The 139,226-nt window shown below is 44.1% G+C and overlaps 2 protein-coding genes, 1 long non-coding RNA gene and 1 pseudogene across 10 annotated transcripts; 2 read left to right on the top strand and 2 right to left on the bottom strand.

Annotated features, from left to right (window-relative positions):
• Window positions 1–413: 413 nt before the first annotated feature.
• Psat1 (phosphoserine aminotransferase 1) lies at window positions 414–20,350 on the bottom strand. 2 transcript variants are annotated; one of them, NM_177420.2, is made up of 9 exons: window positions 20,155–20,350; window positions 16,227–16,287; window positions 14,746–14,815; window positions 13,497–13,702; window positions 12,368–12,540; window positions 10,155–10,324; window positions 4,592–4,720; window positions 2,221–2,358; window positions 414–1,442 (listed from the first exon to the last, which is right to left on the bottom strand). In NM_177420.2, the coding sequence occupies exons 1-9, from the start codon at window positions 20,212–20,214 to the stop codon at window positions 1,337–1,339; spliced, it is 1,113 nt and encodes a 370-aa protein (NP_803155.1). In that variant the 5' UTR covers window positions 20,215–20,350; the 3' UTR covers window positions 414–1,336. The 2 variants fall into 2 exon arrangements, with proteins under 2 accessions (NP_803155.1, NP_001192268.1); NM_001205339.1 differs by lacking the exon at window positions 20,155–20,350 and adding an exon at window positions 19,595–19,913.
• Window positions 20,351–51,058: 30,708 nt separating this feature from the next.
• Cep78 (centrosomal protein 78) lies at window positions 51,059–80,991 on the bottom strand. 7 transcript variants are annotated; one of them, XM_017318106.2, is made up of 16 exons: window positions 79,904–80,991; window positions 76,919–77,091; window positions 76,756–76,828; window positions 76,383–76,486; window positions 74,072–74,246; window positions 71,540–71,653; window positions 70,179–70,243; window positions 69,647–69,758; window positions 66,187–66,322; window positions 65,824–65,869; window positions 64,363–64,491; window positions 57,663–57,740; window positions 56,234–56,400; window positions 54,823–54,991; window positions 53,386–53,452; window positions 51,261–51,694 (listed from the first exon to the last, which is right to left on the bottom strand). In XM_017318106.2, the coding sequence occupies exons 1-15, from the start codon at window positions 80,169–80,171 to the stop codon at window positions 53,417–53,419; spliced, it is 1,845 nt and encodes a 614-aa protein (XP_017173595.1). In that variant the 5' UTR covers window positions 80,172–80,991; the 3' UTR covers window positions 51,261–51,694; window positions 53,386–53,416. The 7 variants fall into 7 exon arrangements, with proteins under 7 accessions (XP_006526889.1, XP_006526886.1, XP_006526887.1 ...); XM_030250838.1 differs by having other exon boundaries at window positions 51,605–51,694; window positions 79,801–80,305; XM_006526826.4 differs by lacking the exon at window positions 53,386–53,452 and having other exon boundaries at window positions 51,059–51,694; window positions 79,801–80,305.
• Window positions 80,366–106,203, top strand: C130060C02Rik (RIKEN cDNA C130060C02 gene). Its single transcript, NR_045355.1, has 3 exons — window positions 80,366–80,583; window positions 81,798–81,923; window positions 105,391–106,203. It is a non-coding gene; the product is annotated as an RIKEN cDNA C130060C02 gene (long non-coding RNA).
• On the top strand, window positions 120,705–121,053 carry Rpl37-ps1 (ribosomal protein 37, pseudogene 1; annotated as a pseudogene).

Below are 139,226 nucleotides of genomic sequence, written 5' to 3' on the forward strand. Positions count from 1 at the left end.
TAAGAGCTTGTTTTAAATGCAAACATCCTGCAATGTTGGGTCTTATTTCAACTCTTCACCAATGAGCTGGTGGAACCTGACCGGAGAAACCAAGCAATCAGTGTCTTCCCCTTGTGCAATCGAATGCAACAGGATGAGCGCAAAGCTGTTCTGCTGCCTTTTTTTTCTGGGCTAACTGGGACAGAGTTCACAAAACTCTTCCCTGGGAGCTGTGCTGGAAGGGACTCTGCTGACAGTGTTTGTTCCAAAGTAAAAGGCAAGCAACCACACTGAGTTGCACAAGAACGAAGCCTGACACCTTTGTCTAGACTACACTACCCTATCACAGGCTAATTTTAAACCCTAGGCTCCCCATCAGAATGTTTAAAAGCAGCACCTGACTAAAAAAGCAAGCAGAATAATTCACAGGCAATGAATGGCTTAGATGACTTAGGACTTTAATGTTTTCCATGCAGTCGATTGAAAACACTGATACATGAACAACCAGAAAAAGACCTCAGCAATGTATAGACCTGGAATATATAGTGTTGCCCTGGTTAAACTACAAGAACAGCCACGTGATCACAGTTTGAGGGTGGAAGGCAGGGGTGTGACTGAGTTTTGTTTAACGGCCTAACCGAAAAGCAAAGAATCAACCATTTCTTCTACTTGTGGCAAGAAACGAGAGTCATGGTGGAACGTGTAGATCCTTCTCATGACGCAGCTTTAAAAGGCAGTAGATGGAGAGCACAGGTGACTAGAACGGACGACAGTCATGCACAAAGTCATGGGCTGAACAAAACTGTTTCATTAGAAATATAAAGGCATAGGCATAAACCGTACGGTGTTTAAAACAATACCCACTACATAAACACAGCATAACACACCTATCTCTTTATGGGAATTGCAGTACACAGATCCAAAACGCTCGTGAGTCGCTGTTGACTTGAACCAACTGCTGCAGAACCCAGCAAACTCACTGCTGTCAATCCAGCCCACAGGGCCTCCAACCTCCTAATAATAACCAGTTGGAACCAGCAGGGCAAAGCCCAAGGCAGTCCACCTAGAGAAGGGGGCAGCAAAGATGGCTGACAGGCTGAATTCATTTAGAAGAGCAACAGGAAAGAAAGCTTTCAAAATGCTTCCAGGTCACATGAGAATGAAGGTGGCTGTTAGCTGGGAGTTTCCTCAGCTCTGCAGTGCCCTGATGTTTAGTCGTTATTCTTTGAGAAAGGAATCTGTAATAAGCATGTATTTGGGAAAAAAAAATCCATGTCTGTTAAGTTTCTGTAGTCAATCCCAAGTTACTCTAAACGACGCTGCGTGCTGCTCACAGGCAGAGCGTGGCTGGTCATGTTCACAGCTGATGCATCTCCAAGAAATTCTTCATGAAGGCCGCCAGCTTCTCAACGTCTTCGGTTGTGACAGCGTTATACAGAGAGGCACGAATGCCTCCCACTGACCTAGAACAACAGAGGCCCGTCCAGTGAGACCAAGAAAATGGAAGAGAGCAAATCTGGGTTAAAGCCCTCACATACGTAGGGCTCCAGGTTTGAACCTCAACAACATAGAAAAACGTGCAATGCAAAAGGCGTCTGCTTGAGCACAACACACCCTTCACTAGCTACCCCTCCGGAGAGCGGCAGCTCCCAGCCCGGGTGCTCAAGTTTGCACCCGAAAGCATCCCCAGCAGGCAGCATGAAGCTTCAGTCATTAGGAAATCCCTTGTACGGTGAAGATCATCTACCCACTGAATTACCTCAATCTAGTTTTTAGTCTCATTCATTGGCTTGTTATTTGTACAAATTAATGGGTTTCACTGTGGCATTTCCAGAGATGCATACACTGGACTTTGATCACACCCAAACTATTCACCTTTGATAAAGAAGAAACCAAATAGGAGGAAGGGGACTCAGAGGAGGAGGGTGACTGGGTTTGGGGCCATGCCACTCACTACACTATGCAACAGTTCTAACCACATAGAGCACTCTGCTGCTGGTCTCCTGGTCACAGTATCTGATGTTCAACTGAGCCCAGTGATGGTCTGTTAACACCAGAGTGAAGCAGGCAGCCCTACCAGGGGCACCTTCAGTGTTGATGAAACCCCCGTGCAAAATGCACCGCAACCCAGCCAGAAGCGGCTTATTCTCCAGCAAGTCTATAACCACTACCCCAGGCCGTGTAAGGTCCTGGGTTTTATTCTTTCTGCCTCTGACAGGCCTGGGGACAAGGTGTGCTTACCTGTGCCCCTTCAAGGAGATCATGTTGAGTTCTACCGCCTTGTCAAGAAACCGCTTTTCCAAAGCTTCGTCTCCTTTGGCGTTGCCAATGCGAAATGGGATGTTCATCCTGCTTCTATTCTGGCGCTCCACTGGGCATCTGAAAAGCGTGTCTATTACTCATCTGTGTTTCTAAGAGGTACAGTGTCATAAGCGAATATATAGGTTCTCAAACAGTACTAAGGGCTGGGGCTGGCATTCAGCTGACAGAGTGCTTAACCAGTGCAGGGTTCTGATGGTACGAGCCTGTAACCTGGAGCAACCAGGAAGCGGATACAAGAGCATCAGTGTTCAGGGTCATCCAGAGCCACGTGGTGATTTTAAGGCCAGCGGGGGCTAAGTAATAAAATAAAATAAACAACTGGATGATTAAAAAGAAGGAAAAGAAACGAAAAGCAAGGGCTGGAGAGATGGCTCAGTGGTTAAGAGCATTGACTGCTCTGCCAGAGACCCTGAGTTCAATTCCCAGCAACCACATGGTGGCTCACAACCATCTGTAATGGAATCCGATGCCCTCTTCCAGTGTGTGTCTGAAGACAGCTGCAGTGTACACATATAAATAAAAAATAAAATAAATGAAAGCAAAACAAACAGACTCTCGCCCAGAATGTTATAATTTACCCATGGCGAGAAGCCTCACTCACACAGCAGTAGGCTAGCGGTCACTTGTATAACCTGCATCTCATTTCTGTCAACCTCAGTCCCTTCACTTGAATATAAGCAGCAGCACTGTCTCTGTTTCACAGGATCTGTGACAATTGAGTGGATCGTTTACAGAGCTACGAGCACACGTCAACCATGCAGCACAAGTCTGCAGCTCTTTCTGCAAGGCTGCAGACAAGCAGGGCCCGTCCCGTGGCTGAAGACTCAGAATCAAAGATCTGGACTTGCAGCTCACGCCCCCTGATTACCCACCCTGCATGAAGAGGAAATAATAGGGGACAATCATGTCGTAAAAGCTCAGAACGGAAAACTGAATCACAAACATGTCAGCCACTGCCTCATGTCCTCCATACAAGACGAAGAAGGGACTCCGTCGTTCTCCTCCCGGTGAAAGATGGAATTAGACTTTGAGGCCAGGAGGGTGGTTAGCTGGAGAGGACTACAGAATTCCAAAATGGCAACCTTGCTGAGCAGTGAAGAGGGGACTATGTGGAAGTAGGGAATGGAGAGCAGAGGAGGAAGAGGGAACGGGAGGACTGTGGAGGAGGAGGCTGCCCAAGCTCTGGTTAGTTTGCTCTCGGTTAGCATGCTGGGCTCCTGGCAGGAATGTCTGGAGGCACATGACCCTGGTCCATGGAGAGCGTGCTGGCCCTCTTTCAGCAATTTGACTGGGTCAGTAATGATGATGGGTAGTGAGTTTGCACAGTAGTAGATCTGAGTTTTAGAAAAACAGCCATGGGGGCTGGAGATGGCTCGGTCAGCCAGCTGCTTGCTCTGCATGTGCCTGAATACAGCGACGGTGTACTCACATACATAAAATAAATTTTTTTTTAAAGATGCTAAGTTCATGGATGCTTTATTACAGCAGCCCCAGGAAACATCTACAAGATCCATGTGTTGTCCAGACCTCACAAATGCAGCCAGTGATCAACACATGACCACCCATCTTTGTCATGAAAGTATTTAACTTCAACCCTGCCAATCTCATTCAGACTGCAGGTGAGCGATGGGGACACCTGTCCTAGAAGCAAGGAGCCAGTGAACTTTGATAGAAGGGGAAGGAGAGCAGACTGTTCAAATTCCCAGAGCATACATAATGCCTGATGGGCAGAACACATCTGCAATCCCAGGGCTTCTAAGGTAAAATGGGAGGAGGATCCGTGGCAGCTCACGGGACTGTTAGCCCGGCAAATGTCACTATGAAAAGCAAAGAGACCCTGCTTCAAACAAGGAAGTGAGGGAAAGTGATGACTGCCAAGGAGGTTGACCTCAAACCTATACAGGCAAAATGCCCATGTGTGCCTGTGTTCAAGCCCACATGGGGAGGTGGTATCAGGAGCAGGGATTTACAATGAGGGACCAATAGGAAACCTTAGGCAAAGCTGATAGCCTCCTGCAACAGTTTCCAGTGTCACAAGGGAAGAAGGAGTGGAGAGGGGTTCTATCCCTGACAGTAAATAATGCACCCTACCCCAGGTCAGAGTTTTTGGGGACTTGACACAAAAGACTGGTGTTTCCCAGCGTGAGGCACAAGAGCAAAGAACTTTCCTCCCTCCACCCTCAGCTCACGAGCCCTGGGACCATCACTCAGCAGTACACCAGCGTCCAGGGGAAAGGAAAGTTTCAAGAAAGAGTTTCCACTTCACAGGACATACAACGCATTGACTTACACATAAAATCCTTGAGAATTATCAATGATCTCATAAATCATTTGGGATTTGATGGAGCTGAGCTTCTCCATGGCTGCGGCCCCGCCGTTGTTCTTGATCCATTCCAGGACCATGCCCATGACGTAGATGCTGAAGCAGGGATAAAACATAACACCAGTTAGTTCACCTCCCAAAAGCCAAAAGGACATATAAGCAAACTGGTACTGGGAGTCACGCAGACACTTTCAGCATCGTTACAAATGGATAAAAGCATTCCACTCGAAGAGTGAGCCAAGTTAACTAAGCCAATGCAGCTGATGTTCACATGGTATTCTAAAGAGGTAACCCAGAGCGCCAGACCCTCTGCAAAGGGGGACCACACCCCCCCCATCTCTTTAGACAACCCTGACTCAATGACTCTAAACAGGGTTGCCTAAAACCGTCAGAAAACACAGATATTTACATTACAATTTTGAAGTAGCAATGAAAATAACTTTATGGTTGGGGGTCAGCACAACATGAGGAACTGAAACAAAGGGTGGCATTAGTAGGAAGGTTGAGAACCACTGCTCTAGACTGTCTCCCCAACCCACCCTAAGCCAGCTCTCCACACCTCCTGAATCCCTACAGTCCCTTGCTCGTAGGCATGATCCACACTTGTGGGGTCCGCCCTGCTTTTGTTTTATCATTCCGTTTCTTTATTTTAAACTTCTGTGACCATGTCTATGTCTTAGACTCTAATGCTAGAGGGCTGGAGGCACACACTGTTCTTTTCTATCCCAGAGTCCCAAGTTAGTGCCTCCCACCAGGCAGAGATGGGCAGTGATGGACCACACAGGACTAGTCACCATGTAAATGTCAGCTTGTCTTTACCTCTGAGGGCACGGAGTCATCACTACCCGTGGCGGATGCCTGGTAGTTGGGCCTATCCTGTTCTTTTCAGCTCCCCCACATCCAACATGCAGATTGAGCTGCAAGATTTGCTCCCCTGGCCGTAAGAGGTGGGCACGAGACCTAACTACACCAATCAGCAGCTTCCCTGGCATCTTCTAAGCTGGGAGTTGGGAAAGCCAGGACTGAACTAGCACCTTCCGGGTAGAAGATGAGCCCCAGCAGATCTCGTTTCTAGCCACAGCGAAGCCAACATACTAGCTAGAGAAGCAGGGATCAGAAATGGAGAGCAACCGACCTGTAACCTTAGTGAGTGGGAGACTGAGGCAGAAGGATGGCTCAGCCTGGACTACAGAGTCCAAGGCCAGCCTGAGCTACATAACAAGACTGTTCTCAAAATGAACCCCCCCCCCACAAAAAAACCCAGGATAGTAGGGAATAGATAGTGTAAGATTTGTGTTCCTGTTTCTGAGGCCCAGCCACAACACAACACAGGTCCATCTCTTTCTGAGCCAAGTGTTAAGACTTCTTATCTCCCACAAAACCCATGCTTGGCACAGGGCCTGGTAAGCATAGCCTACCCAAATGGTAGCTGTTAGGTATCCACGCACAGCTGAAATTAAATGGGATTTGAGAATGATGGGTAGTTGGCCAAAAATCTTCTAACTGCCTTTAGAAAGATCCCATATACCCCTCACTGAAAGCCCAAGAAGCAGAAGCAGGTCTCCTGTCCTCCTTGAGCTTGGAGTCCGGAGGCATCGGCTCCATTCTCTCTAGAGCGTAGCTGTGTCCGGGTGTGGGATAAAGGTAAACTATGGGAGCTGCCAAGGTCTGATGGGAAGGCTGAGCAAAAATGGTGATAGGGATGCCCCAGCTAGGCTGCTTCCTGGTCATGGTAGAAGATTTGTGTTCCTGGTTCTAGGAGGTCCAGCCACAAGACAGGACTATCCAGTACTGAGCCAAGTATTCATACTTCTTATCTCCCACAAACCGTATGCTCAGCACAGGGCCTGGGAGAGCAGCCAAAGCTCACAGATCTCTGACAGCCAAAGGGCTACTATCCCTCAGAAACCTCTGACATGGACCGATTGGCCATTCACTGGCTCAACCAGGTAGGCCAAGAACCACAGAGTTTCTTCCCAGAAGGCAACAGAAAGCAACACCAGACACAGAGAACTTGACAAGAAGTACATAACCACAAACTGCTCGTCCCACCATCTACAGCCTACTCGCCTATGAACCACAGAAACATCCCAGACTACCAGAGCCAAGGAGAATCATGACGAACACTTTTAGGAAACCACAGTCACTTTTACCTGATGCTCTCTTATGCCTATGTTTCAAAACTGTAGATTCTCTAAGAAAATCCAAACCAGCAAGGGCCTGTCTCAGCTAGACCTCAGGACCAACGCTGGAGCCCCGCCATGTTCAGGCTGGCTGCCCATACCCTGTGGCTGCCTTCTTAGGATCTGAGCAGGCGAAAGCAGCAGAAAGCCAACACATTTCTACAGACTGCCTGCAGCCAGGCCCCTCAGCCTGGGTCTCCAATGCCTCAGCAAGCAGCAGCTGGATCAGAAGGAAGCAGGCTGCTCGGAGCAAGCTCCTGCCTGCTTCCCCACCCAGCCCCTGGCTAAGCACTGCCATTGGGCCCCTGTGAATGCTTACCACAAGGTCTTCTAGATTCCACTTCATCACTAACTCAAACCTCTATCCTCTAAAGCCAAAACTCTTGAAACTACAGGAGCCTTATAATGCTATGTGGATTTACAACTTGAGCCCAGTTCTTTCCACCACTGGTGCACACTTTTAATTGACTGATGCCTCTACTTCTAAATCGGTCTACCCCCAAACACACCAAGTAGGCTTACCACCTAAGCATGCCTGAAATGTCCCCTGCAATAGCATCCAGCTATGAAAACAATGGTGGAAAGGGCAGGCATTTAACCTAACACATGAGAATGCCCACGGTACACTGCTGGGTTAAAAAACGGAGTCACACAAGTCTAAGCAGCATGGTTCACAGTTAAACCTGTGTTACGGGTGTCACAGTTCACTGACACAATTAAATATATGACAGTATACATCTGACCTCTTCAAACTCCCAAATTTGGTAACCAGGGGTTCAGCCAACCTTTTACAGAAAAAAAATATTTCAAAATCAGCGTCTAGAGTGAATACAAACAAATCTTTTCCTTGTCTTTACTCCTTTCCCAATACAGTATATAAATTACTTAGAGCATTTATATTGTATTAGGTATTATAAATAATCTAGAGATGACTTAAAGCATGAAGATGTGCATAGCTATATACTAGGCTATTTTTTAAAAAGAGATTTGACCACCTAAGAATTTTGGACTCTGGGCTTGAGAGATGGCTCAGTGGTTAAGAGCACCGGCTGCTCTTCCAGAGGTCCTGAGTTCAATTCCCAGCAACCACATGGTGGCTCACAACCATCTGTACTGGGATCTGATGCCTTCTACTGGTGTGTCTGAAGACAACAGTGCACTCACATACATAAAATAAATACATCTTTAAAAAATAATAATAATAAAGGATTTTGGACCCCTTGGGGGTCCTGGAAAGAGTCTTCGATGGTTAAAGAGGGGTGACTAGATAGGCAGGCAGTGTTTCCCTGGTAACTTTTGCTAAGTGTGGGTGCTATTTATATATATTTTTAAACAATATGAATTATACCCTGTGTGTCAGAGTTTAGGAAAGGTCACCAGAAGTCTCCAGGCTGCAGATAAGCTTGGGGTGGGATCTAGATGTCATAACCCTCTCAGAAGCTTATGAAGGCCTTCATATAGCTGGCCCTGAGGTCAACTCCCCTACACCTGAGGTTCCAGCTGCTCCGAGCCTCCCAAGAGCCTCTGTCTGCACAGGCCATGTGTTGCCCTGCATTTGCTAAACAGTCAAACATGACCTTGAACTCCTGATTCTTCTGTCTCCTAAGCCCCGGGAATACAGGCATTGTCACCGCATCTTTATTTTCACCAACTGAAAAAGATAATTGGGTAAAAGACTTTTTCCCCTCACATTAGAGCTAAAAATGATCTTTGCTTAACATGTCAATATGCATAAGAAGTGTTTTATGAAGTTGGAAGGTTTGTTTAGGATCTTCTCCGCCCTCTAACAGGGTTGAGTGTGTTCTACCAATGGGTTAAAAAGAAAGTCATCAGAGTCCTTTATTCCAGCCGAGTTCCTGCATAAGGCTATGGCCCAGTTTATCCACAAGAGTCAAACAGTTCCCAGAACCCACAATCTTTGGACTCTGACCAAAGAAAGAAAACAAAGAACACCACCTTGACATGCTCACATCCTTATCTGCCTACTGTGGAGTAGAGGGTTGAGGGCACCTCCCCCGCCCTGAACACACTGTCATCACCCCCAGAAGATGGCTCTTCGTGAGCCATTTTCTATCCTTGAATGTTAAAGCATGGTAGTGAACTTTGAGTACTTAAGTCACATAGAAGTCATGTCTTATCAACAAAAAATAGGAACTGGGCGGGAGATGAGGGGATAGCCACCAAGTCCTACCTTTCACCTGTTCTGCATCTGCTCGGTTTCAGTCTACGTACTCACTGCCCTGACTTGCTCTGAGACACCCCTGCAGTCTGAGGAAGAAGATCAAAGCCTTCCAAGGCTTAGCACAGGGGCTGGCATGTGGACTTTCTAGGTGTCCAGCCTTTTCCACTTCCCATCAAACATCTGGCCTGTTCTCTCACTGTTCACAAGGCAGTGTCACATTAACACACCGCGTGTAAACATGCCTATCACATCTCTTTAAAACTCCCAGAAAAGGTGCCCAAGGGTGTACATACACTGCTCACCCTGGCTCCTCCGGTGGCCTCTGGACACATTTCCAGGGCAGCCTTCATTCCGCCTGGTCCTACCTTCTCACATTGTTTAGTTTTGGAGACAAGAATTTCACTATATAGAGCAGTCTCAATCTTCCTGACTCCACCCCTAGTCCTGAGATTGCAGGTGAGCACCGTCATGTCGTCACGTGGGACTCAGCCTTCTCTCTTCTAAAGACTCCTCCTGGAAGACTCTCAGGCAGGGATGTGGTCCCACCTTCTAACATCCTGCCCACACATCCTGGTACCTCAGCTGCTCTTCTAGGAATCCAACAGGTGGTCCCCAATGATACCTTGACATTCATCTTAAAAAAATCTTCGGTCAAAGTCCAAGAGTAAGGAATGACCGGGAGAGTTAACCCCAGAACACTCTACTCAAAGGAAAGAGTGGGTAGGGGTTGGGGGAAGGGACAGTTGGATTTTAACTCCAAACTCTTCCCTTTCTTGTGTGTGTGTGTGTGTGTGTGTGTGTGTGTGTGTGTGTGTATGTGTGTCGGGGGAATGATTTTCTCCAGCGGGGAAGAAAAGAACCCTGCACACTTGCCCTAGCCTGACCCTCTTCCTTCTGGAAAGCGACCCTGTTTGTCCGAGACACAGTCCATGGAACTTTGTCTATAGAGAGAAAGCTTGTGGGTTAACGGTCAACATCAAAATCAAGCAAAGACCAAGATTGTCACCTTTACCAAAAAAGGGCAACAAGAAAAACTGACCAAACAGCGCCTAGAGGAGAGCTGGACAAAGATCGTTGAGTGTCTCTGGGGTGCTTGGGTCACCAGCTAATGAAGCGTGCTCTCCTTAACTTCTGCTTGGACAGAAGACTAGAGTCCCACAGTTACCTGAAGCACGGAGGTGTGTTATACAAAGAGTTGTTCCCAGCCTGCACTTTGTAGTCAAGGACTGATGGGCACTCTCTGAGCGAGAACCCCAGCAGGTCATCCCGGACAATCACCACCGTCACCCCGGCAGAGCCAACATTCTTCTGAGCACCAGCGAAAATCACACCAAACTTTTAAAAAAGAAGAAAGAAACGTTGGCTATCTTAGAAGCAGCTGTAATCATCCCTAAGCCATGCATGCCAAGGGCTAGCTCTCCCCTAAACAACCATTTTAATGAAGTGACCCATTTCTGCCTAGGAACATGCCATACTATAGAAATCTCTACCCAAAACAGCAAGTCAGCACTTCCGAGACCCAAGGCCTGGTCTTTGCCCCGAGGTCTCCCACACCGAGAACTGTCAAGCCCCGAGACACACTTATGCTCTTGCAATCCTTGTTCTGCTTCCAAATGGGCCCCTCAGAACTGGAGAGGTGGCTCTTGCTCTTACAGAGGGTCCCTGCACCCACACAGTGGTTCACAAACATCTGTAACTCTAGTTCCAGGGGTTCTAACACCCTCTTCTGACCTCTGAGGACTCAAAGATCATATGTGGCACCTGTATATACATACACTAATATACATATAATAAGAAATAAGGATGCTCTTTCTTTTCTTCCTCCATTCCTCGCCCCATTCAATAAAAAAAAATCTCTTCTTGTGGGGAAAAAAAAAGAAAGAAGTAACTCTAAAAACAAATTTTTTTAACAAAATAATATAGGCCTTCTGGTCCAGGCTCAGTGGTGCACAACTGTAAATCCCAGCTCTTGGGAAATGCAAGCAGAAGGACCCGGAGTTCAAGGTCACCCTTGGCTTGATAGTGAGTTCAAAGCTAGCCTGGTATATAAGACTCTCTGGATTGAGATACAATTCAGTAACAAAACATGCTTATCATGCGTAAAGCCTAGGCTTCATACACACATTGAAAAATAATATAATAAAAAAGCCTCCAAATCTTTGGTAACCAAAGTAAAATACTATCATTTAATCTAAAATATTATTTTGTACAACTATTAATGTTTTCATAATTTGAAATGAAAACTCTTTTAGTTACATATTTTCATTAAACACTGAAATGGTTAAAATATAAATTTTTAGAATTTTAAATCAATGGGCTGCAGAGCGGTTCAGTGGTTTAGAGCACTTGTTGCTTCTCAGAGGACCTGGGTTCGGATCCCAGGACTCACTTTGTGTTTCTCTTCTGACCACTGCCAGCATCACACACACACATACACACACACACCACACACACATACACACGCACCACACACACCACACCACACACACACACACACACACACACACACATCTGGTACGCACGTATGCAGGCAGGCCAAACATCCATATGTGTAAAATAAAATTAATCAATCTGAAAAATATTTAGGTCAAAAATAATGAATATGAACTTCCATATAGAGCCTCAGAAGTTGCTTTGAAGGGGCTGCTGCAAACAATGTGAGTGGATGAGACACTGACCGAAAGAGAACTTTCAAATATGCCAATGTCTAGACAGTTCCTGAGAACTTTGTGTTGTTCAAGATATAGTCCTGCTTCTTTATCCCCAATGAAATCCTCAGGAAACCAAGTAGAAGTATATGGTTTATAAGTGACATGGCAGCCGGGTGTGGTGGCGCACGCCTTTAATCCCAGCACTCGGGAGGCAGAGGCAGGCGGATTTCTGAGTTCTAGGCCAGCCTGGTCTACAAAGTGAGTTCCAGAACAGCCTGGGCTATACAGAGAAACCCTGTCTCGAAAACAAAACAAAACAAGTGACATGGTTTGGTGTAGTCAAACATGTGCACAAAAGGAGATGGGGGACATATATATATATGCTACAACATAAATGCTGAAGGCACTGGTGGACAAATATCATGATCCCATTTATGGAAGGTCCCTTGAGTACAAATTCATAAAGCCGGACACTGGTTGGCAAAGGCTGGGGTGTGAAATTTTAATGGGACAAAGTTACAGTACAAAATCTGAAAGTTCTTGGAGCTGGACAGAGGTGAAGGCTGCAGAGCAATGGTAACAGGCTTCACATCACTGAGCTGCAACGCCTAAAAGGAGTCAAAATGGGCCCAGTAAGGTGGCCCAGAAGGTAAAGAACCAAGTTCATATATCAAAACAGCTCAAAGAAACGTTCACTGGTTCCCCAAACCAACCTTTCATTCTTTACCTTGGAAACATCCACCGGCCTGGATAAGAAGTTTGAGGACATGTCACAGACCAGCACCGCTCCCTTGACGTCAGGTACGAAGTCAAACTCCACCCCGTGCACAGTCTCGTTTGCACAGAAGTATACATAGGAGGCGTCCGGGTTGAGGTTCCAGGTGCTTGGGTCTGGAATTTCTGTCACAAAGGGCAAATTTGAAAACCTCCCTTTTCCATACGAAGACGATGTCAGCCAGGAGACTGGTTAGCTTCCTGAGGGAAAGACTAACTCCAAAGCACTTGACAAGAGCACGGGCCGACCCACTCACTCACTCTTGCAATTACCACTAACAGCTGGGGATGACCCATCACCCTCTTACTGGGCACAAATAACATGCCAATGAAGCTCAGAGGGGCCAAGTGTCCTGGTGCAAACATGTAATCCGGCACTTGAAAGGTTAAGGAAAAAAAGACTACTCAGAGTTCAAGGCCAGCCTGTGCTACATCAAAACTACCAGGTAAGACAGAGGTAGAAAGACTGTCTCGAAAGACTCTGTCTCGAAAGACCAAACGAACCAACAAAAGGAATGGGTGTTTAGGTTTTCCTGTCATCAAGCATCCATCTACCCTGCACTCCTGTTGGTGTCTAATCGCTTCCTCTTAGGACCACAGTGCTTACCCACTCTGGGAACACGTAGTTCCAGCAGGGCCAATCAAATCTATACCCCTAGAGGTGAAGGGTGACTCAGGCAGAGTCAGTGACTGCCTCACAGCAGGGAATGTGATATTATCATTGGGACGCTCTAGCAAGGGCATTAAAACTTCGAATATAAGAAGCTGAAGAGCTGAAGAGCAACTGCAGCCATCTTCCTAGAAAAGGGACCAATTTCCAGACTACAGTCTACTAGAGGAGATAAGGAGTGACTTAGACAGGGGCAGCATCCCTGGAGCCCTTGCTCTCCCCATAAAACCACCAACCTGCTCCTGGGCTTTTAGGTAAACAAGGCTCTCATCACTCAAAAGGAGTAGTCAGTAGAGCACCATCACCACACATCTAACTGAGATCATTACTGACGGAAGAAGAGCAGCAATAGAATAGTAAGGGCAATGGCCAGCCACCACCTCACCGTGCATCTTCAGTTCCCAGAACTTACTTGTGTAACTTCCAAGTTTAGGGTGGACAATGTTCACCGTTCCAAACTTCTTGGCTTCTTCCGCAGCCTTAGCTGACCAAGCTCCGGTCACCACGTAGTCAGCACTCCTTCCAGCTTTCAGGCCAATCAGATTTAAGGGGACAGCACTGAACTGGCCAGACCCACCTCCTTGTACAAAGATCACCTTGTAGTTGTTGGGAACAGCTCTGGGCATAAAAAACGAGTGACCATAAATAACATAAACTAACATGTCAAATATGGAGAATGAGGGCTGCCCCACTAAATGCAAACTTTCACTCTTCCTCTAGAGGCTGCGGAGGTGGCTCAGTGGTTAAGTACACAGTCTGCTCTTGCAGAGAACTTGGGTTCAGTTCCCAGCACCCACATCCAAGCAGCTGACAAATGTCTATAACTCCAGCCCCGGAGTTAGCTTCTGGCCTCTGTGAGTACACACACATATACAAATACACACACATCCAAAATAAACCTTAAAAGAAAAAGAAGGGGACTGGAGAGATGGCTCAGCGGTTAAGAGCACTGACTCATCTTCCAAACAAAGGTCCTGAGTTCAAATCCCAGCCACATAGTGGCTCACAACCAACCGTAATGAGATCTGATGCCCTCTTCTGGGGTGTCTGAAAACAGCTACAGTGTACTTACATATAATAAATAAATAAATCTTTAAAAAAAAATAAAGAAATATGGTAAAGTCTCACTATCACTTTGCCCTAGCCAATTTAATCATTTATTGGTTTCCTTGCCACTGCTGAGAGTAGAAATGCCCTGCTTTCTCTTTAGGGAATCCCACTTCTGCTGCGCAACCCTCAGATTTCAACTATGGTCAACCCCAACACAGGGGATGAGCGATGAGCCAAGCTGGCCAGTGGGGTCTGGCCGAGACCTTTGCTTGAATCATGATGACTTTGGCCTCCTGTGGACATTGTAAACAAAGTGTGAGGTACAGAAGATAAGGCAGTAGGCACCCAGGTTTACGGCAGAGAACAACACTAATGAGCTGGCCTTTTAAGAAAGAGCACAACTGGCTGAGAGCACTGACTGCTCTTGCAGAGAACCTAGGTTCCGTTCCCAGCACCCACTTGGGGGTTCAGAACATTCTCTAATTCCAGTTCTAGGGGCTCTAACCCTTACTCTGACCGCGACATACTCCCATGTGACGCACATACATATACTCAGGTATACACACACACAAAATAAGATAAAATTTTTAAAAATACTTGTTAAAACTTACAGCAATTCCCTCACAAGATTCTCTGTATTGCCAATAATCTTGGCAAAATCTGATGACCTGTGACTCATTTCTGTGGAAGCAAAGGAATAACAGAGAAAAAAATAAAAGTTCAAGTATAATACCAAATAAAAAATGGTTGTGAAATTTATGGAGAAATAATGTAAGGAGAGTTCTGAGTTCAGATGGCAGCACATGCCCGCTCTCTTACTGTGGGGGACAATTACCGAGCTCACACTGATGGTGAAACTGTAACATTTCAGTCCTGTCGTCACGGCAGCCATTTTCTCAAGTGCCACATTAACTGATCGGCCCTTCCCGGCTCTATCTCTTTCCCCAATCTAGAGATCTAAACAGTAGGCAGGAGTGGTGGCACACCGAGGTCATTCCCTAATCCCAGCATTCAGGAGGCTGAAGATTTAAATTCATAGCTAACCTGAGCTAAAAGCATGATTTTTGTCTAAAAATAAAAGAATTAAGCATGGTGGCTTACTCCTATAAACTTAGTATCTAGAGGCTGAAGCAGAAGGATTGTCACTGTCAAGAGTGCGAGGCCAGCCTAGACTACTGTATAAGATCCTTTCTTAGAAAAAAAAAAAAGTCAGGCTTGATAGCACAGGCCTTTAATCTCAGCACTCAGGAGGCACAGACAGGAGGTTCTCTGTGAGTTCAAGGCCAGCCTGGTCTACATAGTTAGAGGATAGCCAGGACTGTAAAGAAACCGTGTATCAAAAATAAAAAAAAAAAAAAAAAAAAAAAAAAGCAAAAAGGAACAAAGAAGCAACAAGAAAGACACCTAAGTATAGCTCCAAACACCACACACACAGGAACAAAAATTAACACAGGAAGGAAGACAGTTCACCCTAAAGTCCCTTCACACAGTGCAGCCCGTGGAACTTGGAAGAAAATGATAGATAGATAGATAGATAGATAGGCAGACAGATAGACAGACAGGTGTAAACTCTAGAGCTTGGAGGTTCTCTTCCTAAACAAGAGCAAAAGTTTAATAAATAAATTATTAATGAGCAGGATCTTCATGGAGGCTTATGAATTTTAACTTATAAATATTTATTTAAAGTTTAATAAAAACTTTACACCGAATGCGAAGCCATATTACATACACTTGGTGGTCCCATCCTGCAAATGTATAGTATCTGCCAATCTCACATCTTGTGCTCAGTAAAAACCAATTATGAACCGATGAGCTCCGTCTAAAGTTCTCATGTGCACTTAGGCTTTGTCAGTCTTTGACTCTAGCAAACATGCGACCCAAGACATTAAAGTTTAAGTGGACCTGTAACTGGGATTAAGCCCCTCGCCAACATGCCTGCCTTTTCTTTTTTTCCTTCTAAGACAGGATCTCACACAGTAGCCTATAGGTCCCTGTCCCTATAACCTATTACTCTGTATGGAAGACCATGCAGAGCAGAGCCTGGGCTTAAAGGATCTGCTCTTTAGTAAGAGAATCCAGGAGTGAGCCTCACCGAGCACACTGATGCCGAGTCCTCTGTAGTCTAGTAGCTGCTTCTGGATCTCCAACAATACCTGGGAGAAGAGAAAGAAGATGTCAGTCAGCAAGCTCTGCACACATGCCTGGACGGCAGAGACGGCTGAGGCCTGGGAGGAGCCAAGCCCCACCACCCCCAGCCTCACAAGTACAACTTACACAAGCTGAGCCTGAAACTACGCAACATGATTGATTCGAGGTATTTTTTCAAAAACATAAATTTACCAATTTCCTAGAAACCTCATTCACCTCTCTCTTAAAGCTCACTTACTAAACATATAAAGTTCTCAGTTTAGAGACCAACAAGAACAAAGGCTATGTTATGTCCAAATCATACAGGCAGGACATTTGGGAGGGGAGCACTAAGAATATTGATAGGTGGCAATGGCAAGAACCTGCCGTGAATTAAAATAAACTCAGGAGCCGAAGCTATACTATATGATAGATAGTATTGATAAATATAGATAGATAGAGCCGGGCGTGGTGGCGCACGCCTTTAATCCCAGCACTCGGGAGGCAGAGGCAGGCGGATTTCTGAGTTCGAGGCCAGCCTGGTCTACAAAGTGAGTTCCAGGTCAGCCAGGACTACACAGAGAAACTCTGTCTCTAAAAACCAAAAAAAAAAAAATATATATATATATAGATAGATAGATAGATAGATAGATAGATATAGAGCAGTTGCTTAGCACATAGGAAGCCCTGGGTTTCATCTGCAGCAAGCTGGGGGGGGAGGGGGGAGGTGGAGGAAAGAGAAAATGTATTCAACCCAGACTGAAAGAAAGGTTTTCATTCAGCTGTGGGCTGCATCTTGACTTTGCATACGATTATTCCATTCTGATAAGGCAGCCTTTGAAGGGCCATGGGGACTTACCGATGTGACATTAATTGGGAAACCAATTACTCACATAAATTTCTCTTACTAAATCAAATAAGCAGTATCAATTCCCCTATAGTGCAATGGAAACCGGAAGCTAGAGATGTAGCTCAGTGGTATAAAATGTGTTGGGCACACTGGGGACCCTTGGTTCAATCCCCAACACCAAAAGAAAGGAAATCAGGAGAGACCAAGGAAAGGAAGGAGTCAGAAGTAGAAGGAAGGGTGGAGAGAGAAATAGAACATATGACATAGGTTCTCCTTATCTAAACCAGGAAATTAAAAAAAGAAAAAACTATTATAACTACAAGGGGGGGGGCTCAGTATGCCTAAATAAGAATGTCAATTATGTTGAATGTAGCTTAGACAAGAAATGGATCCTGGCGGGTAAATAAAAGATATCCATAATAAAGAAAGGTTCAGGCCGGGTGTGGGGGTGCATGCCTTTAGGCCCAGCACTCAGAGGACAGACGCAGATGGATCTCTGTGAGTTCAAGGCCAGCCTGGTCTATGAGAGTTCTAGGACAGCCAGAGTGCTGTAAAGAGACCCTGTCTCAAAACAAAGACAGAAAAATAAATAAATGCTCTAAAATTAAACACCAAGTGCAAAAGACACTGTGAGACGCTCGCTGTGAGAAAGAATCTAATTGGTAGATGCCATCGAGACACTAGTTAAGGCCCAGTGTGCTGACAGGAGCCTTTATCCCAGCACTTGGGAAGCAGAAGTAAGCAGATATCTGAGTTTGAAGGTAGCTTGGTCTAAATAATTAGTAACAGGTCAGCCAGGGTTATATAATGAGACCTTATCTCAAACAAACAAGAAGAGATACCATTTAAGAACTGTCGTAGATAGGAGTTCGGTAACTTAAACCTGTAGAAGACTGACAAGGGTACAAATCCTATCCTGCTAATCTAGCTTAAAAAGAGAGAGAGGTAGAGAGAAAGAGAGAACAAGATATCATTAAATTTTATGTTGAAACTGCACTGGCCATGTGTGTGTGTAATATATGTTTATCTCAATATGTATGTGTATATATATATATAGTGTGTGTGTATATATATACAATTTGAGTAAATTTTAGTTTATACATTCATATTCTAAAAGAAACACCTGCAACAAAAACAGAATCTTAGTTTTTTATATATGTAGGAGTATGATACACACACACACACACATATATATAAATCAAAAACATTCAAGTTAAATTTCAGTGAACACATCCCTATTAAAAGAAGCACCTGGGACAGAGTCTTGGGTTTTGTGCGTTCAACAGGATTAAACAGGACCTGCCTCAGCAAACAGCAAGCAGGAGCTCTACCAGATCCCGTCCCCCTACTATCTGAAACCATCTTTGAACTTATTTTCAGTCTTTTTTTTAATTTATCTTAGTATTCATTTATTTGTACATCTACCCTCTGAAGCCAGAAGACCTCCGATACCCTGGAGCTTAAGATTTACAAGAGGTTTACTCCAGCAGTGAATTTTTCCAAGTGCCTTCCTTTAAATGATGGCCGGAGAAGTCATGGAAGAGATGGCTCAGCTGGGACAAGCACAGACTGCTCTTCCAGGAGTTGCAGTTGGAGCTCCAGAGCCCACATCAGCTAGCTCACAACCACCTCTAAGTCACTTCCTCAGGCACTTGACCCATGCGCGTACACACACCCACACACAGACACACCCATACATGAATTTTGAAAGCTTCGAAACTAAATCAAGAAGGCTTACTACATTGAAGTTAATCGCACATGCCTGTAATTCCTACATGCTGACTATTTTTGTCAACTTGACACTGTGGGCGGTGCCACCCCCGGGCTGGTGATCCTGAGTGCTATAAAGACTGAGAAAGCCACGGAGAGCAGGCCAGAAAGCAGCGCCCCTCCATGGCCTCTGCGTCAGCTCCTGCCTCCAGGTCCCTGTCCTCATTGCTTTTGATAATGAACTGTTATAGGGAACTGTGAGTGAAATAAACCCTTCCTTCCACTAGTTGCTTTTGGCCACAGTGTTTCATCACAGCAATAGTAACCCTAAGTAAGACACTGCTCTCTTGGGAGGTGGAGGCAGGAATAGTTCAAAACCAGCGTGCGGTACAAAGTAAATTCTAGGCTAGCCTGTACTGAGAGACACTGCCTTACCTAACCTGGCAAAAACAAAACAAAACAAACAAACAAACAAACAAACAAAAAACCCAGAGCTTTCCAAAACAGAGAGGGATGGGGGTGGGGGAGATCTCCCAGAAGGTCCCACAGTTCTACCAAAGACCGTCATGTAAGATGAACTGCAATGGCTGCAGAAAAAGCCCTGTTCTCAGCTTGTGTCGCTGTCCCTACAAAAGAAAGGCGTCTTTCCCTCTCTCACACTATCCTGTTTCTACCCCAACAGAGACCGTGGTGTCCCGGGGAGATCGCCAGGGTTCAACAAAAGATAATTGTACAATTCTTGGCCATGCCTGCGAGCTGTGGCAAGCGGTTACCAGATAGCAGCTTGGACAGCTGGTCCATGGGCTCCCGGCCACGAGAGGCATCTCATTCCGCACAGCTGGGGTGCGGGAGGAACCCGTGCAGGATGGGACGGGATGACACACCGATCAAGTGAATGGAACTTGGCCAAACAGACCAAAGCCTTTCAGAGTCTGAGGAGACAGGCAGGTTTCCAGGAGAAAGGCTTAAGGGCTGGGTGGGTTCGGTGGAGGCGAAGAGGGAGAAGCCGGCAGCTTTCAATTTCCGAGTTCTGAGGACTATGCTCCCAGCGCCCGGAGCTTAGCCTGCGCTCCCCGGAAGGAAACGTGCCGCCCCGACCGCCCATTCATTCACACTCCTACGCTCGCCTGTGCACGCGGGAGCCGCAGAGGCCACGCCACCAGGAGGCCGGCTGGAAGTGAACGCCCGCGTCTGTGCACAGGAGCGCATTTCGGCCTCAGCAACTATCTCTCCACGGCGGCATCCCTGCTCACCGCTGTCTGTATCTCAACACCCGCATCCCGACGCCCCACATCCCGATGCCCGCACTCCGACCAAACCCCAGCCACCTTACCGAGTGTGGCAGCTTGGCAGGCCCGGGCCCAAAGTTAACCACTTGCTTGGTGGCTTCCATGGTGCTAAGGCGACAGCAGGGGAAGTGGCAGGAGCAGAGACCACGCGAACAGCCCGCGTCTCCGGATGCAAAGGCAGAGCGGGCTTCAGCCTGCTGAGTCGGCGCTCCATTGGTTCGCTGTCTCAGGCCGCTCACTGATTGGCTCTCGCTCAGAAGCTCCCCTCCCTATTGGCCACGCTCACTATCGGAGTCTACGATCAATCAACTCCTCCTGGAGTTTAGAATTTCAATCGGCTTTAGCGGTCAACGCAAGAGAGCAGGGGATTGCACCAGCCACCCGCGTGGCGAGGTGCCTTCTGCCTTCGCGCACCTCTGGGCGCAGAGTCCCCTGCCCTGGCCTCTGAACAACTTCGAGGTGGCGCGCAAACCCATTGCTCCTGGCCCACCTCCAGCTGAGCTGGGCTATGCTGCATTTGTCCCAGAGCCAGTCCCCACTGTTCACCGGACTTTCCTAAGACCCTCACAGACACTCCGACGTAGAGACAGGACACTCAAAGAAGGAGGTGCAGCGTGTAGAAATGGTTGAAGAGTGCGGTCATAGGATTGTGACCTGGTGCACCTGATAATCCCAGCAGGGTAAATCAGGAGGATAGCTACGTGGAGGCCAGCCACACTACGTGGAGGGTCCCTGTCTCAAAAATCACATACGAAGCCTTTGTATTTGCACTTGCGCTCTAGCTCACTGCCCCACGGGTGGCTACGAACTTTGGGGGCAGCCCCACCCCACCCCTACCGCCACCCCCACCCTCATCGCGGACAGCCTCTTTCAAGTCGCTGAGTCTCTGTTCTCTCATTATCTCTTTCATGAACTGAGGAGCAGGAACCTGAATGTTGGCTCTTGTGCAGGAGGTCCTCAAGTTGTGAGGAGGTATTAACGGGAGCACAATATAGTCAGGGCCGGAGGAATGTGGCCCTGAGCCGAGCTGGGCACAGTGCCACATCTGTTCAAACTTTTCCACACAAGTTCCCTTTTCAAAGGAGTTGTGCTGGAGGCTCGCTTGAGATTCTGGAACAAGAAGGCCCCTTCTATGCTAGGGTAGTTCTTTTGAAGTCCAGAACATTTTAAAAGCATTTTTCCCTCTACTTTGCAGTTTCACCCAGATTCCTTTACTATGAAAACATTTTCCCAAGTTCTTTTGTACAATGGATGGCAGGAATAGGCACCGTGCCTACTGAGCGTTAATGCTGATCTCCGCATCTGTGGCCTCAGTTTGACAGGCGTGCAATTCAGCCTTTGAGCATTTGGGCTCTTGTTTGTTTCCCATAACCTGTAGAAGGGGTGTGGCTGTGAACAGAAACACTGCTTTGAGTCTGGGAGTAGTAGAGCAAAATTGTTAGAAAAGGCCGAATAAAGCCAGGTCCACGGCCTTCTTCAGCACCTTAGTTTAAAAACTTACATAGCTGGAGATAGGCGGTGTCTTACTGGGGAGGTAGAAGTAGAGGTAAGCCTTAAGTTCAAGGCCAGCCTGATCTACAGAGCAAATTCCAGGACAGCCAGGACTATACAAAGGAACTTGGTAAACTTTATTCACCTGATTTAACTGTTGTCTGGAGCTTAACTTAGGCCTAGTCCTGGAAGCTTCTGGCCTCTGTATAATCTAATCTAGACCCATAAAATTTTCAGCCTCTGAGATTTACTGCTCAATACGCTCACATTTTCTGGCTCTTTCCAAATTCTTGTTGGCTGGTTCAACTCCGCTGTTCTGGCTCAAAACTCCTCTTCAAGCCAGGTGATTCTATCTTGTTTCTTTCTCAAGCTCTCCTGAAATTCTCTGCTTGGCCTCATACTAACTTGGCAACCTACTCTAATCTCCTGGCTCCTCGTTCCCTGGCTTGTTCTGTCTTTACCTGTATCTAGCTTGTTTTCTCTTCAACCTGTCACTGTACAACTGTCCCAATAAGACTGCCTCCTTTCTCTCTCCCTCCCAGTCCCTCTCCTCTCCTCTCCTCTCCTCTCCTCTCCTCTCCTCTCCTCTCCTCTCCTCTCCTCTCCTCTCCTCTCCTCTCCTCTCCTCTCTGCTCTCTTTAGTAGCTTTCTTTCCTCTCCTTGTAAGAGTTGAACATATGGAGCCGGGCGTGGTGGCGCACGCCTTTAATCCCAGCACTCGGGAGGCAGAGGCAGGCGGATTTCTGAGTTCAAGGCCAGCCTGGTCCACAAAGTGAGCTCCAGGACAGCCAGAGCTATAAAGAGAAACCCTGTCTCGAAAAACCAAAAAAAAAAAAAAAAAAAAAAAAAAAAAGAGTTGAACATATTCTCCTCTGTCAAATCTTTCTCTGATTCATCACTTTGTCTGCCACTCAGCACTTTCAAACATGGCTGCTTCCTTCTATAAACCAGCTTTTAGTTTTAATTTTACTTTACTTTTTGGTTTGCTAACTTTTAGTTTTAACTTTACTCCCTTCCTTGTTTTGGGATTAAAAGTGTATACTAAGGGATGAACCACACCACACTGGAAACAAGTTATTTCAGTAAATAATACAAACTCCGGGGTTCACAGTGAGATCCAATATCCTGCAACAACTTGGTCTTTAAAAACAAGAAAAGAAGGGCTGGAGAGATGGCTCAGTGGTTAAGAGCACTGACTGCTCTTCCAAGGTCCTGAGTTCAATTCCCAGCAATCACATGGTAGCTCACAACCATCTGTGCTGGGATCTGATGTCCTCTTCTGATGTGTCTGAAGAGAGTGACAGTTTACTCACATACATAAAACAAATAAATCTTAAACAACAATAAAAACAAGAAAAGAAAAGAATTTTGAAAAGAGGAAAAGAAAATTGCATAAATGAACAGTTTCATTCCCAGGCCTTAAACCAGATAAATAGATTCAACAATACCCACTGTTTTATGTAATATAGTGGTTTTAAACAATCAGAGAGAGAGAGTGTGTGTGAGTTAATCTACTAGAACAGTGTTTGCTTTCTCTGAGCTCTAAACCCAAGTCCAGTCCCAGAGAGTGAATGGGGATGAGGCAGGATAGAAGGACAGGGAAGAAAATCAAGTTTCCCACACTGCATGCGGTTTGCTTAATGAGGATCAAGAAACTGAATATAGAGCTGGAGAGCCGAGTCAGTGGTTAAGAGAACTGGAGAACTGTCTGCTCTTCCAAAGACCCGAATTTAATTCCCAGGACCCACTACATGGCAGTTCAGAACCATCTCTAATTCCAGTCCCAGGAGACTTGACACCCACCTCTGACTTCAGGGCAAACAAAACACCCATATGCATAAAATAAAAATAATAAAAGTTGTAAAAATAATCCATCACAGCTGACAAGGCCAAAATTGTCAACAGAGATGATGTGTGTTTTCCCAAACACTTCCCAAATAAGGATATTAAAAACAACCAGCTAGGGTTAAAAATATAGTTCAATGATAGAACTCTTGCTTGGTATTCATGAAGCCCTGGGTCCAGTTCTCAGCACCAGCTTGCTTAGAGGCAGCTTGCTTGTCAGTAGGGCCAGAAAGATAACTCAGTGGGTAAAGGTGCTTGCCACCAAGCCTGATGACCTGACCCATGTCTCATATGCACCTCCCTGCAAAATTAAGTACATAAATGTGTAAAAACAGCATGTCTGTGAGTTCTCATCCCTAAATCTCAGCAACCATAAACCTCATAAAACCACCTTACAGTTCCATTATCAAAGGAAATTCTTTAAGAGAAGTAACTAAACTAGCCCGTTCATTTCTTTAATTTTTACCAAAAGTTCTAAGCTTTGCTGAACCTTTAAACTACTGGAATTTACAGCCTGTGAACAACGTAGTTTAAAGCCATGGAATCCTACATTCAGCCACTGCAAAGACAGCTGTGTGACTATCTATTTGGAAGCCCACATCCCTGTCTTCAGTGGACGTTATCCTTCTCAAATGGTCTCTCTGTCTAGATATTTAATAAACTCACTAACTGCTTCGCTCTGACTTGTCCTGAAATTGTTTTCTGCGGCAGAGTCAATGATCTGGCTTTATCTGAGCAGAGGTCACTAAGGAGAAGGGATTCTTCAGGCTACTGGCACAGTGCTGGGCTCTTCTCCCTACCCACTGACAGGAGAAAATGACTACACATTCATTCTGCCCTCTGTCCCAGGAAACCTGGCTCTTATCTCTACTGTCCAGTTTTATATGCTATTCTCAATTTCCTACTAGTCTTGGGTTCTGTGATTGCTATTCCTTCTTGTCAACTTGACTATATCTGGAATAAACTGCATTCCAGAATTGAAGGGAATACTTGTGATCTAGATCTTGAGACGGGATGACACAAGTTTCTGACCTGGATCTTGGCACGGAGATCTTGAGGTATACTGGCCATGAAAAGTTTAGGCCCAGGCAAGGTAGTACACGCCTTTAATCCCAGGACACTAAGGCAAGGAGATCTCTAAATTCAAGGTCAGCCTGGGACAAAACAAGTCCCAGATCTAAAAGTGGTATTACATATCTTAATCTGGGCCACACCTTCTGCTGGAAGACTACATAGGGACATTGGAAGAATGTCACTCATCTTCACCTGCTTGCACTTACTTGCCAGCACATCTGTTGGAACCTACTTCTACATAATAGCAGCTTTAAACAGCTAGCCCCATGGAACTGAGCAACTACTAGATTCTTAGACTTCCCATTCACAGCTGCTCATTGTTGGGTTAGTTTGACTACAGAGTGTAAGTCATCACAAGACGTTCCCTTAATAGATAGAGACATTTCATAAGTTCTGTAACTCTAGAGAACCCTGACTAATACAGTTCTCATAAGGGATACAGATAGTTAACATTCTATATGCTAATATATAGCCATTCCTCCCTGGGGGCCTGCAGTTTCTAGTAACATGTTTTATGAAATCTGATCACACAGTGATATGTGTACCTTCCTTCCAGCCCAGGAAAATCCCACTTAGTCCCTCAACACGTACATGCTTTAAATTTTTTTATTTTATGTATATGAGTACACTGTAGCTGACTTTAGACACACCAGAAGAGGGCGTCAGATTTCATTACAGATGGTTGTGAGCCACCATGTGGTTGCTGGGAATTGAACTCAGGACAGTCAGTGATCTTAACCACTGAGCAATCTCTCCAGAACCCACGTACATGTTTTAAAATTTGGGCTGGTGAGATGGCTTAGTGAGTAAGAGCACCGACTGCTCTTCCAAAGGTCCTGAGTTCAAATCCCAGCAACCACATGGTGGCTCACAACCATCCATAATGAGATCTGATGCCCTCTTCTGGGGTATCTGAAGACAGCTACAGTGTACTTACATATAGTAAATAAATACATGAAAAAAAAATTTAAAAAAATTTTAACATTTTCCTGTACAATAGGAATCCTTTTTGTTGGAAATAAAATCTGCCTCCTTCTATGCTTCTCTAAGATCTATTCACCGCCCTTAGGACAGAGGCATAGAGCCACAAAGGCATGTCTCTTAAGAACAACACAGGAACACAAATGAGAGAGGAACTGTGGTAAGTATTGCCCATCTGTGGCAGAGTTCATAATGACCAACACATCTGTACTTTTCATGCATAGAAGAGAGACATCATTAGGAACTGTCTGGTATATTGCCGCTCTCCCTGTATCCAAGCACCCATGTGATGGGGAATCCATTGATAAGTGTGTGAAAAATAAGTTTGTATTTTAGAGGGATGCAATTAAGAAATGGCTTTCACGTCTCATTACAGAACAGGCCCCACAGAAAGGTGGAAGGCAGCTCCTTGGCTACCAATGCTCTACCAGCCAAAGAAGTGAACATAAGAGTTCAAATAGAATTGAAAAGCGTCGAGATAACTTTATTCAGAGCAAAGGGACAGTGTAGATTATAGAGGACATGTTGTTAGGACTGACAGTGGGCCATAGGAGTAAGAGCACTCCAGGATGCTATTATCCGGGGCTTCCTTTTATAGGGGTCATGAGAAGAGGGTCTGGTTATTAAGGGAAACAGTTTGTGTGGTGCTCTGCTCTCATGATAGAGTTGATCTTGTATTTGTTTTCCCTAATTGCACATCCTTTCCCACAATGCACCACTAAACACACATGAGTGCCAGCTCCCCTCAAATGATGACTTTGCTGATTAAAGCGATGACAGTGGCACCAGCTATCCCAATTAACAGACAGTTATATACCTGAGAGCTAGAGTTGTGATTCAGCCAGTTGTTACCAGGTAGGCAAAGGAGATTGTTCCAGCTACCTTCCAGAACAAAAGAAAAGTCAGAACACCAGACTTTTATGTGAAGTCTCCTAGCTTGCATTTTATTTTATTTTTGGACAAACCCTTTCTATGTATCTCAGGATGGCCTCAAATTAATGATCTGTAGTCTGCTCAGTTCTGGGAGTACAGGCAGGCATGATTACATCCAACTTCCCAAGGTTTTAAACAATTAAAACTTTAACCTTCTGCCAACCTTTGCATTTTGTGAAGTGTAAAATCTATGTTACAATCAGTGCTGAGCCTACTGGTCATAAGCTATATAAAGTTTTCCCTATAAACAAGGATTATGCCCAAGAAACTGGTTAACTATGGGGCTGAGGAAAGAGGAAAATACGGAGGGAAATATAATTTAATCTCCAACATTGTTACAATGCCTGTTTTGCAAAGCAGATGTAGAAAGGGCACCCAGAGTGCACCCATATTCTGTAGGGTTCTCCCTTCTTTGTGGACAACATAGGAAAAAACCCTCCTTTATGAGGTGTGTGCTTTATATAATGGCAGAACATTGGTTACATTTTTTTTTTGTATGAGCTGCTAGCACATACTAAAAAAAAAATCTAGGATCCACTGCCTAACATCCTTCACATCTTGATGCACAAATAGTAGAGGAGAGAGAGGGAGGGAGAGAGAGAGGGGGGCAGGGAGGGAGAACGGAGTAAGTCTTTTAAAATCTTAAATCTTGCTCCCAGTGACACAGACAGCAAGGCCACACCTCCTAATCCTTCCCAAAGAGTTCCTCCATTTGGGGACTGAGTATGCAAATACATGAGTCTATGAGGACCATCCTCATTCAAACCATCACAGGGCATAGCTACAGTGTATGTAGCAAAGAGAAATAAAACATCAAATCTGTTATCTTCTTTTGCAATCTGGATCCCAGCCCCCACGGGAAGAGCTGTCTGTCCGTCCTCCCTGCTCACTTCACCTTCCTGGTTTCCTTACCCTGGTCTCTTCACTTTCACTCCCACTAAGTATTTACCATTCTGTTTCCAAGTGCAATCCAGTGGCATCACACACATGCACGTTATTATGTGAACGCTGCCATTGCCTTCTTCAGAACTCTTGCATTCTCCCTTACTGAGCTCCATTCCCACTAGACAAGAGCTCCCTGTCATCCCAGGCTCCAAACCTCCATCTCCTCTCTCCAGTGCTAACATTACGAGACTGCACTACCGTGTCCAACTTTAATCACATTTCTGTTTCTTTTGTTTATTTCTTTCTGTCTTTCTATTTTGTCATCAGGATTTATTTTATCTCTCTCTCTCTCTCTCTCTCTCTCTCTCTCTCTCTCTCTCTCTCTCTGTGTGTGTGTGTGTGTGTGTGTGTGTGTGTGTGTGTGTGTGTGTGTGATGTGATGTGTGCATGTGCCCACTGAAGCTAGAAGAGGGCATCAGATACCCTAGAGCTAAAGTTAAAGGTTGTTGTAAGTGGACTACCCTGGGAAACTCAGGGAAATCTGCAAGAGCTTGTAACTGCTAAGCCATCTCTGCAGCATCAGGATTAAAAAAAAAATGAAATGTGTTCTTACTTTATTCTTCATTTTTGGCAGAATCTCACTATGTAGCATAAGTTCACTTCAAACTTGTGCTATTCCTTCCTCTACTAGTCTGAATATCTGTTACACACATCTACCCAGCCCTGATTAAAAGAATGGTTTTTGCAGAGTTAATCATCCGTTGGTTGCTTTGCTCTTCCTGTTGATCTGTGGGGCTAGGAAAACACTTAGACAAAGGAAAGAGACACAGCCAGTCCACGGATAATGGGGTTGAGATCCATTTCAGGACTTGAGGACCACTGCTATGACAGTTTCCTCCACTCTACCTACCTCTCTCTTCCTACTAAGCCTGCCCAGTCTGAGCGCCACCATCTCTCCCAGATTTCTGGGCTTGGTGTTCTTACACTGATATCCAAAGCAGCAACCATAGCTAACTTCCCCAGATTCCAAAGAGTAGAGCCTCTAATTCTTTTTTTTTTTAAGATTTATTTAATTATTTTATGTATATGAGTACACTGTAGCTGTCTTCAGACATACCAGAAGAGGGCATTGGCTCCCATTACAGATGGTTGTGAGCCACCATGTGGTTGCTGGGAATTGAACTCAGGGACCTCTGGAACAGCAGCCAGTGCTCCTAACCTCTGAGCCATCTCTCCAGCCCAGTCTCTAACTCTTAAAACTACTCCAGTGGCTCCAAAGACTTTTAGAAGAGCAACCAAACTCTTCATGGTTCTTGGCCTACACCCTTTAGCTTAGCTCTTAATCATTTCTCTCCAGCCCAGTCTCTAACTCTTAAAACTACTCCAGTGGCTCCAAAGACTTTTAGAAGAGCAACCAAACTCTTCATGGTTCTTTAACTTAGCTCTTAACCATTTCTCTCCTTCCTTCCTTCCTTCCTTCCTTCCTTCCTTCCTTCCTTCCTTCCTTCCTTCCTTCCTTCCCTACCTACTGTATCATTGGCAGGCAAGTTGCTGAAAGGCCAACTATACCAGCTTCTTCCCAGCTGGGTTCACAGCAGTGTGCATCCTGGGAGCCTGGGGGCTCTCTGTGTAGCCCTAGCTGTCTGTCCTGAACTCACTCTATCGAACAGATTCACCCGCCTCTATCTCCTAAGTGCTGGGACTGAAGGTGTTCACCATCACCACCTAGAGCCTTTTTTTTTTTTTGGTTTTTCGAGACAGGGTTTCTCTGTGTAGCTCTGGCTGTCCTGGAACTCACTTTGTAGACCAGGCTGGCCTCGAACTCAGAAATCTGCCTGCCTCTGCCTCAGGAGTGCTGGGATTAAGGGCGTGCGCCACCATGCCCGGCTGCGCCTGGCATTTCTTGAGTGGCTGAACAAGGCGGGAAGAAGGATGTTTACCATTTACTTATTGTGGTTCTGAGAATTAAACCCAAGATTTCATAAATATTAAATAAGCACTCACTGCTGAGCTATATCCCAACCCTTAATTTTTCTCTAGAAATAAGTGAGAAAAATAATAACAGTGAGAAGTTGTCTGAGTTCATTATTTCTTTTGAATTCAGGGAACATTCAAAATGTAATAACCATCTTTCAGAACTTGTTTATTTAAAAGCTTGAAGTAACAACTGGTGTAAGACCAGCCAAGAAAACCCAAAGAGCCTAAGGTAGCCCTTTGAAGGCCAAGGCTGCCCAGACACTCCCTCATTTCTGCTGAACCCAAGCATTGCATCCCGTCCTAGTTTATCTCCACGGGACTGGACCCCTAGGTTGATGAATTCACTGATGGCAACACTACATGCAGGGCACTGCCAACGAACTCACGTCAGTCACCTTGCACAAGGCCCAGTCATGATCTATGACTTTGCAGGACCACTCAAAGTTTACAGCAGACCTCTCTGCATTCGTCGCCACTGAGGTGCAGGTTACTGACATACTTAGTTCGGGGAAGGCCGAGCTAAGTAAGATACAGAGTCCCAGAAACAACGAGATCTGAGATGGATACTGTGGTTCTCAAACTCCTGTGTTCCCCAGACACCGCTGGCGACCTCGAGGAGTTGAGAATGGGGGTCCTCTGGCCCGAGCGGTAGAATCTGGCTTAGCTCTGAGTGAGTGCCAAAAGTACGCAGGGGCTGGAAGAGAGGTCTTCTATGAGAGATCAGGTGTGTGTCCAGGGCTCACAAGCCTCTCGTCATTGAACCAAGGAGAGGCCATGAAACCGCAGCCTCTCTGTTCTAGCAGATATAGCCCTTCGTGCACACTGCCTTGTTTCCAAAAGCGATTTAAAGCTGTCAGAAAAGCCATTTCAATTCTCCCAGGAAGGAAACCAGTTCAGCAGAACACAAGCTGAACCTGCATGATCAGATAAGATCTAGAAAATGAAGGGCACGAACAGAGAAAGCTGTCGAACCATCCTGGGATGGCAGTACCCTGCCTCGCTCTGCTGCCTGACCAGGGCACATCCCTCGGTGCCTCCCTTTCAACAGGATTCAGGTTGTAGAAGAGAGTTCCTGAGACCTTTCTCTGTCCCCGAGAAAGTCCTGCTGTGTCTACAGCCACAGATTTAATCTGCTGAGCCCTTCATAACCTTTGCTAAGGGCTTCTCATTTCTCTCTGTAGAGCTGTGGTATCTTTTTATTCTAAACTGATACTCACTTTTGTTCATCTGGTTATCTAGCACCAAGTTTAACGGCGTCACTGCCGGGTCGCCAATCTTTCTGCAATGCTGACAAATGGATAACTTCCCTCAGGGTATGACATGCAACCTATTTTCTTGGGAAATCTGTTTTCAGAGCTCCTCCCTGCTGCAGGGAGCTATGACTCTCAATAAAATTCTGGCCCTTCAAAAGATGGGTGAGAAGGACACTTTCTGGATATTCTCTGTTTTCTTAATTTTATTATTATTATTTTCTATTTCATTATTCATTGTGTATGCTAGGTAGCCTGTACCCAGTGCTCTGAGCTGCACTCCTAGACCCTTAATGGAAAGTCATAGACATACAACTCCCACCAGTTTAGGCTAAAGAAAAATGATATTCACAGAACCAAACCTCAGTGGTGGTGAACTAAGGCAAGGCTGCCTGTCAGTCAGTGGCTAGCTAAACAAAACCCCCAAGTGCAGTCCTTCCTGCTTCCATCTTCACATCCTTTCCTTCACTCATCCTGGAAGCTGCCCCAAGGGCCAACCAGAGTCGGTGATTGCACCATCTATGCCACTGAGAAGAGACTCTTCTTCCTTGTTTCTGGATTGAAAAAATCATTCTGGCAGGACTCCAGTGCCTTCAGGTCACACACCCACCCGCGCACCTAGCAGAGCATAGTGACAGGGTAGGCAGCGCTCTCTAAAACAACAGTATCAGAAAGAGGTGGGATTAATTCAACCTCCCCCAAAGGGGATGCTGTCTGCAGGAGTGCCTGGGGGCTGGAAGGTGTGTGCCTTGTGTATACCTTGCTTCGCCTCCTTTGAACACATCTGCCCAGAACCTCATCTCCAAATCCCGAGGACTTTCCATGATTTTCCCAATCTCCCGGACAATTAAATCCATTATCCATGTGAGGAGGCTACCTAAACATGAGTTACATGTCCCGACAGGAAATCAGCACTGAACATGTTTTACTGAACCAAGGTGCGAGGCGATGCTACACATGCAAAAGAGCTTTACTTTAAATACTGATGGCTCTAAATTGCATATAACCTTATGCAGCTGAATTCAGAGTACAATACATGACTGGAAAACATAAGTCACACAAGAACATTCTTATCCATTCTAGTGCTTTAAAAAATAAAAAATGCATCTTAGCCAAGAGGGTTGGTGCACACCTGCAATCCCAGCACTTGGGAGATGGAGGGAGGAAGATCAGAAATTCAAGGCCAGCCCTGCTACCACTACAGGAAACTCCATCTCAAATATAAATAAACAGTAATCACTGCGGTGGTGAGGTAGCCCAGCAGGCAAAGGCATCTGCCTCAAAGCCTGGCAGCCTAGGACCATCTCTAGCACTCACACACAGAAGGAGAACTAGCCCCTGAAAGTCGCTCTCTAGCCTCTGCCAGAGCACTGCAGCATCCAGCCGTCCCATCTACACACACTAAATAGATAAATGCTTAAAAATGATTTCTTGAAAGCATCTCTGCCCTTTCCATTCTGTCACCTCAGACTGAACAGCTGAGATTTATTGATTTGATTTTTCTGGGTTGAAAACTCAAAAAGAGGGCTGGAGAGATGGCTCGGCAGTTAGGAGCACTGACTGCTCTTCTAGAGGTCCTAAGTTCAGTTCCCAGCAACCATGTGGAAGCTCACAACCATCTAGAATGAGATCTGACGCCCTCTTCTGGTGTGTCTGAAAAGTGTGACATTGTACTCACATACATAAAATAAATAGATCTTAAGCCTACGGGAAGAAGTGGGTCCAGAAAAGAGAGAGAGAGAGAGAGAGAGAGAGAGAGAGAGAGAGAGAATGAATCTCCAAAAGAATAAACAGCTCAGCCGGGCGTGGTGGCACACACCTTTGATCCCAGCACTCGGGAGGCAGAGGCAGGCAGATTTCTGAGTTCAAGTCCAGCCTGGTCTACAAAGTGAGTTCCAGGACAGCCAGGGCTACACAGAGAAACCCTGCCCCCCCCGAAAAAAAGAATAAACAGCTCACCTCTTCTTTTATGAGAAAGCTATAGAAATGGTGCAGTTGGCCAGCACTCACATGGCTAACAAGGCATCTGTAACTTCAGTTTCAAAGGATCCTATGCCAGCTTCTGGTCTCCACGGGCACTGTATGCATGTGGTACACTGAATGTGCAGGCATAACCCCCATACTTATAAAATAAAAATAAGTAAATCTGTGGAAAAAAAAACATATTTCCAAAATAGAGCAGCACAGAGTAACCTTGCACTAAGCAGGAAAGGCAGGACCAAAAAGACACTGAGACTCAGCAGAACACCAGACTATAGAGTTCCAAGTCCAACACCTGAGTCTTTGGGTGACGTCATCCAGCCTCCAACAGATCTGGCATCTCTACCGGTCCCGTTCTGTTGTCTGCAGCCCACGAAGTTCTCCCACTGGCCAGTGCCTTTCAGTGTCTGCATCTTTTCTTGGGAGAGGCTCCATGTCCCACATTGCCAGAGTCTCTGATGGAACTGACTTCACCTTCAATGTCCTGCAGTAATGGCCTCTCAGGAGTTCCTCTCCAGGAATGTATGTCTGTGTTACATTTTCTGGCCATTGTGGCTTTCTGGAAGCTTGATACATGCCCCTGTTAACTGTTACCCCTTGAATCCCCAAAACACTAGCACCCTGAGGATGACGTCATCAGTCTTTAGGTAAAGACAACTTGGAACCTCTGATCCTTTTGCTTCCACCTCCCTAGCAAATTTTAGGAATTTGGGAATATCAGAGGGAGGTAGAGTAGCCACGTGGAGGATAGAAAGTGCCCTATCCATTGTGCTGTTTTAGGCATATACAAATATAAAGGCTGAGTGTATGTGTCTTTCATTTGGGAACCCAGAACACTGGGGCGGGTATCAAAGAAAGCGCTGGTGCCAGAGTCAATTTGAGTAGCATTAATTGGGTACAGCTACAGAAGTGGGTTGTCAACTAAACTGAACGCCATATCTAGGACACTCTTCCCTATCTTCCCCAACAATTAGAGTTTACTCGGATGGCAAGGGCTGACCTGGCACTGGCACACCCTGTCTTGCAACAGAGGCAGAAAAAAAAAAAAGTACTAGTGAAAAGTACTAAAAGACTGTAGACTGTCTGGGACAGGCAAGACCCAGAAGTGGAGAGGCCTTGAGCTTAAGACCTTTGCCTTAGGCTATCGAGATGGCTCAGCGGGTAAGAGCACTGACTGCTCTTCTGAAGGTCCTGAGTTCAAATCCCAGCAACCACATGGTGGCTCACAACCACCTGTAATGAGCTCTGATGCCCTCTTCTGGTATATCTGAAGTCAGTTACAGTGTACCTATGTATAATAATAAATAAATCTTAAAAAAAAAAAAAAGACCTTTGCCTCTCCTACCACCAGCCTGAATGAAGAAGAGGGGAAGTGCAGCTCCCCAAATGCTGGGAATGGGGGATGCAGACACTGAGCTACCAATTCATGAATTCAGGCTCACATCTGAAGAACAGGCTCTGTACAGCATGGTGCAGCCATCTTGCCTGACTGTGAGAGAGTCCTCTAAGAGGCTGTTCTGATGTCCATTCCTTTAGGCATCTTCCTGAGATCAGTGACTGGATTCTGAGGTCTCTGACATAGGTCTGAAGAGAGCATGAGTTGAATCTAAGGCTATCCATGCTCTAACATAAAAGCTCTTTTCCCAAATCAGTGTTCCACCTTAAATTTTCCTGAGTAGGACAGCCTGTCAAGCTCCCCAGAGACTATACAACCCACTCAGATGGGTTTCATCTCTCCAATTAATACATGCCGGCAACATCACATTGCCTTGATTTGAGCAAATATATGCTACACATATTTTACATTCTCGTGGAATTATTAAAATCATTAAAATCCCCTTCAGCTTAGACACTGAGCTCAAGAAAGTAAAGTCTAGGAGCTGGAGAGATGGCTCACCAGTTAAAAACACTGGCTGCTCTTGCCAGACTCAGGTTTGATTTCTGGCACCCAACTGTCTATAATGCCAGTTCCAGGGGACCCAATGTTTTCTTTAGGATTCTGCATCTAGGGCATACATACACACATGGTACACAGACTTGCATGTAGGCAAAACACCTATACAAATAAAAGAATAATAATGATAAAGGAAATTAAAGTCTAAAGCAATTTCCTGCCCAGGCTCTTTGGGCACAGGGTCTGTCAACAGGCCTCACGTGGCAGTGGTGGGAGACTGTGACTGGGTGTCTGGAGTCCATGCTTATGGAAGTGGCTGGAAGCAACCCAATGCCCTGAAGCAGTTAACAGTCCATTGTCTCTTCCTGGCTGCAGCCTGTCTTACTGTTGGTTGTCTGTCTTTTAAGCTGCTGGCCTCTCAAAACCATTCGAAGCAAACCTCTATCAGAGGTGTCTCTTTACTTATATCTAGGTAAGACTGTAACCAGCTCTGGTAAGCACTCTTGTTCCTTCCACATGAGATTCTGGAGTCCCTGAAGAAATGAACCAATTGCTCAGTTGGCAGGGTGTCTCTCGACGGGAGGCCTATGCCGGCAGAACTACTACATAATTCAGAAAGCAAAGCACCTGCAAGGCTGATACTCACCAGCCTAGGCCAAAGGCACAGGATTTCCCTCTTAGTGTGTGCGTGTGTGTGATGTATAGTGTATGTGTAGATGGTAGGTGCACATGGATGCGCAGATGTGGATGCCGTGTGCGTGTGTGTGATGTATAGTGTATGTGTAGATGGTAGGTGCACATGGATGCGCAGATGTGGATGCTGTGGTCTATGCATGTCAATGCCAGAGGACAAGGAGTTTCTTCCTCTTCTTCCTTTTCAGGCTTTCTCACTGAAACATAAGCTAGGTTGGCTGACCAGTGAGCTCTCAGGGTTCACTTGTCTTTGTCTCCCCGTACTAGGGTTGCAAGCACACACTGCCACCCCCAACTGAAAATTTTGTTTTGTTTGTTTGTTTGTTTGTTTGAGACAAGGCCTTAATATATAGATAGCCCTGTCTATCCTGGAACTCACTGTGTAGAGAGAGCAAGCAGGCCTCAAACTCAGAGATCTACCTGCTTCTGCCTCTCAAGTCTTGGCATTGAAGGATTGTACCGCTATGCCTAGCCACACCCAGATTTTACGTGGCCTTGGGAGGGAACTAGAACTCAGGTCCTCCTGCTTGCACCACAAGCAGTCTTAACCCACTGAGCCATTTCTCCAAGGTGAGAAGGAAGGTCTCGCTGGCCTTGAATTACTGGGCCCTCCTGTCTCAGCTTCCCACATACTGAGACTGACTTTAGGTGGGTGTCACCGCACAGAGCTTAGAGTCGAATCTTTTTACTATACAGAAAAATCATCGGAATGAAAAACCTGTAAATGATCATGATCTTTGCAATGTAGAATGATTCATCTCAGGTGGAAAGAACTAACTTGGTCCTTTAAAAAGAAGAAGGAGGGGGGGAGGGAGAGGAGGAGGAGGAAGAAGAGGAGGAAGAGGAGGAGGAGGAGGAGAAGCAGCAGCAGCGCTTGGGAAGGAAGCATAGAAAAAGCAAGGGTAGGTGAAGGTCTTAGACCTGAGGCTCTACTTGAATATAAAATAAAAGGGGTTCTACTATAGAGAGAAAGAGAGAGCCCAAGTATCCATTCACTAGATGATAGCTTGCCCATCACTCACAGTCATGGCCTCTGGTCACACCTCTGCAGTGCATCACATGGAATAAGTGTATGAGAAGGAAGAGCGCAAGGGGCCACACTGAGGAAGAAACCAGGTTGGAAGTCCAGCTCCTGCCTGTTGCTTCTCTGCACTGCTGTCCTTCAAAAGAAAGAGAACACTCTCGGCTTGTAGGTTAGTGAGACGGGACGCAAAGAGAAGGTGCCTCCCGAGTGCTGTTCAACGACACAGTCCACCTCTGGGAGAGTTATGTACGTATAGCTTTAGCAACGGAATCAGAGCTGACTGGTAGGCAAACAGAGTTTAATATTCCCAAATTTTACCCTTCAAGATCCTCAGCTAGGACGTCTATTGCTAAGATGTTATGGAGGGTGTCTGGGGTTTTTGGAAGAGATAAACACCTCCCATGACTGTCAGGAATCCTGGGGGTTATCTTTCTAAAGCATTGAATAAACAGCCCACCTCCGCAGGTCCCCCTGAACAAAGTTAATGATTTATGTCAGCCTTGGGGGAGGATGTTCTTATCTAGTGCTAAAGTACCTCGGTTTCTTTCTTTGCAAACTCACATTGGTTTAAAATTTACTTTTCTGTACCGAGAAGCAGGCCCTGGTTGGAGGCGTTCCCTTGCAGGTACATCCTGTGCCTGAGGTAAGACAGCAACGCGGCAATGCCTTTTGCCCATAAAGTGGAATGAACTTGTGCGTGAGGAACAGCTTTGTCAGGGTCCATGGAGTAGTTGTGGGAAACGCTTTTCTAACAGCAGGACGTGACCTGTAGTGGATTGTGAAACAGCAAGCTGAGAAGGGATTGTCTCTAAAGACATGAAGTGGGACAGCCCATAGCTGTGTGAGTCACTGAATGCACAGCCTTGCTTGGTGGAATTTTCCATTTGTGTGCGCCCAGGCAGGTGGGGCAGGATCAAATGCAGGGTTTATGCACAGGCAAGCACTATACCAGGCTACAGCCCCAGCCCTACTACCTTTCATACTACTCTTGCTTTTTACTATAAGCTACAGTTTCAAAAAACAATACAGCGACACTATAGACCCAAAGTTCTTAAAGCTGTTTTGTTTTGTTTTGTTCTGGTTTTTGTTTTTGTTTTTTATTTATTTTTTTGTTGTTATTGTCTTGTTTTGTTTTGTTTTCTCTTGAGACAGAGTTTCTCTGGTAACCCTGGCTGTCCTGGGACTTGATTTGTAGAACAGGCCGGCCTGAAACTCAGAGGTCTGCCTGCCTCACTTCCATTCACATAGATTAGGAATAAGAAGAAACAAAGATAAAATGGAAGTGAGAGTTGAAGGATAGCAGATTAATTCATTTTCATTTTCAAATTTTCTGGGGGGAAATTACAAATTTATTTGTCAGACACAAAAACTTACTGAGCCGGGTGTGGTGGCGCACGCCTTTAATCCCAGCACTCAGGAGGCAGAGGCAGGCAGATTTCTGAGTTCGAGGCCAGCCTGGTCTACAAAGTGAGTTCCAGGACAGCCAGGGCTATACAGAGAAACCCTGTCTCGAAAAACCAAAAAATTAAAAAAAATTTTTTTAACTTATTAAAAATAGGCTTATTAAAAATTAAAAATTAAAAAGAAAACCTTAAGTAAGTAGAGTAAAATGTGGCACCGCTCTTCACTCCTCTCAACACAGCTGCCTCTGGCCAGAGAAACCCCTATCCACCACTTGGTATATTTTGTTGCTATTTTGTAAGCACACAGACTAAAGTATTCATTAGATAGATATGAGCCAACTGGAGCCAAACAAACACCAGCCAAGGATATGATTGATTGTGGCGCTGTCAGTTCAGTATGTTTGGGGAACATGCTTATGCTCACACTTTATCGCCTGCAGAATATTACATGGCAGAGGTTGATAGTATCCAGCTCAACACTTCCTGCCTTCATAAGCAATTCAAGCGGATTTTTTGAGTTCGAGGCCAGCCTGGTCTACAGAGTGAGTTCCAGGACAGCCAGGGCTATAAAGAGAAACCCTGTCTCAAAAAAACAAGCAAACAAACAAACAAAAGAAAAGAAAAGTGCTTCTGTATACATTCTCACAGCTGGCTCTTTGGACAAAGCTTGGATACCTTTCTATGCTGCTTGACGACAGTTAAAACAAGGCAGACACATTTTAAATACCGCGCGTGTGGCCTTGGCTTCTTGTATTCTCATGCTAATTGATTCCCAAAACTGCTCAAAGGAGTGTCCACAATGAGAGACCGGGAGACTCTGAGAGACCCTGCCTCCAGCTGGTTCTAATTGGTAAATAAAGACGCCAACAGCCTATGACTGGGCATGGCAGACAGAGGCGGGACTTTTAGGATTCCCAGGTAGGGACAGAGATGAAGGAGAAGAGGGAGATACCCACACTGGGAGAGGAGGAGGAGGAGAGGAGACACCACACCTGAGGAGGTGCGCGACAGAGAGCCATGGGAGAGCTGCCAAGAGGGCTGCCCGATTGGGTCCAGGATAGCCAAGATGGAATATAGGATTTAGCAAGTAATAACTCGGAAATATCGGAGAGAGGTGAATATCGTGAAGGTTAGGAAGTGGCCCAACCATTGAGCTGTTTTAGGCATATCAAACTATAAAGGTTATGTGTGTGTGTCTTTCATCTAGGAACCCAGAACATTGGGGTGCGTAACGAGGAATTATTAAGTTAATCACTACTTCATGTAACTGCAAAATGATAAAAAAAAAAAAAAAAGATCAAGGAGCCATGGGAGAAAGGTTTCTTCCTTTTCTCTGGTAGCAACCATCAGGTTAGGCAAGATGGGTGCATACAAATAGATCCAGGAGCTAGGGAGGAAAAAGCAGACCGATGTGTTGCCCTTTCTTCTGAGGGTCCGCTGCTGGCAGTACCGTCAGCTCTCTGCGCTGCACAGGGCTCCCCGCCTCATCCAGCCTGATAAAGCTCTTTGGCTGGGATACAAGGCTAAGCAAGGATTCATGTCCGCCATAGTGGTTGCAGACGCCCGGTTCCAAAGGGTGCAGGCCTGCCCACCATGGTGTTAACCAGCTAGAATTTGCCCAAAGCCTTCAGTCTATTGCCGAGGAGAGAGCTGGGCGCCGTGGTGGGGCTTTGAAAGTCCTCAGTCCACGTGTAAATGTTTTGAGGTTGTCCTCATTGATCCATTCCATAAAGCTATCAGAAGAAATTCTGACACCCAGTGAATCACCAAATCAGTCCACAAATGCAGAGACGCATGGACTGACATTCGCCAACCACAGGAGCCACGCTGTGGAAAAGACCACAAGTTCTACCACGCTATTGGTGGCTCTTGCCACAAAGCCTAGAGAAGGTGCAATACTTTCCAGTTCCACCGTTACCACTAATATACGTAATATTTGTAAAATTCATACCCAATAAACAATTTAGGACAGTCAAAAAGAAAAATCGATCAAGCCGTGCATGGTGGCACACGCCTTTAATCCCAGCACTTGGGAGGTAGAGGCAGGCTGATTTCTGAGTTTGAGGTCAGCCTGGTCTACAGAGTGAGTTCCAGGACAGCCAGGGCTACACAGAGAAACCCTGTCTCGAAAAAAACAACAAAAAAAAACAAAACAAAACAACAACAAAAAAAATCGATCAACTTAAACCCCAACAGTGATAGCAAGTGCTCACTTTCTCACATTATCTCCAGAACTATCACCATTTCTTTGACATCTGTCATTTCCTGATTACATAGTAACCTTCTCCCTAGATATTTCTTGCAGCTTTTACAAACGGGGATCTATTATCTGCACACATTCTAATTGGTTACTGCATCTACATTCAAAACTACCCCAGATTGGTTCGCCGGTATGTGCGACTTCCTGGCTGAGCTTGCCTAGTGGCTGAAAGGATGTCAGCAGATCAGTGAGGGGTTCTGTCAGTCCCCCAAAAGTCTTTATGTTCCACACACCGAGTCTTGTCCCTACTTCCTCAGCCCGTAGAGTCCATTCAGTATGACTTGGGTCTGTATGATTTCAAGGCTGACCATGTTGTATTGAATAACCAATGGGGGATTGTCATGGATTTTAGAGCCTTACAGGAGACCCCGGAGAAGCTAATTCTTCCTCGCTCAGCCTTCATGAGTTGCCTGCATTTCTTTGTCTAGGGTATTCTACGAATGGGAGCCAGTGAAAACTCATTTCCTGTTCAGGCCTGGTTTGGGCAACCACAGCGTTGAAGTATCAAAGGTGCAGCTTTCCAGTCATTTCTAGGAGTTACAATATCATAACAAACTTCTTTGGTCCTCTGGCTCTTAAAATCTTGTCAACTCCTCTTCAGGGATGGTCCCTGGGTTATAGACATGGTCTTTGGAGCTGGCTTCCCATGACCCATGGATATCGGCATTATGACTAGCTGTGATTTTCTGTAACTGTTTCTATCTGCTGCGAGGAGATGCTTCTTTGAGGACTAGTGAGAGTTACACTCATCTGAAGCTATAAGAATAATGTTTTAGGGCTGGTGAGATGGCTCAGTGGGTAAGAGCACCCGACTGCTCTTCCGAAGGTCCGAAGTTCAAATCCCAGCAACCACATGGTGGCTCACAACCATCCGTAATGAGATCTGACTCCCTCTTCTGGAGTGTCTGAAGACAGCTACAGTGTACTTATATATAATAAAAATAAATAAATCTTTAAAAAAAAAAGAATAACGTTTTAGACTGCAGTAAGGAACTATGTCGGTCTAGAGAAGTTGATGTGGTGGTAGGTTCCCTTCTAAGATCCATGACCTCACTAGTCAGCTAGACTTCTAGTACCAGGCTCATTTTCCCTCCCGTTGAGTATGCCTTGAATCCAGTTAAAGAGCTGTTGGTTACCACCAAGGTATGTATACCACCACTGCAACTTTAGGGGTATCCTGTCGTGCTGGTCACTGTGACTCATAAGCATCAAAGCTGGATAGGACTATGGATCACGTCCCTCCTTTGGCAGGATACACAGAACTTTCTAGCACTGTAAAAACTAGAATGCAGGAAGGAGGCTCTCAGGTGAGCGCCAGCTCAAATCCTCTGAGTCTAATGTTTGAAGTGTGTGGTGCCTTCAGCAATAGGGATTACCGTCAGCCCCTCAGAGGCAACAATGGGCTACAGCATAGCCTCTATTGTTTTATAGTCACTTGGACTACCCTCACCAACAATTTGAATGGAGATTTCTCATGGCTGGCACTGGGGGGGGGGGGGTTATGGTTCATGGTACTATACTTAGCAAAACTATCTGCTGTAGTAGAAGGAGAAATAAACATTTCCCATGACACAAAAAGCCCCCAAATTTCATGTTCACCAAAACAACCCTAAAGAGAATATTGGATACAATATTTTGAATTAAAGAGAACAAGAGACTCTAGAAAGAAACCAAATGAAGCTAAAATTAATAAAATACAAAGCACAAACAAGAATATAAACAGAAAAAAGATAGATGGAAATCAACACATCTTTCAGTAATAACTTTAAATATTAATGGCCTCAACTCCCTAGAAAAAGACATAGGCTAGCTGAATGTACAAAGGGACAAAATCCATTTTTCTTTGTCTGCAAAAAAACAGCTTTAAAGAGAAGTAAGATCTTAAAGCAAAAGGGTGTTACTATCCTACATTACTATCCTAAATATATATGCATGAAACTCCGGTGCACCCAATTGCATAAAAAGCCTACTTCTGGAATTAAAGGCATAGATTAACACCAACCCAATAATAGTCAACCCAATAATAGTAGGTGATTTAAATACTCCACTTTCTCAATAGGAAAGCCATCCACACCAAAAATAGAGAAACATCAAGATATATTTGCATCAGACATCAAATGAATGAATGAAACAGTTATCTACAGAATATTTCACCCAAACACTAAAGAATATACACCCTATTTAGCAACTCATGGAAGCTTCTCTAAAATAGACACAGCTCTCTGGCCCTAGCCTGGCTAGCTCACTCAATGACTCAGCCAGCAAGGGGCGGAACCAGCTCTCCTGCCCTCCAGCGACTCACTGTTCTCTCAACCAGCGCCTGCTCTATAGTTCTGTTCAGGCAAGGTACAGGGCCTGAGGCAGGTGGCAAAAGTGGGGGAAGGCATCTCTCCCTTCCGCGTGCCACGGCTGGGCAGGTGAGAGGCGGGGCCAGCTCTGTCGCCTTCACAGCCTCAGTCTGACTTGCCTGTGCTCCCTGCCACCGGGGCCAGCTCTACTGTGCTGCCCAGGTGTGGTGCAGGCCCCGCTCTCCTGAGTGCTACAGCCAGCAAGGACGGGGCCAGCTCTATACAGCCCTTAGACATCAACATGGTCCCAGGCTGCAGCTGGGATCAGGGATGTCTGCATGGCACTACTATCGGCCACCGACATCGACCCAGACCCTTGCTGCTGCATGGCCACAGACTTGACTATGGTAGACACCAGACGTGGCCGACAGCAGCAGCATGGGCCACGACTTGACTATGGCCTCTGGTGGCAAGGCAGGCTACTCACATCAGGCTGTTTCTCTCCACCCTCCCGTCTCCAGTTCCACCTTTCTTCACAAGGCTCAAGTCACATTGCGTCTCTATCTCTCCCATCTCTTCACCATTTCCTTGCACATTGTGGCGGCTCTTGCTGTGGGCCACCCAGCAAGCGGGCCTCTGGGTATCTTCCCAAGGGAATATTTTTAAAGACTACATTCCATTACGTTGGAATACTTGGATGGATTTCTAGAGTCATCCAAATCATGAGAATTAAACCAAGAAGAGATAAACAACCTAAACAGATCTGCAACATCTGAGGAGATTGAAATAGTAATTAAAAAAAAATTTTTTTTTCCCCTGCCGGGCAGTGGTAGCACATGCCTTTAATCCCAGCACTTGGGAGAAGGTGGTAGGTGGATTTCTGAGTTCAAGGCCAGCCTAGTCTACAGAGTGAGTTCCAGGACAGTCAGGGCTACATAGAGAAACCCTGTCTCAGAAAACAAAACAAAACAAAACAAAATTGTCTGACTAAAAAAGCCCAGACCCAGAGAGATTCATAGCAAAATGTGACAGACTTTGAAATATCTAAAGACAATCCTTTTTAAATTATTCAAAACTAAACAAAACAGAAGCACCCCTCCCCCCAGCTCATTCTACGAAGCCAGTTTTACTCCAATAAAAATACACTTCTCCAAAAAAAAAAAGCCGGGCGGTGGTGGCTCACGCCTTTAATCCCAGCACTTGGGAGGCAGAGGCAGGCGGATTTCTGAGTTTGAAGCCAGCCTGTTCTATAGAGTTCCAAGACAGCCAGGGCTACACAGAGAAACCCTGCCTTTAAAAACCAAAAAAATCAAAAAACCAAAAAACCAACCCCCCCCCCCAACACACACACACACAAACCCCACAAAAACAACACTCCAACAACAACAACAACCCAGACTCAATAAAATACTAGCAAACCAAATGCAGGCACATTCTAAGATCGTCCACCATGATCATGTTAGCAATGCAGGGATGGTTCAACACATGGATGTCCCTAAATGAAATAAGTCATATAGAGGGAGTTAAAGGGAAAAAAAAAATCACACTATCATCTTAACAGACTCAGAAAACAAACAAACAAAATTTGACAAAAATGCAATGTTCTTTCATGGTGAAAGCTCTAAAGAGAGGAGGACTGGAGGAAAGAGCCTGATGTCATACAGGCTGGGTACGACAAACCCACAGCCAGCATCTTGTTAAACTGGGAAAACCTCAACGCAATCCCAATAAAATCAGGGATGAGACAAGGCTGGGCACCGGCCCCACTCTTCTTCAGTGTAATGCTGGAGGCACGAACTGGAGCAATAAGGCAAGAGAAGGAAACTAACGGGAAACAGACAGGGATCAAAGTCCGAATATCCAAAGGTACACATGTGACTCCTTTTAAATAAATTTAGCTCACATAAACGTTTCCAGGTAGTTAGGTCTTTTGTTGGCTACTTTTATTAAATGGCACAGAAAGAGGTTATCTATAGGATTTTTGGATTCACTTTAGTTTATTTTATATTGGTTTAAAAAGGATTAGATTTTTATTAGGGTTCCCCCCCTCGCCCCAAACAATATTTGCTTTTTAGGATCTTTGCATTTTACATATATTTTTCCTTGGCTCCTACAAATCACTTTTACAAGGTTCCATGAGTTTTCCAGAAAGATCAAGCTTCATGTTATGATAGATACAAAACATCTAGGGTATATTACAGCACCTTGCCTTCTTGAATTTTCTAAGTTGTGTTTGCCCCTCCCACCTCAGCTGCCAGCATTGGGGCTGCAGGCATAGCAGGCCCGCCCTAACACCTGTCTTCCTTATCTTAATCAAGTGAATGGTAAGAGAGAGCTCACTGTAAGTTTTGAAATTGTTATACAGTAAAACTAGTTCTGTGGTATACAGTTCTGTCCATTTTAACAAACATAAGTGGATGCATGCTGCCAGCCACCTCAGTCAGGACATGGAACAATTCACTGCCAGCCTCCCTCCCCACACAATCCAGGGTCTCTCCTTTGAGAAGCCTACATCCATGTTCTTAGCTGTCTCCCCTCCTTCCTGAATGACTTCCCCATAGTCCTGGTATTTAAAGATCTGTGTTAAAATCTCTTCACAGCCATGCACCCATGCACACAACAATATATAAATAAGTGTAACAAAAGTCTTTTTATTTAAAGTAAGGGGGAAGGATGGCTAGGAAAGTTAAGGCACTTGCAGCCAAGCTTGATGACGTGAGTTCAATCCCTGGGACTCCCAAGGTGACTCATCATGCAGTTCACTCTAGCCTCAAACTCTCCGTCCTCCTTCGTCAGCCTCCTGGTTTAGAGGTATGCATCAGATGAACATTGGTGAGGCCCTGAAATGCCTGTGTCCTAACAGCTTTCTGTCCCGTGCCTGGGATTTGACACTGACAAGCAGCAAAACCGAAACGCCGCCATGAGATCCAACTGTAAAGCATGATCTTAATTAGTGATTCATGGCGAAGGGCCCAGCCCATTACGGGTGGTGCCATCCCTGGACTGCAGGTCCTGGGTGCTATAAGAAATCAGGCTGAACAAGCCACAAGGAGTAAGACAGTAAGTAGCACCCTCCACAGCCTCTGAACTCAGGTCTCTAGGTTCCTGCCCTGCCTCCCTGTCCTGTCCTGACTTCCTTTGGTGATGAACAGCCATCTGGAAGTGTAACCCTTTCCTCCCCAACTTGCCTTTTGAACGTGGTGTTTTATTACAGCAATAGAAACCCTGACTAAGACACATAGTGTGCCGGGCATGGTGGAGCACGCCTTTAATCCCAGCACTCGGGAGGCAGAGGCAGAGGCAGGCAGATTTCTGAGTTCAAGGCCAGCCTGGTCTACAGAGTGAGTTCCAGGACAGCCAGGGCTACACAGAGAAACCCTGTTTCGAAAAACCAAAAACCAAAAACCAAAAACCAAAAAAAAAAAAAAAAGGCACATATTGTGGGCACTTTTAGGCAGGCAGCTTAAGTTTCATAAGTTGGGACTCAGTCTGGGTTGGGCACACAGCAGCCTATTAATAATGCATGTGGCACCTGAGAGCCTCACAGCGCACTATCCATTCACACCAAACCCTGAGTAAGCAGCCTGGAAACCTGTCTGCAAGGCAGTGTTGCTTCTGCAGTGAGCCGCACACACACCCACTCCAAACAATGGAGACAGTTCCTCCCTCTCCTTAATGGCCAACAAACCTGGCACACTTCCAAGAGTTGGTTTCCTTCTTTCAAGATTTGCTGAGTGTTTTGCGTGCCTGTATATATGTGCACCACATACATGGCATGTTCCCAGAGGCTGGAAGGTGTCAGAAACCCTGGAACTGGAGTTGTAGAAGGTTGTGAGCTGTTATGTGGGTGCTGGAAACTTGACCCAGGTCCTTCTACAAGAGCAGCAGGAGGTCTGAGCCATGTCTTCAATCCCTCTTTAGTTAGCAAGTGAACATGCCACAGCACATGCGATCAGAGGACAGTGTGCAAGGGTTCTTTCCTCCCATTGTGTGGGTTCCAGGGCTTGAATCAGGTCACCGGGCTTGGTGGCAAGTGCCTCTATTCACTGAGCCACCTTGCCAGCCTAGTCTTGGAGAGCTCCAATTCAAACTTACTCCTAATACATCCTGGGCCAGGGTAGGAGGGCCGACTCAGCTAGAACTGAGTATGAGCAAAACTATGTCGCCAAGTGAACTTTTAGGGATAATTCCCTACTTGCCATCTTATATCTGTGAATAATTGAGGGTGGCGTATATGATTAAAAGGAGACGAATTATGGGAAGGGATATATGAGTGAACAAAGGCTGTCAATCAAAGTAAGAGAATCATCCAGACTACATTCCTGATAACCAAACTCGTTCCTTCTTTAGCCTCAGGAAAGAAAGCTCCAGCCAGGGCTGGCGAGATGGCTCAGCGGTTAAGAACACTGAATGGTCTTCCGAAGGTCCTGAGTTCAAATCCCAGCAACCACATGGTGGCTCACAACCACCGATAATGAGATCTGATGCCCTCTTCTGGAGCATCTGAAGACAGCTACAGTGTATTTACATATAATAAATAAATCTTATAAAAAAAGAAAGAAAGAAAGCTCCAAACAGTAACTGGGACCCTTGTCTATCTTCCTCCTGTGTGTGAGTGTCCTGGAAGTACCTTCACTCCTGTGGCTTTCTTGTAATCTATTTGGACCTATTTGCAGACTATGTATGCTTTCATCCATTTTATTTGTTTTATTCTTGAAAAAGAGGACAAGAACTTGCAAACACTCAGACCGGTTTCTGACCACCAGTAACGTCTAGCTGAGCTATCCAGGAGGTAAGAAAATAACGTTCTTTCCTTTCCCAAGGCTAGAAAATTCCCCTCTCTACTTTTCCTTTCACTATGAGGTCTGTGGCTCACAGCAGGCTGAACTAGCAAGTTTGGTTGGAAACCTTGCTTTTAGCTGTTTAACCTGATCTCCTTAATCACAGAAAACAGATGTGTTAAGGACAGGAGCAGCCAAGTGGGGATAGTGGAGTGGGGCAGGTCCTCCTTCAGGGAGGGAGCTTAATTCCTGGTGTTCCAAGAAAATGACCCACATAATCAACTAGCCAAGGCTCGTAGGGGTTCACAGAGATTGAATGATAATCAGGGGCTGACCTAGGTCCTCTCCGTGTTATGGTTGTATAGCTTGGTGTTCTTGTGGGACTCTGAACAGTAAAAACCGGAGCCGTTTCTTTTGCCTGCTTTTTGGACCTCCCTGATATGAGGGCTTGTGCCTAGTCTTATTGAAACTTGATATGCCATGTTTGCTTGATATTCTGAGAGTTGTACCCTTTTCTGAAAGGAGTGGAACTTGGGAAGAGGGGATGAAGGGGGAATTTGAGGAAAGCTGGAAGAGGTACTGCAGTCGGAATGTGATATATGAAGGAAGAATAAAGAAGAAAAGTTTGGTGTTCCTGCCTTTATTGTGTGTCTCCCTCCCTTTAAATTACCTGCATGCCTCTACACACAGGTTGTGAACCACTCAAGCAAAACCGCAGTACAATTATAAATCATGTTCTTAAATGCTTGGATTTAGGTCCTACTTCAGAGAGCAGAGTCAATCTCAAAGGAAGGTGGGCAACCTCAGCCTTAGTTTCAGGAATAGTAAGACCTAAGAAAATTATTTCAGGTCCACGTAAAACCAAGGGAAAAGTAGAGGGAAAGGGAAGAGAAGGAGAACAAGTAGAAAACTGCAAGAGGCTGCAGCTGGCCTGGGCATAGCAGGGCCGACAGAATGGCAGAATAGGGTCCTGCGGAAAGTGGGCGAACACCCTATGGCTGCTGCTTCACCCAAGACAGAGCTGGAGGAAAGGGGAAGATGAGCAGGTGCCTCCCCTGTGAGCTCCTCCAGCTCCCCGGTTTCTGCTCTTTAAAATGGAACTGAACTTGGGAGGTGGAGACTTGGGGGACAACCATGACTTCAGTTTCAGCCTGTAGAAAGCAAGTTCGAGGTTATGTTGGGCTACATGACACACCCTGCCCCTCATTTCATAAAAACAGGATGAGCCGATGATACAGACTAGACCCCTAAGGATTATGAGGTCATTACCAGAAATTCTGACACTAGTATTAAGTCTGAGAAACAACACCAGAAAGGGTCAGCTTTAAAAATATGTAAAAATGATTAATTGTATACCATTAGAGTGAGCAGACAGGCTCAAAGTGGAGAGACCTGAGAATCTGTCCTCTATGATGACAATCTAAAAAAAGTGGGCTGATGGTTTTTTGCCTGCATGTATTTCTGTGTACCACAAGGGTGTCTTGTGACCTCAAAGGCCAGAAAGGAGCATCAATTACCCAGGAACTGGAGTTAGGTGGCTGTGAACCATCACAAGGGTACTACGTGCTCTTAACCACTGAGCCATCTCTTCAGCTCCTGACAATTTCTGTTTTAAAGCATCTACACATACAGACAACGTTTTACAATTCTTCCAGGGCAGATGAGATGGCTCACCAGGGAGAGGCATTTACTGTGCAACTGTGACAACTTATGCTTGATCCCTGGAATGCATGTAAAGATGAACATGAACAGACTCCAGAGTTGTTCTGACTGCCACACACACACCATGGCACAGGAGCACCCCAAGATACACACGTACGCGCGCGCGCGCACACACACACACACACACACACACACACACACAAATCCACCACCACCACTACATACAAAGTAAAAGTTTTAAATTATTATGTTTTGTCATTTAATACTACTCCACTAAATACTATCAATATGGAAAACAAAAACCAAGGCTAGGCATGGTAGCTTGTGCCTGTATTCCTAGCACTCAAAAGGCAGGAGGAACTGTCCCAAAGTCAGGGACAGTCAGGGATACACACAGAGACAGTTTCAAAACACAACTAAGGAAGCCGAACCAGTAGCTCAGAACTTAAGGACACTTGCGGGGGACCTGGGTTCAGTTTCCAGTTCCCAGATGGCGGCTCACAGCTATTGGAGCTCCTGTGCCAGTGGGGGCACTGGCGTCTTCTGACCTCTGTGGGCATCAGACATAAATATACACGCATGGATGCAAAACATTCAAATGTATAATAAAAATAAATATGTTTAGAATTTCTCTTTTTTCAACAAACGAAACTGAAAAACAAAAACATATGAAAGGCATGCTGGAATATACTTATACTCCCAGCAGGGGGAGGGGGAGGAGGGGAACAGGTTCTGCAAGATACAGCTCAGTGATAGAGTAGCTACCATGCAAGGTGCTGGCTCCATTCCAAGATGCTGGCTCCATTCCATAGCACACTTGTACACACACACACACACACACACACACACACACACCAAACAAAAAAACCCAAAATCAAAAATTAAAAAAAAAAACACACAATAAAACAACAACAACAACAAAAACCCAGTAAAAAATAAATCAAGACAAAACCACACCGAGACAGAGTGGCACATGCATTTAATCCCAGCACTCAGGATTAAAGACAGAGTGGTACATGCATTTAATCCCAGCACTCAGGATTAAAGAAATATAGGGAAAACTCGCACTGCTTCCACAGCAAGGCTAAGGATCTAAAAGGTAAGCCTTTGCATGTGAGGCCTCAGTTCAACAATCCTGAAATTCCAAGCATCGAAAAGTTAAAAATAAAAATGAAGCCGGGTGTCGTGGCACACGCCTTTAATCCCAGCACTCGGGAGGCAGAGGCAGGCGGATTTCTGAGTTCGAGGCCAGCCTGGTCTACAAAGTGAGTTCCAGGACAGCCAAGACTACACAGAGAAACCCTGTCTTGAAAAACCAAAAAAAAAAAAAAAAATGAAACCTATACATGTAATTTGGCTTTCTGTTCACTTTTTCTACCCCAACGCAGCACAGACTGTAAGAGCTCCTGTGGTCTCCCTGACCTGTATGTCTCTAATAGGCTAACACCGTGCCCAAAGTTTTCCAAACACAGCACTCGAGGTTCTATACGCCCACATATGATGCTCTGCATCTTAGACACTGCCTTCTCTTCAGGTCCTTAGCCACCAGAATCTAACCAGTTTAACTTTACTGAGGATGTGAGGTTGTTAGATAGACACAACCTTTATTCTCTTTAGATGGCCTCTTCCTTTATGACTAGATTCTCAGCATCACCAACTCTAGACATATAATATGGTAAAGCCATTTGCTTGTATGTCTTCCCTTCTGTTAAAGGGTGGAGACTATACTACATCCTGTGCAGTTTCCCTTGTGATAATCCATGATTAATGAACTCACAGCCTCCTTTACCGTCAGGCAGGGCTGTCTATACGAGGTCCTCACAACACCAGCTTTCCTCACACCTCAGCTCCACGCCAATCTGGTTGTGGTCCAGGGTTTATCTGTGTTTTGCCAGGTAGGGATAATTAGTCTAGGGTTACTTCATGCTCTTACATATTCTGCCCAGCTGGGGTAAGGGACAGATGTGCCTCTGACAGCCCTGCTCATGAACTGCCAGTATCCAATGGCTTTTCCCTGGCATCTTCCTTGAGCTGTCCTGTTTCTAACAGGGAAAAGGGGTAACTAAGTGATTCACCACTCTGGATCCAGCCAGAACTTTACCATCCTATTTCTAAGCAAGTTTGGGCCATTCACATACTATTTTCTTAAATTCATTTATAAAATGGCCTACTAAACCTTAATCAAAGCTGTTGTAAACTTAGTCGTAGTTAAGGACCTAGAAAGAGGTTTGCCGCTCTGGGTAGTTACTAGGACATGCCGATGGCTTCCTGGAGTGACTGCTCCTTCTACACGTGACCGAAGGCTGCAGCCTTCCAGGGACTCAGTCCCACCCTCTGCTTTACTGTTGTCTCCTCCACACAGTAGCAGTTCCTCCAGGGTAGACGCTTTGCTTCCCTGTTTGCTGGAAGCCACCACACCCACAAATGTATGTGCCAAATAAATTATGTGAAAAGAAAAAGCAAGATTTTAAAATAAGTATAGAAAAATTGCCCTATAGTATTTCTAGCCCTGTATTTTATCACTCAATATAATAAAAACATAAGAAAATTTATTAAAATTTGAAGGCAAAAATCATAATTTCAAAAGGTTAGACCTATGTCAGGTTAGGTGTGCTGACGAATGGACACGTTCCTGAAGTTCAAAATCAGATCCAAGAGTATCACTTTCAGAATGTTCTAGAAGGTTGGGTTTACTTTTGATAGTCTTAGATGAGACAGTCACTATTCTGTTTTCTTTCTTGATAGAAATGCATTTTTTCAAAGATTCACTTTTAATTGGCTCATTAAGCAGAGACCTTCTATCCCCAGGTCCTTTGCTTTCAGAGTTCCCAGGAGGGTCAGCATCGGACAGCAGGTCCTTCCTGGGGTGTCTCTCAGCAGACGGCCTTCTGGAGGGCTCACTTGCCGTGCTCCCCTTCTCTGAAGAAGACCTGCTGTGTTTAGACAACACCTCCTCTTCTCTTTGACTCCTGCCTCCAGGAATGCCACCTGCTAAAGGAGAGCCTGTTTTAGCAATGAATCCTGCTGCAGATCCCTCCTGCTGCTCCAGGCCTACAACTCCCAGATGGTCTCTAGACGCTCCCACTGCCTCTTGTGCAGAAGCCGGATCCTGGACGGTGTTCAGAGGTAAAGGAATCAGAGCATCGCTGGTAATCTTCTGAAACTACAAGGAAAACAACAAAGCTTTGAGAACAAAGTGAGCCACTACAGAGGTGAAAACCTCACTGTAGAACTGTGATTTTTTTTTTCTTGTTTACTTTTATTATTTTTAGTTAGGGAGGTGTCTTAGTCAGGGTTTCTATTCCTGCACAAACATCATGACCAAGAAGCAAGTTGGGGAGGAAAGGGTTTATTCGGCTTACACTTCCATACTGCTGTTCATCACCAAGGAAGTCAGGACTGGAACTCAAGCAGGTCAGGAAGCAGGAGCTGATGCAGACAGAGGCCATGGAGGGATGTTCATTACTGGCTTGCCTCTCCTGGCTTGCTCAGCCTGCTTTCTTATAGAACCAAGACTACCAGCCCTGAGATGGTCCCACCCACAGGGGCCTTTCCCCCTTGATCACTAATTGAGAAAATGCCTTACAGTTGGATCTCATGGAGGCATTTCCTCAACCGAAGCTCCTTTCTCTTTGATAACTCCAGCTGTGTCAAGTTGACACAAAACTAGCCAGTACAATTGACCCCTTGTCAACTTGACACACAAAAACATCACTAGCAAGCCTCAACCCTTACAATCTTATCCATCCCCAAGATCTAAATAACTTTAAAAGTCCCACAGTCTTTACATATTCTTAAAATTTCAATCTCTTTAAAATATCCATCTCTTTTAAAATTCAAAGTCTTTTTACAATTAAAAGTCTCAACTGTGGGCTCCACTAAAACAGTTTCTTCCTTCAAGAGGGAAAATATCAGGGCACAGTCACAATCAAAAGCAAAAGTCAATCTCCAACCGTCCAATGTCTGGGATCCAACTCACGATCTTCTGGGCTCCTCCAAGGGCTTGGGTCACTTCTCCAGCCAGGCCCTTTGTAGCACACGCGTCATCCTCTAGGCTCCAGATACCTGTACTCCACTGCTGCTGCTGCTCTTGGTGGTCATCTCATGGTACTGGCATCTCCAAAACGCTGCATGACCCCTTCAGTCCTGGGCCTTCAATTGCAACTGAGGCTGCACCTTCACCAATGGCCTTCCATGGCCTCTCACAGTGCCGAGCCTCAGCTGCTTTGCGTGACCCCTTCATGCCTTCAAAACCAGTACCACCTGGATGACCCTTACATATTACCAAGTCCCGCTGCAGCAGGAGTACAACCTTGGCCATCTCTGGAACACAGCCTCTTTGTGCTTTCAGAAAACACTTCCCAGAAGATGTCACCTCAATGATGCTGGTCTCTTCTTAATCACCGCTAATTTCTTAGCTCCAGCTAACCAGCATCAATAGTCCCAGTAATGCAAAGTTTTTGCTTTGGTAGTTCTGGTATCTTGTTAATCACAGCTGATTCTTCAGCCCCAGCTAACCAGAACCACAGAATCTTCACAATCAAAACAGCAATGGCCTGAAAAGAGTCTTTAATTTTCCCTCTGAAATTTCACAAACCAGACCTCCATCTTCTGCAGTGTTCTCAACATTATCTTCCAAGCTCCTACACAACATCCGACAGAGCTCTTAACAACAAATGGATCTTCAAGCCCAAAGTTCCAAAATCCTTCCACAGTCCTCCCCAAAACATGGTCAGCTTGTCACAGGAATACCCCACTCTGCTGGTACCAATTTGTCTTAGTCAGGGTTTCTATTCCTGCACAAACATCATGACCAAGAAGCAAGTTGGGGAGGAAAGGGTTTATTCGGCTTACACTTCCATACTGCTGTTCATCACCAAGGAAGTCAGGACTGGAACTCAAGCAGGTCAGGAAGCAGGAGCTGATGCAGACAGAGGCCATGGAGGGATGTTCATTACTGGCTTGCCTCTCCTGGCTTGCTCAGCCTGCTTTCTTATAGAACCAAGACTACCAGCCCTGAGATGGTCCCACCCACAGGGGCCTTTCCCCCTTGATCACTAATTGAGAAAATGCCTTACAGTTGGATCTCATGGAGGCATTTCCTCAACCGAAGCTCCTTTCTCTTTGATAACTCCAGCTGTGTCAAGTTGACACAAAACTAGCCAGTACAGGAGGGGTGTGTGTGTGTGTGTGTGTGTGTGTGTGTGTGTGTGTGAGATGTGTACATGACTGTAGAGGCTAGAAGAGGCATAGGATCCCATGGAGCTATAGTTACAGGTGGTTGCGAGCCACCCAACATGGGAGCTAGGGACTCTATTCAATCCTTTACAAGAGCTATAGCTCTCTCAACAGTCAGGCCATCTCTCCAGCCTTGGAACTGTGATCTTACTAAGTCAGTTCACCACTCAGAGGATTCTATAGTCATACATTTTCTAAATTATACGATGCCATGTGATTGGCAACTCAAAATTATATATATGCCCAAAGTTAGCTGTATATTTTTAGCATTTTTTGTTCTCTATAATTAGCTTCAATTTTCCACATTAAAAAAAACAAAACTATTTCTAAGCTATTTCTAAGAAACCTAATTCCTAGCCTCTCTGTGTATGTGAAGTATCCAAGGTGTGGCATGACTGAGCTCTCAAGCCAGCAGCTCCTCAGACAAGTCTTAGACTGGCTGCTGGGTCTTGGTGGGGCAGAAGAAAAAATATTCGGGTGGGGGGGGGGAGAGAGGGTTCCTGTGCCAGCCAACCTCCTCCATCCACAAGTGGAGGCTGTAAGCATGCTAGTCTGTCCAGATTACTGGTCTCAAGCGTTCTCTGCACTAGTACTTGGACCTTCATTAGTGTCCCTTCATTGTAAGCTGACTGCATACAATAGCAGTTTACAAAAATTTAATTTCTGATTATCTCTTTACTCTTTCTTTCCTCACTGAAGATTGCTTATTTCAAGTATAAATTATCAAAAAAAAAAAAAAAAAAAAAAGAACTTCCTTTTTTTTTTTTTTCTTTTTTTGTAGGTAAGGTCTCACTATGTAGTTTTGACTGGTCTGGAATTCACTATGCAGACCAGGTTAGCCTCAAGCTCAGAGAGACCTGCCTGTCCCTGCCTCCCAGGCACTGGGATCAAGGTTTGCATCATCATGTCTAGCCCCATTTTCTTACTGACAACGATGCTGCTTCTGGAAACAGGTACAAACTTAGCTCTTCTAGAGATAGACCACCATTCCTTTCTCCGACTTGGGGAGCTCCTTGCTCAGGGCTTGAACCAAGGTCTGAGAGGCCCACTCACTCGGATATCCTGCATTTGTCCGGTGGCAGTCTGTTTCGGATGCAGAGTTTCATCTTCAAGTGCCTTCTGTTCTTGTATAGGTGTATTAACCGTGGAATTCATCTGCGGACGACCTAACAGGTGGAAATCTGACTGATCTATGCCAGCCATAGTGGCAAGCTGTCCAAGCCTGCGGACAGGAGGGAGGAGGAAAAGACACTCACTTGGGGACAACTTAAGTTCACCCACGCCTACAAGCATGAAATAGGTATATACATGAACACCAAGATCTAAAACTCATTTTTTTTTTTCTTTTGGTTTTTCGAGACAGGGTTTCTCTGTGTAGCCCTGGCTGTCCTGGAACTCACTTTGTAGACCAGGATGGCCTTAAACTCAGAAATCCGCCTGCCTCTGCCTCCCGAGTGCTGAGATTAAAGGCGTGCACCATCACCACCGGGCTCAAGATCTAAAACTCTTAGAAGCCGACGCCTACTTCGGAACTAGCCCCTTCCTAACTGCCACCTTTCCACCCTGCTCTGAGAGCTATGGACCACATCATCCCATCCTCTTAGCACCCAGCTCCCCTCAGGGATACATTACACATCACCTAACTTTCCATAGCAGCCATCACAGTTTCCTTTTAAATACTATTCTAACAGCTTCAACCTCTGCCATCTCCATACATCTGACCTCTCTCCTCAGCTTCCCTCCTAGCCACTACTCACTCACCTCAAACCCTGCCTCATCAACCTCATTCAGCTCTCTCTTAGCATCTTTTTTTCTTTGAATTTGAGACTCATGTAGCCTAAGCAAGACTCAAAATCTTTATGTAGCTAAGGGGTGACTTTGAACTCCTGCTCCTTCTTCTACCTCTCACGTGCCATGCTACAGGAGTGTGCCACCATGCCCGACTGGCATCTTCTTCTGACACTGTGGTTCTTAGGCGAGAACCCTGACCTACCCCTGTGTCTCCAGCACCTGTGGGCATCAACTACATCCTGAAGCCTAGGGGTCAGAAGAATTTAACTCAAAACTTATTTAATAAGCAAGATGAATAAAAGGTACGAAATCTCCTGTATATTCTTAAATATTTTCAATAAAATGATCTTTAACTTTTAACTTTAGTCTTTTTTAAAAACATGTTAAGGGATAGATTTATAGCAGACAAAACTGTGTACAATTCACATGCCCAGTGGCACTAACTGATCTTTACCAAGACCACCAAGCACTCTTTATGCTACCTTTTATGATGAGCTTTCTAACAAGGCAGGTTTACCACTCTGCATTTCTTTTAAAAGGAATTCTCCACTGAAAAGCAAATCAAACATACTGTTGATAATCACGATAAATGTCTTGTGGAAGCTAAAAAATGTCGAGCTCCTCGGCAAGCTACAATTAAAGCCACTGAAGAATGCCCCCCCTCCAGATATACCCAGCGTCTTTAAGGAGGTCCAAAAAAGCGTGAAACTTCTGAAAAGAATTCTCGATGCTGCCCAAGACTCCTTCATCGTCCAGGATCATGTTTGTCAAGGACTGTGCATGAAGGGCTTCAGACAGGGAGAAATTTATATTTCTTAGCTGGGCATTTTCATGTTCCAGCTACAAAAGAAAGTAGAGAATGCACGGTGTGATTTCTTCACAATCATCTAAAGAAAAGTTTTCAGTACCTAAACTAAAACATTTAAAAATCTAAGTAACTTATTACATTTTTAAACCATTTACTTAACTAATCTAATTTTCAATCAATGAAGACATTAACCATAACACATAATGATCTTCACTGGAGACACAGTGAAATTTCCTATATAACAAGTAGATGAAAATACAGTTATTGTTTTACTGATGACTTTTCCAAAGAACACATCCCTGACTGCTTAAATTCACAATGGACCATTGTGCAGCAGAGATTTAACCACCTAAGGTTCATTTAATATTAGAAAACACTCTGATTTAAGCAAAATCATAACCCTACTATACATAATCTACTAAGGATCGATGCCCACATGCCAACTTTTTAAAACCATATATGTATGTATATGTGTTCACACACAGGCATGTGCCACAGCATGCGTGTGGAAGTCAGTTCTCTCCTTCTATCATGTCTGGCTAGCGAGCCGACTCAGGTGGCTGGGCTTGGCAGCAAGTCCCTCACCATGCAGGCCCTGGAGTATATTGTGCTTATGTTAAAGCCTTGATGTTCAGTGCCCACTCTCAACGTTGTCTATTCTCTGTAGCTTCTTGCTCTCTTCTCAGGCAACACATGAACCCAACCCTGGCATTTCCCAGAAAGGCAAGGTTTACATAACATACATTTGTCTTATGTCTTCCAGTGCTCGATACTTGTTATAATATATACACTTTGAGCACTCTTCTTTACAGTTACTGTGTAGTTATGTGAAAAAGCATACTGTAAAACTTGTCAGTGCTCACAGTATAGACTTCTAGCTCCCGTGGCATTCTTAGCCGCTTGCCATTACCTTAGACTTCTGGCCAGGCGTAGTCCTCTAGACTTAGCCATCTGAGCACTGGCTGACAGCCATGCACCACAAGGCCCATCCTCTTAGGCTTTCTAGAGTATCTGCTTTCCTAACTCACTGTGAAAAGACAGCCTCGCCACCACTTACATTACACACACAGTAGAAGCCTAAGAAACACACTTCAAACATGGTGGTCAAAAGCCAGGGGGAGGGGCAAGCTATTTCTTACATTTTTTACAATACACTTTTTCGAACATGTCCAATGACACTAAATGAATGAATGAAAGGTTAAAATGCTCAACTCAGTGCACAATACACTATGCCTTATCACTTCCAGGTATTTTAAAGTCTCTAAGTACAGAACACGAGAGCAAGCCTCCCTACCTCACTGACGCGCTTGTCGGCCTTGAGGCGGATCACTCTCTCCTCCTTCAGCTGCCTTAGGCACTCCTCCAGCTTCTCCTAGTAAGAAGAAACGGAGGAAATGTGGCAACCACGCTGCACTCTGGTCCCGCCACTCTCCCAGCTACACAGACCACTAAGAACTGAGGGGCAGAGCCAGAAGTAACTTCAGGCAGTGCGATGACGTCATTCCTCGTACATGCACCGCCTAGCGCAGTTAATTACTAAAAGGTATCAGATGGGCACACTGCAGAGTCACTTAAGTCCCACTCTAGCTTAAGAGTTGCAGTGTTTACCATAAAAAGTAGATACATATAACAGTGAATCACCAATAAAAAATTAAAGTCATGAAAGGAAATTTTTATTCTTACTTGTGGGTTCCTCATAATAGCAAACTCCGTACCACTCTTAACATACCAAAATAATGCAACTGCAACAAAAATGCATACTTAAGATGTAACACTTTTCCCTGGTCTACAGAGTGAGTTCCAGGACAGCCAGGGCTACACAGAGAAACCCTGTCTCAAAAAAACCAAAACAAAAAAAAAAAGAAAGAAAAGAAAGATGTAACACTTTTCAAGCACTTTATTGTATGGAAGCATTGTGCTTAGTTCTCTAGGTCCTCACTAACGTAACCATCAGTCCCTAAGAGAAGAGCAGGACTCCTGGCCAAGGCGGAGGGGGCAGAACACCCACCCTCCACTGGCTACGCAGCCGCCCTTGAATTCCGAGTCTTGGCTGCACAGGGCTGGCCTTGCTCTTTACCAATATCAGGAAAAAATGTACCTATGAGCAAACCTGCGCGTCATTTTCAGGACCTGAGTGAGATATGATGGTCCTTGATGGTGGAGCTGTGATGATTTGTCATAGATAAATCTTGAAGTCGTCCCTAAGCCTTGCCAGGGCTGCAATGTTTCCTGCTCATGCAGGGGCCGCGGTGAGGCGATAATTAAGAACGTCACAGCAAGTGACAGTGTGGGTGAGGAGGTGGCCCACAGAAGATGAGAGGGCCCCTGACTGACAAGTAGCAAGCAAATGGGCTCTAAGAGCCGATTTATTCTGCCAACACCAGCTTGCCTGGAAGAGGATTGCTTCCCAGCACCGCCAGGTGGCAACAGTCTGGCCTACCCTAAGGTCTCAGTTTTTGTGAGACTGGGCAGGGATTCCTGTCTGGACTTTCACGTTAGAACTGTGAGCTCATAAAAGGAGACTGTGTTAAGCTGTCAAACCCATAGCAACAAATTCAACTTCCTGGCTTAGGAGTAAAACAAGCGTCTGCTACTCTCATAAAGCACCGTTTCTGAGTAGTTGATTGTGTAAGAGTAAACAAAACGTGTGTCTATTAAAGCCTCACAGTGTGCTTCTACTCATGGATCCTCCTACCTCAGCTTCGAGAAGGCTGGGGTTACAGCTATGGAGCCCAACACTTGGCTTTGCATTTGTGAGTGCGTGTGTGCATTCATTCGTGTGTCTGTGTGTGTGTGTGTGCGCGCGCGCATGTGTGTGCTCGTGAATGTGCATGCGGAGGCCAGAGGTTGATGTTGGGAACTGCCCTTCACTGTCCCACCTTTCCTTGTGGCAGGTCTCTTAATCAAATGCAGAGCTCACAAACATAGGTGATCCCGCTAGTCAGCTAGCTCTCCATCTCTGCATTCCGAGGCTGGAAGTACAGGCAAGTCATCACACATACCTTGCATTTATGCTGGTTCTGATCCAAACTACAGACCTACAGCTTTAATGACAAGTAGTTAAACACCGAGCTAACGCCCTAGCCCCTGGGTTTATATTTTAAAGGCTTCTGAACATTTACTTAAACACAGAATTTTAACTTAAAAGTTTAGTTTGGGACCACTGAGATAGCTAAGTTTAGCATTGAGTAGCTAAATTTCTAGCACTCACATAGCAGTTCACAACTGTTTCCAAGGGATCTGGTCACTCTTCTGGCCTTGCTGGGTACTAGACACACATGTGATACATGTCCTCAAAACATTCATATACATAAAATATATTTTTAAATGTTATATACCTAAGGAAAACAAAGATATAAAATATCTAAGTGTGTGTCAACAAAACCTCTCAACAAACTGCTTTAAAGTATTTCCTCAATGGAAAACTTTTACACTCAGACTGGATGTTTGAATATGCTTTGATCATATCAAACTCCTTTTCTCTTTAAAGACTGATCTAATGTAAATGAAGAAAATATCTAATTTAAAAATGCTTAAAAAAAAAAAACTTCTATGTGTGCATGTGGGGATGGATTTCTGAGAAGAGGGCGCTGGGTCCCCTGGACCTGGGGTCACAGGTGGTTGTGAGCCACGTGACAAGAGCAGGAGGAACTGAACTCAGTCCTCTGTGAAACCACCACCTGCTCTCAGCTGCTGAGGCCCTTTCCAGAGCCAGCCGTGACTAACAGTGCCTAGAACTAAAACAAAATGTTCATTACGTTTCATGGCATGCTGGCTGTGTGCGTGAGGCGCATGTGTGCCACAGTGCATACATGGAGGCCAGACCGCAGCTTCTCTTCCACCATGGGATATGGAGATCCTGGTGATGGAGTCCAGGTTATGAGGCTTGGCAGTGGGCACCTTCAACTCATGAGCCGTCTCACCAGCACATAAAATCCATTTATGGAAAGACCTTGCAAACTCCTGTGTTTATGATTCACATACTGATTTAACGCACCACAGCTTGAGAAAGGAGCCTATAGTGAGTCTTTCCCCTGCAAGCCAGTGAGCTTCCTGGACTCACTTATATGGCACAAATGAGGGGCTAATAAAGGGGGCATGGGTGACGCCAAAACAGTGTCATCGCTGCATGGTCCCACCCAATCATGGACAATCGCTTGACATCTCCATTTCTGACTGGCTCTCCACAGCACAGCCAAGTGCAATGACATGAAACAGCTTCTCCCCCTAGTGGAGGGAGTCAGACAATGTCAGATTTGTATCAAGTGTCTCCTCTCAACACTCTTCTTTTCATAGGGGCCTACTATGTAGCTCAGTCTGGACTCAAACTTTCCATCCTCCTGCCTCAGTCTTCTGGTTTAGAGGTATGTACCAAATGAACCTCTGTCTTAACAGCTTTCTGACACATGTCTAGGATTTGACACTGCTTCCAGTAACAAACCCAATGTACTGGATGGTTTTATGTCAACTTGACACAAGCTGGAGTCAGAAGAAGGAGCCTCAATTGAGGAGATGCCTCCATAAGATCCAGCTGTAAGGCATTTTCTCAATTAATGATCAATGTGGGAGTGTCCAGCCCATCATAGGTAGTGTCATCCCTGGGCTGGTAGTCCTGGGTTCTATAAGAAAGTAGGCTGAGCAAGTCATGTAAAGCAAGCCAGTAAGCAGCACCCCTCCATGGCTTCTGCATCAACTGCTGCCTCCAGGTTTCTGCCCTGCCTGAGTTCCTTTGGTGGTGAACAGCAATATGGAAATGTAAGCTGACTAAAACCTTTCCTCCCAACTTACTATTTGGTCATAGTGTTTTGTGGCAACAACGGAAACCAAACTAAGCCAGCCTATCACTCTGAAACGTCACATCTACTACGATTCATTTCCCCATGGAAACTGTGGGATGTGTGAAGAAGAGAAACATCTTTTATGAAGCATTTATTCTGCCACTTCCTATGCCTAGCACAAAGAAAGCAGGCAGTAAAGAATGAAGGGAGAAGCCCTGGCCGCGTAAGACGTGTCTACGAAGATGGTTTTCTTCAAAGGAACAAGTGGAGAAGCTTGCCCTCATTTTCTATTCTCCATTTCTTTGCTTAATAGTAGTTAAATTTTGGTTTTTGATTTTTTTTTTCCCCTCTAAAAACTGAAAATTCTCTAAGGGCAAAGTCTTGACCCATTAACCAGCAAATTCTGTAACTCTGGGTCCTGATTTCCTTATCGACTGAATCCACACAGTGACTAAGTGAATGAGCACATATACAAACTCACAAGAGTGCATGAACTCACAACTGCTCAGTGCAAAATGAATGAACATGTGAATTCAACTACATAGACAGGCTGATGATCAAACAGTCTGTTCCCACATGCACACTCAGCACTCTAGGGCAGCCACGGCCTGAGGCTGGCTTTTTGCCACAGAATACTGATATGCCAGAATATGCACAGAATGAAGTCCTCAGAGGATACTCACATAATGACCACCTAAGACTACAACTCACCACCTCAGAGCCTCAGGAAGCAATTCCTGGCGTGTCCCATTTCCAATTGCACAGAGGAGCACAAGTTAGGCTCCCTCCAAGCTGCAGGCTACCCCAGCACTAATTCTAAGTGATGGTTTCCCATGTTGTACTGAATCAGTTACACTTCTTCCCGCTCACCTTCATTTGCTTACGTGAGGGTCCCTTCTACTGTCTTTACTGTGGGCTTACACATTTTAGCTGATTCTCAAGTGAATATACACTACCAGGGTCCTCAATACACCTGGAGCAAGAAGCTCTCTAGTTGCAATTCCTAGCCTTGGTCTTCCTCAGTGACTAGACTATTTTGATGTATTGTCTCTGGGCTCGGTCACAGACCAGTGATAGCAAGCTTGCCCATCATGGATACAGTGTAGTCGCTAGCATTCAAACAACCAGAAGGAAAACAACGCAGAACAACCCCATCAAGCCGACCAAGCTCTCTCTCAGACTCCTGGAGAAGGAAACCAATCCAAGGCCCTGAAAACATGCTCAGAGCTGGAGAGATGGCTCAGTAGTAAAGAGCACTGACTGCTCTGCCAGAGGTCCTGAGTTCAATTCCCAGCAACCACATGGTGGCTCACAACCATCTGTAATGGGGTCTGATGCTCTTTTCTGGTGTGTCTGAAGACAGTAACAGTGTACTCACATACATAAAAATAAATAAATAAATAAATAAATAAATAAATAAATCAAAAGAAAGAGAGAGAGAGAGAGAGAGAGAGAGAGAGAGAGAGAGAGAAAGAAAGAGAAAAGACTGCTCATGGCTCAATGCTCCCCTACATCCCAGCAATAAAACACTCGGGCTCTCTACAGACAAGATGAAAAGTGTTCCCATGTGGTCCACACAGGTTCTCTCCTAAGAGATTATAATTTTGTAAGTGATTACTTCAAGAATTCTCTCTATAAATATCGTGAATTTTAATAATAATAAAAAAAAAGCAGCTGTGGCATTTATCTTCAGGGGATGTGTAATGCTTGCAACTGAACCTAAGGCCTTATATGCTGGCCAGGAAACTGGTTTGCCATTAAAGCTGTATCCCGTAGCTGTCTTTAAATAAAATAAATAAAATAGGTAGCTGCCCTTCAAACATTAATGACATTTTGAGAAGGCGCCATCTGGGAACTAGAAATCTGGGCCCTAACCACACACAAACTAGCTGGACCTTACGTCCTTGCTCTCAGATATGTGAAAATCAAATCTCTGCTGTTTTAAGCCAATAAGCAGACAAACAAACAAATAACAAATGGATAGCCAGTTCTAGATTTGTAAGTTCTGTACCAAGACAGACCTAGTTTTAAGCACTCACTATGGGGTTGCTGGTGTGGCTCAGTGATAGCATGCATGTTGAAGAGTATGAGGTTTTGAGTTCAACCCCAGGTCCCACCAGCTTCCCGTAATTACATGTGAATCATGTAACCCACAAGAAAAGGCAAGACTTTCCTAAAAGATCAGGTCTCCCAGAACTTATTACAAATCAGCTCTGATTTAAAGTCCAAATAAACCTTATGTTTAAGGTAAAAAAAAAATCTGCTAAGTAAGTTAATTTTCTTTTTTGCTTACCTAAACAGAAAAATGGAATGACATTAGATGCCCAGTTTTAAAATAAAGTATGGTTTCTTAGTTTTTTAATATTGTGAAAGGGGAATATCAGTAGCAAAAGTTTTTTTCAAAGCCAAGAGGCTAGGAGAAGACCAGGAACCCAAGGCCAGTCTGAGGTACAATGACTTCAAGGACAACTTGAGCTACATAAAAGAACCTCTTTCCAATTTTACTTTTACCAAAAACAAAGTTATATTTCAATCATGATAAGAGAGTTCAGCTAGTACTATCATCAGTTTCCTGGCCTTTCACATAACAGTGCTGGGCTGAGGAGTTGTAGCCCAGTCAAAGCCAGGCCACAAATGCATAAGGACTAAGGTGATCCTCAGAGCATGAGAAGAGGCAGGGTATGGTGGTGGACACCCACAATCTCAGCACCCCAGAAGCAAGTGGCCAGAGCACTGGCCAGGCAGACAAGCCTAACTGGCACATTCTGACCCAATGAAAGACTTTATCTTAAGACCAAACGACTTCCTCAAACAACAAACCTAGTGTGAATGACACGTGACCAATGACAGCTAAGGCTGTCCCCAGGCCTCCACATGCACACACAATGAACATACGTACAGATACCCACACACATGGCACTGAATCAGCTGACTTGTGTCAGTACTCGATCTCCTTAAGTTTATTTTATGGCCGTTAAATCTCTCATTGCAGCTAACGCTCTGATTCTACGAAGAGGAAAAGTTGATGCCCTGTTTTATTTTGCAGACTACCTACACTCTCATCTTCCTTGCTCTCTACCTCTGAGGAGCGTAAAAGTTAGAACTGAGCGGCAAACAGGACTCCAGTGAGCTTCCTGGGTTTGTTTCACAATCAAGCTTCGCCCAGAAGCAACTATACTTTGTAATGGTCTCGGTACCGTGAAAGGAGCTGTATACCTGTAATGTTTCTTCTTTTATGCTGGTTTTCTGAGGCGCTTCCTGGACACTTTCTGAAGAATCTTCAGTCTCGTCAGTTTCTGAGGATGAAGGACTTTCTACTGTCACAGTCACCGGGAAATCTGATTTCTTAAATAAAGAGGCCATGACTTACTAATACCTATATAATACTATAAGCCAAATACTAAACACCTGAGGACCTAATCAAATGGATCTGCCAAGTGATTTACTATAAATGTATCTCACTGTTCCTTAGCCTAAAACAACCAGTAACAGAAAAATATCATTAACGTATTCTTGCTGTTACTACAAAACCATGCACTCCGCATGGCTGATTCCTGTTTGGCACTGCACATGTGTGCTAAGCTCCTCCTAGGCAGTTCAAGTAGGGAGCCAAAATAAACACCTCTTCCTCAGATCAACCTTTATACCACAGGTAATAAATTTATTCTCTACTGCAAGACATGAAGAGTGCAGAAGTACAACTCTTAGGAGGAAAAGAATTAACAGAATATAAAATCACTAAGTGTCATTAATAAATACTAGGATGGTTTTGTAAATCACATCCATATACACAAGTGAAAGTAGCGCACTGCATCTTCTCTTCATCCAGCAGCCTGAACTAGTGTAGGGACAGTCTAATTCTCCTGTCAAGCTTCAAGGTTTCCCGCTAGTTAAAAACGGATGTGGTCATAACCCTACTGAAAATGTACAGGATTTGAACCTCCGGAAAATGATCCGGTGCGGGGACAACTCTGCAGGATAAGCAAACCCTCGCTGACAGAACAAGATGGCATCCTAACACCTCAGGGTGTAGAGTGTAGTGCTGACAAGCAGGGTGGGACATCAGATGTTCTCCTCCTACTCTTTAGAGATCTGTGGCCTCCATGAACAACTCACTGCAAAAGGACACAGCAGCCTGACAGAACTAGCCTGCTCCAGAACTGAGTCAGTGGGAGAGGGACTGTTTGTGGCCTGACTTTAATGTGTGGAGAGAGAGAAAGAGAGAGAGAGAGAGAGAGAGAGAGAGAGAGAGAGAGAGAGAGAGAGAGAGAAAGAAAGAGAGACAGAGTGAGAGTGAGTGAGTGTGTGTGTATGTGTGTGTGTGTGTGTGTGTGTGTAACATATACATGTACCCAAAGCAACATTCCTTATAACTTGGGACATGTTTTAGTGATGAGCTCTGTAACAGAAAGAAACAATGGTCAAAACCACTGTGAGCGTCAGCTTAAATGCTGCCTGGAGAAATGGGGTATCTACAGATGAAACGACTGGCTTCCCCAGTGTGTGTCATATACATAGAAGGTACAGTGCCCTGAACCATGGCACTGGGATTCCTATCAGGAGACTGTACATTAATTTATTTCAGGGAGGGAAAATCCATTTTACAAAGTTCCTTTCAGTTGACCCCAGCCTTTTCCTACTCTGATTCCTTACGTTAGAAATATGACAAATACATACCTTCAGGTGATTTGATAGATCACGAGTTTTGATTAATGAAGAACTCCTAAAAGGATATAAACAAATTAAGTTACATTTTGATGTATGCACACTATAGGATCAAATTTATTTGTACTATGCCATTGTTCATATAGAACCAGAGTACTAAATACCTCAAAATATGATATGGGAAAAACCAAATAGACTGTACACATTCGGCTCCAGGGGATCCACACTTTTTTTATTATATTTCCTTAGGGCAGTCTTTGGGCAGAGGCTGTGCGTGAGCCAGCCCCTTCCACTTCTGGAATCACTAGGAGAACTATGTAATAGAAGTTCCCAAATGACAGCTGTCAGGACTAAGGCACAGGAAGAACACCTTACCTGCTTCTTTTTGCACGTTCTGCTGTTCGCCAAGGCAAGAAACCAGATGCGCCTGGAGGCAGAGGGTTGGGAGCATAGCAGTCTTTACCGAGCCCCTGTTTTCTCCCATTACTCGAAGGCTTCTTTGTAGCTAAACCTATGTTCAAGGAAGTGATTAAAGAAAACCAGGATGCACTAAAGGTTTACAGAGTACCAGTCACACACTCCTAACACAACACAAATGAACAACGGACTATGATACCAAAACCACTGCAGTACGAGTAATTTATAAACTTTTTTTAGAACAGGTTTTCCCTGAGTAGTTCAGGCTACACTTGAACTCACAACCCTATGGCCTCTCCCTTATAAGTGTGTGGATTACAGGAATACCTGCAAATAGGGTAAAGGTTGCTGAGTAAATGTTGTCCTCAGTTTGATGGCATTCAGTCCTCACATGAGTTCACATGCACACAGACAGACAGACATGCACACATATACACACAGAGAGAACAGATACAAAATTGATAGATAGATATAGAGATAGATATATATAGGTACACACACACACACACACATACTGGATGAAATGAGGGGCTTAAACATGAAATACATGTAGCAGCTAAATCCACATATTAACACTTAATTTGAACAAACCCTCAAGTTCACATTTAAGCTTTTGTCTCTGCTATCATTGAAAACAAATAGCAAAGGCTTACTACAGCAGCTCTATTTCATCTTAGCCCAAGAGTTTTATGTCAGTCTTATTAGTGAGATTCTGTTTTTAAAAAAAACCCAAAATGTAATAAAAACAGAACAAAATAAAATGGCTGTTGTGTTTGTCTTTCTGGCCTCTTTTACATGTTAGAACTTCTTCAGCAGTGTTGGACTGCCATCTAAGATGGCGCATATGCAGTAATATACATCATATTTCTTTTAAGAGTTAATTTTTAATATTTCTTTTTATTTTATTTGAATTGGTGTCTTACCCGCATGAGTGTCTGTGTGAGGGTGTCAGATCTTAAGAGTTACAGAGAGTTTTGAGCTGCCATGTAGGCGCTGGGAATTGAACTCAGGGACTCTGGAAGTGCACTCAGTGCTCTTAATCACTGAGCCATCTCTCCAGTCGCCTAAAGTTAATTTTTTTTTAAATTACACTAATTTAAAAATTAGTAATTACACTAATGTGTGCTGTGGCACACAGGTGGCGGTCAGACCTGGATTTGTTCCACTCTGTCATTCTTTCTTATCACAAAAAGTTATGAGTGCTAAAAGTAATGTGTTCTAAGGCTGGACTGTAGCTCAGCTGTTAAGAGTGCTTGCCTTATGAGAGCCTAAGCTGCATCCTTACTCATCCCCCTGTAATCCTGGGCATTGTGGACTTGTCTGTCACCTCAGCATGCAGGAGGTAAACACGGGAGGATCTGAAGTGTAAGGAGACCTGTGGCCACACAGTAAATTCAAAACTATCCTGCACCAAGATTAAGACAGAAGGTTTTAGAAAGTAAGTTACTACAAGGTCTGTGCCTACAATCCCAGCACTTAAGCAGGCAGAGGCAGGAAAGTCGTAGCAAACTCAAAGCCAGCCAGAGGAAGAGTGTATCTCCAAAAAAAAGTTAAAAAATTTTTAGAAACACAATATCAGAGCCAAATTACAAAAAATGCATACATTTAGAAGAATCTCGTTTACATTACAAACATTAGTTTTCATTATGGTTTCTTTTACTGTATCAGTGTTTATACAGTGTGCTTGCGTGCATGCGTGCAGGTCCAAAATAACTCATAGGAGTTGGTTCTAGCCTTGTAGCATGGGTTCTGAGGGCGCACCTCAGGTTGTTCTGCCTAGCTGCTAGCCCTTGAATGTTGCTGTTATAAAAAGAACCTTTCCATTTGTACCCAGTCACAAAAGTAATAGCCTAAAGTTTAGGTTAACTAATACTTAGAAGTGTATTTATATACTGTAACACACACTGGAGAATTATGTTGGCTAGTTTTACGTCAAGTTAACACAGCCAGAGTCATTTGGGAAGAGGCAACTTCAACTGAGAAAAGGTCCTCACCAGAATGGCCTGTGGGCCATTTTCTTAAATGATGATTGATGGACTGTGGGTGGTGCCACCCCTGGACAAGCGGTGCTGGGGCATCTGGGCAAACAGGATGTGTGGGGGTTGGTCTGGTGCTGCTATTCAAATGCCAAATACTGGCCCCCAAGATCTTGTTGCCCCTGATGAACAGATCTTCATGGACAACAAATAATGCTATGTAAACCTTGCTAACCAAGTTATTCCTGATTGGTTAATAAAGATCCCTACAGCCCTGGCTGGGCAGAAGAAGGGGCAGAGAAAAGGTTCCCTGGGCTTGGGGTCTCCTGTAGAGACCAGGAGGAGAGTGAGAGAAGAAGAGGTCGCCATGGGGCAGCATGGATCATGAGCACATGCCCAGGAGGCCTGGCCTGATAAGCAGGAGCAGCCCAAAGGAAACACAGCCAGTAATATCTTTGGGATTCTGACTGGAAACAGACAAAATAGCTTGCATGGTTGTTATCTACCCAGCTCTAGTGTTGTAAAGCTTAGCATAAATCTAAAGGTCCCTGAAATGGAGTAGAAACCCCCCCAATAGATATTTAAGGGCAACAAAGGGGCATAGCTAACCTCCAGCATAATAATTACCACTGCAAGGATGAGCGAGCCAGTAAGCAGCCCTCCCCCACGCCCCTGCACCAGCTCCTGCTTCCATGCTCCTGTGTTGAACTCCTGCCCTTACTTCCCTGGATGACAGACTGATGTGGAAGCGCAAACTGAAATAAACCCCCTCCTTCTCAAGCTGCCTTTGGCCATGGTGTTTTGTCATGCAACAGAAACCTTAACTAAGACGAAATACTGTTTGTCTAGCTGGGCTTGGTGCTGTTTACCTGCCCCACAACTACCCAGGAGCTGGAGATAAAGCAATCACAAGTGCCAGGCCATTCTGAAACACAGCAAGAACAGATCTCAGAAAAAGCAAGGGACACTTTCCCAAAGTGCTCCAGCCAGACATCAAAAGCTCGTCCTCAGCACTGTTCTTCCGTTCAGTGGGGGAGCACTTGCCTCCCACGCATGGGGCCCTGGGTTCAAGCTCCAGCACTTTTTGCTAAGTAAAAAAGTGATGCATCAGAGAGCATCACAAATCCCAACTGTAAACTATGAAGAATCATCACTCAGGAAACAGTCGATATGACGACTATTTTATATGTAAAAAACCAACAGCTGTTAATTTAAAAAACAGTAATGCTGATAATCCTTCCAAATGATTCACTTACTATTTCTAACTGCCATGAGTTTCCATAACCTGAATTAGAATAATTACAGTCTAGGCCCCAGAATATACCGTAATCAGCATTGGTTATTACCCAAGAGGTGAGACCTTATAGTAACACACTAACACATGGTAGGTGCAGGTGTTGGAGACATAAAAAGCAGACAGACAGACAGACAGAGTCGGTTACCAATTCTAATGGTTGCTTTTCCCTTCCGGCTGCTTCCTAAGACAATTGTTTTCTTTCTCTGCTTAGCGGTTTTAGACGGTTCCTTTGATGATGGGGATGTAACCCACTGGTACTGGAAGAGACAGACAGGTGACCAGCTACACATGAACAGGACTCAACTGTAGCTGGACACAAGGAGGATATTTTACACTTAATAAAGCTTTGCGATTTTCAGTTCTCAAATCCCAAATCGAATAATAGACAATATTTTAAAAAACAGAAAAGACATCGGGCAGTGGTGGCGCACGCCTTTAATCCCAGCACTCGGGAGGCAGATTTCTGAGTTTGAGGTCAGCCTGGTCTACAAATCGAGTTCCAGGACAGCCAGGGCTACACAGAGAAACCCTGTCTTGAAAAACCAAAAAAAAAAAAAAAAAAAAAAAAGTCACCTGATTTTAGTTCAGATAGCAGAAAAATATCACCAATTTCACTAAAAGCAGAAGAAACGGTAACTAAAGGGAAATTCTGCCCACAAGGCTGACAGGAGCCATACCTCTGAGTCTGCACTCCTTCCGTTCTGGAGGACCTTTTTGATAACTGCTTTCATCATAGAATGATCTGAAGTAGAAGAAAAGTGAGACTGTTCAAGGTACACCCCAGGGACTGGCTGCCTGCTCACAAACAGAAGCCAGCTGACCACTGCTTTCCCATACAACTAAACAACATCTCTATTTCTGCTTCTGGATGGCCTTCCTCACCAGCTCAGGGTACTGTATGTAATGCCTTCCCACCATCCACCCGCACTTGAGATCTGAAGTGGCTCTGGAACCTCTGCGAAGAAAATTCAAGGTTGTACCATCCCAACATCACCCCGTCCCCCAAAGGCAGCTAACTAGCACAGCCCAACCTAAGTCAGGACACAGCTTCAACCGTGCTCCGCTCCCAGCCCCTCTCAGCACTGCTACCACCACCGGCTTGGCCCTCTGTGCTATCTATCCTCCTCATGAAGGCCACCTGACTGAAAGGCTACTCAGAAGATGCCGTTGTCTATCTCAGCTCGCCTAGCTTTGTCCTTACCTGGCAATGAAGACCTTACACTGTCAAGTCCCTGGCTCCTGCTTGACCACACAGCACAAGATTTATTTATTAATTTAGTTGCTCATGTGTCTGTTGGCTTGTCTGTCTGGGCACGATGTGTATGCAGGTGCCGTGGAGGGCAGAAGAAGGCACTGGGTCCCTTGGAACTGGAGTTACAGGTGGTTTGAAGTACTTTGACATGGGAGTTGGGAACCAAACCCGGGTCACTGCAACACTACTAAGTGCTCTAACCACTGAGCCATCTCTCCAGCCCCTGCCTTGTTTTCCCCTCAAATCCTCCATCCCTCCCGCCATCTTGTATCTATACTTCCACACATGCCCTGCTCTTCACTCAGCTATCCACTCAAGTGTCAGTTCTCCTGCGAGTGCCCCACCTATCTTATTAAATTCTTTTTGCACTCCCTACTACTTAAAATTCAGTATCAACTTACACATTCACATTTGAACTCCCTTACTGTGGACAGCAAGACTCTGTCTGGTACACTGTTATATGCTAAGTAGCTGAACCAGTTAGACTCATACAAAATCTACAATTTCTTTACAAATTAGCAAACAAATGAACCGTTCCTCCCCAGTCAGAGATTCAGATGGACATGAGGGAGTGCTCTGAGAGAATCGGTCTTTTCTGCTAGGCTCAGTGGAATCAGTAGCCACCTGAACAATTTCCAGGTACAACTCATTAAAACCAATACAGTAGCTGCTAAAACCACAAAGTTAGAAAGCAAGAAAATAAATACATTGTTTTTATAAATTCTAATACACAAACAGACTCATTTTTATGCCATTCGTCAGTTAATTTTTAAGCAGACAACATACCAATAAGTGGGTTTTTCCTTATATCCAGAACGACCAGGGTTCTGTTGGTTTCCAGGGCCTCCAGTAAAGCCTTGGCCCCTTCACTGGTGAGGCCGCACTGCTGCAGGTCGAGTGCTTTTGAGGAAAGACAACAGGTCACTTGCTGACTCCACACAGTTTAACATGGACAATTCCCACTCACGCTTAGGAAACTCCCGAACAAGACTAGTCAAGGCAGTTTTAATTAATGATTGGGTATTAAAAAAAAGTCAGAAGGGGTCAGAGCGAGCAGGGTCTGGAGTGAGCGGGGCCCGGAGCAAGAGGGAGAAAGGGAAGGGGGAAAAGTCAGAAAAGCATATGCAAAGATAATAGTAATAATAATAATGATAATAATAATCCTCTTATGTGCTACAGTGACCTCATCCGATCCCCACACAGACAAAGTAACTTCCTACAATCTGAGAGAAAATATCTCACAAGTATCAGTTCATGATGCTGACGGCAGTGTAAACACCGCACTTAGGTCTTGGACTCACAATCCTGAACTCCAAAGGAAATCTCAGAAAACTATTCTTTAAAAAAGAGAGTGCTGGAGAGACGGCTGGGAGCACCACTGCTCTTCCAGAGGACCTGGGTTCCACTCCCAGTGCCTACGTAGCAGCTCACAACAGTAACCCAGTCCCAGGAGACCCAACATTCTTTTCTGGCCACTGTGGACAGTAGGTATGACTGTGGTACACAGACATACGTATAGAGGAAATATCATATACATTAAATAGAAGAGCGTCTACCCTGACTTCCCTTTATGAAGAACTGTAATCTATATAAACAAACAAACAAACAAACAAATAAAACCTTTCTTCCACAAGTTGTACTGGGAAGTAAGAATGGCTACCATAGGGTCATAGATTTGAACGCTTAGTTACCAGAGAGAGGTGTGGCCTTGAGTAGGTGTGGCCTTGTGTGTGTGTGTGTAGGGTAAAGGGCAGAGGGGGAATGTATCACTGGTGGAGGGTTTCAAGGTTTCAAAAGCCCATGCCAGGCCCCGCCCTGCCCCCTTGCTGCCTGCAGATCAGGATGTATGCCATATCTGCCTGTGTGCATCCAGGCTCCCGGCCATGCTGACAATGGACTAAACCTCTGAACCTGTAAGCAAGCTCCAAACTAAATGCCTTCTTTTGTCAGAGTGCCCTTGGTCATGGTGTCTCTTCAGTGACTAAGACAGTAAGTTTTCTATCACAGCAGCAGAGCGCAGACCAGGCTAACAAAACGGAAAAAGGGCAGCCTTACACAAGCAGGAAGAGAGCTGCCTCTAAACCTGAGCTGTCAGCGCCCAACCCTGGGCTTTCCAGGTCCCAGAAGTCGGAGAAATAAGTGTCTGCTATGTAAGCCACCAGGCTGTAGCACTCTATAACAGCCTACACTAAGACACCTCTCGACACGAAGGACACAACCAACCAACTAAGCTGGCAGTAGTCCTCAATTTCACTAGAACATCAAATGACCACCAACTGTGGCAATGGAACCCAGGGCAGCAAGATGGCTCAGCAAGGAAAGGGATTTGCTGCCAAGCCAGACCACTCTAGTTTCATCCTTGATACCTACGTGGTGGAAGGAGGGAACCAAATTTTGCAAGTTGTCATCTGCCTTCTATGTGTGTACGTGGCACACAAACTCAGAACCACACCCACACCCAAAATAAATAAACAAATGTTTGTCTTTAAAATCTTAAAATTAAAACAGTAATAAGGTTAGCTAGAGTACGTCTTTTATTCTAGCACTCAGAAGGCAGAGGCAAGTTCTGTGAGTTCAAGACTAGCCTGGTCTTGGCTGGGCTGTGATGGCCTACGCCTTTAATCCCAGCATTTGGGAGGCAGAGGCAGGCGAATTTCTTAGTTCGAGGTCAGCCTGGTCTACAGAGTGAGTTCCAGGACAGCCAAGGCTACACAGAGAAACCTGTCTTGTGGGGGTGGGGGTGGGGGAAGACTAGCCTGGTCTACACAACAATTTCCAAACTATCCAGGGATACCTAGTCAGACTCTGTCTAGAATACAACAACAACAACAAAACAACAACATATAACTAATTTTATATATATATATATATATATAATTATATACATTTTATAGCATGTATATTAAAATAGTAATAAAGTATGGTTGTTGATTTATTTAATTAAGTCAAGATCATATATGAAAATGATTTAAAATGTGCATACAGTTAAAAAACAACAACAACAACAAATCTGGTACTAAGACTAGCACCCCAGAATACCTATACTCTAGATAAGGCCTGCACTGCTGAGCTCAGGAAAACTAAGTACTACATTTCACACACACACACACCTGTAAATAAAACTAGTGACTATAAGCTCTAAGTATACAGACAAATCTACTTTTTAAAGGCTGAAAATCTGCCAAAATGAACAGTAGAAACTTCTGGATGTTTTGATTACTGGTAACATTGTTTTCTCTGGAGAATATATGTGACTTCAGGATAAAAGTACAGTAAAAGCTGCTACAGTTTCCAATTTCCAGAGCTCATTGAACTTACCTCGAAGCCACAGGTCCTCACTAAGAGAGTCTGCAAAGGCACTTGCACCCTGGTCACCAATGAGTGTGTTGCAGTTCAGTGTGATGCGCCGTAAGCCAGCCATGCAGTCCAGATCGGGTCTCCTGTAGCGGAGGCTCTCCGCCCAGGTTTCTTCATGCCTTCTCATGGTTTGATACTTCAAAAATAACAGCATGGAATCAGACACCGGAGAAGGAAACTGGGCATGGCTGATTATATACCACACCCCCCAAGTACAAATTTGGCCACAATCTGCCCTCAGAATCTCACCACAGGGCTTGATTGTATGAACCGTCACAGGTGACAGCAGCCCAACAGTTATGTAAAAAGACAATTTACTGAAGTTTAAGAACATTTATTTTCCTTTCTGTCACATTAAAGGACTGGTTTAACATTACTACAGTTCTAAACTCTATCCTGTAATGATCTCCATTACAATTTAAATATTTAGCATGTATCATGGTTACTAAAAAGCTATATAAAGCTGAATAAATACTTTGTGTGTTTTATGTATACCAAAATAACAGAATCTGTGTGTGTGTATGTGTATGTGTGTGTATGTGTGTGTGTGTGTGTGTGTGTGTGTGTGTGTGTGTGTGTGCACGCGCGCATGCATGCGTGTGCGTGTTTGCATGTGTTTGCGGGATGTTGAGGTTGTTCCTCAATAGCCAGAGCCATGGGCATGCTAAGCAAAGTGCTCTACTACTGAATAGTCAGGCCAACAAGTACAACTTTTAGATGATAAAAAGATACATTCAGAGGCTGTAACATCATCTTTTAAAATAATGGCTCACATATACTTCTTAGTCTTACATACCTACCATCTTTAGTATCCTAGAATAAGCAAAAAGAATCTGACATGCCTTAAGTAAAAACTATTTGATTTTTTAATCACAGTTGTAGCCTTTAAGACTGTAACCAATTCTCTGTATTCACCAGGTAAACTTTGCTCACCCAGACACTACAAGGAAAAAAAGCCTTCCCACTTGAACATGAAAAGAGCCAAGCAGCTATGAAATGGCACCATGAGTAATGTTGATGCCACTTTTCTAAGAATGACTACAGCAAAGCAACAAGCAATAAACACTGCACAAGGCTGTCCTAGGGAAGGCAGCGCAGAGCCTCAGAGTGAACAGGGATTTTACAGAGGTGAAGCAACTTGCCTATGGTCGCAGATAGTAGATGGGTGAGGGCTAAACGCAAAGCCACACCCATACACTTAGCTAGGCCAGTGGTAAGGCCTATCATAGCATGCTAAGTCCAGTGTCTATCAGGGCTTCAGAGTGTTCATGGGCAGCCTAGGCAACTCAGAGAGAACTAGTCTCAAAAGAAAAAGCCAAAAGCACAGGTAGGCTATAGCCCAGTGGTAGAGCACTTGCCCAAAGTGTTGGCTTTAGTTCAGTCCCCAGCAGGAACCCCCCAACACACACACACCCCAACAACAATGAAAACCTCACAAAATCTAATCACCATACCAGAAAACTGAATCCACGTTCTTAACCATTATTTATCACAAGGGTCAGAGGTTTACTCTGTAAAGGTCCAAAAATAAACATTTTCAGCTCCATGGGTCAGTTTCCTTCGCCAGCTACTCAACTCTCCTGATGTAAGGCAGCCAGTTACCATGCACACAGCTGGGCAGGCTGTGCTCTTCAGCACCCTTAGTTGCAAAAATCATGTAATGGGCTACATTTGGTCCATAGCCCTGAGTTCTATCTTTGATCTGTGCCATCAAACTACAAAATCAAGGCAGCCAAGGTGACGTACACCTTTAATCACTTGGGAGGCTGGAGGAAAAAGACCAAAGCAGATTCCTGGCATGCAAGCATGACAGCACAATGAGTCTGATCACAGACTGGACCACAAAGCCATATCCTGTCTCAACCCCACTAACCCCAAACAAACAAACAAACAAACAACAAAAACCTCCAAAAAGGCTCGTGTCAAACGGTTAAGTAACTTTAGTCCTAATGTAGTAGTTACTGCAACTATAAAAACTGTATGAACTGTTTTTATTAGTTTATAAATAATTGGAGACTGTAATAGTAGTTTCTTCTGGTGCTGCAATGTTTTCAACAACTAAAATAACAAGTATTCATGAAGTATGATACTTTAAAGTCTTTATTTTTAAGATTAAATGTGTATCTTTAAGGGTCAGAATCCCAAGCTAGACAATGGTTATAGCATGCAATGAAACTAAAATTGCAGTCTATGCACTGGTAAGACAAACATTACTGCAACCCCACACCAAAGTATTAATGTGCTTTAATCACATTTGTCATTCAAAGGTCACCTTTAAGATCTTGGCCATATGACAGGCTCCTTGCCATGTCAGATTACACCCTGTAAAGTTGACGGTCTTGAGAGTGACAGAGTTCTTTATACCTTGACAAATAACTGAAAGAAAAAGACACACAGTAAGACCACGTGCCTGCCAATGTGGTCAGTCTCGGTTTCCTCGCAGTCTTCAAGCTATGCCAGTTTAAGGTGTATCCCTAAAGTCACTTTCCACCACCCTCCAGCCACTAACAGATGGGTTAGCATCTGAGCAGGCACAGGAAGGAGGCAGCTCAGGTGGAAGCAGCAGCCCCCAAAGACAGAGTTATCAGCACACAGACAAACATGAGACCACCCTCCCAGGACAAGTGTTAAATGACTTGACTCACTTTCTAAACCTCCATCTCCAATTGGACAATTTGCAAGAGACAAGTGCACCAAAGAGGTTGATTTACTCAGTCCCTTAATAGAAAAAAGTAAAATATGTATTGAGTATTTCCCCACCAAAACCAGCTTTCAAATGTTGCAGGTGACATGGACAACAAGGCTTACCTTTGTTAGACTAGTCAAATCTCTCTCTCTCAGAATCAGCCCATTTAGCTCCAGATTTCTTAGCACCCCTGATACACTTAAGCAGCCTCTAAGAGCCTTACATAACTGGAAGCTTATGTCTTTGGATCTCACTGCAGGAACTCGATTCCTACAAATTCGGTGTGTATCAGCACCTAAAATAAATTCAGTAAGTCAGTGATCAGTAAAATCGGTAATGTCAATCGTACAATTTTAGTATGCCAAGGCACAGAAATGAACCATGTCCTTAAAGACAAATTTCACAGCCACAAGAGATATAGAAACACAAACCACGCACGGTGTTTTTTCTTACGGAGTCAGAGAAGTTGCACCTACGGCCTGGCTTCAAGAAAGCCCTCAATTTACACATAAGAGAAAGGAGTAGACTGTGTGTACAAAGGGGTCCAAGCCTGACACCTGCTGGACAGTATAAATGCTGCAGGTGTGAAAAGAGGCTGAACCAAGTCCACTAGAGTTGGCTTTTATAACACATGTGATGAGGACCAAAGCTACCAATAATGATGCTTAGAAAAACTTGCCTCAATGTTGGACCAATTACCAATTAGACAAAGGGATGACCAGAGAGGCACCTAAACCACACAGGTTAGGAAAAGCACCCCTTCCAGCAGGTCTGGCGAGAGTGTAAAGGAGGCACAAACTGCAGTTAGTAGGTGCTGGTTCTGTGCTAAGTGAGACCATCTACACAGAGGGAAACTGAGTTCAAGACAGCAAAGCCAGCCAGGAGCTTCTTCAATAGTACAGTCAAAACAGCTGAGAGAGAGAAACAAGTCGTGTCTAGGAGGCTAACACCCACAGCCTATACCCACTGGATATGAGACATGGAAATATTGCAAAGAATGCCTTATGCTAGACATAAAATACTAGCATGATCAGGTAGGCCTGCCTTGACTCTAAGTCATCTTCTTTCATCGTTCCTTAAATCTGGGCCATTACTATGGCAGTCAAGGGCCAGACTTTCAAATCTGCCCCTAGCAAATCTAGCTCATCACACCTTCCCTTTCCAATAGTAACTTGCAGACACTTAGCACACACAACACGCTTTAACCAAAGAATCCACAACAGGCTTGTTTCAATGGATTTTATATGTGTGAGAATTTAAATTTAAAATATGAAACTCTGGCCTTAGGTTGCCTACAACACAGGTTTTCCTTACATGATACCACTCTTAAAAATAAAAAAGCAAAGGGGTGGGGGGGGGGGAGAGAAAGGAAAGAAGGAAGAAAGGAGGAAAGAGAAAGAGATAGAGAAGGAAATTAGGAACTGAGATGACCAGACTGATAAAGGTACTTGCAGGAAAAAATGTTGAGGACCCAAACTTGGATGGCCAGCAAAGTAAAAGCCTATATGTAATCTGTGAAGGAACAAAAGATGATCCCTAGGGCAAACTAGCTAGCCAGACAAAGGAATCAGTGAGTCCCCTGGGGGGGGGGGCGGGGCAGGAAGGGGAGAAGAACCTGCCTGAGTAAACAAATGGGAAAGCTGAAAGACATTCAGGGCCAACCTCTAGACTCTATGCACACAACGTGTGTATGTGTACACATGCCACGTACACGTGTGTGCACACACATGCCACATACATATAAACACACAAACAACTATTTGCAAATCTAAAAATAAAACGGAGTGTGAAAAATCAGCTGGAAGGATGGCCCAGTAGTTAAGGGCATTTGCTGCACTGGAGTTCCGTGATCCCAGAACCCACATAAACCAGGCGTCAGGAGCAGGACTTCTAACTCCAGCATGGAAGGGGCGGAGTCAAGAGAGCAGTTGGGGCTTATTGGCTTCCAGCCAAACTAAGAAAACAGACCCTGTCTCTCTCAAAAAATAAATAAATAAAATAAAATAAAAAATAAATTTAAAAAATGGGTGAAGAGCCATCAAAGGACACCCAACACCCCTTTCTTGTTTCTGAGTGTGCACATACGCCAATACTAAGATACACAAACACACAAATATGCAAATCAGTAAGGAACATATATATTGGATGGTAATTTTTTTTTTTTGGCTTCTGGGCGGGTGTTCATGAATGACCATAGAAGCACCACAAAGACTTGGCTGGGAGTTACAAAAATTCAAATGAAAGGAACTTGTAAATACGTTATCTGCAAATAACCAGAGTCAACTGTTTTACAACGGGTTCGTCAAAAATAATAGTTCCAGTCGGGCAGTGGTGGCGCACGCCTTCAATCCCAGCACTCGAGAGGCAGAGGCAGGCCAGACTCTGAGTTCAAGGCCAGCCTGGTCTACAGAGTGAGTTCCAAGATAGCCAGGGCTACACAGAGAAACCCTGTCTCTCAAATAAATAAATAAATAAATAAATAAATAAATAAATAAATAAATAAATAAATAAATAAAAGAAACAAATAATAATAGTCCCTTGGGCTGGAGAGATGGCTCAATGGTTGGACATACTTGCTGCTCTTGCAAAGGATGCGAGTTCGGTTCCCAGCATCCATATGGTGGTTCACATATGGACTCCGACCTCTTACCCCCTTTTCTGTACTCCGCAGGCACTGCACACACATAGTGCACATACACACGCGAAGGCAAAACCCTCAAATATTTTTCTAAAAATCAAAAAAGACGTCCCTGATTATTTTTTTGTTATACATTTTTTTCTTTCCATCTTTAACCTTCTCCTTTTCTGTATTAAACTTGCAATTACGAATGAAGGGAGATTGTACATTTAAACCCCTAAAAGAAGAGAGGGCAGGGACCATTTGCTAAATTATCACGCATATTCCCCTCGGGGTGCAGAGTTGGTCATCCTCGCTGTAATAAGGGGCAGTGTCGAGTTCTACTCCCTAGCTTGACTACTCCAGACAACGGACCGAGGCGGCAACCTGCAAGGGAGGCGGCGGCAAAAACTCCTTTGTGGCTAGGTGGAGGCCGCTTCGCAGGCTGATCCTGCACCGGGCTCCCACTTCTCCGACCAAACCCTCGCACCTCCGGACCGCAGAACTGTTTCCCCGAGCCACGGCTGGAAGGAGCTCTTGATGGCCACCAGCGGCAGGTCGCGGTTCACCCTGAGCGTGCTGAGCAGCGGTGCCCAGTCCACCGCGCGCAGCCGGTCGGCATTGAAGTCCAGCACGCCGTCCCGCAGGCAGGCGCGCACGGCGGGCAGCGGCACGGAGTCCTGCAGCGCGCACAGGTACTCGTAGTGCGAGAAGAAGTCGGCCGCGCAGTCGCGCCGGAGCTTCACCGAGTCGATCATGACCGGCAACCCCGGGGACCTCCACCAGCCGCCCCGCGCCGCCTCCCGCCACGCCTCGGGCGGTTAGCGCCCGCTCTGGGAGCCGCCGCCGCCGTTCTAGTCACCGGCGAGCTCCCGCGGGCGACGTGCGCATGCGTCGGCGCGCTCGCTGTGCGTCAGAGCGCGGGCCACGCCCACCCGGGCTCGCTACGTCCAACGCGCCATCAGCTGGAGGCGAGTAGATGCTCTGCAGTGAGCGCGCCTCTGGGTACCAAAAGTGAGGTGCAATGGAGTGACGACCTGAGAACCGGGCTTGACCTGAGAACTGAGAAGCGGGTTTAGCCTCGAGAAGACTGTTAGAAGCGCTCAACTGTTTATGCTTCCTCACCGAGAGAAGTCACAAGAAGAATTTCCCAACACGTATGCAAACCAGGTGGCTTCCTTCCTCTCTTCTTTGGGTTAGGCAAAGCTAGAGTTTAGCTTAGTATCCTCCATTGATGGTGGATATTTCTCTCCCTCTCTATCTCTCTATGTGTTGTTTGAGACAACGTTTCTCTGTATAACAGTCCTGGCTGTCCTGGAACTCACTTTGTAGACTAGGTTGGCCTCGAACTCTTACTAGTTTTCAATGTTAGTACTCTAAATAAACTCGAAGACGACTCCTGTATCACAGAGAGACCATAATTTCATTACGGTTTTATTATTAATGATTTTAACAGAGTTAGTAACATTGAGCATAATAGCTATGGAAAGTGAACTTGGGATTCACTCAGCAGTGGTTAAGTTGAGCTATTTTATTCCCTATGTCATGTTATTTAGTTATGCATTAAAATGAATTACTTTGAGCAGAAACAAAGTGAACTCTGGGTAATAAATACATCAGTCTGTTTTATTCTTTTTAAGGATTTATTTATGGGTACGTGCCTGTATGCTATCTGTGTGCAAGTGTCCAGAGTGACCAGAAGAAGGCATCAGATCCTCTGGAACTGGTGTTACAGGTGGTAGTGAGCCAGTCAGTGTAGGTGCTGGGAACCAGACTCAGAGCCTCTGAAAGAAGAGCTGTCTCTAGCCACCATTTCAGTTACATTTGTAAAAGATTTGCTTATATTTTTATTCAGTGTGTGTGTGTGTGTGTGTGAGTGACACGTGTACACAGTGCTTAGGGATATCAGAAAGGGGCGTCAGATGCCTTGGACCTGAAGTTATAGGCATTTGAGACATTTGTGACCCACCCACCATAGGTGCTGGGAATGGAACCCAGTCCTCTGGAAGGGCAGTTAAGTGCACCTAAGTGCTAAGCCATTTCTCTGAAATACTTTAAAGCACATTTATAAATTCCTGAGGTATGAGTTTGATTTTCTGTTTATAAGGCATACTATATTCAAGAGACATTATGAATGACAGGCTAAATGTCCACAGTTAAGTCTTTTGTGTCCTCATTCACTTCTTTTAAAACATAAGTTTGTTGTTTTTAGTCTGTCATTGGTAACTGCGAAGTGTTCTCGTAAATGGAAGGCTCTATTCTGGCTTTTGTTTCTTTTGGATGGATGATGAAGATTGTGGCTAACACTGATAACTAGTACTTTTTATTTCTGTAGCATTGTTTATTTATTTTATTTTATTTTATTTTATTTTACTTTGATACAGTGTCTTGCTACGTAGCCTGGCCTCTTCTGGACTTCGTCATCTTCTTTCAGCTTCCTGAGTGCTGGGATTATAGGAAGGAGCCACTACATTCAGCCAGTCAGTTTAAATAGAGTTCCACCTTTCCCCGTAAGAAATATACTGTTACATATCTGCTTTACAGATGTGCAAAGTGATGAATTGTGCAGTTAGCATAAATCCTGAGAACTAGCCAGATGTCCTGAACTTGTATCCAGTCTCTAGAACAATGACAGTCTCCAATCAAGCTTTAGACACTGTGTTCATAACATTCCTCTCCCACTAACTGAGTTCTACAACCTTTTTTCAACACTACAGACACCACCCACTCCACTAAGATTTCCTAGCTATGGACAGTGAGTTTTTTGTACAATATTTAAAGTAAAATAGTGAGTTAGTTTACCCACCACCTAGCTTGGGAGGAAACATCACCATTTCTGTTGGGAGCCTTGTGGAGCCATTCTCTCTATCACAACTACGGTCTTCTTCCACACCGAGACAACTGTGTCACCAAGCCTTCTGTGCCTCTCTGCAGTGGGTGTCTTAATAGTTCTGCCATTTGTACATGGCCCTCTAGCAAATTTTTCCTAGTTACTGTTCTTTTTGCTAGGTTCGTCCATGTTGATACATGGTGGAGAATTTTGTATAATTCATTTATTTTCTTAATGTAGCTGTCCATCATTTTCTTAAACCTTCCTCTCCCTGTCCTTGTTGAAGTTAATTTTTTGTGTTCTGCCAGTCCCTTTTCAGTCTCTCTCATCTTTCTGCTTGTCCATCCTAAGTGGAAAGCCAGAGAGTTCTCAGATCTGTGTCCTTTAGCTTAGCAGTTAGATGCTTTCATCATTGGAATACCTCTTGTCTTGTTTCTTGCTGCACTTCTTCCTGACTTCTCTGAACACAAAGCATTGCTGGAAGTTTCCAATAGTCTTTCCTGCACCTTTAATTTTTTTCAAATCTTATTTTTAATGATGGTTCTTAAATGCTTTAACCTTCCATGTAACCCACCACCCACCAGATACAGGGTGAAATAGAAAGGGTACGGGGGACCTAGACCTGTTTAGAAAGGTTCTTTGAAGCAATTCCTGTCTGTTTTTCTTGGAAATCAGCAGTTCAGTTCACAGGTTAGCAGGCAGTGACAGCTTGATCTACTCACAAACACTTCACGGATACACCAGCAGTCCAATTCAGTAGAGTCCGGTTAGCAATAGTGGTGACATAACCTAGCCGAGACAGCCAGGCCTCAGCCTTGACTGAAGTCAGCAGGAGGGACCTGGAGGGAGACCAGAAGTTCTCAACTGTGTCTCTTGGAGAAGTGAAGATCAGTGAAGATGGGAGACCCACAAGCGTTGCACAAAGGCTGTGCCAGCCAACCAAACTCTGTCTCTCACTCTGTGGAGTCCTATTTATACCCTCCAAACATCACATGTCCTCCACGTGTCTTGCCTCAGCATGGGTCTTGCCTTAGAGTCATTGGAAGTGGCAACAAACTACAGCACACCACTGGAAGTTTTTTGGTGTGTTTCTCTCTATGGATTTCTGATAAATGCAGCTCAACTCTGCAACATAAGGTGGACCAATACATGTGTGTTGTTAGCAAAGAATCCTCTATCACGTGTCCTTTCACATACTTACTTTAGCAGAACATCCTCTCTCCTGTGTCTGAGTCCGCCTTAGCCTTTGACATCTGTCCACTTTAACAAAACTTTCCTTCACACGTTTGCCCCACCAAAACACTATCCAACCGACTTTCCAATGAACCCTTAAGTTTCCACTTCACTCTCCTTCCTGTTGGGCCTATACACACAGTGCTCCTTTATTTCGTTGGATAACTTCACCCCATCCTCAGCCCGTGCCAGTGGTTTGAATGAAATGGCTCCCATAGGTCCTTAGGGAATGGTACTGTTAGGAGGTGTGGCCTTGGAGTACGTGTAGACTTATGGGAGGAAGTATGTAACTGGGGGTGGGCTTTGATGCTCATGCCAGGCCAAGTGTCACTCTTTCTCTTTCTTCCTGCTGCCTTTGAATTTGAATGTGGAACTCACAGCTCTTTCTCCAGCACCATGTCTGCCTGCATGCCACCACGATTGGCACCATGATAACAATGGAATAAGCATCTGAACTTTATGACAGACCCCAATTAAATGTTGTCCTTTATTAGAGTTGTCATGGTCATGATGTCTCTTCACAGCAATAAAACCTTAACTAAGACAACCCCTATGACCCAGCATTGGCTTGGTGGCACCATCCTTGGGTCTCAGTCTCTCTCCTCCCCCTCTCCCTCTCCCTCTCCCTCTCCCTCTCCCTCTCCCTCTCCCTCTCCCTCTCCCTCTCCCTCTCCCTCTCCCTCTCCCTCAACCCTCTCCCTCTCCCTCTCTCTTTCGGTTGTTTAGTGTTGCCTGCTCTGCCCAGCTCTCAGGCATGCCTATAATCACAGTCCATGGTATGTGTAATTACTAGCCTATTTAGATGTACTTCCTCCTCTGTCTGTAGCCTTCCTAAGGCAAGAATCGTGTCTCAGTCATGCCTGCCTAGCACAGAACTGGTACTGGTGAATGACAAATACTCTAGAATGATCTCTAGCTCTCTACAAATCATTATAAACCTCCTTTGGCAGCTGCCAATGGACACAGCTTGGGGAAGTATTATCTTCAATGATTCAATACTATTCAATGATTTAAAATTTTAATTTGAAATCAATTTTCACACATATTTAAGATAAACATTGTTGTGGTCCATGAAGAAGGGAATCACATCTGTTTTGTTCACTCTTGAATCCCCAGCTACGAGAACAGTCTCTGACATCTCTGTTCAGTGAATTGGTGTGTCCAGTTAATAACCCAAGCCTGACAAGCTAAGAGTGTCTCCCTAGCTCTCCCTTGATCACCATCACTTCAATTGCAGCACTCGTCATTCCACACAGGATGAATGAAGCACAAGGGCTGCTTCATATAGCAGCATGTCGTCCATACCCAGACTCTCTTTATCATTGGCCTCCCAGAATTCTCTCATTATTTTCAAATCCTGCCACAACACTCATTACCAGTAGAGTGTACTCTGTTTGTAATTCTTTGTTGTTGTTGTTTTTTTTAAAGTAGAAGTCTCTTATTGCATCACAAATATATTCCAAATTGTGATCTTGTTTCTGTAATAACTTAGATGTTGTTGTTGTTGTTGTTTGAGACAGAGTCCCTATATATAGTCCTCTCTGTTCTGGAAATCATCATTTTTAGAGAAGGCAAGCCTTTTAACTCATAGAGATCTATCTGCCTGCCTCTGCCTCAAGAGTGCTGAGATTATGAGATTAAAGGTGTGTAAAGATAGGTAATAAGAAACTATGATGATTGAACTCAGAGAAGACTCTCGCATCTTGAGTGTTCCCATGGTTTCAAAGACATTTGGAAATGTGATAAACCTTATAAAGGTTTCATCACCCTTTGAGAACTTTGTGAACTTCTGAAATAGTTTCTTCAGGAAGAAAGACAGCATGCTAGAAATACTCTGTTACATCATTGGGAAGAGACTTGGCGATGACAAGGTCAGAAAGTCAGTATATTCTTCCTTCATATCACTATTCTTTGGAAGACCCCTGAAGATCCATAATGGTAGATTTATGTAATTTCTGTCATAAAACATGATTTTTCCAAAGCCAGATAAGGAAAACTATGCAGATTCAATCATCATATTTTCTTATTACCTATCCCTTGGCAGCTTAACCATTACTGCTGTGTTAGAGCACAGAGTGGTAAACCGAAGCTGAAGGAATTCACTGCTGGCAGACCTGTTTCACAACAAATAAAGTTCCTCAAATGACAGCAGACTGTGACTTCAGTCCACAAAAATGAAACAAACACTAAAGCAATAGTGTAGGTAACTATAAAAGAAAGTTCTTCCAAATTTCTTCTTTTTTCTTTCAAACAATTCAGAAGATGCACAAATAATATATTTATAGTTGCCCATGTAATATAGAAATGTGCATAGTTGCTAATAACATCATAAGAAGACAGCAAGAACAAAGTTTTATGGAGACATTGACCAGAACCAGAGTCCAAGCTGAATCCACAAGAGGCAAAGAGAAGCAAGAACAAGGCAGATTGACCCAATCAGACCTGTTAGTCATCGTCTCTCCTTTTCCCTCTCAGCTTCTGAAAAGATGTGATTGTATGAACAACAAATAACACAATATCTTTATATCAACTATTAATTCCAAAAATATACTCAGGAGTCATTAAAGGATTAAGTATTACACTAGAAAACACGCACTCAGCATAAAAGGAGATTGTTAGGGAAGTATAAAGCAGCAAACAACCAAAGCCCTATAGAAAGCAAAGAATGAAGTCACGTATAGATCCCACGACATCAACGACAGAATTCAAGGTGATTGCAGAGATTGTCAAGCTGGACTTAAGAAGTAGAAGTATATGTTACCTATAGGAGACACATCTCAGATTCAAAGACACAGATACACTCAAAGTGAAAATAAATTCATGCCAACAATAGCCATAAGAATGCTGAAATCAATTAATACCAGAAAAATATCTTAAAATGCAAAACATTATATACAGACATTTTGGACTAGGATGATGGCTTAGCTGGGCAAGGTGATGGTTGTGCATACTTGGAGGCCTCAGTTTGATCCCTGGAATTCATGTAGAAATAGAGAACAGATTCTACAGGGTTGTCTTCTGTCTTCCATACACATGCCACCCCCTTAATGCACACACCCAATAATAATAATAACTTCAATAGAAGATAAGAGAGAGCATTTTATGAATACCAGGTTGATCCATTAGTAAGACGCTTGATTCTGTATAATTTTCTTGTACTTCTGTTCATCCCAGATAGAGAAGGCATTGACAGATCAAAGACAAGATTCCATCCACAGTCCAGGAAACGGTTCATTGGTGTGATTTACAGGGCCGTGAGTGAAGGCTACTCACAGAGCATAGGTGACTGGGCGGCTGTGTCACCAGAAAGTCTCACTGCAGCATGGAGGGCTTGCAGAAGCTGCATCTCTGCATCACTGAGCTCACTGTGTCTCTCCAGTATCTTAGGGCAGCTGTACTAACCAAGGGGCTGTCTTCCCCCAGCAACTGTTTGCTGTATGCAAAGAGGTCTTAGGAGGCCTCTCCTTTTGTGAGAGATTGCTCATGAACCAAGTCTCGTGATCTGAGAGACATCCACATGTGATTTTTAGCTGCTCTGCTTCAGGACAATGGAAGTCATGCTCAACCTGGAGGAAAGAGCCACACAGCGTAAGAGACATAGATGAGGCAAACACTGATGGAACTGAAGGCTGAGAAATGGCTATTGTTACCTGCAGAGAATCAAGAAGGACACAGACGATGGGGACACCACTGCAAAGGAAGTAGACACGATTATAACACCAACAGCAGCAAAGTGCACACATCTCAAGTGCCTGTCAGGATTGTCCCAGGATAGATCCTATGCTAAGGCTAAGGCACAAGGCACGGGCTTAGAACCCACACATGTTGCAGGTGGGAGTGCAAAATGGTGTCCTTGAGAAGTAAAACTCAAACCCACACAAAAAAACTTGAACATGAATGTTTATAGAAATAGACTTATAACATCAAACTCTTAGAAATAGCCCAAATACTGGTGAATTAATAAATAGAATTCTTCGATAAAAATTTTAAAATCTTTTTGGATGTACAAACAGATCCCAAGTTATCTCCGCAAACAATGACTAAGACTTGTCAGATAATACCTAAGGCCTTTAACAGAGCTTAGCCTGCTTCACTATAATTTACCTCCCTGATAGGTGTACCACTGTGCTTGAAAAGTTCCTAGATTGTTAGTGCCCTTTAATCCATTACTATAAAAACATCATGAGATTGCTACCACATAGGAGCATGGTATTTGGGGAAACTCGAATCTGTCTCTAGGCCACAATCGCTCCCCTTTGATGTGACAGCTGTGGATTTCTTTGCATCAATACTAGTATTTGCCTGGAGTTTGATCTACAACACCTTAAAAGCAAAACCAAAAGACCCCTAAACACTTTCTTTAAAAAAGAAAAAAAAAACTTGTATTTAATGTGAGTACACTCTTTCTGTCTTCAGACACACCAGAAGAGGACATCTGATCCCATTACAGATGGTTGTGAGACACCATGTGGTTGCTGGGAATTGAACTCAGGACCGGACATCTGTTCCCATTACAGATGGTTGTGAGACACCATGTGGTTGCTGGGAATTGAACTCAGGACCTTTGGAGCAGCAGTCAGTGCTCTTAACCATTGAGCCATCTCACCAGTCTCTCTAAACACTTTCATGTTCACTTCCAAAAATCAGATTGCATTTAGGACTTTGAAGACACAAGTTCCTGTAACAAAAAGGAGCACGTGGGATGGCTTAGAGTCAATAGAGATGCCAGGCCTGGCATTGCATAGCTATAATCCCAGTACTCAGGAGGCAGAGACAGGAGGGAGAGTCACCACAAGTTTAAGGCCATCCTAGTACTCTGTGAATTCCAAGCCACCCAAGGTTACACAGTGAGATACTGTCTCAATGCGCCAAAAACCAAAGTAATGACAAGACTCGCAGAAATGCGTTACCTTATAGTTATTGAGGTGAGGAATCCAAGGTCAAGGTGTCACCAATGCTGGCTCCTTCTAGCAGTTCTGAATAGCCTTCTGTACACTTCTTTCCTAGTTTGGGTTGTGGCTGGCAATCTCTGGGATTCTTTGGCCCGTAGGACCAATCTACCTTTATTGTCCTGTGACATTCTTCTCCACAGTGTCCCAAATTTCCCTCATCGTATAAGGTCACTAAGTATTAGATCAAAGCTTACTCTAATCACACCTGTCTGCTGATATTGCTGTGTCCTCCATCTCTGATATGACCATCCTAATCTTCGGAATACCTTAGCTCTGGAGTCACGGCAATGAAATAAGAAGCCAGCATTCCAATAGTTAGGTCTATGGTAATGAAAGTTGAACTGTTAACTTCCCTCCTAGGAGATGGTGGTCACCAGACCCTCACCAGAGATTCTGCCTGCCATTCCCTCCTGATGCTCGGTTGCCTGTGGTCTTAGGAAGTGCTACCAAGTGGAGGAAGTGGTTGGTCGGTGACTTGTGAGTAGAACTCAAGTGAGGCTGCTTGGACAAAGTCATCACCTATGCTGAGGTGCGACTCTCCAGCAGTGTGGTGGTTTTGAAGTCATCCATGCTCCCAGGGGCCCCAGAGAAACCCACTGCTTCAACAAACTGGCCTCGGATGAAATTTCTTCTTTGGTCAGTCTTTGGCCTATCTAGGGTGTTTAGAAAAAACATTTTTTTTTTCTGGAATACATATTACAATGCATCTTACCTTGACTGTGCCTTCAAAGACCTGATTTCTAAAGATTAGTTCACAAGTGCCAGCCGTTGAACTTGAACATATTTTTTTATTAGATATTGTGCAACCCACAGCAGAAAAATTGAATGATTTCTAAGGGTCTGGTCAAAAAAGCAATCCAGTTTCTGCCTGCTCCTTTTTCTTGGGGGATGTTCACATTTGGAAACCAACCACCATTTTTTAGGAAGCCCAGGACACCCAAAGGGATCACATAAGTTTCAGCTGGGGTTGGAGTGTAACTCAGTGGTAGAGTATATGCCTAGCAGGCCTACAGGAGCACAATACAACAACAACAAAACTAACAGGGAACAGCTGACAGCTGCAGCTCAAGGGCCTGCCCATAACCAGCCATAGCAGTGCACAGGCCTTGCAGTTGATGCCAGGAGGGTTGGGAGAACCTGAGACAGAATGAAAAATGAAGAATTACAACATGAGGAGAATGGGCTGAGAGAAGAAGGAAGCTCTGTTCCTGGGACCTGATCTGCTTTTACTGCTAAGAAAGGCAGGAGACATCAGGTGTCACTGAAAAGTGTCCAGTGGCCACAGAGACTTTTCTACAAGATGTTTTGTCAAAGACAAATCATCTCACCTATAGCCAAATGAAAGGTTCCCAAAGACACCTCAATCGTGATGTCAAAAGCAGTAATGAGACAATGCTCAGAACCAAATAATGTCTGATTGTTGTGAGTGCACTAGGTCAGAAACATAGGTGAACATGCTTGTATCTCTCAACAATGTCAGAATTTACTGAATAACAATAAATGTACAAGGTATCCATTGCAGCAATTTTCCAGAATCCCACTTTTGTTTTTGGTAATCTAGTTGAGGTAAACAGATTCTTTTATTTAAATCTTTGACTCATGTTACACATCACACTGTAAATCTCTGTGTGTGTGTGTGCACATGCATGTGTGTGCATGTGTTGCAGAATGTATACAAAGGTTTAAGGAGGCTGCAGTAGAATTTCAGGAGGTTTCAGAAGTAAGTAGGTAAAGATGTAAACAGAGTCCATATTGACAGACTAAGGACTCCAAGCCGGCTACCCAGAAGAAGCTGCTGCTCCCAGGTCTCTGTGCATCAAAAGTTTGAGAGCAAAGCTGACGAGTTGAATCCAGCCCCAGAGGCAGAAAGACAGGGCCAGATGGGTGAACACAAGGATAGAGCATAGACCACATCAACAGTGAGATCAAGTTGAGCTGAAGCCCCAAGGATGGCTGGTAGTTGGTCATTTATACATGCATTGACGTCAGATGCCAGGTCATGGAGGGCATTGGTATCAGAGTGTTAGATGTCTGTCTCTTTATGGGGTCCAGGTGAGGAAGCTGCACAGTTTCCCCAGCCTAGTGTGTCTGGTAAGTCCTTGGGTCTAGTTTCCCTGGCATAGTTTAAGTATGGCCGTGCTTGTTAGTTCTCATTACCTTGACATAAATTGGGGTCACCAGGGTAGAGGGAACTTATTCTGAGAAAAATGACTCATCAGATTAGCCTATAGGCAAGCCGTAGGGTATTTTCTTGATGATAGGGGTGGGCAGCCCATGGTGAGCAGTACCCACGCCCAGGCACGAGGTTCTGAATTGTATTAAAACAAAACAACAACAACAAAACAAAACCAACAAAAACCCGAGCAAGCCCTGAAAAGCAAGGCAGTAGGCAGTGCTCCTCCACAGTCTCTGCTTCAGTTCTTGCCTTGTTTGAGTTACCATCCCAACTGCCCACCGTGATGGGCTGTGTTTGGGACTCTGAGCGAAATAAATGCTTCCCCCCACCAAGTTGCTTTTACCATGGTCCTTATCACAGCAATAGAAAGCAAACTAGAACAACTCCGGTGTATACTTACAGTCTTAATTCACCAAAGCAAAACTTTAGGGTAACATCCTTTCTCCGTCCAGGAATGCATAATGTATCCATTTTCTGCATGGGTTAGGATGTCCTCAAAATGGTATCAAACGCTGCTTGTAAAATGGAGTTTCTCAAGGCAAGGCACAGCCTGAAAGCCCACCGCTTTACCCATTGTGGATTAGCTAACTTAGAGCAGGAAACAGCTGACGTCAGCATCACTATGCCCATCTTAGAGATAGGAAGGTTTGGAGAATTCGAAGAATTTAACTCAGCCCAAACAGCTAGTATCACTACAAGTTACACTTCTGGATCACCGTCTGGACTTGCAGAGGATAGAAGATGGGTCACTCGCAAAGGAAGTCAACTAAGAGTTTTTAGTACTTGGCTATATCTTTACTCAAACCGGGGTCAAGCAGATATCACAGTTATCTAGCTGATCTACTTCCTGTGCTGTCCAGAGAGAATATAGGACAAGCCAGAGAAAATATAAAAAGATCCTGGATTCTATTATGAAATAGAAGGCTACCACAAAAGGTTTCAGATGTCTCCAGTAAGGCACTGGGGACTGAGAAGTGTTCCAGTAATGAAATGCGGTTACTACAGCCCCCTTTAAGCTTGGGGGATTGTCATTATTTTGCTCTCAAGTCTGTATCTAGGCAGAGAACAGCAGGGACAGTTGTCACCAGCAATCGGGATATGCTGCCACACCTCACCTCAGCAGCAGATGCCCGAGGAGGTCTATTCAGAAACCTCCATCTGGGCAAACTGGGGTCCATGGCTTCAACAAAGAGATGAATTTCAGAGCTAACCAAATGTAAAGCAAAGCTAGGAGAGAGAGAGAGAGAGAGAAGCAAGCACCAGTGGGACAAGTGTGGTCTTCCCTGTCTAAGAACGTCTTCTGTTGCTGGGTGTGGTGGTGCACACCTTTAATCCCAGCACTTGGGAGGCAGAGGCAGGCGGATTTCTGAGTTCGAGGCTAGCCTGGTCTACAAAGTGAGTTCCAGGACAGCCAGGGCTATATAGAGACGCACCCCCTCCCCCCCAAAAAACATCTTCTGTCTTTCCAATGGGTGTGTATATTGTGGCTTTCTAGCTTGATGTCTCTAAAGGTTGCCCAGAAACCAGTTTCCCTCTTTCTAACGTTGCCCAAAGCATGTAATTCATAAGAGGGTTAAAGGCTCAGCAGACAGGATTGTAGTAGATTTATGAGACATGCTCTTTGGGTTTAAAGGAGAGGAGACTGCCAGAGACCAGGCTGTGTTCACTCTACGTTGTTTAAAGCAGTGATTTTTCAGACCGTTCCTCACCCCGAGAGACTCCATTTTACAAGCAGCCTTGACTCCATTTTGAGGACAGCGGATGGCTGTGTGCCAGGGTAGAAACGCAAACAATGCCATCTGTCAGGCAGCACCCAGGCAGCGCAGGCTGATAAACAGCTTATTTCTGGCTGTAGACACAGTGCCACCCAGAAGCTTAGCTGGGTAAACCAAGACTATAGGGATACATGGATGCCATTTAAGCCACGTCAGTGACACTAGACTGTTTATGTGTGTGAAGCTAAGTGTCTGGCCATTGTTAGAGCTCAGAAAGCACTAGGTGACTCCTCGTTAGACAAAAGGGTTAAGACTTCCCCCCTAAAGAAAAGAATCTCACTGGCGGAAGTGGAATTTGCAAAGCGTATCCCTGCTTAGTAACCAGCTGTACAACCACGCGGCTCTGGAGTCTCCATTCCTTTGCATCTAGTAGGAGACAGCAAATATTTATAAAGGTAACAGAATCCTGGTTGCCACAGCTCACAAAAACATATGTGTTAAAACAGATGGCATGTAGCCAGGAGTAACTCTGAAACTGACAAGTTGAAATGATTATTTTTTTTAGCAAGCCTCAGACCCCCCCCCACCCCTTAGAAAACAAATCAAAACAAAAGGAAAAAAATCAGCACCAAATGTTTAAATCTGTAACAAAATAATATATTTTTCTGATACAAAAATATATCGCCACAAGTGCTCATTCGGTCACGAAGCTGAGATCTTTGGTGGGTCTGTTTGGGGTCTACAGGATTTTCTGGATTAAGGAATACTTAGTTGCCCCGCAGGAGCCAAGCTTCCGAGTCTTGATATTTTTATAGCTGAGATTCTGAGTTCTCTTTACCAGTAGCTTTTACTGAGCCTTGTACATGCATCAGAAATTCAGACAACTTATGAATTGAAATAAACGTGAATTTTGTCTACATAGGTTTTCAAGTTAAAAGAATTTCTCTCTCTCTCTCTCTCTCTCTCTCTCTCTCTCTCTCTCTCTCTCCCTCTCTCTCTCTCTCTCTGTGTGTGTGTGTGTGTGTGTGTGTAGGCGTCTGTGGCAAGTGACTTTACCTGTGGAGCCTGTCTCTCATCTCTCTGCTGCTGCCAGCCCCTGCCCCTCCCCTACGCCTATTGCAGTTTATTTTTAAGGAATGTTACTGCTCTACTGGTAAATAACTGTTCCTCCCTTCATCTTGCTAAAGTTAACCGACTGAATGCTAAATGGAAGCAACCAAAACCCATGCTTGCAGATTTTCACACTTGATTCATCTGGATTTCCTCCTTTGCCTTTGGTGTAGTGGTGAATACTTGATTCTGCCGCTAGGTGGCAGTGTTTATAGTCCCAAACCAGGCAAACACTGCCCCCAGACTCTTCTCTAGCAACTTTTAAGCCAGACCTCCTGGTTTCAGCTCCCTAGGAGACAACCTGTTATACAGCAAGGATGGAGAGAGTGTTCAGAATAAAAACTTTTTTCCCTTGTCCACTGTACGTTGCAAAACTGGTAGATTTGTAGTGTAAAGCATGGAGTTGCTCAAGGAACTGAAGAAACAAAACAAAAACAAACTATCCCTTGCAAAGACTGACATGTTTGTACAGTGATTGGCGGTGGCATAGCATTAATTTCACTGGCAACAAAGTGTTCCTAGCATTGTCGTTACCAAACATCTATGCATAATGTGCCAAAGACTACAAATTAAAAAATTTCAAAACAGAGTGTCTCCTCAGAACCCCAAGTTCCAAACAGAATGGACTCATGTTGTAAATAAAAATACCGAGCACTCAGTTAGATTTGAATTCCAGATACACAATGAATAAATCATCTTAGTCCAGTTATGACCTAAGCAATACTTAGAACTTACCCAGTAGGTCTACATGTCCATGAGCCTTGTACCTGTAAATTCAAACAACTATAGATGAAAAGCATTCAAGGAAAGAATTATATCTGTACTGAGCCAAGTCTTTCTGGGTATTCTTTCAAAAGTGCCGCACGGGGATTATGTGTGCACCGTCTTCCTAATATTACAAACTGATGATTTAAAGAATGTGCAAGGATATGCCCAGATATGTGCAAATCCTCTTCCATTTGCATGAGCTGCCGTTTTATCAAAGGTAACTTTATATAATTAGCATCCAAGGATTTGGGTTAGGGGTGGGTAGAGTAGGTGAAGGGTGGTCTTGGGATCAAGACCATGGATATAATGGGGACAGCTGTACTGAAAACAGTCTATTCATCCAGTATTTCTATATCATGGCCCTGGTTCCTGAATTTTGTTTTAGTTTTGATACAAGGTCTGACTGTATAGCTCACATAGACAGCAAACTTAGTGATTCTTCTGTGTTAGGTGCCCGAGGCCTACGATTGCCGCCATACTGGGCTGTTTCTAGTGGCATCTTCAGGTGACCTCAGATCACACTTTCAAACAGGAAGTCCAGGATGTGAAACACTTTTAAAATGTTTATCATTTACTGTATTCTTATTTTGAGAACTTCCTCTTTGATTCCGTAGCCCACTTCTTAGTGGGTTCCTTATTGTCTTTATTTTTATTTCTGAATTCTTTGTATATACTAACTACCAATCCATTAAATGCACAGCCAGCAGAGGTTTTCTTCCCCGTTCTGTGGGCCACCTTTTCACTTGAATTTCTTTTGCCTTATAGAACTTATTAATTGTTGTATCTTTACTGTATTTGATGTATTTGACTATGTTGCCTGAATGTGTGTCTGCTTAACTTGCACGCCTGGTGCCCACAGAGGCAAGAAAGGCCATCAGAGTCACAGGAACAAAGTAACAGATATTTTAAGTTGCCTTGTGTGTGCTGGGAACCAAGTGAGTGCCCTTTGGAAGAGCGGCCAGTACTCTGTCTCACCACTCAGCTGTCTTACCAGCCCCTCAGAATCTTTTTGTTTGCATGAGATCTTACTTGTGAATTGTTGGTTTTAACTTCCTGTATTGTGGGACTCTGAAGAAGCACATACCCGTGTCTATAAGTCAAAGCATATACACCTTGTTATCTTCTACCAGGATACATACAAATTATATACTATATTGTATTTATTATAATATATTATATTTATATTATATATTACATACATACATACATATATTACACACACACACACACATATAGGAGTTGAGTTTTGTGTGGGGTGCAAGAAGAGGGTCTGTTTCTGTTTTCTACACGTTGAAAGCCAGGTTTTCAAGTACTATTTCTTGACGATACTGTCTTTTCTTCAATGTGTAATTTTGGTGTCTTTGTCAAAAATCAGTTAGCACTATTTGCAGGGACTAACCAGGGTACTCTATTCTAGTCTATTCTATTCTACTCTAAATTTGTCTGTCTGGTTTAGTGTTGGTACCATGGTATTTTTAATACCATAAGTCTGTAGTATAATTTGAAACAAAGAATAAATAAATACCCCCTGCAGTATTATTTTTGTTCAAGATTGCACTAACAATCTTTGGCTTTCAGGCCGTGCCACATAAATTTTGAGATTGTTTTTCCTAGGTCTGTGAAGGATGGCCCTGGGGGTTCGATTGAGATAGCACTGAATCTACAGATTGCTTTTGGCAGGATGGCCATTTTCACAAGATTATTCTTCCAGTCCACGGCCACGGGAGGCTTTCCATCTTCTAATGTCTTCTTCAGTTTCTTTCTCCACTGTCTTAAAGTTCTCATGTTAGAGAGCTTTCGTTTCCTCGGTAAGGTTTATTCCCAAGTGTTTTGTTTTATTTTATTTTATTGGCAGCTCATGGGAATGGGATTGTTGCTTTGATCTCTCTTTCAGTATGATTGTTTTGGGTAGAGAGGAAGGCTACTGAATTTCATGGGGTGACTGTGCAACCTTCAACTTTGCTGAAAGTTTATTGGCTCTACAAGGTTTCTGGTGGATTCCTTGGGGTCTTGTATGTACAGAATCATATCAGTAGCAGGCAGGGGTGTTTTGACTTATTTTCCTATGTGTATTTCCATCTCCTTTTCCTGCATCGTTGCTCTGAGCGGTCAGGCACTGGATTGAGCAGGTGTGGAGAGAGTGGGCAGGCATCCTTCTCTTGTCCCTAATCTTAGTGGGAATGATTTGAGTTTTTCTCCACTTAGTATGACGTTGGACATAGGTTTGTCGCATGTAGCCTGTGTTAAGTTAAGGTAGGCTCTCCACTTCTGTGGCCTCTCAGTCACTTTTATCAGGAAGAAATGTTGAATTTTGTCAAAGGCAAATTCTCAACTGGAATAATCATTTAACTTCTGTCTTTGAGTCCGTTTATGTGATGGGTAGCATTTATTGATTTTTGTTTGTCGAACCATCCCTGTTCAACAGGAATGAAGCCAGCTTGGTCACAATGAATGAACCTTTTGATATCGTCTTGAATTCCATTGCAAGTGTTTGATTAAAAAAGAATATGTGCATCCTTCATCAAGGAGATGAATTTATAATTTTTTTCTTTTGGTTTTATCTTTATCTGGTTTGCATGTCAGGGTTTGCAGGTGTGGAGAGAGTGGGCAGGCATCCTTCTCTTGTCCCTAATCTTAGTGGGAATGATTTGAGTTTTTCTCCACTTAGTATGATGTTGGACATTGCTGGCTTCATAAAAAGGAGTTTGGAACTGTCGTTCTTTTTATATTTCATGGAATCACTTTAGTGGGATATGAGTAGCTGGCAGCTTCCAACTGTCTATACCTCCAGTTCCAGGATGATTCCAAACACTCTTCCAGCCTCTACCTGTACACACACACCCACACACACCTAAATAAAAGATAAAATAAGTGTTTTCTTAATTAATAAAGAAGAATACTGCCAAAATTATAATAAAAAGAAAAAACAGAAAGACAGCAGACAAAAATAAAATAAAAAATGATATACCACCATGTATATGGGGTCAGTTGAACTTGTGGGATTCTTGCCTCTAAGGGCAGGGCTAGCCCTCCCGCAAAACCCTCCATTGTTTGAGTCAAGCCTTATGGTGTGCTGGCTACTCTTATGCCAACTTGACACACACGTCTGAGTTATTTGAAAGGAGGGGATCTTAATTGAGAAAATGTCTCCATAACATTTGCCTGTGAGGAATTTTCTTACTTAGTTATTGATAGGGGAGAGCCCAGCCCACTGTGGGTGGTGCCATCTCTGAGCTGGTGGCCCTCGATTCTTTAAGAAAACAGGCTGAGAAAGTCATGGGAAGCAAGCCAGTAAGCAGCACTCTTCCATGGCCTCTGCATCAGCTCTTGCCTCCAGGTTCCTCCCCTGTCTAGGTTCCTGTCCTGACTTCCTTTGATAATGAACAACAATGTGGAAGTATAAGCCAAATAAAACTTTTGCTTCCTGACTCCTTTTTGGTCATGGTGTTTCAACCTGACTAAGACAGACAAACTTTTGGGACCTGGCTATGTCCCTCTGAGCCAATAGGAGAGACAGAGAGACAGAGACAGAGAGAGACAGAGACACACAGAGAGAGACAGAGACACAGAGACAGAGACAGAGAGAGACAGAGAGACAGAGACAGAGACACAGAGAGAGAGACAGAGACACACACAGAGAGACAGAGAGAGACAGAGAGCAACATAATTCCTGGGCTCGTGAGGTGGTTCATCTGGAAAAGCTTATCGCCAAGCCTGATGACCTGAGCTGCTCTCCTGGGAACCCACGTGGTAGAAGGGGAGAACCAACTCCTGGAGCTTGTCCTCTGATCTCCACAATCACTGTGGAATATGAATAGTCTCTCTCACACACACACACACACACACACACACACACACACGTGCTGTCGTGTGGTAAACTCTTCCTGGGGATATGTCATATACACCTCTGTGCATTCAGATAGGGAGCTGACAACAGACAAACTGTACCGTCCAAATCGGTGACCCAATGAGTTTAATTGAGTTCCTTACAGGAATATGAGTGACAGGAGCAGAAATAACTCACAGACACTTGTGTCAATAACCCCAACCCCAAACCTCAGCATGGGTGACACCTGGGACCCTGGAGCACACTGCACACCTGTAGGCAGCTCAACAGGTTGGAGAATGTTCTTTCAAGTGACTCTGACCTATAACCTTTCCAGACAGCTAGTCTGGTCTCAGACTCTTCTTTGCAACTTGGCCAAGAATAACTCTCAGCTTTTAGAGCTGGCAGGGAAAGACCTAATGAGCCTGGTTAGTTTTAGGAACTTCCTGAAGCTATTTTGAGTTGTTTACTTTCTTGTTTAAAGATCTTCTAGGCAGGATGAAATACTTCAATATCTTGGGAAACTGTTACACAACACATGCACACACACAAAATGTACGCATGTGCACATGTAGATACAAATAAGTGCAAATAATAATAATAATTACTACTACCACTATTATTATTATTAATTTCCGTTGTGCATTTTTGTTGGAGGAGGCACTGTCTCATTGGCCCACCTGGCTTCTTCCAGATAAAGCTTCATTTCCCCTTCCTGCCAGGAAATCAGTGCAGGATGCTCAGCCGCTGAATCTTCTCATCTCACCACCCTTTTTCTGCTCCACATTTCCCAGATAATTGTCCCTCTTTTGTGAATTTTTGAAACTCTTTCTTTCTCCATTTGGAACTGGATCTCCTTCTTTTCTTTTCTTTTCTTTTCTTTTCTTTTCTTTTCTTTTCTTTTCTTTTCTTTTCTTTTCTTTTTCCTCTTCTCTTCTCTTCTCTTCTCTTCTCTTCTCTTCTCTCCTTTCCTTTTCTTTTCTTCTTTTTTTTAACTCCTGACTCCTCCCTCACCACATTACACTCAGGCACCCTGACTCCTCCCTCACCATATTACACTGAGACATTCTCTAATCTGTTATCTTACTCAGAAGTTCCTGATTGTCCAGAGTGTTCAACTTAAATTTCTGTCCAGCTATAAAAGAAAAGTCGCACACACACACATATAAAACAGGAGAAATATTATAGAAAACTAGATGTATATAAAACAAAACAGAGAGTCAAACATTTAATGGTGGCTATTATGCTGGCCAGTTTTTTGTTTTGTTTTGTTTTGTTTTTGTTTTATCAACTTGACAAAAGCTAGGGTCATCTGGAAGGAGGTATCCTCAGTCAAAGACCAGTCTCCTTGGAGCCTAGCATAATTGTCATCAGAGGAGCTTCATCCAGCAACTCTATATCTGGGAGCAGATATAGACCCACAGCCAAACATTAGGCGGAGCTCAGGGAAGACGGGGAGAAAGGGCTGTAGGAGCCAGGAGATGTCAAGGACATCACAAGAAAACCTACAAAACCAACTAGCCAGGGCCCATAGGGGCTCACAGAGACTAAACTGACAACCAGGGAGTCTGCATGGGTCCGAGCTAGGTCCTCTGCATTTTTGTTATAGTTGTGTAACTTGGTCTTCTTGTGACACTCCTAACAGTGGGAGCAGGGGCTGTCTCTGGTTTGTTTGCCTGCTTTTGGGACCCTTTGTCTCCCACTGGATTGCCTTGTCCAGTCTTAATATGAGGGGAGATGCTTAGTCTTATTGGAACTTGATATGCCATGTATGGTTGATATACCTGGAAGGCCTGCTGTTTTCTGAAGGGAAATGGAGGAAGAGTGGATCTGGGGGAGAGGGGAGGCATGGGGGGGTGCTAGGAGGAGAGGAAGGAAGGGAAATTGTGGTCAGGGTGTAATATATGAGAGAAAAATTAATGAGGAGGAGGAGGAAGGAAAGGATGAGGAAGAAGGAGGAAGAGGAGGAAGAGGAAGAGGAGGAGGAGGAGGACTCTCCATCAGATTAGCCTGTAGATACATTTTGATTAATGATTGATGTGGGAGGGCCCAGCATGCTGTGAGTGGTGCCACAGCAGGTCCTGGGTCCTAAAAGAAAACAGGTTGAGCAAGCCATGAGAGCAAGGCAGTGAGCAACACTCCTCCATGATAGAGCTTTAGTTTTGCTTCAGGTTCCTGCCTTCAGTTCCTGCTGTGACTTCCTCTCATAGACTGTGAGCTGGAAGACGAGATAAGTTGTTGTTTCCCTAACTTTCTCTGATGCTCATCACAGTGAAAGCAACCTCCCTAGGACAGTCATCGAGTCAGAGCTTCTCTACTTCCATCCATGATTCTCAGCGGGGGCCAGTTTTGCCATGGACATTGGTTGTCTGAAGACATTTTTGCTTTGAAGTACTGTGGATTGAATCTAGGGCCTTACATACACTAGGCAAGCCCATCTGCAGCCCAGGGAGACAATTTTGGTTGTTGAAACTCTGTGTGTGTTGGTGCTACTGGAAGTTGGTAGGTGCAATCAGTAAATGTGTGCACGGTGAGTTGTCCTCTCTCCTCTCCACAGTAATGAATCCAGACATCCAAACCACCCAGAATGCCAGCAGTGCCGTTGTCGAGTGACTTTGTCCAGGGGGTCAGAGCATACAAGGAGCAGCCTGGCTCAGTCCTCTCATTGCACACGGGGAGCAAGTGCCCCAGTTCATGTCATGTAAATCACCTGAACCCCCAAAGACCAGTGAGCAATAGCTGTCTCCAACTACCCAGGCCTTTTCTCGAGACTCCAGCCTTATGAAAATCTACAGGTACCTGGAGAGGCACAAGGCTGGCTGAGTCTCTAAAACAAAAATGCCAAGGTTGAAGTCAAGTGTTTTCCTGTGACAGACTGGGCCTCAGAAACAAAGGCTGTTGCACAGATAAGGTATCACTGAAGTGGCTGGAACTCCCTGATGCTGGGGTAGCGCTTTCCAAAACTCTCGTTTGTTTGCAAGGGAAGGTGATCCCACTCGACTCTGCTCTTCTAGGTGGACATAGGTCGGTACTGGGACATGAGCATGTGGTGACCAGCGCTTTGGATTTAGAGCCATAACCCTTTTACAGCACGTGACACAACTATTTGATGATTCATCAGCTGTCCTACTGCTGACACCTCGATGGACTTCTAGGTGGCAGGAGAGAACACAGAGCGATTTTTCCTCTTTTTTTTTTTTTTTTTTTTTGGTTTTTCGAGACAGGGTTTCTCTGTATAGCCCTGGCTGCCTGGAACTTACTTTGTAGACCAGGCTGGCCTTGAATTCAGAAATTCGCCTGCCTCTGCCTCCCGAGTGCTGGGATTAAAGGTGTGCGCCACCAAGCCCGGCGCCATTTTTCCTCTGCAGATAAGAATTCTGGTCATGGGCCAGGCTCACACCTTTAAACTCAGCACTTGGGAAGCAGAGGCAGGTGAATCTCTGAGTCTACATAGTGAGTTCTAGGACAACTAGGGCTACATAGAGAGACCATGTCTCAAAAACAAAACAAAATAAAAACTAAACCAAAACCACAAACCCACAAGCCAACAGAAAGAATTTTGGTCATAGGACAAAAAGGAGGCTTCCTTCTTCTTCAGATTTGCCTGAGAACGCCTAAGAGTGGCAGAGCCAGAGTGGACCTGAGAAAAGATGCAAACTAAAACCAGCATTGGTTTCTCTATGGTGAAATAACCAGAGATGCCGTCTTCTCTGTGGAGAAATGACTGAGTCCAGGCAGTAAAACTCTCTTGTGTGTAACCTATGTGCTTAGTAAACATAACACATGATCTGACCAAAAACTTTGTTTCCTGCTCTCTTAGTTAGGGTTTTACTGCTGTGAACAGGCACCATGATCAAGGCAACTGTTATAAGGACAACATTTAACTGGGGCTGGCTTAGAGGTTTAGAGGTTCAGAGGTTCAGTTCATTATCATCAAGGCAGGAACATGACAGTATCCAGGCAGGCATGGTGCAGGAGGAGCTGAGAGTTCTACATCTTCATCTGAAGGCTGCTAATGGAAGACTGGATTCCAGGCTGCTAGGAGGAGGGTCTTAAAGCCCACGCCCACAGTGGCATACCCTACTCCAACAAGGCCACACACACTTGAACAGGACCACACCTTCTAATAGTGCCACTCCCTGGTCTGAGCATTTACAAACCATCACATCTACTGTCCCTCTAATCTTTCCTTCTTCACCTGTCCTAATTGGAAGGCTCCTTAATCCCCTGTATCATCTCAAGACATTGTCAGCTTCTCTCTCAAGCCACGTAGCACCAGTCTTCCTTCTTTATCTCACTCAAGGTTATCTTCATGTGCTTGCCACTGAAACTAAGGAGATTGGGAAAGAAAGGGAGCAAGCATGAGAGTTCTTACTTGATTGCATCATCAATGAACGGCTTCCTCAAGTTATCCTTTTCTCAATGGATTCTCGTGAGAATTCCCATTGCCTGTGCATTCCTCTTCTCACTTTTTCCACCCAGGCAAACCGATGATGTCTTTTTTAGCTGGCCGTTCACAGCTCCCTCGGCAGTGCCTGAGCACTTAGACCATCACTTGCTTCCTTCTGCCCACACTCCATTCCTCTTCCAGATGGCTCTTGGGAAGAGTCCTGTTGCTTCCAGGCTAGCTATCTCTCACGGGTGATACAAATCTGGTCCTCAGGAAAGACACTTCTCATCAGTCAGCTTCTAAACATATCTGTCTCTCTGCATTTGAATCTTCTTGTTCGAATCAGATGCTAATTTAGTCCCTTAAGCTGAGGATGACGCATCTTAGACTGTCCACGTGAATTCCCTCAGATCATCCCTTCTCTCTAGAGTCACTGTCTTCTCCCTCCCTGTGGCATACAGCCCTCTGATAGCTATCTCCAGGATCATTTTTCCTTCAAATTTTATGTACTTCATCTCCTTTATGTTTTCTGTTTGATGGATGAATTCTGCCATCCTTTTTTTTGGATATCTCTTTTGAAATGTTATGGTTTGCTTTGCATCTTCACTTCTCAGTCAAAGCACTCTCAAGGAACTTTCCATCACATAAGCAGGCGTAAGACTCAAGGACATGCGTGTGACACCATTGCAACTGCCATTCATCAACTGCCTAAATTCTCATGCACTCTTTATGTGGTATTCATCGTGCTCCCTCAGAAACTACACTGCAGCGTGCTTGTCATTAGCATGTCCAAGGCAAGAGCCAGTTCACCCTTTTTCAAGGGTTCTGGGCTCAGCCATAGTCAGAATAATACTGACCACATTATTCAATTTAGTCATTTCTTTTGCTTACATTCTCAAAAATTAAGGTACATTTCTTTATCATGGGACAGTGCATTGATGGTTTTACAAACTGTAAAAGCCATACATAATTATTGCAAAAGAGAATGCTTCAAAGAGATGTAAACAACACTTTCATCACTAGAGAGATGGGATATCTTTTATTTTTTCATAGTGGTGATAAAAATGAAATAATTCTTGGTTGCCACTACAATAGTTTGAGTTTTTTTTTTGGTATGAACTGTGTTCTAAATTTGTCATTTTTAAAAATCTCTCTGGGGAGCTAGAGAGATGGTACAATGGTTAAGAGTACTGACCACTCTTCCAGAGAGCCTGGATTTGATTCTCAGCTCCCAGATGGTGGTTCACAATTGTCTGTAACTCTCTCATAGAATCTAATGCCCTCTTCTGGACTTCAAGGATACCAGGCATGCTTGTGGTACACATGCATACATACATGCACAGACATACATATAGATGAAACACCCATACACAGTTTCTTAAAAAAAGCTAACCTGATGTGGTAGTTCGTGCCCATCTTAAGCAGAACAAAACAAAACAAACCCTCGAAAAGTTATTGTAAATGTGGTTTGAGAGCCAGGAACCAGCCATCACTTATTCTCCAGGCCCTTTCTGTATTCTTGATTGGTTGAGCCATGAAGCATGGGTTTTAGAACCCACTGGAAGCCATTTGTTAATACGAGAAAATCTACATACTAGTTTGTACTGGAAGGATGTCTACAAACAGTATTCATGAGGAATAGTCGCAGAGATAAATTGGATCCTTATCCCCAAGAGAAGAAGAATGTCATCTTTCCCCTAGTTCCCAACTCTCCTAAGAATGTTTTCTGTGTGGCAGGATTTAACCCCCCCTGAGACCAGTGCAGGCATCATCACAAATGGTCACAGGTCACAAATGTAAAGATCTTCTAATTCAGAAGCAACTTATAGGTGGCATTGAACTTTGAGCAAGAGTTTAGACGAGTTTTGATTTATTTCATGAGAAGTCTCAAGGCACTTCTTACAAATGGTTACATCCACAAAGAACTCTATAATCACAGCCCCATCAGATGTGTGGTCATTCTGGAAGGACAAAAATAGTCAGTGCCATAGGGTCACTATTGCTGTGATAAAATACCACGACCAAAAGACATTTCAGCTTACACTCCCAGGTAACACTCCGCCAGTGCAAGAACTCAAGGAAGGAACCTGGCAGCAGGAACTGAGGCAGGGGCCATGGAGAAGCTTGCTTATTGGCTTGTTCCTCATGGCTTGCTCAGTCTACTTTCTTATACACCCCAGGACCAACCACTTGCCCAGGGATGGCACTACCCACAGTGAGCTGGGCCATCCCCAGCAATCACCAATCAAGAAAATGCCACAGTCTTGCTTCCAGGCCAATCCGGAGGGGCTTCCCCCCTCCCCTCAGTAGAGGTTCCCTCTCCTCGGATGACTCTAGTTTGTGTCAGGTTGACAAAACTCTATCTAGCACAGTCAGGAAATTTCTTAATGACTGCCCTTCTCAGGGAGCCTACACAGTAGCAGACATGTTAAACTTCATAGTAGTGGTGGGAGAATTGTGTTCAGGATACAGGTTGGAAAGTCACAATGTCACATCATATACAGCACTGTAAATAGCTTGAGTATAATTTATTATAAAGTTGTGGCTTAGTAGAACAGCTGCTAGCTCTTTATTGATAAGTCAGAACATACTATAAATGTATTATTCTGGTAGTTTTACAGTGGAGTTTCAAGATTATTTTTAATCATCCTAGTTTTATTTACTTACAAACGAGAACAGGGGTTCCTTCCCTATTATTTTGATTTGCGATGCCTGTCACTTCCATTTTTGTCACTTCCACTTTGAATTGAGAAGTGGTTGGAATGGAAGTGTATGACTAAGGCACATTTACATTACTATAGCTTGTTGTTTATTCTCTATTTATTTCCCTTGTACTCAGAATGGTTTTTAATCTAAAATTGTGGCTTACATATGCTAATGCGCTTTCTATAGAAATCACATTTGAATTCCCTTTCCAGGGAGTAGTTATTTACTTCCAGAGAAAGGCACAGAATGATTTCTGCTGCTTCTATTTCAGAGCCAATGACAAGGCCCATTAATGAATCTCAGAACTGCTCCCTCAAGACTGTTCCTTTGTGTGCTCTGTCACACTGATATGGCCTCGCCTTTACATCAACTCAGGAATGTACAGGCACCGTGCTTCCTGCCTTATGCTCTGTGCTCCTAGCCCATGCTGTTGACAGCGTTGGAGTTTGAACCCACAGCCTTACACACACTCAGCAAGCATGGTGCCACTGAGCTACATCCCCAGGTCTCAGAATGTGACTTTTAAAAGCGTCTGCTGCTCAAAGGTCCAAACGCAATAGGAAGAACAGCCCCAAGATGGCCAATGGACTACGACCTCCAGACTGATTTCTTAGGAATACATGGCAAGGATAAAAATGGAAGTCATCTTTTCCCAGGAGGCCTAATGGTAAGAACTCTCAGGCTATTTTACTGGGGAATGTGCTGAGACACTGCTCCTGGACCCTTTTCTCAGAAGAACACAAGACAGAAAGACATCACTGAGCCCTCTACCAGACACAGCAGGAAAGAAAACTGTCAGCACTAGAGAGAGTTAATATTCAAACCAGAAGAAGGGGAAGTTTTCTCAAATAAATCCCCTGCAGTCCCCACTTTTCCTGGCCTGATTTGGAATCAGCTCATTTCATAGTCATATTGTCAATACAATACCAAGAGACAACAGAAAGGGTGTGAGAACAGACTGTATGCACTTCTATGTAGCCAAAGAGATCTTTATATTAGCATCACCCTCTCCTTTATGGATATTATATGTTATTTTTTTTGTTGTAATCATGTTTTAGGTTAAATTTAAACAACTCCAACTTTTTAAAATTGTGTATGGGTGGTGCCTGTGTGTGGTGGGTGCATGGGCACATGTCTGTCTGCAGGTGTATGTGTTCACATGTGCGTGTGCCTAGGGAGGGCAGAGGTTGACTTTGGGTCATCCTCTTTCACTCCTCATGTGTTATTTTGAATGGGGCTCTGAACCTTGAACTCTCCAACTGGCAAGGAGAGTAGCTGCTCACGGAGCTTTGGGGTCTGCCTCCTTCTCTTCCCATTCCCCCCTCCCCCAGTGCTAAGGTTACAGGTAAGCTGCATCACACCTGGCTTTTATGTGGGTGCTAAATTCAGGTCCTCGTGCTTTCACGGCAGGCACTCTAACCAATAAGCCATCTCCCCAACCTCAACAATTCCAATTTTAACCAAGTATCATGGCAAAGGAGTGTCTCCATAATTGGCTTTTATTCTATCACAAAAATGACATTGGTTTTCATTTTCAAACACTGATTAAAATGGTTCTTTGCAGAGCTGGAGAGATGGCTCAGTGGTTAAGAGTACTTGCTTTTGTAGAGGACTTGGGTTGGATTCCCAGCACGCACAGGGTGGCTCACAATCATTTGTAATTCCATTTCCAGTGGATCCAATGTCCTCTGACCTCTGTGGGCATCAGGCATGCATATGGTGAGCAATATACATGCAGGCAAAAACACTCATACACATAACATTCATAAAAATTTAAAAAGTAATTCTTTGAATAGGAGTCATTTAAACAAATTATTTCCCTTTAGATTTGTCAGATTATAATGTGAGAAAACATAAGCATAACTGCATATGTGAGTGTACATCTCTACATAAATCAACATGCTAAATAAATCAACATGCTAAAGGAACACAGACTGTTGAAGGAGACTCAGCCTTCACCACCTTCATCACCTTCAATTCCTACAACAGGAGGAGATACATTCTATGATGGTTATTCTTAATTATAAACTTGAGTAGATTTGGCGTCACCATGGGAACACACTTTGGATGTGTCAGGTAAGAGTGTCTCCAGAAAAGGAAGACATGCTGAATCCTCCAATGGGTTGGGATTGTGGACTGAGAAAAATGGAGAAAATGATGTGAAAAAAATGTGCATTCATTTCTCTCTTCTGCCAGATTGTGGACATAATGTGCCCAGATATTTCACATTCCTGCATCCATGACTTCACTGTGGGGAAGGTCTAGAGCCTCAAACTGTGAGCCAAAGCCTTCCTTCTTAAGTTGCTGTTGTCAAGTATTTTATCACAGCAACAATAAAAGTAATGACATAAAAAATTGACCCTGAGAATGGGACCATTGTTATAATAAACATGACCGTGTGGTCTTTAAGCTTTTGGGGCTGGTGTGCAGAAAAAAATGTGGAAGATATTTGCAAACATAGGCTGCAGAAACCATAGAATGCTATAAGCAGGATTTAACGGAATGTTCTGGTTGCAGTTGGAGAATAGACTGCTTAGAGAAATGCAGACAGTGGAGATCTAACTCATGAGGCTTCAGAGGGGATCCACTACTCTACAACAAACTGGATTTCAGTTAACCTTACATTCTGGCAAAGAGTCTACATTCATTCTGTTTATGCCTTGAGAACTTGAATGGGGCTAACTTAAAAAGTAATGGACTAATTTGTTTGGCAAATGAATTTAAAGATAGCCTATCATTCATCTTAAACGCGTTCTCACGACCGGCCAGGAAGAACACAACAAACCAGAATCTTCTGCGGCAAAACTTTATTGCTTACATCTTCAGGAGCCAGGAGCGCAAGCCCCAAGCCCCAAAAACGAAAGGCCCCCCCGCTTACATCTTTAGGAGCCAGAGCGCCAGCGCGCCAGAGCGCCAGAGCGCAGAGCGCAAGCAAGAGAGAGAATGGCGGAAACCCCCGTCCCCTTTAAAGGAGAATTATTCTTTGCCTAGGACGCATCACTCCCTGATTGGCTGCAGCCCATGGCCGAGTTGACGTCACGGGAAAGACAGAGTACATGTAGTGGTAAAATACCCTTGGCACATGCGCAGATTATTTGTTTACCACTTAGAACACAGGATGTCAGCGCCATCTTGTGACGGCGAATGTGGGGGCGGCTCCCAACACATTCAGTCCTAGTTATGGCTACTGCCTGCTGCTCTTATTCGGGTGTACAGAAATACAGAGAGAGAGAGAGAGAGAGACAGAGACAGAGACAGAGACAGACAGAGAGAGAGAGACAGACAGAGAGACAGAGACAGAGATGAAAACTGTGAAGTTTCCAAAGAGAAGGAATATGGATATGGGTAAACTTAAGGTTGTTGGACCAGGAGCATGCAGATAAAGAATCGGTAATTGTTAAAGTTCTTGATGCCATTAAAGAAAAACTCACACTGTCACTGGAGTAATGAGGAGGTACTCACATGGCAAGACCCCACCCACTGAAAGCTCCAGCCTGTAAGAACGGATACTCATTTGAAGGGAAAGAGCCTGACATGAGGATAACGCTGAAGGGATTTCCTGCTCAAAAAAACTGTTTCCTCTAAGACAAGCACACAGTGGTCCCTGAAATTTTGGTCCAAAGGCAGGTGTCTAAACATCTCATGCTGTTTGGAAAACTTGGTGTACTGGCTGGTTTTGTGTGTCAACTTGACACAGGCTGGAGTCATCACAGAGAAAGGAGCTTCAGTTGGGGAAGTGCCTCCATGAGATCCAGCTGTTTCTCAATTAGTGATCAAGGGGGAAAGGCCCCTTGTGGGTGGTGCCATCCCTGGGCTGGTAGTCTTGGTTCTATAAGAGAGCAGGCTGAGCAAGCCAGGGGAAGCAAGCCAGTAAGGAACATCCCTCCATGGCCTCTGCATCAGCTCCTGCTTCCTGACCTGCTTGAGTTCCAGTCCTGACTTTCTTTGGTGATGAACAGCAGTATGGAAGTGTAAGCCAAATAAACCCTTTCCTCCCCAACTTGCTTCTTGGTCATGATGTTTGTGCAGGAATAGAAACCCTGACTAAGACACTTGGCAGAGTTATCCAGATGATATGGATTTTGTAGAAATGAAGGATGAAAAGCATGGAGGTTAAAGAGGTTATGTCAAGGTTCCAGAAAGCCATTGAGACAGCAGAAGGGCCTGAAAGCTAGGATGAAGCTAGGATGGTGAACCCTAAGGTGTAATGGAGACCTCAGGATGATGGATAATGGGAAATGTTAGGACTGTCATAATCCATTGAGGAAAGCTTTAGACACAGAGTTGAACCAACCCATGACAGAACAAATAGGCTGTAAACAACAGCAGGAGGGAAGAACTACCCAAAGCCTTGCAAGCACAGATGCCATCATGACCTCAGATGCTAGACATGGAGCTAAGCAGTTACGTAATGACCTTGGTTCCCTGCTGTCTATCTTTGTGCATCTCAGAAAAGTAAGAGCTTCCAAGATATAAGCAGCTTAAGCCTGGTAACTGGAGAAATATTTTAAAAGTTCTCAATGATCTTGTTTCACCCTTTATTGTGTGACTCAGTCATAATTTTGGACAAATATTTTAAGAAGGAAAAGTCACTTTACTTCTGAAGACTAGAGCATACTCATTTGTGCAGCATCCAGAATTTAAATTCTTAGTATGTGAGTCAGGTATTCTGGAACATTCTTTTAACCCCAGCACTTGGAAGGCAGAGGCAAGTAGATCTTTTTGAGTTCAAGGCTAGCCTGGTTTACATATTGATTTTCAGAAAAGCCAAATGTACAAAGTGAGACACTGTCTCAAAAAATGAATACATAAGATAAATTCTTAGCATGTGGTGGTTCCAAATGTCATTTCTTCTTATTATTTTGGAGTGAATATAGGAAGATGACTAAGCAACTCAGCCTTGGATCCATGTAGCTTGTCCCTAGGTCTTCTAATTTATTGACACCCACCCTAACTTCCACCATGGAGCCTCGTGACTCTGGAAGAAAGTGAGTCACAGATGTGAGCCTAGCTCATGACTTTGTCTAGAGGGGCTGAGGTTAAAGATTTGGCATGGAGGGTGATCAGATTTTAAACAATGGCCATGTAAATAGACATGGAGACTGCAAAGAAAAAGAAAATAACTCAAGACCAAGAGCTGAAAGGAAACTCAGAAGGGTGTGCCATGCTGTGTCTTCAGGACTTGGGTTTACTTAATGCCCTTAAAGGAGTTTTGAGCATCTAACGGAACATATGCGTTCTTATTGACAGTATACCAAGAATGGGAAACAGATTGTCTTGGTTGGGTTTTGTCAATTTGACACAAAATAGAGTGATCTGGGAAGAAGGAACTTCAGTTAAGAAATTCCTTCTTCAGATTGGCCTTTAGGCAAGTCTTTGAATCATTTTCTTGATAGATGATTAATGTGGAAGGGCCCAGCCTGCTGTGAATGATATTACCCTTAGAGAACTGGTCCTGGGCTATATAAGAAAGCAAGCTGAGCAGACCAGTAAGCAGAGTTCCTCTGTGGACTCTGCTTTAGTTCCTGCTTCCAGGTTCTTGCCTTGATTGAGTTCCTGGCCTGAGTTCCTGCCATGGCTTGCCTCACAGATGGATTGTGACATCGAGCGGAAGATGAATAAATCAACCCTTTCCTCCCCGAGTTGTTTTGGTTGTGGGTTTTATCACAGCAATGGAAGCAAACTGGAACATAAAGCACTTCTCTGCCCTAGCTGCCTCGTCCACCTTCTGTTACCAAGAAGACTTTATGTTTCTCTTAGGCTCTTGCTAGCAGCAGCAAAGCAGTTTGGATTATACCGTCTGCAGGGATCCAGAGAAACAACTGCTCAGAAGCACGCTGATGCCGCCACAAAGAGTTCATTCTGAAATTTTTGTGTATCAGCCAATCCGTCAAAGTTCTGCCATGCTCTGCTGACCCTTCAAAACTTCGGAGTGGTCAGATGAGTGGGTTTGGATTAGTCCAGTTTTAGAAGTGTTGGCACCCATTCCACCCATCCTAGTGGAAGATGTCCCAGACCACAGCTGCAGAAAAGAGGAACTGAGAGTCCGTGTGAGGGAAGAAGGCTATCTGAAAGAGAAAAAAAAGGAAGGTGGGGAAGTTGGCACACTGTAACCTATCTCAGACTTTCATTTCAACAGAGGAGAGGACTTTTGTTGAGGGATATTAATTTCTACTCAGTGAATTAGTTAGAGAAAAATTCATTTTCGTCAAGTTCAGGGAATCTTTTTTCTCCTTCTTTGGTTATAGTACAAACTCTGGAGAGACAGTCTGAATATCATTAATTTACATGGGGGGTATCTACATAATGAAACCTTACCTTGTGCCCCATACATTTGCAGAATTTATATGTCAATAAAAATAAAAGGATAGAAAGGAAAATAGAAGATGTATTTCCTGCTTGAAAGAACCCATAACCCTTGAACTAATTTAATGTCTGCTGTGACTCACTTCAGAGACTTCTGGGAACAATAACTAAATGAAACAGATTCTAGGAGGTTCTGAGGGATAAGTGATTAATACTGGGGGAATTTCTCCAAGTCTGGGGGAAGCCCGACTGCATTAGAATATTGTTGGGCTCTGAAGGGATCATCAGCTTGTCCTGACTTGCCTAGGACATCCTTCACTTTGCTGTCCCAAGAGCCCAGTAAGAGTAGAAAAGAAATTGACTGCCAAGTATCCTCACTCTTCCTTTGAAATCTCAAGCAATCAAAAATGGAAATGGAAGAAACAACTCTGGTCTCTCCTCACCTGAGAAAATAAGGTTGACAATCATAATGAGTGTCATCACATGTCCTGGCAGGTGAGCATTCCCACCATGCCCTGCATGTTTTTGTTTGACTTTACATGCGGGTGGGATGCTGCATTTGAAAGTCTGCTTCTATGTAATGACTAGTGTCTTGCCTTTCTGCCTCCGGACAAAGCTGAGCCAACGAGCCAACAAGCCAATCCGTCCCCTTCCAGAGACAGTCCAGCTGTTCTGTTTCTAGTTGTTTTTACCCAAGGGTGTTTTGTCCCCAGGAAATATTTAACCATTGTTTATAAAAACCTTTTCTTGTCCCAGATAGGAGAGGTTGGTGCCCTATTGCCATCAAGAAGTAGAGACCAAGGATGCATGCAGATGAACATCTTACAGAGCACACTTCAACAACTTATCCACCTTTCACAGGAAAGAACTCTTACTCCAAATTTCAGTAGCCCAAAGACAGTGGAAGACCGTGTCTCACTTTCTTCTCTTCCATGTAGTTGTATATAGAAGCTGACCAGGGTATAAGCTATTCTATTTTTTACACGTGTCCTGAGTGTGTTGTTTACATGGAGAAGGGCAGGTAGCTTTAGTTAGGTCTCTGGGGCTTAGCCATGCTCTTACACATAGATTTTTTTTTTCTGGGACTATCTTGCTGTCATAACATAATAATAAAACTTTACCCCCTTCTAACTGCTAACCCCTGTCAATGTATCAACAACAACTACATCTATACAGACTCTTCCTGGAATTATGAGACATGCACATTTTCTATGTTTAACACATATGAAATAACAACAAAGTTAAAAGCCTTGTCTATACAAGGTGTATACCTGAAATACAATCAGTTGTGAGAAAGGGGAGGGAAGATTATAAGTTCAAGGATACTCGACTACATACAAAAACTCTGTCTCAAAAAGTAAGTAAATAAATAAATAAATAAATAAAAGTATCTACCATCTCCCATCTAACACAGCAGCAGCCTCTCCTTTCCCTTGGCACTGAGGTACATACATGTGGCTAATAACTCAGCAAGCAGGTACTCCTGTGATAAACTTTGACTCAGTAACTAATGACATTGAGAGTTAGAGATCAAGGTGCCAACGAGATGGTTTAGCAGGTAAAGGCATTTGCTTGTGGCAGGATTTTCCCTGTCCAATTACATTAAAATATTAGTGCAGCAGGAGACCTGCAATTGGACAGGGAAAGGGGAGGCAGCTCGAAGAGTTGCAGGGACAGAGAGCGACTCAGAGGAGGGAGGAGGAGAAGCCAAGATGGAGGCAGATGGACAGGAAGAAGATCCTGATCCCACGTGGTTTTAAATAGTCACAGGTAGTTATGAATATCATATAGGGATAGAATAATTGGGATAAGTCATGTGTTCTAGGTGGGCAGCCTGTATCATTATCAGTTGGCTCTGAAATTATTGTGTGGGCATCTTGTGACTTGAGAATTTATTGATATATAAATCTGACTTGTTAATTATAAGCTTCTAGAGTTTTGTTTCTACCGGTTTGCTGGGTGTTGTGGTGGCTGACACGGGGTGGATGATCAGTGCGTGGGGCTGGCGTGGCAGTGAAGGGAACTCGGGAGCTCCGGTTCCACCAGACAGTTGGCGGGCAGAGAGTAGCTGGATGGAGCCCGGGAACTTGGAGTTTCTTTGTTAATATTTCCCCACAACATTTGCCGGCAAGGGTAGTGATCTAAGTTTGATCCTCAGTAGTCAAAGGATAGAAGGAGAGAACTGACTCCTACAAGTTGTCTTCTGACCCCCACATGAGTGCTGTTGCATGATCATGCCTGACATGCACACAAACAATTGGTATATAAATAACTACTTAAAAACAGAGGGACCCAGCATAATGAATTACAAGGATGGTGACATCCTGGCAAAGGTCCCTTCAGTCCAGGAACTGGTGATATTTTTCTTAGCTTGCTTCAAGGTCAAAGAGCCATTAGGATAGTACAAGAACCCTGGGGACTTTAGAGGAGCAGTGGGTGCTGGATTTGGCGTCTTACTGTGTGCCCTCCAGGTGTGGGTCTTCAGCCTTCCTGGACATGCACTGAGCTACCTGATACCGTCTAACACGCTATGTTATATCGAATTTTCTGTTACTTGTTTCTGTCGGTTGCCAGAAGAGCCTTGTTACCTTTCCCCACTGAAGCACCGCAGTGATGTTGTAGCTAAGTGTCGTACGAACATGGCTGGCACATCAGCGGTAGTCAATATGATTGTCATTTGGCAGTGTCATATTTGATTATTCTGACCCCTTCCCTCGTCCCTTCTTTCCTGTGCGTTCTTCCAGCATTTGTGATGCTCTGTCTGCCCATTGAAATCAGGGTGGAACCCTTCAGGGTCTAAGACTCAAATTCCCTTTCTCCCCTGAAGCTATATCTAAGCCCCAAGTGCATAGCAATAGATAAATAAAAACACGAGACATATAAAAGTAACCCAAACACAAGGAGAACTGATAATGATGTGGGTGGTTTAGCTATCAATATAACCTGTTGGAAGTGCTAGCACTTTGTGTTGAGTTACATAGAAAATATTTTTGACTCTTGTTCCTGCCTCCCATTTTCCCATAGGCACCATATTGAGAGTGCAGATACACACACCACAGTGTCTATCTTTTTTACTTGGTTTCTGGGAACTTGAACTCAGGTTCTCATGTTTGTTCAACAAGTGCTTTATCCACCAAGCCATATCTTTAGCCTATTTTTTTCCGAGATGGGTCTCTCTATGGAGCCTGAGCCAATTCAAACTTGTAACCACCCTGATTGCTGATAGTATAAGCAAGAGCTACTTTGCATAGATACACTTCAAAGCTAGCATTTTAATTTACCTGCAATAGATTATCCAACGTGGGATCAGGATGTCAATTAAATTGTGTTTATTTGTGCATGGCATATGTAGAGATTTATCACTGTACACCAGCCTGGGTTCCAGAGAGCAACCACTGTAATCCCAGTCCGCTATCAGTGAGGGGAGAGACTAAGAAACCATTGTCCATGGAAAGGCCATAAACTGCTGAGAGTTCTGTGCTAATCTCACTTATGTTTACAAGTTCTTACTTATGGATTGTTTTGTTGTTGTTGCTGCTGCTGCTGCTGTTATAGGGTTCAAGTTCTTCGTGACTGGAAAACTTCACCTCTTTAAAAACTTTAAAAAATCAATTTAAAACAAATTTTAACCTTTGTTTTAATTTTATGTTGTATGCATATTTGCCAACATGTATGTCTGTACACAACATGCATGCAGCGCCTGCAGAGACCAGAAGAGGGCATCAGATCCCCTGGGACTGTAGTCATAGACAGTTGTGAATTGATGTGTGGGTGCTGGGAATTGAACCCTGGACCCTCTGGAATATCAGCAAGTGTTCTTAACTGCTCAGTCACCTCTCTAGCCCTTTTAAGTTTAAAGTTTAAAAAAGACAATGGGAAGAACAACAATATCAACCAGCCAGACCCCCCAGGTCCCCCAGGAACTAAACCACCAACCAAAAAGTACACATGGAGGGACCCTTGGCTCCAGTCTCATATGTAGCAGAGGTTGACCTTGTCAGACATCAAAGGGAGAAGAGACCCTTGGTCCTGTGAAGCCTCGATACCCCAGTGTAGGGGAATGCCAGGGCTAGGAGGCAGGAGTGGGTAGGTGGGTGATCACCCTCATAGAGGCAGGGGGAGAGAGGATGGATAGGGTGTTTCCAGAGGAGCAACCAGGAAAGGAGGTAACATTTGAAATGTAAATAAATAAAATATCCAATAAAATAAAATAAAAAGACTATGGGTTTTCTTGTGTCTTTTTCATATACATTGTTCTAAGTGGTCTCCCTCTCTCAGTGCCCTCCCCTCTGTGCTGGTCCCCTGCTAATGGAGCTTTATCTTTTAAGGTAAATTCATTTTACTCATCATGCAGGCAAGAGCACTGAGGAAGACTCAGAGACAGCAGCCACACCAGAACCACCCATTTCTTTCACATAGTAGGAAATACAAAATTTAAAAGTGGGGAGGAGATAATAGCTTAATACTCTAAAAAATAGACACAACACATCTTTTATCTGATTACTCCCATGTTCAATTCTTTAAAAACATTGTTTTGCGTGTGTGTGTGTGTGTGTGTGTGTGTGTGTGTGTGTGTGTGTGTGTGTGCTGTGCGCGCACACATGTCTGAGCATACTATTCTGTGCATGAAGAGTTTCTGGGAATTGAACTCAAGAGTGTCAGGCTTGGGGGCAAGCGCCTCTACCCAATGATCCCTACTGATGGCCCCTTGTGGCTGGATATTACATTCATTCCTGGTTTAGGGTCTGTGGTTTAGATCTCGTTTAGGTCTATTTAGATTTCTGCAGCTGCTAGCTTTTTTTCCCCCCTTTTCTTTTTAACTGGTCATTTAATTATTTACATTTCAAATGTTATCCTACTGTTTTCTGCAAGCCCTCCTCCCTTCCCCCTTATATAAGGGAGCTCCACCTCACCTACCCATTCCCTTCTCACCACCCAGCATTCCCCTACACTGAGGTATTGAGCCTCCACAGGACCAAGGGTATTCCCTTCCATTGATGCCAGATAAGGGCATCCTCTGCTACATATGCAGCTGGAACCATGGGTCCCCCATGTATGCTCTTTGGTTGGGGGTTTATTCCCTGGGAGCTCTGGAGGGTCTGGTTGCTTGATATTGTTGTTTTTTTCTGTGGGGTTGCAAATCCCTTCAGCTCCTTCAGAACTTCTCCTAACTCCTCCATTGGGGTCCCCACACTTAGTCCAATGGTTGGTGGCAAGCATCTACAACTGTATTGGTCGGGCTCTGGCAGAGCCTCTCAGGGGACAGCCATACCAGGTACCTGTCATCAAGTGCTTCTTGGCATCAGCAATAGTGTCTGGGTTTGGTGTCTGCATGTGGGATGGGTCCCTAGGTGGGCAGTCTCTGGATGGCCTTCCCTTCAGTCTCTGCTCCACTCTGTCCCTGCAGTTTCTTTAGACAGGAGCAATTCTGGGTTAATATTCTTGAGACAGGTGAGTAGTCCCATCCCTTAACTGGGAGCCATGCCTTGAAAAAAGCTCAGAATACCCACGATACAACTCACAGACTATATGAAGCTCAAGAAGAAGGAAGACCAAAGTGTGGATGCTTCAATCCTACTTAGAAGGGGAAAAATAATCACAGGAGGTATAGGGAGAGAGGTAACTGGGAGGGAGAGAAGAGGGGGAGAGAAAAAGGGGGCAGGATCAGGTGTGGTAGGAGACAGGGGAGATGTACTGAGGGTCAGGAAATGGAACAGAGGCGTGTAGCCGTGGGGGGGATGAGGAACTGAGGGTAGCCACCAGAAAGTCCCAGATGCCAGGAAAGCAAGAGGCTCCCAGGACCCCATGGGGATAACATTAGCTGAAATCCTCAACGGAGGGGAGAGAGAATCCGTAGAGACCATAGCCAGAGCTAGTTCTTTTCTAAATGGTCTTTTTTCTATGTCCCTCCTCCCTTCTACTTCACCATCAGAGCCTCGGGTAGACTTGCAGCAGCCCCGCTGAGGGCTAGAAGGAGTTTACTTCCAGATTGCTATTTCCTAAGATCAAAGAAGCTCTTGTGAGGTGAGGAGGTGAGGGCACCAGGCACATCTGAAGTCCCTAAAACAAAATGTGCAGCTATGCACGTTCCTGCCTACCACTCAGTTTGCTTAAAGTATTTATCGAATCCCTCCTGTGGTGGTAGTGGGAGGAGACACTGGGAGGATCTGCCTTCCTTTTGCTGCTTTCTAGTAGAAATATGATCAGGCCTCCCACAACAGACAGGCCCCAGGCGCTCATGAGCACAGAAAAGCACTCAACCATACCGAAGTATTTGGATCTGTATGCAGCAGCGGTATTTTTGTCAGTGAGTAAACAAGACAGAACGGCTAGTCCTATACAGTCTTTATGGGTTGTACGCAGTGCCGTTTGTCCATCAGAAACGGAAGACACTGGGGTATCCGTTGATGTCTATGAAGGTAAGTGAGGGATACTCAGAGCCTGCACCACAGCAACATTTTCTATAACAAGTCATGTTCCTGCACTGTTTTCTACGGAAGCTTCTGGAACAGCTGTGGGAACTTGGCTGAGCCTAGCACACTGGTTTTATGGTAGTTGTTTTGTTCTGTCCAATCCTCTCTCGCTTAGCCCTTCCCCTCACGCCGGGCTCTCCTCACATCCCACAGATGGGCATTTTTGAGCTTCTGTGCTCTCTCTTCTGGCCTCAGAATTAGAAGGAGAATTCTCTGTCATCTGTCTTGGTATGAGCACCACTCTCAGAATGCTCTGATGACTGTAAAGGGCAAGAATTTTGCAGAATACTACTTGGACCCTGCCTCCCTCAGGGATGTCTGGCCAGTAATACTATCCCAAACTGGAGGAGATGCTCTCTTGAAATACAAGTTGAGCTGCTCAAAACATTGTCATTTACCATGAACATTCAGACTCACACCTATAGCGATGACTTCTGTCTCACCTTTATCTGAGCTCACTGACTTCTTAGAGCAGACGTAAGATCCAAGAAGGGTGCAACATTCTTTCAGGAAGAGCAAATGTTCATAATAAAGGACACCATTTATTTATATTGCATTGGTCCATGCACACACGAGTGTGTATTCCCATGTCTCATGCATGTGTTGGGGACGTACTCTAGAGATGCAGAGCTGTTCCAACATATGAAACATAAATGTAATACAGCATATAAATGGGCTCAAGAACAGAAATCATATGATCATCTCCACATGTGATAAAGACCAGCATCTGTCATGATAAAAATTCTGAAGACACTAAGAAAAAGAAGAACGTATCATAAATAAAAGCTATATTTGGCAAACCTATAGCCAACTTCATACTTTATGGGGAGAATCTCAAAGTGTCTCCACTAAAGCGAAGAACAGACAAAGGTGTCTACTTTCCTTATTCTTATTCAATGTAAAGTCTGAAATCTTATCTGGAACAGCAAGGTAGGAGAAGATAAAAGGGATATGAATAGGCAAGTAGGAAGTTAAAACATTTTTACTTGCAGGTAAGTTTCTATACATAGGGTCTCCAAAAGAAAATTTGTATCTGAGAAGCAACTTTAAGGCAGTTGAGGATTATAAAATTAATATAACCAAAGCAGTAACCTTCCTATACCTCTATAACAAACTTGTTGAGAAAGAATTCAAGGAAGCAATTACATTTCTGTTTGCTTGAAAAACTACACCAGAATAAACCTAACCAATGAAGTGAGCAGTCTTTACAATGAAAACTTTAAAGCAGTGAAGAAAAATATTACGAAAGACACAAGAAGGTGGAAAGACCTTAAGTGCTCTTAGATTGGAATTGATACTGTGTAAATGATCTCAATCTAAAATCAATCTATAGATTGCATGCAATGTTCATCACAATTCCAATGCCATTATTCAATGAAAAATACTCTTAAAATTCATACGGAAGCCCAAGAGATCCCCAGGAGTCTAAGCAATGCTGAGCAAAAAGAATAATGGCAAAGAGAGTGTCTTCAACAAATGGTGATGGGAAAGTTGGGTACCCACATGTAGAAGGATGAACCTAGATCCACATCTCTCACAAAACCAACCATCTTGATATAAGACCCCCTAACTGAAACTGCTAGAGGAAGAATTAGGAAAACATTTGATGATTCAGGCACAGGCAAGTGTCCTCCTGAGTGGGACTCCAGTTGCTTGGGAAGTAAATCCATGGACATCCAACAAAGGAAAGAAGAGTGGAGAGGCGACCTATGAAACAGAAGACAATTTTTGCCATGCATACGTCTGATAGAGAATTAACATCTCAAATATACAAGAAACTCAAAATACTGAATAAGAAATCAAACAACCCAACAAAGAAATGAACTTCAGAGATGGATAGTTCTCAAAAGATGATGTACAGCTGGCTAATTAACATGAAAAACAAACCCGCTCAACCTTATGAGTCACCAGAGAAAGTCAATACAAAAGGCAAATAACAGTAAATGCTGGCAAGTATGGACTCAAAAGGAAACACACAGGCATTGTCGGTGGTAATGTCAGTAGTCTAGCATCTGTAGAACTCACTGTAGAAGCTTCTGGAAACTAGCACTAGATCCACAAGATGGCTGAGCTTCACCACTCTTGGGTATTTCCTGAAGGACTCCAAGACAGCACATCACAGATGCTTGTCTATCAAGATTCATGCAACACTGTTCACAGTTATTACATCATAGACCCCACCTAGGTCACAACATCAGAGTGGAGAGAGAAATACCGTACTTGTATATACACAAGTGAGTTGTTTTTAGCAGTGAAAAAAAATAAAATTGTGTGTAAACTAAGCCAGTTTCAGAAAGACAGATGTCATATGTGTTCTCTCATTTGTGGATTCTAAATAATATAATTTGTAAAAACACACAAATCATGTATAAATATGATTATTATATATAGTGTATATATATATATATATATATATATATATGTAAAATGAAAGTAGAAGCCAAATTTCCAGGATGGAAGTGGAGTTAGAGGATATGTGAGAGACAAGAGGGAAGCTTATAAGTGCTCAGTATATAATGCATACTTTTATCTAAAAATATTATTTGGTGTAAGCCAGGTGTGGTGTCGCACGCCTTTAATCCCAGCACTCTGGAGGCAGAGGCAGGCAGATTTCTGAGTTCGAGGCCAGTCTGGTCTACAAAGTGAGTTCCAGAACAGCCAAGACTATACAGAGAAACCCTGTCTTGAAAAACCAAATATATATATATAGTGTGTTACACAGTACCAGCTACAAAGACTGCACATTGGAATTTTTAAAAACATATATAAAAAAAGCCAAGTTGCTGATAAAGAAAACTAAAACTCGCTCTTCTGGTCTCTTTGGCCTCGCCAGTAGAAGCAAGATGACGAAGGGACGGTCATCCTTTGGTAAGCGTCGCTACAAGATGCACAAGGCCTACCACCTTCAGAAATTGACTTGTGGCAAATGTGGCTACCCTGTGAAGCGCAAGAAGAAGTATAACTGGAGTGCCAGGGCTAAGAGACGAAACACTACCGGGACTGATCGGATGAGGCACCTAAAGATTGTCTACCGCAGATTCAGACATGGATTCCGTGAGGGAACAACACCTAAACCCAAGAGGGCGGCTGCTGCAGCATCCAGTTCATCTTAAGGATTTCAATCAGTCATAAAATAAATGTTCTGGTTTCAAAAAACAAACAAACAAACAAAAAAACTAAAACTCATTTTTGAAAGATTACAAATTTTTGGCAATATTAAACTTTGAAATGACTTGACTTATTCAATGAAAAACTAAAAAAAAAAAAAAAAAATTTAAAAGGCAAGAGAATGGTACATAATCCCAAACACAGAAACAATGTCTACTGATCAGTAGAGGAGCTACCACAGTAGAAGCACGAACAGGGGCCAGCACAGTCGATGTGAATGTCCTTCCTCATCCCCCATCCATGCTAGCATGTCATCTTTGTTCAGTTCATGTTTGAGCAGTCCTGTTGGGGAGACTCTCTGGATGTAGCTTCTCACATTCCTAGGAGACATATCTCACAGCACTTAAGAATAGGAAGTGCAGCCGGGCATGGTGGCACACGCCTTTAATCCCAGCACTTGGGAGGCAGAGGCAGGCAGATTTCTGTGTTCGAGGCCAGCCTAGTCTACACAGTGAGTTCCAGGACAGCCAGGGCTACACAGAGAAACCCTGTCTCAGGAAAAAAAAAAGAAAATAGGAAGTGCAGTAGGCTCTCATTAAAAAACAAACAAACTATCAAGCAGTCCTGTCCCTGTGCAAGCAAGCAAACACATCCTTACTGGTGATGGTAAAGAGGATACATTGGTTCTTACTAAGTGTGCCCATTTAAAAGAGGCACCCACATTGCAATGCAGCCTTTGTAGAGGTGTGAGCCTCAGCCCTGCACTCTCCGGCTTGGATATTGCAATATTTCTACATAGTCTCTATATAAATTTCTGAAATCTCAACACTTGGGAGATAGGTGCAGGAAGACCAGTTGAAAGCCAGCCTGGGCTATACCAGACCCTGTTAGAAAACAAAGTCGCGAGGTAGAGTGAACGGGGGTCTTCGCTGTATCTTTTAGTTGCTGTTATGATTGCTGCTGTCCTGTTCTGATACAGGATCTCCCATAGCCCAGGCTGGCTTTGAACAGTGTAGCCGAGAGTGACCTTGAGTTCCTGACCTTCTGTTTCCACCTCCCAGGTGCTGGGTTACAGATGTACGTGACCATGCCCGGTTTTCTCAGTCTTTTCTGAAGTGAACACTGCTGTCTCCCTGCTTCTTGTTTTCTTTGCTATTTAGACTTACTAACTTTATTTTATGTCTATGGGTATTTTGCCTGCATCTATATCTATGTACCACTTGGGTACATGGTGCACTCAGAGGTCAGGAGAGTGTGTCAGGACCTCTGGAGCTGGAGTATAGATGGTTGTTGAGCTACACATGGGTGCTGGAAACTGAACCTAGGTCCTCTGTAAGAACAACACATGCTCTTACCAGATGACCCATCTCACTAGCCCCATTCTTACTCTCTAGCTTTCGATAAAAGCTGTGTCTTTTCCCTGGTCATCTCCTAGGTGCCCAACAAGATGGAAATTTAACTCTTCAATCAAACATCATTTGTTTTCATGTTTGCAGAAGGGTATGATGTGGTTGAATGGCATATCACAGTACCATTGTATCTTAATTTTCTATTGCTTTGAAGAAACGCCATGACCAAGGTAATTTGTAAAAGAAATAATTAGGGGCTTGCTTACAGTTTCAGAGGTAGTCCATGACCACCATGGCAAGGAGCATAGCAGCAGGGAGGAAGGCAAGGTGCAGGAGCAGTAGCTGAAAGTGTATGTCTTATCCACAAGTTGGAGGCAAAGGGAGATAGAGAGGGGGAGGGAGGGAGGGAGAAAGAGAGGGGGGGGGTTCTGGCATGGGATTTTGAAAACTCAAAGTCCATCCCAATGACACACCTCTTTCAACAAGGCCACACCTCTTAATCCTTCCCAAACAGTTCCACCAATTGGGAACTAAGCACTCAAATATATGAGCTTATGGGGGTCATTTTCATTCACACTATCATACATTGTATACCTATAAAACTCACTCCCCACTCCAAGCCAGTCATACTTAAGAATCTGATTATTCTAAAAAGTAGAAAATAGCTTCAAAATCCTTTGCTTTTTAGGAGGGTTCTTAGCTTAACAGAGAACTCAAAAATATGTTTATATATTTAAAATAGGCCTAGTTAAAATAAAAAGTAGAAATCTTTGTGGGAAAGGTTTGAATAATTGAGGGTGTTAGGGACTTAGAGGAAAGTACCCAGTATGTGCAATGGCTGGAGACATTTTATCAGCAGACACAAGCAGAGAAAGTTTCCAGTGTTTGCCGTGCTGTGCCAAGCTCTCGGTAAAAGTCCACAGTGTGGATGTAGTTGTATTAAGATAATCGTGCTGTGCAGAAATCAAGATGCACACAGGCTTCAAGTGCAAGCTGACTAGAGCAAGGGATCATGGGAGGAGTGATGGGAGCAAGCAGCCTCGGTGAGGGGTCATGGCCAAAGGCGAGGGATGGAAGAGAACTCCAACTCCTCTTGACAGATGAAATGGATTTCCTTCTTTTTATTCAAGTGTTAAAGGGCAGGTGCCCTTGAAGAAACGGAAGTCTTAGATGACAGTGGATGCCAGATATTTGAGTCTTATCTTTATGAACCGTTCCTATGAGGGTTAAATCAACTCTGCCCCAGGTATTTTTTAAGTTCACTGAATCTGAAAAGGTGCACGTCTTTATTTTTCCCACATGAAAAGCAAGTGCAGAGAGGGCCAGCCATTTGTGCAACGTGTGCAAACTGGAAAACATTGCTTGGATGCCCACCACACCTCCCTCTGTCGCCAGCTTCCACCACACCCTCCTCTGTCGCCAGTGCCCAGATGCCCGCCACACCCTTCCCGGCCACCAATTCCCACTATATTGCTCTTCAGAAAGCACTCAATCTCTGGGTCCCTCGGGTTCTCCCATGACTTCCTTACCTCGCTTTGCTGAGTCCCTTTTCCATTTTATCCTCAATTCCATTTCTGCATCTTAGGGCCTCTAGATTTTTTTTTTCCCCTGAAAAACCAACACAGCAGAATGCCAACTACAGTTTTCTCTAAAAAAAAAAAAAGAAAGAAAGAAAGAAAAAGAAAGAAAGACAAACAACAACAACAACTATGGATTTCTAGTTTTTACATTTTTTTCTAGATGTATTGTCTTTTTAAAAATCTTTTAATAATATTTATTTTTATTTTCCTTTTGTGGATGTAATTATGTGCATGTCTGGGGTGTGTGTGCGCATGACTATAGGTACCAGTAGAGATCAGAAGAGGGTGTCAGGTTCCCTGGGGTTGGAATTACAGGCAGTTGAGAGTTGACTGACATGAGTTCTGGGAACTGAACTCAGTTCCTTTGCAAGAGCACTAAATGCTCTTAACCACGGAGCCATTTGTACCAGACAAATAAATCTGTCTGATGTGGAAAGCAGCCATCACAGCCCACCTCTCTGCAGAGAAGCGGTAGAATGCTGACTTAACTTACCCGAAAAGAAATGTTCTCTATTAGCCAGCGAGTAAAAGCAAAACAAAAAGGGAGGTGTTACTTGACTGTTTACACTAGCATTGGTCATCAGGATGCTGTGTTCACTATGAGGCTACCTGATACCACCTTGGCATGGATGTACTGGGAAGATGTGTACGGCTACATGCAACAGAGTACGACTAAAATGTGACCTTGCTACTCCAAGCTTGCAGGTACACTGCGTTGGTTTCGGTTTCTCTGGTCGCCTGTGGTTTCCACCATGACCACTAGGTGGCAGCTGTGGCTCCAAGCTGAAGAATGTCTAGGGACAAAAGCTGGAAATTACTGTTACCGAGGAAGAAGCCCCTTCCAGATCTTTCGGTTATGGCTTGGATATGAAGTGTCCTTCCTAAGAGGCTGTGTTGAAGTCTTGGCTCTGGTCTGATGTTCTTACTGAGAGGTAACTGAATTACAAAGACACTAACTCCATTAATGGGTGAGTCTGTTGATGAGTTCACAGCGGAAAGAGCTTCCCAACTTGGACACGTTCCATAGTTACATAAACCCTTGTGTCTCCACACCCTTGTGTCTGTGTCTCAAATGGCTCAATAGAGACCCAAACCTTTCCTGTCACATGCCAGATTGCTCAAGTAAGTCAAGAGAACTCCAGATTTAAGGAGAACTCTGCTGTAATTTAGGTATCTATGAAAAACAATGGCTTTACTACCTTGGTACACTGTAGGGAGAGTTGTAGGGAGGTAGGACCTTACACAGCAGTGGAGCAAGACGCACTGTCTCTGTTCCTGGAGCTCAAAATACCGGAGTAGGGAATTTTGGGTAGGAAGTAAGTCTGGCTACTTAATTTAAAAAATATATTTTTATTTTATTTTATTTTACTTGGTTTGTTTTCAAGGTAGAATTTCTCTGTGTAGCCCTGGCTGTACTGGAATCTGTAGACCAGGCTGGCCTCGAACTTAGAGATCTGCCTGTCTATGTATCCTGAGTGCTGAGATTGAAGGCCTGTACCACCACCACCACCACCTCTCTCTCTCTCTCTCTCTCTCTCTCTCTCTCTCTCTCTCTCTCCCTCCCTCTCTCTCTCCCTCCCCCCCTCTCCTGTGCTCTAAAAATTATGATTGGCATGCCTTTTTAATAAATGCATATGACTATTCTGGACTATTAAGAGCAATTGGTTCTGTCCTTGTTGTTTGAGCTAAATGCAAGGATTTAGATATAATTTGAATTTGAGGTTGAATCAGGGACCTGGATTTTCTGGGCTTCACCGCAGACCGGCTTGTAGGAAGTTGTCAGAGCACTGTGCCTTGCTGGTCTGTTTCCTTATAAATACCTACTGTGTTTTATTTAAACCATATCCCCACGTCACTCAAGAAGACAGACTGCAAGAGTCACTGGCTCTCTCTGTCCCTTTCCCCAGCATGACCACATCGAGATTTACTGAGTAAACCTCCCCCCTCTGCTTCTCTCTATGAATTTGGCTCCTTTAATTGGCCTGTTGAGGATGGACGACTGAACCTGGTTTGCTTGAGGCAAAGGCTGTGACCCCTAAGTGGATATTTTTAAAGGAATACAATAGAGATTTCACAAAATTCAGCTTCAAATCGAAAATTAATAGCTATACAGAGATGTCCGAATGTGATGTCGCATATACCTAGGAACACAAATGACGATGAACCCAACAGGTCAGAACTGTAAAGCACCACTGCAAATAAAATTACCCAAACTAGGATAAAAAGGAGACACATAGAATTTTTGGGAAGAAATGAAAATATATGGAGGTGGGGGGGGGAGATCCCAGTTAAATTAAACAACTAGAGATAAGATAAAAATGCTTGGATGAAAAATGTACCAAATGACATTAGCAGCAGACTAGACATCATAAAAGGAAAGTGAACTGAAAAACCACAGGAAAGATTTTGAAGTACAAGGAAAAATACAGGGGGTGGGTGTGGGTCTCAGAAAAAAGAGCTGAACACCAGTGACCTCAGAAAAGCATCCAGAAGACGGATGTGTATATAATTAGATTATAAATGAGGAAAAAAGAGAGGGCAGACAAATATTTCAAGACACTTTAGACAAAAATTTCTTAATCTCATGTAAACCAAAAAGCACAATTCACAAATCGATAACAAACACAACCAATAAAGAAAAGTGTGTAAATGTGTATCTGGGTCAGACTTCCAAAGTCAAGGGAAAGTCTGTGGCTGGGGAGATGACTCGGGCACTGAGATGCTCCCCTTGCAAACATCACTCCCAGAACCCATGTATCTAAAAGCCAAGCATGGTTGTGCATGCTGTAAGCCTAGGGTTGGGGTGGCAGAGACAGATGGTTCCTCATGGCTCTCTGACTGCCCAGCATGCTGACTGGGTAAGCTCCAGCCCAGTGATGGGGAAGATGGCTGCTGCCGGAGAGATAGCATCTGAGGTTGAACTTTTAACTGTCACATAACACACATGCACGTCCGCCTTCACACATGTGAGCTTACACATATACACACACTTCACACACAAGAAGAAAAAGTAAGCAACAACAACAACAACAACTCTAGAGAGTGACAAAGAGTAGAATTGGATATTGGTTTTGGTGTCATCGCTTGTGTCTTGAATGTCCCCTGAAGATGTGTGTTGAAGGCATGGCTAGTTGCCTGTGGTGCTACTGTGTGAGCTGGTAGAACTCTCTGGAGACAGGGTCTACTGCGCGAGGATTTGGTCACTGTGGTTATTCTCTTGAAAGAGACCCCCTTTTCTTTTTGTTGATGTTGGGGTTTCTGTGTGAGCAGGGTTTTTTGTTTTTGTTTTTTCTTTTTCCACCTGCTCTCACCATAGCATCCTCTATGGGGCCAAGAGACTACTGATAGAAGTTCTTTCTCCTCAGGCACAGGGATGGAATTCTAATACACCAGTCACTCTGAATATCAGAAAGCATAAAGCAACTAAAGAAAGGCACTGTCAACATGAAGGCAAAAAAGGTTTTGGAAAGTGAAACAAAAATAAAACAAAACCATGTATCACCACTCCTGGAAGTTCTTACTATATATATACGTGAAGGATATAAATATAATTTGGAGGTAGACTGTAATAAATGAAATATTGTATACCCTAGACTGTCTGCTAAAAGCAAAGGGCAAGATAGTAAGTGTAATAGATAAATAGTAGAAGTAAAATAGGGTTAATAAAATGCAAAACTAACCTACAACAAAGCAAAAAATTAAAGAAGAAAAAAATAAAATACAGACAAGACAAACAAAACACATATAACAAAATGATAGATTAAGCCACTACATCTATTAAAAAATGTTTAATATAGAAAGATACAAATAAGTTAAAACAAAACCAAACAACACACACACCAAAACAAAACAGCCATAAAACAAAAATCACAAGAGATCTAGAATAGCTACATTAATACCCAAGGACACTTCAGGGCACTAAATAACCCTAGAGTTTTCAAGGGACAATTCACCATGAAAATGGGATCAAATCATTATTGACTTGACGTCTATACTGTCAATAGACTATGTCATCTAAAACGGGATCCTTAAGATACATGAACCAGACACCAAGAGAACTAAGTGAGAATTAAACCCACATGCTATAGAACCCTTTAGTAGTTGGTGAATAAAATAAATACACAAAGTATCAAAAAGACTGAAGAACTCTCTCTACTTTCTAATTGCCATTTCTGGAACATTTCGTCAGGCTACAGAACATACATTGTTTAAATGCACAGGGAACAGCTACCAAGAGGCGACCCAAATAAGGTCACGACTTGGGCTTCAGGTTTGAGGTTTTATTGTTGTTTGTTTTCGTCTCTTGTTTTTTTAGAATTGAAATCACACAATTCATAAAGTAGAAGATAATAACAGAATGACAAATGATCTAGAAACTAAGACAACACCCTCTAAGTAACCCACAAGGCTTAGAAGAAATCACAAGGAAAGTGGAATAAGACTAAAAACAACATACAAAAACACATCTGACACAGAGCATTGTTGAAATGATCTCTGCCCTATGCAGGGCCCGCCTCAACCCTTTCTCTCTCCCTAGACCCAGAGGTCCTCAGCAGTCGGAGTCCAAATCAATTCCTTGTTTTTAAAGCCAGCAAGATTTTAGGATTATTAAGTAACAATGTGTAATTTTACTTTTCCAAAGCAATAAAGAAATTTCAGAGAACAGGGGTCTCCTCCTTCTTCATTGCTGCGGTTAAAACATCCCAACAGAAGCAACATAAGAAATCAGGGTTTATTGGGGGTTTAGTTCAACGGGACAATCCGCCATGGAGGGCAAGTCAGGAGGGCAAGAACCTGAAGCAGCTGATTTCAGTCAAGAGGGAAGGAAGGGTGCGTACTCCTGCACAGCCGGCTTCCTCCTTTCTGTGTACATCAGGGTCTAAGCTCAGGGAATATTATTTACTGCCAGGCCTGATGACCTGAGTTCAATGCCCAGAACTTACAAAGAGGGAGGTGGTGGAGGGAGGGAGGGAGAGAACTGACTCAAGTTGTCCTGTGGTTTCCATATGCATTCTTCCTCTCTCTCTCTCTCTCTCTCTCTCTCTCTCTCTCTCTCTCTCTCTCTCTCTCTCTCACACACACACACACACACACACACACACACACACACACACACACACACAAACAAACAAACGCAATTTAAAATTTAAAGAATAGAAAAAGACCAGCAGTTTGGGTCTCCCAGCAGTGGGCATTCACAGGATAGGGCCCAGACAGAAGTATGTAAGAGGACCTCTTGCTCTGGGTTCTGCTCCAGATACACTCATAAAAAACAAACAAACAAACAAACAACTAGAGAGTCCTTTGGTGAGGTCAGATGGTTTTACAAGAATAAGTGTGCCAGATGAGTCAGGGAATCTTGCATAATTATGACCTTGCCTATCCTCACTGCCTTGAGGTGGGGGAATTTTAATTACAGAGAGACAAATAGGAAAGAGTTGCAGAATTTGATAATTGTGTCAGGCAGCTAAAACCCAGGTTATTTTTCCCTTTTTTTTTTTTTTTTTTTTTTTTGTTTTTGAGGCAGGGTTTCTCTGTGTAGCCGTGGCTGTCCTGGAACTCACTCTGTAGACCAGGCTGGCCACGAACTCAGAAATCCGCCTGTCTCTGCCTCCCAAGTGCTGGGATTAAAGGTGTGTGCCACCATTTCCAGCATTTATTTATTTATTTATTTATTTATTTATTTATTTATTTATTTTTAAACTACAAAAAAATAAATCAAAAGGTCACTTTAGGAAGACACCTGAGATTAACGGAATTTTTTGGCAGTCTACTATGAAATGACTAGCCAGGATGAAAAGCCACTCTACCAAAAATGGCTAAGGGAGAAGCTTCGTGGGCTGCATACAGGGCTCAGGGTAGGCAACTGAGCTGCTTCTAATCCAGAGGAAAGGACACCACTACATGATCTCGGGTTTTTAAAGCTGATTTAAATCTGCTCTCGTGCCAGCCAGGCCTGTGACAGAATGAGAAAGAAAACTCTAGAAAGCCAACTTTGATGGCATGCCACAACTCAGTCCAAGCCAGTGACTCCAAAGCTTGTAGTCCCTTCTTAACAGCACATACATCTTGATAGAGAAACAGACATGTGTCAGCAGGTGCATGTACCCTGGCACAAAGCTCTGTATGCCCTGATGTCCACCACACATGTAAGCACTCAATACCAGCACCCGAGAAAGGGTGGCTGGCGATTCACTCCTCCACCAATGCCAGCCCAGGCCAGAAGGTTTCCCTTGACAGGTGAAATATGAGCAGAAATGGCCTGAGATATTTCCATTTCCTTTTAGACCCGGGTTATGGTTTGATATCTGTCCTTTTTCTCAAGGGTAAAATAGCACTGTTCAGGTAGAAGGGCTTCTATTCCTAAGCCTGAGTCCCAGGACGGAAGGCACACAGCAGAGAGAGCCATGACGACTTGCAATGAGCATGAAGCATACTGAAAAGTGGATCATTGTGTTTAGTCATTGTGATTTGGAAAGTTACAACATAATTGTGCCATAACAACCCAGTCTGGTGACAACCATCTCATCCCTGAGATGACAGCATTAACCCACTTAGGAAGGTTTTATTTAGTACCCCAAGCACCCCCTAAAGCTTCCGCTTAAAAAAACAACAACACTGGGGGCTGGTGAGATGGCTCAGTGGGTAAGAGCACCCGACTGCTCTTCCGAAGGTCCGAAATTCAAATCCCAGCAACCACATGGTGGCTCACAAACACCCGTAATGAGATCTGATGCCCTCTTCTGGTGCGTCTGAAGACAGCTACAGTGTACTTACATATAATAAATAAATTAATTAATTAATTAAAAAAAAACACAATATTCTATTTTCGTAAAAATATGTATGGGTGTTTTCCCTACATGTATGTCTATGTACCATATGCATGCCTGCTGCCCGTGAGGCCTGAAGAGAACGCAGGATCCCCTACAACTAGAGCGAGAGATGGTGGTGAGCCACCACGTGGATGCTGGGAATCAAACCCAGGTCCTCTGGAAGAGACGTCTACCCCTCTAGCTCAAGATTCCTCCTGTTAGTGCGGATGCTTTGAGGCGTATGTGTCCTACAGGAAAACTTAGGAGGCACCTTCAAGCCGTAGCAAGAGAGTTTTGTGTAGTAATTGATAATTTAAAAATCCCAGTACAGGGTTCCTTCCTGCCTTTGGCCATTCATTTTTCTGGATGAAAGACACACACACACACACACACACACACACACACACACACACACACGGTCTTTATGTTTTATTATGTGTTAAGCGGCACATTAGCTGGGCATCTGCCTAACTTCCTTGCTGTTAGAATCCATTTTCCTACCGATAAATCCAAGTTACTACTTACTAGTTTCTATGTTCCATCTTGGCTGCTCTTAACCCAATTGAGCAGCCCTCAGGGCCTCGTTCTCCTGACCCTTTTACTCCTCCCTCCTGCATGTTCTTCTTCCAAGATGGCTCTATACCTTCCCAGCTCTCTCTCTTCTCTAGTTCAGGGAAATCTAAACCCCGCCTGTCTCTCTTCTCCCTAGCTATTGGCTACTGGAATCTGTATTTACCAATCAGAATTAACTGGGGGCAGGTTGCCAGAAGCTCCACTCTCCAGATCTTGGGGGCCATCGCATAGCTTTACAATAAACAGTAAAAGACTGGATGGGTAAATCCCAGGTTATTCACGTTTGTATAAGGCTTAAAGCCTGTGTGGCAATGAGCCTCGTTGATATGAAGCTGATTCAGAATCGTCTGTGGTTTGGTTTTGTTTTGGTGTTTTGATGCGTGGGGGGGGGTGGCTTGTTTGGATAACTGCTTCCTTTAAAGCATCATTGGTTCAGTTTTCCTTTGTTCTCTTCTGTTAAGCCCTAGGGTCAGAGCTCAGTCCAAAATGATAGACCGCTCATAATTTTTGATTACCAGAGGCAGGGACCCATTACACCAGCTGCAAATGTCCTTCTGTCCGGCTGCCTCCTAGGTTCTGAAGACCCCACGTCGGGCTCTTTCCCAAGTTTATCACCCTCTTACAAACACATCAGTATCATTTTGGAATATTCTGTCTTCATCCACCCTCTACCCCCTGCCTGTAATAAAACAAACTGTTGGGACTCTAGACCATCGTTCTATGCCAACCTGAGACTTCATCTGTGAACCTGTGCTGATCTTCTCTGAGAATAATCCCTACACCCAGGTATTGTCCTCTGCTATAAACCCATCACAAACCAAACTCCTACACCCAGGTATGCTCTTCTGCTATAAACCCATCACAAACCAAACTGTCTGATGATACAATGGAAAGAAGACTCAGTTATCAAGTGATGTCAGTTAGTTTCAGTGAGCACTTCTGAACTATCCTCAGAGAACCTACTAGAGGTTTTGTGGGCATGCTCAGAAACGGACAGGCATGACTCCGGCTGTCAAGATGTACACTGCCACCTAGAACACCCCCAGCCCTAAGAGGTATCCTTGAAGTTGAGCGTGATGGCACAGGACTGTATCTCAGTACTCCAGACACGGAGGCAGAAGGATTGAGAGTTCAAGGCCAGCCTTGGCTACACAGTAAGCTCCTATCTGAAGAAGATTAGGGGGGAGGGGCCATACTGAGCAGAGCTTGTCCAACAGCCTACCTAACCTGCCCTGACTGGATAACACAACTAGCGAGGTAAGAAGAGATCATAGGATAAGTTTGCACACAGTGGCAAATCTATCATGAAAAGCAAGTGCCTTTCAACTCCGTTTAGCTGGTGAGGTGCAAGATGAATCTTCGGCTTCCCGTTTTTTCTGCCCTAGAACTTTCAGCAAGCTACCCGTGTAACTTACGGTGCAATAAAAATGACTTTGAATGTTTATATTTAGAATTCTTACTAAATTTATACTACATTTAGTGTGTGTGTATGTGTGTGTGTGTGTGTGTGTGTGTATGTGTTGTGTGTATGTGTGTGCACATAGTAAAATATTCAAAAGACAACTTTCAGGAGTTGGTTCTCTTCTCCTTCAGGGGTCTGGCTACTGAATTCAGGTTTCAGCCTTGGCAGAGAGCACCTTTACCTGCTGAGCCAGCTCACTGGCCAGATTGTTTACATCTAGTTTAATGTCGTCCTTTAGAGAAACTTTCCTGAATTTCCATTTGGGGTAGTTATATTTATTTTTCTGTTTGAAATAAATATATGAAAGTTTGGGAACTGAATCAATTAAAAAATGACATATTGATATACAGATGTACAGAGAATATTTCGATGCTTTCAGCTCAAGGAACCAGGAAATGTTTTCTTTCTGCCCTGTGTAACTGAAGAGCTAGAAGTCCTTCAGTTCCATGTAAGATTCGGCTCTCAGAACCGCCGCCTTCAAACTTCCGGCATTCTCCAGGGCTGCTGTGGACAGGCAGCATCGGTTTTGTGGTTCTTCCAGTTTCCACGCGCCTGACTCCTCTGCAACTTCCGGTCATATCAGTTCCTTGAGCGCTGCTCTTCAACCCTTGCTTGGTTACTTGTGCCTGACAGCTTGTCCGTCTTGGGCCAGGAACAGAGGAGGCTTGGGACCTCTGCAGACTGAAGCCCTCTGTGTAAACTCTTCCGTGCCTCAGGCCATGGTTGCAATTGCAGCAGGTATACAAAAGCCCTAGGGGCCTTTGGGATATTTTCCTCAGAGTTGAAATTATTTGCATTGTTGAATCACGGTGTGTGACAGGGTGACGTTCTTCCTTGTTGTGTCCTTTCCCGTCCCATACTTCAGGCAAGGCGTCTTCCGTTTTTTATGACATCCGGGAAACTCAATTCCCTCTTTTCTTCTGATGTAAACACCAGCAGTAGCGGCATTAGGAAGACTCACAGCAGTTCCTAGGAACGCACTGAGCCATTGTACTTGAGAATAAAGAACTTGATCACAGTACAGTCAAATGGTTTGGCCTGTACCAGCGAACCCTCTCAATCTCTACATCACATGGTCCCCACCACCTCATTCACCAACAACACAAGTCACAGATTGTTGGTTTCTTATGACGTCACAACACAGAGTATCTTTCGCTTGTTTTGTTTTTCTCTTCTCTTCTTGCAAGTGTTTAGTGCTATACTTGTGTATTTTCATACATAGGCCCATGTGCACAAAGCGGACGTAGAGTATTCCTTTCCATCATTTTCTCCTTATTGCCTCAGAGAGAGTCTCTCACTGAACCTGGGCTAGGCTGGCAAGCAGAAGGTTGAGGGGTCCTTTGGTCTCCTACCCTCTATTCCCAGTACTGGGACAACAGACGGATTCCAGCACCCCCAGCTTTTTAATGCGAGTTCTGGGATTTGCACCGAGGTTTTTACAAGCTGTCCTTGCGTGTCATGTGCATGCGTGAGTTAGAACACACGTTTGTGGAAGTCAATTTCCTTCCACTGTGGGACCTGGGGATCAGATTCAAGCCCTTGGGCTCATGGCATGCATGTCTGTCCACTGAGCAATCCGGCTGGCCTTCTTTTGAATAAGAGATGTTTATAAGTGAGAAGGAATGTTAGTATCTGATTTTTCTTAACTTGAACATTGTAAATTGAATATCTGTGTACCTGCAAATGCAGTGCAAATTCTCTAACATTTCAAAAGCTTGTCCAGCAAGCCATCAGGTGTTAGTGTAACACCACTGAAGGGGGATGGCGGGAACACCAGTATAGTGCCATCTGAAGTTACCATAGCATAAAAATGATCATTTAGGGCTGGTAAGATGGCTCAGGGGGTAAGAGCACTGACTGCTCTTCTGAAGGTCCTGAGTTCAAATCCCAGCAACCACATGGTGGCTCACAACCATCCATAATGAGATCTGACACCCTCTTCTGGTGTGTCTGAATACAGCTACAGTGTACACATTTATAATAATAAATAAATCTTTTTAAAGAATGACCATTTAAGTGGCATGTTCCTCTCAGTTCCAAACAGCCCAGGCAAAAGGAAAAATAAGAATATTAATTTTGCTAAAATTTTAATCCACTTGGGTTGTTTCAACATATAAGCAACTATTGAAGATATTTTTCTGATAAAATCAATTCCATACATCCCCTCTAATGTTTTTTTGTGGAATGACACCTGTGACATCTTATGAAAATCTGTACTGGGGCTTTTGAGGGCTCAGTGGGTAAGGTACTGGCCTCCAAGCAGAACACCCTGGGGCCTGAGAGAGGGTGGGTAAAGCACCCACCTCCAAGCTAACACCCCGAGTTTGACCTCTGGAGCACACATGATAGAGAGAACCACCTCCCACAAGTGACCAACTGATCTCCACAGAGATCCTGTAACACTTGTGTGAGGACACACACACACACACACACAGGTACCAAATAAAGGTAAAAAAAAAAAAACATTTTTAGGTATATGTAGGAATTTTTATGTGCCAAGAATACTTTAAATTAGTAGGGATTTGATGTAACAAATACCCATGAGCTGTGAAGTCACGGTACAATGTAGCGTGCCAACGATCCATCATTTGACAGTACATCTCACTATTCAGTATTAAATGTTTGCAGTGAAGTTGCCTGGAGGACATTGCTACCCACATGTGTGAATAAACCAAGAGCATAAGGATGAAGCCTTCTTACACTTTAAATTACCTGCCATTATTTTCAAACCCAGAGTCTCAGCCTGGGGTTGGGGACAGCCCTGGTTATTCCCTCTCGGCTTCTTCCTTCCCTCATCAGCTGTCCTGGCACTGTGGCGCACTCATTCTCCTGACGGACACTTTCCCGTACACCTCCTCTCCCTTCCACCTCATCCTCCTGAGAAGGAAGAAATGTGTGGTTCGCCGAACACAATCCCTCTTGTTTTAAAATTGAGAACTGCAGCCTAGCAAATCCACTGGACACTTGCCCAGATAAAGGAAGTTGGGCTCACCCTCTGCAAGGCTCCATTGTCTACACAATGTTCACCGTTCACCTTCTACTTCTTTTTTTTTTTTAAAGATTTATTTTTCTATTTTTTTTTTTTTTATTATATGTAAGTACTCTGTAGCTGTCTTCAGACACTCCAGAAGAGGGAGTCAGATCTCATTATGAATGGTTGTGAGCCACCATGTGGTTGCTGGGATTTGAACTCCAGACCTTCAGAAGAGCAGTTGGGTGCTCTTACCCACTGAGCCATCTCACCAGCCCTCTACTTCGTATATGAATCCCCCAAAAGTACCTCCTTCAGTACATTCACTGCCAACCTTTGGATTTTCGCTTTCCTAGTGAGTGTAGGTCTCTTCTTTAATTTGCATTATCCTAATTTGCATTTTCCTAATGAAGTAGTTACCGGCTCCTTGAGTTCTCATTTGCAAGTTGTATATCTTTGGTGCAGTGTCTTTTCAAATATGTTGCCCATGACTAAACAGTTTGTCTTCTTAATGCCGAGTTGAAAAGGTTTTACATGTGTACTGGATTTAAGCCTTTTATCAGGTAACCGTCTTGCGTGCAGTCTCCCAGTCTATGGCTTGTCAGTTCATCTTTTTTAATGTTGTCCTTTGAAGACCAAAAGAAAATCTCCGTTTGATGGATGCCATCTGCCAAGTTCTTATTTACACAGGGTGCTTTTGGTGTCACATCTAAGAAATGTTTGCCTAGCCCAAGGTCACAGAGACTTTCATCTCTTTTTACTTCTGAAAAGTTTATAGCCTCAACCCTTGTATTGAGGTCTATAATTTGTCATGAGTAGATTTTTTGCTATGCTATGAGGAGAGCGGTGGTGGAGGCTTGCTTCCTTTTCCACACTGATGTGCAGTTTTGCCAGCTCCGTTTACTAAAAAGGAAATTCTTATCTTACCATTTACCTTGGAACCTATTTTTGAAACACACTGACCTTAAATACATAGGATAACTTCCAGGTTCTCTCTCTTCCTGCCCTATTCTGGCGCCACAGCCTCCATTACTAGAGCTTCATAGTGAGTGGTAAGTCAAGCCATGCATGTCTGCAGACTTGGCTCTTTCCCACAGTGGTTTTGGTTCCTTGGGGTCCTTTGTGTTCTCTACAAATTTTAGGATCTGTTTGACATATATACACACATAGACACACACACACACACACACATGCTTGTTGGATTTTTATAAAGATTGTGCTAAATTAATAGGAGAACATGGAGGGAATTGGCAACTTTTTATTAAGCCTTCACAATATATAAACACAAGCATTCGTATTTATATATATTTAAGGCTTGTTTAATTTCCCTCAATGGTTCTTCGGAGGTTTCATTGTGCAGTCAGTGTACAGTTATTTGGTAAATAAAATTCCAAGTATTTTGAATTTTTTTGGTTAGTATTTGGAAAGGAATTGTTTCCTTAGGTTTTTTTTTTTAATGCTTCTTTCTATCTTACAAAACTAAATGTTGCCATGGTGTGATTTCACTTCATCCCAGTAGAAATATCATCATGACTGTGAGGGCTGGTAGGGATGCTGAGCGAAGGTGACCCTTGTACACTGTTGTGGGAATGTACATTGCATAGTCATCAGGAAACACAGTGCCAAGTTTCCTCAACAACAACAAGAAGGACTACCGTAGATTCCAGCAAATGAGATCAGCGTGCCATGCCTCACTGAAGCTGTGTACACATTAGCTAAGAGTCGAAATCCCATCCTAATTCTATCAGTGGTGAAAGAATAAAGAAAATGTGGCTCAGGCGTTTCAACATAATGGAATACTACTTGACCACAAAAAAAAAAAAAAAAAAAAAGAAACTCTTCCATTTGTGACAAGGTGTATAGAATCAGAGATCGTGGTGTCAAATGAAATGACCCAAGAAGAGAAAAACAAGTCCTGTGTGCCTCCCTCATATGTGGAATATAAAATGCTGGGTTTATAGAAGTTGAAAGGAGAATGGTGCTTTCTAGAGGACAAGAGAAGTAGGTGGGGGGAGAGGGAGATAGAGGTAGACTGGTCAGTGGATGCTGAGCTACAGTTAGGAACAAGATGCCCTGCTATGCTGTTGCCCAGAAGGTAGGAGAGTGACAGTAGATGATGCTTGTGTGTGCATCAGCTTTGGAGTTGGTGACAATATTGTGCACAGCCCTCTTGAGGTCTGAAGCCCAGTAAGAGATAGTATGGAGTCTTCCTTCCTTAAGAACGTGACAATCTTGTTAGGAGGGTCAGAAAAAAGAAAAGAAAATGAATGTGATTTTACATGTATAACTCCTATGTTGACAAGCACTATAGAAGCAGCCAACGCTACACAGAGAAATCCTGTCTTGAAAACAACAAGAACAAGAACAACAACAACAGGTATAAATGACTGTGTGTAGTGTCAAGCAATGATGGAACCAAGTAGAGAAGTACAGGGAGACATATTTAACAGACACTGAGAAAACTCCAAATGAACGTCATTTCAGTCCATAACTAAAGAAGGAGATGGACTCTAGAGAATAGGTGTCTACCAGACAGCTAACAACAGGAACAAAGGCCCAAGCAGAGAAGAAACTTCATTGGACTAGAGAATTGCAAGAGATGTGTTTGAAGCACTAAGTGGCCCTCGGAGGGAGAGGAAGGAAAGAGCCGGTGAGGGAGGGCTCCTTCAGGGCTGTTTCCCAGAACACTTTACCCTGAGTGCTGTGAGAAGCAACAGTGGCTCAGAACCACAGTGCCGTTGGCAGAGCAGGCTGGATCGTGTTCACTTTACAGATGATGTTGCGAAGCTCGGAGGTGGTGATTCATTCTGCACCACTCCATCAGAGCCAGCACACAGAGATAATTCGACTCTTAATAGAATACTCTTCAGACTTGAGGTTTTGATTGCTCACCTCTGCAATGACCTCTCCCAGGCACTGAAACTCAATCTCAATCTGTTCCCTGTAGTTGTTGCTTGGGGTGCATTTACGTGAAAGCCATGTGGAAAGAAAGGGGAGAGTGACGTCTTGTTTTAGTGAGCATCTATAGCTCTACCTTCATCTCTGTCTATTCTGCGCCAACCATAGAGAACATAGAGTTTAACTCTACAATTTAGTTTTCCCTTTAGTGGCAAAAACAGTTTGAGGATGGTTATTTAATATTTTCTCCAAATGGCAGTCCAGTCTCATATGAAGAAAGAGTCTTGAGCGGCTTAGGTACCGTTAATGACATTACGGGTTTGCTACTTTACGGGAGACTGAAGCGGATAAGTATTAGACTTTGGAAGCTAAGTGATTGTTTAGAACGAAACATTAAAAAGCACAGCCAGAACACACAGAGAGAGAATGAGGTTTTACAGCAAGAATATCTAGGCTGCCAAGTGCCACAGTGGTGGCGAGGCCTGGAGAGGTAAGCACTGCCCAGGACATTCTGAGAACATGGCGACTCACTTTGAAGGCAGCTACTGAGGAGGAAGGAAAAGCTTCTAGATCAA

This window comes from Mus musculus, chromosome 19 (assembly GCF_000001635.26).
Source record: "Mus musculus strain C57BL/6J chromosome 19, GRCm38.p6 C57BL/6J".
Classification (NCBI taxonomy): Eukaryota; Metazoa; Chordata; class Mammalia; order Rodentia; family Muridae; genus Mus; species Mus musculus.

Coding starts and splice junctions, on each gene's coding strand:
- Psat1 (NM_177420.2), bottom strand. CDS start 20,214: ATGGAAGCCACCAAGCAAGTGGTTAACTTTGGGCCCGGGCCTGCCAAG. Junction 16,288..20,154: donor CTGCCAAGCTGCCACACTCG/GTAAGGTGGCTG, acceptor CTCTTCTCCCAG/GTATTGTTGGAGATCCAGAA. Junction 4,721..10,154: donor AACACACCTCCGTGCTTCAG/GTAACTGTGGGA, acceptor TCCCTGCTTCAG/CATCTACGTCATGGGCATGG.
- Cep78 (NM_198019.2), bottom strand. CDS start 80,171: ATGATCGACTCGGTGAAGCTCCGGCGCGACTGCGCGGCCGACTTCTTC. Junction 74,247..76,382: donor ATATGGCCAAGATCTTAAAG/GTGACCTTTGAA, acceptor TTATTTTTGAAG/TATCAAACCATGAGAAGGCA. Junction 56,401..57,662: donor CCGACAAGCGCGTCAGTGAG/GTAGGGAGGCTT, acceptor TTTCTTTTGTAG/CTGGAACATGAAAATGCCCA.